Raw genomic sequence first — 144,179 nt, forward strand, 5'->3', positions numbered from 1 at the left:
TCCCGAAGATCCACTTTCCTGATCCATGCCAATTTGTGGCTGATCTCCCTAAAATGCACCTTGTCACAATTTTACTCTAATTATAGGAGTCTATCTTTGGTAAGACTTACATGTTCATAAACCTTCCATGTAACCATCACCTGTCGAGTACAGGGTATTTTTTAAAATACTAGACAATAGGTGTAGTAGGAGAGGAAGGGTTAACTTGCTTTAATGAGCATCAAACAGTTTTCAAAGTTAAAACACAAGTAGAATAGTTGATTCAAACTGCAGCAAATTTATAGAAATGCAGTGGAGAAATTTATTACGTGGAGATGAGGTGTAATACCAGACTAAATTGAAAAATAAAAATTTACATAAAAAACAAATACTTACATGAATTTTATTAAATATGTAAAAATGTTTTACATAGACCATTTACAATATGTTTAAACAGAAGCATCCTTTAAGGCTTTATGTTTCTAGGTCTCATTTGACCACACATTGACATTTCATTGGCAATCATAATCTTTTTTTGGAAAAAAATCCGGTGCAAGTTCTTGACACAGGCAAAAACTGTAATAAGACTTGACCACAAATTTCTGCCAAAAGTTTTACAAAGTCACAATAAAGAAATTGCATGACAACATAAGAGCAGCATTCAAACAAAAGTTCATTTTAGCAGCAATACGAAGTTATTTCACTCAGTTTGATGTATACTTGACAATTAACTACAGTGAAACAGTGTTTGGTACATTACGGCTCACTAACACTGGTATATAAATATCTGCATGCTTCCCTGATTTTTTTTTTGAATTGTCAATGTGCAGGAATAGAACTTAGCAAGACATTAGCCTGTACCATGCCTTGTCTAGCATCAAAAAACTTAACACTTCATTTGACAGTTAAACAGAAATAACTAGCGGCAGCACAATGTCAACATATAGATTGATTGCAGACATGTACAATTGTTTGAAATTTGAAAGTACAGCCCTGTATACGACTAAAATTGAAAATTTGAATGAATGAAGATTTCTAATCAAGTATTCCTATTTTCATTCTCTAAAATCCATTTGGGAAAGATCTGAACCAAATAAAAATGTTCAGTCTGCTTTAGTGGCTGATCAAACAAAATTAAAAAACGGTAACATAAAAATGCAAAGTTAAGGTTTCGAAGTACAATTTACACAGGCATTGCATTGTCCCATGCAGAACAGATTTCAGTGCAGTTAATATTCTGGCTGATTTTGTGGAATGGACAAACATGCAAATGTATATGCTAGAGTAGCATTTCATATACATTCACTGTACAGAAAATTTGGGCAATACTGGAAGACAGCTTTGCAGTAGTATAATGCATGTATTTCATATTTGCATGAATTTTGAAAAACCTTTAAAAGGTACCATCTTAAATGCCAATTGTGGGAATCCGAAATAATTCACACACTTGACTGTTGTAAAGCTGAATTTGATAAAATGATCCAATACAAAGCACATATTTGTTTAATCTGTACCTGTATTAACTTTTTATAATATAGAAATGATTTAAAATGTAAATTCATCTTAAATGGCATCAGTACTTGGAGAAAATATCCATTAATGTGAGTGTAGAGATTCCAACACAGCTTAAAACCCTCTTTGCAGCAAGCTCTGAAGTCAGCCAAAAATGGTCTCAAATTTATCAAAGTTTGATCCTCTTAATAAAAGCAAATTAACTGATCATTTATTCAAATTTGTCACACAAGATCTCTCATTCAGCAAAAACTGGCTTGTTGCGTTTGCCTGTGTTCATATTTCAGAAGAAATTAACTGGCTTTAAATGAGGTGTGAGGACATGAAAGATGCTATATACATTGAAAGTTACTTGATAGTGACCGAGAGGAAAACAAATTTCCTTTCCAACGTACTCTCACTACAGTGTTTGAAATGATTCCACCAGCACATTTATACTACACTATGAATTAGCGGTCATCTTTGCTTAGTGGTAATATTCTTGTTAGATTCAGCAGGTTAAGGGCTCAAATCCCACTCCAGATTTGAATACATAATCTAGTTTGACACTTCAGTGCAGTACTGAGGGAGTACATCACTTTCAGGTATGCCTTTTGTTTTGGAATGAGGAGTTAATGCAATCTACCTTATGGGCTGGGCACATAATCCTCACTTGACACAATAGGGAAAAAAAGCGAGAAAGTTATCCCTCGTGCCCTGACTGAAATTTAACCTTCAACCAAGATTACTATATAAAGTTATCTGATCAACATTTCATTCTCTTTGTGGGACCTTGAAATATTACAACTTTGAACACAGTTCAAAAAGTATATAATTGGTTACAATGTCCTTTAGCACTATTTAAATAAATGTGAATTCTATAAAACCTCTTATTTTATTGTTTCCTTTACACAGGATTTTAACTAGATGTTGTCGAAGTATACATTTTAAATGTATTTCTCTATAACTTCATTTTGGAAATTAATTAATTGACTGCAACATTAGTGACAAATTCATTACTTAAACCATCACAAATACCACATTTGTACCTGGTCTAGTGAAATCTCTACCTGGATTTTTGAAATTATTTTCTCAAGTCCCATTCCTCCTTCCCGACACACTAAAGGGCACAAGATGACAGATCTTTCCCAAGTCTATGCCAACTAATGAGGTGAATGTGAACTTACTTTCTGTTTGTCTTTTAGAAGATATCTGAAATTAATTTAACATTTTTCAGACATCCAGTGAAATCAGCATGTAGAAACCATGAAGGGGGCTAGAAAAGAAAATCCCAATATATGACTTATCAACCGTTGCATCAATGAGCCAGTCTACCAGAATATGAATGCCGAATAATTTCTTAAAACTAAATATTATTTCAGAATATCATGCACAAAACAGACTCCCTGCTTAAGGCATATTTTTCAAGGGTACCTGAAGAAAAATCAGTTTTACTCTACTTTTAAGAACTTAATGCCATACCTTTAGATTACACCTGTTACATTGACGATGATTTTACGCCAACTTTTTGGATTCAAGGCAGCTCAGGGCAGAGTTTTATGATGTTAAACAACATTGCTGAATCAATTAATATAGTCTGTGCAGATCAACAATTATGTCAGCATGTAAGTTATTTACAGATTGACAATTTGCACTGACAGAATTTAGCAATTCTTTTAAAAAAGTCTATGAAATAAAGGACTTTTGAATGCCAATTAATAAAAGACAAACAAAACAGAAACTACCATTAGCAATATCTAAGATTATACAGAGACCAAATAAACCTGATTCATTTAATATGCAAACTAACATTTCAAGATATGAAACTATTGAAATTGATACTTCAGTTTATTTCTATTTTAAAATATTTAACAAAGACTACTAACTACATTGGAAGAATTTACTATCGGGATGAGTGGATTATATGGGTTTGAAGAATCAGATTTGAGGGTTTTCTGCTTGTTGATTCAGCAATCCAATATCATTGAATTGAGAGAAATATGGAGTTAACCTCACTGTTCAAATATATTTTAAAACTAAAAAAAAATTATTTTAAACAACTGCACAATGCAAACTTGTCCATCAAATGCCTACACATCAAGAATTGTCAGTGTAATTCAAGATTTGGTAATGGTTGCAAGGACCTTTTTGTGAATTAATACCAAAGAAATAATTTTTCAGTGCCTCCTGCTTTGGAGAGGTTGAAAGGGGAAGAAAATACCTTAAACAGAGAGTCACACTAAAATCAGCATCCAAAGTTAAAGTTTTAGGCAATGTCTAAAGTTCAACTTGCAATATCCAGACTGGAACAAGGAATTCAAAAACACTTACACTATTCAACCATTTCTTGTTCATTGAATAATAATGTTTACACAGAACTTCAGAATAAACAATTTATAAAGTTTGACCACAAAGATTACATTCTTGAAAAGCATGAAAGAAAAAAAGAAGCAGCATTCTGATCAATGTATTGAATTTGTTCTTTTTCCTTAAGGTATGGAATGGATCATATTTACACTTTTGGCACTTGGTGTCAGCATCAATTGTCAGGTTAAGTACAACATGGGTCAGTTGCAGAGTGAATATCTCTGTTCTGTCCAACTGCAGTATAACACTGCTTTGATGCCAATACCCTTAAATCGCCTCTGAATGAGATCAGTCAAAATTTGGCACAAATTGGCACTAAAACGGCAGTTTTTGTTTGCTGTGGACCCACATCAACTAGAAACTGGATTTATTCTTGCAATCAAATTTCATATAGGATTTTTATAGCTTGTATAAAAAGAAAGCTTAATTTGATCACCAGACTAGGTTTAATCCAAAAGGCAGTGTGCTACACAAGCCAATTATCCACATGATAAAAATAAATATTTGAAACTATACAAAATAAAACAAAATTATCGATATTAATAAGTTCAAAATAGAGTTGGACAGACGGTAGAGGGTCATCACTAAATAAAATGTTTCTTTTTGCTCCTTGTGCTTGCAGATCAGGATGCCTTTGCATCAGGGATACTTAACAGCATTCTTGGAATGAGGTTAAAAATCACACAACATCAGGTTATAGTCCAGCAGGTTTAATTAGAAGCACACTAGCTTTCAGAGCGACGCTCCTTCATCAGGTGACAGTGATGGGTTCAATCCTAACACAGAATTTATCGCAAAAATTTACAGTGTGATGTAACTGAAATTATACATTGAAAAGTTGATTGTTAAGTCTTTCATCTGTTTGAATACCATCACCTGATGAAGGAGCGTCGCTCCGAAAGCTAGTGTGCTTCCAATTAAACCTGTTGGACTATAACCTGGTGCTATTTGATTTTTAACTTTGTACACCCCAGTCCAACACCGGCATCTCCAAATCATTCTTGGAATGACACATTTAGTAATATGCAGGAAATGAAAGTTGCTATTGTAAGTTGTTTTCAAATGATTCCAGTGTTTAAGTCATTAAAAATTTGACTAAAATTTGCTGCAAATCTAATTTCATTTTAAATCGGCATTGGTACAGAAATATACATAACTGTTTCCATTTTAATACCAAAATGAAGCAGAAGTGACAACGTTTCTCATCAATTTTACTACAAGAAATGCCTTAAGGGAGCAATTTCTTTGCCATTTGTTTGTGCACCAGAGATTAAAAATGGAACAGTATAGTCTAGTATAGTATTCTAGCCTTTTAAATATTGAATTGATTTCTCAATGTCAGCACTAGATTTGTAAATTCACCTCCCCAATTGGTTATTGGAAAATTATTGGCAAATTTGGTGTAGAACTGGCTCATATCATCGAGGCGTGCTCTACTCTTTTATCCCATCTCAATGAGTATAGCATGTGTGTAATCTATTTCTGCCTGAGCAGGATGTCATGGTCAACTGCGTGATGACAGGTGCTGCTGCAGTAAATATACTCGAGACAGGGCAGATTTGGGCAGTTAGATCATTCTTATTTGCTGTCATTGCCTGTCAATTGACACAGTAAAATTAAGTTCAAGATCTTGATAACAGAAAGAGGAATCTCACTATTATACTACGGGGTGAATTTCTATAAAAATTCTTTTGATTGTCCAATTTTACCCTGACTACCTATGGCTTTTCAATCGGAAGAACACCCATGGAAATTCACCCCAACTCACTGACTCTAAAGACTGTTTCCCCTGTGCCACACTTCAGTTTGGCCATTATAGAAAACACAGGAATGGACAGCTGTATATTGACTAGTTGATCATATTACACAAAATAAAACTGAAAGAATCGAGTACTATTTATTCACATTAAATTCAGATTATTCATTAATCTTTATAAATGGATGGATCTAGTAAAGGAAACCAAATCACCCCATTAATAGTTGGTAACCATCCACCAAAAATTGCGAAATTTAGGTAGCAGCAAAACATCATTTATCATATTTGTAGTTTGGTTATGGACTGCCTTTGGACTAGATACATTGCACTACAACTAAACTTGGAAATCACTTTAAATCATTACAGAAGTGAATAAATAAGAGTAGCTTTAAAGTTGCAAAATCTTTCTCAAATATAAGAAGTCTCTTCAGTCAATCTTTAGAATATTAAGTAGCACTTCTTTCCATAATTCTTTCTTGGAATATGAGGAAAAGCTGGGATTTACTGCTCATCATTAGTTGCCCTGAGATGATGATGGGCTATCTATTGTCAGTGACTATGATGCAAGTAATTCAAAGTGTTCATAAGACACAAAACGTCAAATTATACAGCACAGAAGAGGCCTTTCGGTTCATAGGGTCTGCACCTACCTCACTACACTAATCCCATTTTCCAGCACCTGTCCCATAATCTTGAATATTATTTCCAGTACTCATCCTTGTATTTTTTAAAGATTGTGAGGTTTCTTGCCTCTATTGCCCTCCCATGCTGTGCATTCCAGATTTCCATCCTTTGGGTGAAAAAAAACTTTCCTCAAATACCCTCTAAATCTCAAGCCTTTCACCTTAAAATGATGCCCTTGCTACTGACCCACCAACTAGATGAATAGGTGCTTCCTATCCACCTGGTCCATGCTCTCCATAATCTTCTAGAAAATAGGGAGCTTTAATCATTCTTTGTAACAGCTTGCAAAATATCAGATTTCATTAATAGTTAATCATTTTGATGTGGGACTGGAGTCACATTTAGGCCAGATAGGTCAAGACAACCTAACAGCTTCATCACTTTCAACAATGCAATAATACTTGGACAATTAGGCATGGGCAATAACTCCTGGCCTAGTCAGTGTCACTGACATTCCCTGAACAAATAAAAACATTTTTTCCAAATTTACATTAAAACCAAATAATTTTTTCTTCAAATTGCAATGGTGGGATTTGAACTCTCATTCTATTATTAACTCAGGTCTTGCACTTACTATTTTTGCACATAACCGCCACACATTTAACTCAGTTTTAACTGCAAATAAATATTCAATGTCTTTCTATATTTTCTCTATCTTTGCATGAGCAATTGGTGAATATCCAATTAAATGAAAAACATTTTGAAAACTGTGAAATACTTTCAAATACTTAAAGATCATGAATTTGCTTGACACATATTAGAAATGTAAAAGTACACCAGTATCTCAATTAAACATAATTATTTCCATGCTTTTTCTAAAAAAAACTGAATACACCTAACTCTATAAATATGTGGTCTGAGGAAAGGTCATTAATGTGAAATGATAATTCTGTTTCCCTCTTGACTAATACTGCCAGACTTAAGTACATCCAACATGTTCTGTTTTTATTGCATAAACCAAGGTTATCTTCCCGTAATTAATACATTATGACAACTGTTCAATTACTGAAAATCTGTCAAATGGCTAGAAAGTGATTACCTTTTTTAAAAACAGCAAGAAAGAACATTTTCCCCAGCCTCCACAGAACAAGTTCTTACCTATTTTCAATGAATTTATATTGCCATCAATCCAAATACTGTCCTTAAGAACTGGAGATGTAACCTTAGAAAATTAATTCTTTAAACCTTCTAATAAATTATTTCCATTTTATTAAAAAAGCCGATTTCTTAAGATTCATAATTCAATTTGTCTCATCTTTTTTTTTGCTCCCCCACCTCTCACCAAAAAGCATATTCCTAGAAATTCAAAGAAAAATTGTGCTCTATTGTCAAACTTTTCCCTGGAATAGTCAAGTTCACTAGGTTCAGAATATTTTAGAATATTAATTGAGAACGCTTTTTCCTAAGGGGTGAATTCAAGGTACATTTCATAACTTGATGCAATGCTTTTTCAATACCATTTGGATATCTGTTGCTCAATACCTAATATGCATATTTTATAATTCAGGTTATTTCTTCTCATTTTATCCCTTTGAAGACCTCAGTTGTATTCTGGGATCAGAATTAAAATGGAGATTCTTCAAGGAGTTGAATTAGAAATAAAAAGTGGATGCAATGTAAATGTCAAAGAGATGTACATTTTAAAAATTTACTGTATTAGTAAGGCTTTTGTGCAACGATAGAGTTTCACATGACTGCATCTCTCCCCCTAGTATCTATCTAGCTTTTATTAAAGAACAGCATTTTTCAAGGTGAAAAAAAGACATCTTAGCAGTGATTAAAATCACAGTTCTAAACTAAGTTCATTCAAATAAGAACTTCCCTAACCAGTAATTAACAAGGAATTAAAATATTCAAAGTCAATGTTCATGTTATTATAGAATGATTTCACTTCTAATACATGCATTTATGCTATGGGGTATCAATTTTTAAAGCATTATATCATTCACATTTTGATTAAAATTGACAAATTGTTGTTGATCTTTCTCAACAGACAAGCATGGGAAACAATGCTTTGTGTTTAACAATATTTATCACTTACATTGGTTTTAGGTTTACCTAGCTTGTTTAGAAAAGATAGAGGATTGGATTTCTGGTTCATGTAACAATAGTTGCAGAAGAATGTATTCAGGAAGGCAGCTTTAGACCTCAGCTTTGGCTGTCTTTTGACCTCTGCTACCCTCTACGGGTGAGTTTTGCCAAATGTCAGAAGGGCTGTTTTAGTTACTTTGCAGGAGTAGTGAATTCCATTGACAGCATAACAGTGGGTCCACACTTACTAACAAAGCTACATTGATTGCATCTGTAAAAGCCTTCAATCCAAATTGCTCAGCTTTTCTCATTTGTAAACCATTTGAAATATGGGGTGGAGGGGATAGAAAACAACAAATAGGAAACACATATTCAGATCAGATTTCATTCTATAGTATCTACAGTGTCTATAGCAGCTACAGCACAAAGCATTTGGGAATGTTAAGGTTTCTTTTGATTTTTTTTCAATGCCACTACAAAATCTTAATAGTGAACAAATTTTAAGCGTAATCATAAAGTATCAAAGCTTGCAAACAATGTAATAAAGAATGCCACATTAGGACTGGGGCAATCTGAACAGTTATGGGTTAGTCCTTTTATTTTAAAGAGGAAACGTAAAGTAATAGGAGCATATTACAATTTTATAAACTAAATCAGGGCACCTCTATTTTCTAATCCATGGAAATAGAATCATGAAGCCTCCCAAACTGCACAGTATTGTAATACTGAATTATAAAAACAGAACTGGGTCAGTATTATGTATTAGGCAGGCTTCCAAAAAACTAACTAAATTATCATAGCTTAACTTGCTGACAACAGAATTTTTAAAATGCAACTGTACATTATTTAGCTGCAAACCGACTAACCTTATGTAGAGCCATATGGTACATACTTCTTTAATTAAACACACATACTGATTTAGAAAACTAAAGATCACATATGCCTCAAGAAATTAAGTATTTTCTAAGCTGTGAACAATGATTACTACATATAATTCTATACTTCTTTATTTACTACATAACTAGTGTGGTGATTCCTTCTCTAATTTCATGACAAAAACCACTAACAATGATGTTCTGCATCAGATTACCAGATCAAGTAAATTTAACTCCCAGTCATAGATTCTGACACCACCTGATTCTATCCATATCTATGTTCCAAATTTAGGTTGCTGTTTGAAATTCAGTATTTTTTCTTCAAATCAAGGGTAGAGGAATTGGATAAACTATGTAACAACTGCCAATGCTACTTGTGAATAGATTGATATAAAGTATCTTTAGTATACGTCAGAAAAGATTGTTCCCACACTCCATCCTCTTCTCCCCCAAAAAACATGATAATCCAACATAACACAGCACTCAACCTAGTGGTATATGTCAAATGGGTCAGGTAGAAAACTCTCGTCAACACTCACACCTAACCCATCAAAATCGGCTGCTAATCTACAAATTACAGTGGCAAATTTAGTTTGCCTTTATTTGGATCTGTAAGTTTGGAACATCTAGGTTTAAAGTGTAGCAGCACCTTAGTACACAACTGATGACAGTTTTCAAAAAAGTTTGAGATAGAATAAAAAAATAAAACTATTCTGTAGACAATTTTAAGTTATGACCTAAAATTGCATATTGTAGAGTATTAAAGAAAAAGTGCTTTTAGAAGCACTGAAATCATTTAAAGTATTTTCCGTGGAATTCAAAATTAAAATTTAAAACAGTGTACCTAATTTGTAGCAGCATCTTATGCTGTTATGGGAACACATTTTGTTTTAGCTAAAATGTTCATTTCATGCAGAAGTAATTCACTTGAAAACAAATATTAAGGAATCTTTTTTCTCCCCAAGACTTGTAGCAGTAAATCTTGAGGAAAAAAAATTCCTACTCACTCCTGTTAGAACACCTAGTCTGCATTTTGAAGGTCAGTCAGATATAATGTCTCACAATTGCATCTTTCTAAGTATATCAACTGACACTGGTGGATGAAAGGTAATAGTGTGGTGACGAAGCCCATGAGCAGTTTTGTAGCTTTTCCCACAGCGACACTTGAAAGGCTTCCGGACACGGCTTTGAGTACGATGGCCATTCTTGGCATGATACTTGATTCCATTAACATTCTAACAGAAATGAAGCATAGTTAGAGTCATCGTGAAAATCTGTTCAGATATTGCAATACATACATATTAACAGAATTTAGTTAAATATCTGTTAAGAGTCCCAATTTGGCTTGTATTCTGACTTTGGCTTTTTTGGTATTAAACAAGTCAAACACTAACAGATAATAAACTTCAACTGCTCTAAATTGGAGATTATTAGCTTATAATATCAGCAAGAGATTTAATAATGATACATTTACTTTGTATGTGCAACATAAGCATCAGCTTGACTGAGTCTCACAATCAGAGTTTGTTTTAAATTTATATGGCTATATCTTCGAACTGCCAGTATTTCAAACATTTTTAAAGTAACATTTAAATATAATGGTAAATAGGAAAAGAACAATTTTCACGAACTAATATTCTTCATGATTCTAGCACAATAAAAGATTAATGAAGTCCTAAACATTATGATTAACCAACTCAATTAGAAATACTACTAATTCACAAAGCATGATAAAGTTCACAAAAGCAACTGAATGAAAATTATTGCATTGGTGTAAAAGTTAGTTAATGCATTTTAATAATATTTCCATAACAGTCCACCTCACTATGCATCTGCACCACCAAGGTTTCAAAGTGGACATTGGCCATCCTCAATTTCCCATTGCAAAATGTTATCAATTTATAAAAATACAACTTCTCTATTATCCTTCCCACTACACATTGTACCAATCATTACTAGTCTCACAGGCAACTAAAGTTGCAGGAAAAAATGTTAGACATACAATAATAGAAAAGGCAATTATATTAAAATGTGATCCTTACATGTCATTTCAGGGTAAGTGGTTTTGTCTTCTAATTTTCATTTACTCTTATTCCATGGGTAGATTTCTTACTCTTTCACTCTTTTCCTTTCCTCCCCAGGTATGCTTTGTGTTTAGTATATTTAACAAGCAGTAATCCTGTCAACTCTGCAACACAGGGTTTTAATAGATCTAACTGTAGTTGTGGGTGGGCTCAGTTCTGCCTCCAACTACCATAAAATACTTGGAATTCTAAGCACCTCTTAACAATTACATTGTCCAGGAACCAGACGAAAGGATTAGGTTTCTCTGCTGTCAAAAAGGTATTCCAATTAAGAAATTAATGAAAAACTGTAGTGGTTTTGATTTCCTTCCGACAAATGTACATATTTATAAAATGGACAGGAAACCAGTGAAATTTGCAGTAAATGGACTTGAATTTTCTCATCACAAAATATACATAGAAATAAAATCAAACTGTGGGGGTTAAAATCGAGGGCTCAATTGTACAATAATGGTCACAGTTGAACTTCAAGACATTAAGATGTTTTATATGTTAACAACTTACAAAAAAGTGATTGTTCCTTCACCACAACTGGACTGAAATACATAAGGAGATGGTACTGAGCTGCAAATAAGTATAATTAGATCCTGTTCCATATTAGGTTCCAGTTGCCTTTGGGTTATATGTGGAAGTAAATTGATAAGAAATGTTCATTCATGTTGATACTGTTCATCTCTGCAAAAGCCAGTTCACATTCTGATGCTGCAATCCTTCCACAACATAATTGAAAGGGTGCTGCACAATATCAAAATATCACAATTCCAAATGGTTATATCATGGCAAACATCTATCCACATTTCAAGTGACCAATGTATATATATACAACATATATAAATACACTTTGAGAAATGTAGTCCAATGTTTACTAAGAAATCAAGGTCATTAACAAAGCAAGGCAGCAAAGAAAATTTGGGGAAACTGAAAAGATAAACACACAAAGCAGACCAACTTTGGTAACAATATGTAAGTAGGTAAGACTTGCACCTTTTGAAAGAGTTGCATCTAAGTTTAAGTTAATTTAGTTGTTGTCAGGATAATAATTTAATAATAATAATCATTTCGCTGTTTCCAAAATAAAATCCTGTTGAAGAAATTAATTTTCGATATTAAAGAGGAGTCTCTGTTGCAATGAATCATTGTTTTAGATGCCAATCAACAGCAACCATATAGGTAAATGACTTTCCTGCAGTGGAAATTACTGCAGTATTATAAATATCTGCACCTTTCATAATGCTAGACATATTTTCAACCTGTTGGTTATAAAACCAAATTTCAGACTGACATTAGCAGCACTAGTTAAAATGAGTGCCCAATTATGACATTTAACCACATGAATGATAGATACCATTAAACAGAAGAAAAACAACTGTGGACTCAAAGAATGGGTTATTAACATGGAAATTATCGATAGATTGCTTTTTAATATTACATGGAATCCTCAAAATGTTTATACTGATACAGTGGTAACAAACTGAAGTCATACGTGTCTACATTTCTATTTTAGTTAAGACATAAATCAGAATTAAAAGCCAAAAGTTAGCTTTTTGAAATATTGTAAAGTAAAAATTCTCAATATATTTATCAATTCAGCAAGTTCTAATCCAGTCCACCAGAGTCAAATTTGAGCTTAATGCAAAAATCTGCTCAAGTAGTTAAGCTTCGCTCCATACCACTACTTCCTCCTCAGTCACATAAATAGCAGCTCTTCAAAACCAGCAAATTTGCCTTGCATTATCCCCTACAGAGGGTCTGGTTTAGGCTTCCGTCTAAACCATTACCCTTTATTTGTTGTTCCCTCCATTGTACCAGGCATTCCAAAGACTATTAATCTACTGAGTCTGCTTGTTCTTTCAATAATGATGTTTGAGCAATTCAGCTGGACGGCTCTCGTGCATCAGACGTGGAGCCAGAAAGATTTCAGAATAACATAGAATAGCTTTGTTATACTGGTAATTAAGACAGGACTGACATTCAAACAGGACCTGGACAGGATGTGGCAAATTACTGTATTCTTTGTGTGAAAAGCTGTTCCCACTATGGTTTGCCTGGCCTCCAGGGAACTCATCATCTTCACTAACAGTCAGAATGGGATTTTGTACCCTCTATTCCCTCTCCAAAACCTCACTCTAATACACATTTATGATTCATAGGAACACGGAGCAAAAGCTTGTTAATTTGAAAAGTTGTGAAAAATGAAATCTCTGATCTTAGTTTCTGTTATGCATTGCAGAACAGTGTAAATAGAAAGGTGTACCTTTTAAGAGCATTTTTATTGGCATTTTCAAGGACAGCTTGTTTGCTGGACACAATACATACCTTGTACCTCTTTTTACAGCCAGGCACAGGGCAAGCAAATGGCTTCTCATCATCCCCATTCAAGCACATTGAACTTAGAATAGTCTCAGAGCTGATAGCACTTTCTGTTGTCCATGATTCATCACTGTCAGAATCTTCACATTCAATTTCTTCTTCATCTAATTCACTGCCTAAAGATTCAGGAAAGAAAATAAATAGGGATGAGGTTAGCTTTTTTTAAATAAAAAAAATCCATATTTAGAAGAATTGCTTTAAATGAAGACTCTTGTCCACTTCCCCTGCCCTGTGAAATTATTATAAATGTAAGACATTCAATAGCCACATAGCTAACACACTTGTGTTTTGAACTGCCAAAGGCATCCTGGGTAATTAGCCATTACAGTTCTGTCACAGAGGGTTCCACAGTCAATACAAAGATAATTTGGGCAATGGTGAATGACAGTGCTGTCCAGACTTTTGGGATGATCAAGGACACATCCAGCTGTACCAGACATCTGTCAGGGCCATGAATCATTTCAACTAGCAGCACACTAACCAAGCAACTGAAGCAAGAATAAACAGTTCAACAAGCACCACACACAGAAAAGAGAAAGCTACAATAATGTGCGAGAAAGAGAGAAACTAAGGCAAGGAACAAAGTACAAATGGAAAAGGGCACTTTTCAGTTTAAACTGAAAAAACAGCTACTGCTCCAATAAGTTAACATGGAGCACAAAGATACAAAGTGAGCAAAGAAAGCACACAATTCTTCACTTGGAAAACTTCAATCTACTCACATTTTATAAGATATTAACAGTCAGGCAATCTGTATCGAATATTACCTCATGTTTCACTACATGAAAATTTAGAACCTCTGTAACAACTTGTAAACTAAAGATTACAACTGAAAGTCTTCTTATATACAGAAAAGTACCCTGAAAACAAGAAAACTATGAAAACTACACATTTAATTTTATAATGCATTCTGAAAATATTATTGGTGTAAATAGTCCATTTTCAACTTAAAATTTATGCACACTGTTGTTAAAGTCTTTTTGAAAGCCAAGCACAGTCTTATTCAGACACCAGGTACAGATCGGAATCGTCAGATTTAATCACATAGCTGTGCAAAGAGTCTGCTAACATTTCCTTTAATTAAAAGACACACAGAATCTATTTCAGCTTTGCATATTCTGATGATAGAACATTGATACTCATTATTTTCAGTCTCTAAACACTGAATCAGTGTCAAGAATGCATCCATCACAAGAAGGCTACTGATGGCGAAATTTTCAACTGCATCAGCAAATTTTGCATTTACAATTTCTGCAAGTGACATGTTTTTTATTAGATGGAGATCATTTTCAAACAACAAGATCATGAGTCTGATGCTTTGTTGCACCTCTTAGCAGCCTACCTAATGACAGTAATTAACAGTCTGCAATTAGCATCCACTTCAGAAGACATTCAAATGTTAATTTGCCTTCTCTAATGTGATGCACAGCTGTGCAACAAGATGCATGCCATGAATCGTACATGAAATTGCGAGTTTGGTCTTTTGATTTCAATGTGGCTGGCAAAACCTAAATATTGAATACAAGAAAGGTTTCTTTCCAGCAATATAGATTTTTAAATAAATCATGACCCCCGAGCTACATTAACAAGTTATGTTGATAATACATTTTTAACCAATGTATCTTTCCCAAAATACTTTTTGAAAAATAATTGATTCATTAAACACACTATATTCAGTTAGAAGCCACAGAGTTTTTGCATTGGAAAGAGCACCATTCAGAACATGTTAGACCCTACAGTACCTCATGCGCAGCTTTGCGTGCAAGTAACTGAGGCTGCAGCTTTCAACATAGCGATCGTATTACCTCTTTATGAAACTACTAAAAACCAGCACCAAGTCATCCCCATGGCTCCTATCTGCCCCACACAGTGCACCTTCCATGAGAAAAACACTTCAAGCATAACTTCATGCTGAATAAAATGGTCTGTTTTAAATGATCAAATTTTATGAAATAAGTGTCTTAAAATGTTACTTTCATATTTTAGCTGCTGCAATCAATCAAGGAAGACACTCTGTAATCTGCATAGCATGCTGAGAATCTGAATACTTTACTTGAACAGTGAATAACTTAGGTTTACGTTACTTTCTTCAAATAGCTTGTTACACATTCATTGTAAGCTAATTTCTGAAGGAGGAGGAATGGAGTCTAAATTAGTATTTGATTCTACCTAAAGTTTATGACTTGGGAGTTTAATAACCGGAATACTGCAAAGAAGATATCTGGTATTAAGTGTTTTTCTCATGTGTCAAAAATATACAATGGAAAATAGGAACTAGAATGATTGTTATGACTGCATAAATCCTATAGATTGTCTACCACATACCTAAGAATTGCAAAAAAGCTGATGGACTCTTATTGTATTGCATGTTTAGTAAAACTAAGAATTAATCATTTCCATATATGGATGGCCTGCATGCATTTAATGAAAATTGCATAAACCTCCAACATAGCTCAGCTGTGGTAGAACTTCCATTTTCAAAGATTAACAGTGGATCCAATGCAAGTTCATGGCTTAAAATATTATTTATATATACTATATAGTATCATAGTTGTGATCTTGCTGCCCTAATAATGTTTGATTTTTTTCAAAAAACTTTCAATCTAATTCAATACTCATTTATTTTCTTGGCTCAGTTCAGTAGCTAAATTTGCTTTTCAACATCTCATCCCCACCAATGTCCCCAGCAAGTCTAAAATTCTTGACCTTAAATCTATGGTCTTGCCCTCCTTAGCTTCATCTCTTCTGCAGTACTTAAAATAAACCTCTTGGAACTCTTAGTTCATGACTCCAGTTTTGTTATTCACTCCTTTCAATCCAATAGCGGCCAACCTTCCGCATTCCTAGATTTCATTCTCCTGAATTCTTTTCACCTCCACCTGTTAGAGGTTCCTCTTAAGACCTGCCTCTTTCACCAAAGCTTTGGTCTCCTACAATCTTTCTCCAATCTCTGTAAAATGCCTTGAGAGATTTATGTTAAAAGAACTCTATATATGCAAATTATAGCTCATTTCCTTTTCTGCTTTCATGACTAGAAAAGCGCATGGTCAAACCAGTAATTCCCACTAGATTACATTAAAATCAAAGTTTACCTAACCACCACAATTCTACCAGCATTCCAAAGATTCCATTACAAGCAAGACAGGATACTCAGTTCAAATTACTTTGCCAAAATAAATAAATCTACCATACATTTATAGCTGCATAGTACCTTATTTGCTCATAAGATCCAGCAATGTCAGGGACCCAACACTGTGTTTTGAATTGTACAGCGGTTTTGCTGATTTTCAATATTCATTCATTAAATAAGTTCTACCTACTTAGCCCATGGATATTCCTTATAAGTCTATTTAAAATGTATATTTATACAATGTTTATGTAAATTTATTATTGATATAATTATCAAAATCTGGCTCTAAAAGGCTGATGTAGTTTTGCTTTGTTTAGATGTACCAACCTGTTGGTGTTCCACTGCAGGCTGAAGAGGATGGTGTAACTGGTGGTGTCCCTGGAAAAGCAGAGCTTCCGTTACCAGGGTGAGGTGATGCAGGTGTGCCGCCCCTTCCCACAGGACTGGAAAGGGCTGGTGTTAACTTGGCCTGATGTCTTTTTCTCATCTGCTCACGCTCACGGCGTGCAGCATCAGTTAGAAATCTGAATAGGTTCAGGAATGTAAACAAGAAAAATAGCTGTATGATTACTGATTGTGAAGACCTGGCCACAAATCACAAAATACCTACATCCTATTTGTTGCTGGTCACTTTTCATGTTAAGGTTTTTACTGCATCTACAAATAAGGGTTAAACTTGAAAGATCTTATTACAAGTCTGTGGGAGGTCTCTAGCTTTACTCACTGACTCTGGGGATCACCACTTTCAAGGCAAGATGAAACAAAACAAGTTTCAAAATACCCACAAGCTGCATGCAAGAGTTCTAACTGGATTAACATTTATTGACTGTTTAAGCTTCCCTGTTTTTTTGCTGGAGGACAAAAATAAAGAAGTTTAGAGTTGTAGAAAACTGGACCGTAAAAGCAAAGACCAAAATTTAACCTACTGTCATCTATTTTGTTGAGGTTTGACTCTGAATTTTGATGTTTTTATCTCAATGTAAATTAAAATATATTTTGATTTTGCACAAGCATCTGATCTGTTTTCATCTCAAGTTTAAATTGTAAGATTCTTGCAAGAGAGAAAGATAGTTAAGGGTTTACGCTGAGTTTGCATTTTTGTATTGATTTTATGATACACAGGTATTTTGATTTATGGAGTGGTCATGTCAGTTTAACAAGCTGAAGGACACGCAATATCTCCAACATCATTAAAATTCAGAAGCCGCTACAGCTAAATCGGTACACCGTCACGCACTATATTTGGACAACAGGGGTCTTGGACATATGGGATGTCACCATTTTCACAGATAAACTTACAACAAATAAGACTAATGTTTGGTCTAGGTTGAAGAATGTAAAACAGGATAACTGTTTGCTTTTTATAACTGATGAAACCCCCAACCTCAAGAGTGGTTCAAATAAAATTAGGATTTAATTATCAAACATCATAAATGGATAAAAGGCCATTCTGTGATGCATCAGAGACCCCTATGGGCTATTGTGAATAATGACAAATACATCCTTACGTCAGTCAACAGTGCAGTCCTACTGGTTATTTTTTTCTCATACCATATAAAATTATATTTAGAAGGTGTGTCAAAATGATCTGTTTTACATTTTTATTTTGTTTTTGAATTTAGCAAAAGAAAGAAATAGGGAGTAGTAGTAGACGAAATGGGTCCTTTAAGCCTGCTCTGCCATTCAATATGATCGTAGCTGATTTTGGACTTGAATTCACTTTCTTGCCTGCCTCCTCCCCACCCCCATCCTTCAGTTCATTGGATCAAGGATCTGCCTCTCTGCTTTAAATATAGTGGCACATTTACAACTCCCTGCCATAGAGAATTCCAGAAATTTACATCACTTTAAGTGAATAAATTTCTCCTCACCCCATTCCCAAACTATTGCCTATTTGTCTTGAGATTGGTGAATTTAGAATGCATAGCACAGACAGGCAAATAACCTGCCAATGCCTATCCTATCAGATCGTTGTATTTTTCAATGGGATCACCTCTCATTCTTCTGAACTCTAAGAATATAAATCCAATTTATTGAGCCTCTCATCACAGGACAAATCATTAACCTCAGAATCAATCTAGTGAACCAGCGCTGCTTTGCCTCCAACATTTCTGATGAAGGGCTTTTGCCTGAAACGTTGATTCTCCTGCTCCTCGGCTGCTGCCTGACCTGCTGTGCTTTTCCAGCACCACACTCTCGACTCCAACAGAATATATCCTTCCTTATATATGGGGAGTGTATTTAAAACCGCATTTCTGGGTATGTTCTCAGCCAAACACTGTACAACTATAGCAAGAATTCATTATCGCTGTACTCAAATTCCTTTTTAATAAAAGCCAATGTGCATTTGCATTCCTGTTTACTGTACACTTGCATGTTTACTTTGTGAACCTTGAATGAGTATATCCAAGTCCATCAGAAAATCAACAAATTTTAAGTCTTCTAAAAATGTTTTGTTTACTATTCTTATGACAGCTGCAACCAGCCTCATACTTCTCAATATTATACTTCATCTCACTAATGTCAGTTTGGACCTAAGCAAGTTGGTGAGACAGAAACCAAGACACCTTTCTTTGTCATAGAGTCTGACAGCACGGAGACTGGCCCTTTGGCCCAAACTGGTCTATAGTGACCAAAATGTCTATCCATTCTAACCACATTTCTCTGCATTTGATCCATTTCCTTCTAATCCTTTCCTATCCATGTTTTTGTCCACATGCCTTTTAAATGTTGTTAATGTACCCACCTCAACTACTTCTGCTGGCAGCTCATTCAAAATGCACACCACCCTGTGTAAAAAAAAAATTGTCCCTCAGATTCCCTTTTATTCTTTCCCCTCTAACTTTAAACTGATGCCCTCTAGTCCTTGATTCCCCAACACTGGGGAATAAAACTGAGTGTATTCATCCTATACATGCCCCTCATAATCTTATACACCTCCATCAGATCCCCCCTCAGTTTTCTAGGCTCGAAAGAAAAAAAACTTGTCCAACCTCTCCCTATAACTAAGACTGTTGAGTCCTAGCAGCATTCTTGTAAATTTCTTCTGCACTCTTTCCAGCTTAATAATATCCTTCCTATAGCGAGGTGACCAAAACAGAACACGATACTCCAAGTGTGGCCTCACCAATGTCCTGTATAACTGCAATATAACTTCCAAACTTCTATACTTAATGCCCTAACTGATAAGGTTTCTTCACTGCCCTGTCTACCTGTGACTCTACTTTCAGAGAACTATGCATCTGAACTGTGCTACGCTCCTTAAGGCCCTACTTTTCAACATGAAACTGTTATCTTGATTTGACTTTCCAAAACGCAAGACTTCACACTTATCTATATTAAACTCCATTTGCCATTTCTTGGCCCACTACCCTAGCTAATCAAGATCCTGTTCAATTTCTGATAACCTTTCTCCCAGTCCATGATACCTCCTATTTTTGGTGTCATTGGCAAACTTACTAATCATGCCTTGGACATTCTCATCCAAATTATTGATTATAGGTAACAAACAGCAGTGGGCCCAGCACCAACCCCTGAGACACTCCTCTACTCACAGGCCTCCAGTCCGACAAGCATCCTTCCACTATTACCTTCTGCTTTCTACCATCAAGGTAACTGTGTATCCAATCTGCCAGCTCTCCCTGGATTACATGTGATCTAATCTTCCAGAAATGCCGACCACTTGGAACATTATCAAACGCCTACTGAAATCCATATAGACTATATCTACCATCCTGTCCTCGTCAACCTTCCTGATCACTTCATCATAGAACTCTTAACAAATTTGTGAGGCATGATCTCCCACTCACAACGCAATGCTGACTACTCCTAATCAACCCATCTCTTTCCAAATGCATGTATATCTTATCTCTCATTATCTTCTCAAGGAACTTACCTACCACAGATGTTAGGCTTACCGGTCTACAATTCTCATGGTTTTCTTTGCAGCCCTTCTTGAATAAGGGCACAACATTCGCTACCCTTCAATCTTTCAGGACCTCACCTGTGGCTAACGATAATGCAAAAATATCAGCCAGGGCCTCCGCAATTTCTTCTCTAGCCTCTTGCATCCAATTCTCATACATCCAACACCTCTCTACTGTGATATGGAATGTCCTCAAGATATGATCACTAACATCCCCAAGTTCCTAAGTCTTCATGTCTTTCTCCACAGTAAACACAGAGGAAACATATTCATTTAGTACCTTGCCGAGAAATTATTGGCTACTCAATCTTACTGCTCCGTTGCACAACCAGTTCAACCTGTTCACCCTTTATATAAATAAAATCTTCAAAAGAGGGGAAATAAAACTGTGAAAGTCATTCAAACAACTCTGAACAAAGATAAGCTTCATATCTCTCGGTCACCTTGGGATAACAGGACTGACGTTGAAGGGAAGGTTGAATTGGCTAGGATTATATTTGCTGAAAATGTGTTGCTGGAAAAGCGCATCAGGTCAGGCAGCATCCAAGGAGCAGGAGAATCGACACTTCGGGCATGAGCCCTTCTTCAGGAAGAATTCCTGAAGAAGGGCTCATGCCCGAAATGTCGACTCCCCTGCTCCTTGGATGCTGCCTGACCTGCTGCGCTTTTCCAGCAACACATTTTCAGCTCTGATCTCCAGCATCTGCAGTCCTCACTTTCTCCTAGGATTATATTTGCTGGAGTTCAGAAAAATGAGGAGGGATCTCTTTGAAATCTATAAAATTCTAATAGTATTAGGTAGGGCATATGTAGAAAGGTGGGGAGAGTTCCCAAAGGTCATGGTGACAGCGGCTGATGCAGGAGCTTTAGGGGGTTTGGGGGTGTGGGGGTGGGGGTGGGGGGGGGGGGGGGGGGAGGTGGTGGACGAGATTTCCTGCACCAGGGCTCACCATCTAAACCATTTAGGACTGAGATGAGGATAAATTTCTTCACCCAGACTGTGGTGGGTATATGGAATTCACTACCACAGAATGCAGTTGAGGCCAAAAAGCTGTATGATTTCAAGAATGAATTGTATCTAGCACTTGGGGCTAAAAGGATCAAAGGATGAGGCAAAAAAAGCAGGAACAAGTTATTGGGTCGGATGATTGGCCATGAATGGCAGAGTAGTTTTGAAGGGGTAAATGGGTTACTCCTGCTCCTGTTTCCTATTATTCTATGTCACACAAAGCTTGAAAATTGAGTGTGTTTTCACAAATTCATTTCTTTAACATTTTATTCACTTTCAAGACTTCCTCAATAACGGCATGTTTCAGTTCCAATGCATCATAACTTCTATCAGGCCTAGTCTGAACCCACAATGGATTGTTCAAACTTCACAACTGGTCTGATTCCTCCCTGGAAAATCGTCTTTCTGCAAGGACCTGGCCTAATTTATCAGAATGTAATTAGTAGTTTAAAAGACTGCTCATCCAAAATTACTTCTCACTCATTCTGGTTAATTTTTAGCCCTTTGTATATAAATGCTGACTTCCAATCTTAGATTATTTTTTTTTTGCTTGATCTATCACACCACTCAAATTTTATCGAACCTCCTCACAGAAAATCACTGATGTGCATCATAAAGGTGCCTGTAATTTTCTTTTTGTGGTAGCAGTGGAACATTGCTGAATCTGCTTGAAGCAACTTACTTCCAGCAAGATGACATGCACTCTCACTACATCATTCAAACCATAAAGACATTTGTTTAATTTTCATAGCTTCCCTTCTGAGTCACCTACTTTTTAGGTGGTTTCAAAATATTCTCGTGTGAAGCTTTTCGCCCTGCAAAAATATAGCTTTGATTAGCTTTCATTTTCAGGAGTATGTTGCGAAAGGAACTAAGGTCTTCAGGAGCACTCATCCTGCAGTAGGGGAAGCCACTATAACACCTTGATCACCAAATTTATTCTTTTTTGAAACCCAAGACACTTTTGACTTTAGCACTATGTGTCCCATCAGGAAACAACTTTTCTGTACACAGCCAATTTAATGAGAAAGCTGGCTGTTCCCTATCTAGTACCTCAATGTATACACCAAACTGTACAGATTTCCAATTTTTGTGTTCGACATCCTTTATTAATTTACGCTCTAATTTGTTTAGAGCCACTAAAATGTCTCAATCATTAGGGCTTCTACTTTGCGTGATATTCTGAATCCATTCCATAGTCCTTGCTCTTATTAAATTATGACCTTCGCACACCCTTCTGTTGCATTCTGGATTACTACTGCTAGATCTCTCTCCCTATGCATTACCCTTTTCTCAAGTTTATCATATTTTCCTGGGGCCAAGTTCACTTTCAGAACTTGACTTTGGGCTTTAAAGCTTACCACACTTTTACCTCACTTGGCCAATCCATGGATCTTACCTCCTGTCCCTCATTTTGCACATTTCAAGAATGCTTGAAGTTGCCAGTGGCTATCCCCCTCTCCCTAGCATGATGGCATTCCTGCATTTACTGGATCCTCCAAGCATATTTGCTATTTTGGTACCAACTTCCAAATCCTCACACATTCAACAAGTATGGGCAGCAGATCTAAGTAAAAGGGAAGATTGGCTATGTCGAGCCATCTTGTAAGGAAAGTTCCACACAGTTTCTCACATCTGCAGGTAAAGCACCAAATTTCTATTGCAGACTTTGGTAAGATGGCTCATTCCAATATTAACACACCTTTAAAGGTTTTTCCCCCAGCTTCTGGATCACAACCACAGAGCCAATGAGGATGAGGAAGATCCCCATTCCCCCTGAACCTCTCTCTATGCTCCGTAAAGTCCACTTCTGAGGGAGCAGCTTGGACCCTCCGAGGAATCACTGCCAGCATGCTATCCACCAAAGCAGAGAATCCCACCTTAGTGAATAATGATTATCTAGAATAGGTTGAGGGTCATATTCTGGTCAGCATAGCACTGACACAGGCCTTTAGCTGGAGAAGAAAGAAATGGCCAAGCTCTCTGAAACTTGGGTGGTTGCTAGAGATCAGGCTCATGCTGAGGCCAGCACAGATGAGGAGGTTCCAGCCAGATTCGGTCATTAATGTATCAATGGAGATGTAGAAGAAAGCAGTGGAACATGCTGTAGAGATGCCAGAAACCTTGTACAGGCTGAAGTGAAGGGCAGAGGAGTCTGCTCATATCCTGTCTGATCTGCGTCTCTGGTGTGCCACCACATGGCTGTCTCAATGGACAGCAAGGTTTAGCACAACCTTCAGTAGCTGAGAGATATGCACTCAGAGTTGCACTCCGTCGTTTGAGCTGTAGGTGCTTTCATCCATTGGATCTGTGAAAGGGGGACAAATAACCTTCCCTCCAGTTGCCACATCCCATCAAGGGCTGTGAGATGTCCACTGTGTACCAACAGGGAGGCAACCAAGAATTGTCCATTCAGAATCCAGCAACTCACCTCTGCCAGGAACCCAAGCAGATCGGAGTGCACTTGTGCGGGATACCCACAAGCAGAGTGGGGGCAGCTACGTCCAGGGTCACAAAAGGACAACACTAAAGCTTTCAGTGGCACGTTAACAAAGCAGTTAGCAGGTTTCCAGCAGCTCACTGCTGCTAAGGGATCATCCAGACGTAGTGCAAGGAAACATGGGATGAAAGAAAATCGAATTCACTTTGGGTACATGAATGTGAACATTTTGTAAATCACTTCTATGTAAATAACAGTTTTGTGTTCCCTTCTGGAATACCTTGAGAGGCAATGAGCCCCGTGAACATGTTCTTCAGCTGCAGGACTGTGAAGACTGCTCAGCACTGACACTTGCATGCACAGGTCCCATCTGTGAGTAGGAAACCCTCTGGAAATCAGCAATCTAAGCTTGATCTAATCATAAAGATGTACAGCACAGAAACAGACCCTTTGGTACAACTCATCCATGCCGATGAGATATCCTAACCTAATCTAGTCCAACTTGACAGCACCCAGCCCATATCCTTCCAAACCCTTCCTATTCATATACCCATCCAGATGCCTTTTAAATGTTGCAATTGTACTAGCCTCCACCACTTCCTCTGTCAGCTCATTCCATACACGTATCACCCTCTGCATGAAAAAGTTGCCCCTTAGGTCTCTTTAATATCTTGCCCTTCTCACCCTAAACCTATGCCCTCTAGTTCTGGAGTCTCCCACCCCAGGGAAAAGACTTTGTCTATTTATCCTATCCATGCCCCTCATGATTTTATAAACCTCTATAAGGTCACCCTCAGCTTTCGACACTCCAGGTAAAACAGCCCCAGCCTACTCAACCTCTTCCTTAGCTGAAATCCTCCAACTCTGGCAACATCCTTGTAAATCTTTTCTGAACCTTTTCAAGTTTCACAGTAGGTTCAATGTTTGTGTTGCTTGAGTCAATCAGCCTGGTGTAGGCCCACTACTTCCCCGTGTATGTCCCTCGCAATCAAAGGTTTCTATCATTGAGATGGGTTCTTGCAGGTTACAGCCAATAATGACTCTACTGGGGATCCTGCCCAGTAATTAATAGTGTGCTCCTTCTGAGTGGTTCAGGCAGTGGAACCACATCTTCAAGGGACCAACAGTCTGATCAATGATTGTCCTGGTGGATTGATATTGCAGCTTTAGAGCATAAGTCTGGCAGTTTCACACTGGGTCATTTGCCATCTTTTCTGGGGGTACCCCTTGTCACTCACAAGCCAGCCCTGGAGATGATGTGGTGGTGGGGGGTGGGAGTGGTATCATACAGAATATAAGTGACATGGCAGCTCCCTGGATAGTGGGCACACACCTGCAGGAATTGTTGCTTGTGGTTCCAAAGTAACTGGACATTGAGGGATTGAAATCTCTTCCTGTTTAGGAGTCTGGCTGCTAGGGAGTTGCAGCAGCACATGGGTGTACTCAATAACCCCTTGAACCTCAAGGAACTAGCAACAGCTACAAACCCCACAGCTCAGGCAGCTTGACTCTCCATCGCCATGGTGAACTGGACAATTACTTTTCTGTAAAGGGCATGAGTAATTTCACAAACACTGTGGCCTTCTGATTGGGAGATGCTACACAAAACTCCAACTGATCTGTGAAAGGAGCTGGTATTAAGACACTGCGATACTGCTGTGATCATCAGGCCCCATGGCACTGCAAACCAAGCTTTAAGGCTGCAGACCTGCCTACAGGAGGTGGCAGATGTACAAGGATGGTTTCTTAAGTTATGCAAATACATTTCCTGCCCTACCTTCACTCATTGGAAGATAGCTGCATGCCTCTTGTACCCCTTTCCACGTGGACTGGTTAGTGTCATTATTTCCCTCCTTCAGGTAGTTAATATAGTAGTTAGGAAGACATACAGTTAACTTGCCCTTATCAGGCATGGTACAGATTCAAAGATCAGTGCAGTCTTGTTGAAGCAGTACATAACTTTAGTTAGGCCACAGCTGGAGCACTATGTGCAGTTCTGGTCACCACACTGTAAGAAGGGTGCAATTGCCCTGTAAGGGGTGCAAAGGAGATTCATCAGGATGTGGCCTGGATGGAGCGGTTTAGCTAGGAAGAGAGGCTGGATAACTTCAGTGAAGGTTGAGGGGATCTGATTGAAGTGTATAAGATTATGAGGAACATGGACAGAGCGAATAGAAAGAAGCTTGTTCTCCTTAGTTGAAAGGTCAATAGCAAGGCGGCATAATTTTAAAGTGAAAGGCAGGAGGTTTAGAGTAGATTTGAGGAAAACCGTTTTCACCCAGAGTGGGTGGGAGCCTGAAATGCACAGCTTGGGAGAGTAGTTGTAGTTGGTAATCTCAAATATTTTAAAAGTACTTGGAATGAGCACGGAGTCATAGAGATGTACAGCACGGAAACAGACCCTTCGGTCCAACTCGTCCATGCCAACCAGATATCCTAACCTTATCTAGATCCATTTGCCAGCACTTGGCCCATATCTCTCTAAGCCCTTCCTGTTCATATATCATCCAGATGCCTATTAAATGTTGTAATTGTACCAGCCTCCACTACTTCCTCTGGCAGTTCATATACACACCATCCTCTATGTGAAAAAGTAGACCTTTAGGCCCTTATTATCACTTTCCTCTCTCACCCTAAATCTATGCTCTCGAGTTCAGGACTCCAGGCATCGGAGGAAGCAGTGGACCCACCAGGTACATGCCTCTTATTTACAGTCGACTTTGTGAACAGATGGATGTCATTTTTGGGGAACATAATTGCAATCCTAATTTTGTGACATATTTTCAATAACTTCAAAAGCTTGAAATCAAAACTGTGATGGGTAATGTTTTTTGCTTCACCTGTCTCTGGAAACAGTTGTAAAGCAAACTGTTCAATGCAGAAAGTCAGCCCAATTTCAGAGGCAAATTGATGACCATTGCAGAAAAAGGAGGACGACAGCAGGAATAGGCAAAACAAGGCGGTCTTTTTGAAAAGAAAATTCACAGCTGTTCATCATGTAGGGACTGCAGCTATTTTCCAAAATACCAAATTAGCATTGTAAACATCGAAATCAGACCTTTCAAAATTCAACCTATAGCCCAATTTCTCTTCGATCTTAGTTTAATCTCAATTCATCAATAATGTACACTTATTATGGGATTCTGACAGCAAGCTACGGCTTTTGATAAATTATATATCTCAAGCCAGATTTAAAATTTGAAGCCCAAGTGCTAATTAACAATACAGGCCTAGTTAATAACGAGATTTCTTGTTGAGTATCTGATCACAGCATGGGCGTCATTTGTCAAGAATGCTCAAGTCTACCTTAGAGACCAGTTTCTGTAATTCTCCCATGCCTACCATATGTAAAATTGGGATCTTTGTTTCTATAATAACCTTTTATTAGGGAACTGACATAATGATTAAGCTCACTGAGACACATACAATGAATTAGACGATTACCCTTGCTGCTTTAAGCTTTTCAGAATTGCAGCAAGACAAAATAATTAATATCGAATTTTAATTTGATGTGTTCCACATTTAAACCCCAATTTGCAAAGTACACCTGGAAAGCTGCCACTGTTCACTCGCAGTTTAAGCTGATGAAAGAAAGGCTCCTGCAGTTTGAAATACTAGTTGAAGTGTGGAGGAAATAACATGGGCTAGGTAATGACTTACTCCTGACTTTCTACTCCTATCACAACACGTGGTCATGGATTTTAAAAATGAGCCACCAGTCTTTCAAAAGAATGCAATGTATCAACTGGTTGAGAGAAACAAATTAAATGTTTTGCAATACTAGTTAATACTGATATGATATTGTTAGTCTTACAAAATTGTTTATAAACAATTTATTAATTCAACGTGACTTTCTTGCACATTTCACCAATTCTGTTTTAAAACTATGGATATTACATTTGTCTAACTGATATGAGTAGAACGTCAACTTAAAAAAGTTGAGTTTCATCTTTAAAAAGTTTTAATATAGAAAAGCTATTTAACATTGCGAGACCAAATTCTAATGTTTCCCATTATTCTACACAATAAAATTAACCCTGTATATTCCAACAGCTTGCTTAAAATGATAACACTTGTTACTTGACACATGCATGCACTCCTTGGACTGCGATTTTCCCTTTTTTGACACTAAAAGTTGGGGGGTGGGGCAACCATTAACTAATTACCCATATGCTGATAAATCTCAACCAATCACATGCCAACCAGCTGAAGAGTTGACTGGTGAGCATTAGTCAGTAATTCAGCCTCAACAGTCATTGTCAGTGGAGCCCTCACCCCAGAAACTGCCGGACAATCAAAGGCTTCCGTGTCTGAAAGTCCAGCAGTAAAGTCTTGCAGTGGTCTTCAGGGGATCCAACAGCGAGAAGGCAGGTCTTTTTCTTTTTACACCTGCAGGGTGGGTATAATTGGGATAGGGGATTTGAGGGGTCAGAGACAAAGTCAAAGGGTGGTTTTCAGAGCCACCCCACTGTCCCCAGACAGTTTTCCCCCACATTGGAACAACTGGAGATTTCCCCCCCCCAAAGTGATTTCCCCCCACTCTCCCCGCAAAACTTGGCAAGCATGTTGTCTTGGTTTCCCAGTGAAGAAATCAGCCAATTCAATGGCTTTCCAGGAGGTATGTAATTAGGAAGGTGGTGAGTTAATATCCATAAATGGTTGTTCACTGGCCACTTAAGTGCTTTAATTCAAAGCTGGTCAGGAAAGACTCCAATTTACTTTCCCACCTAGAACTTATTTTTGATGTGGCAACAGGGAAGTGAATATCTCTCCAGGGTCAAATTGTCCAATAATTGCCCTTTCTCACTACCTCCAGGGAGAGGATAAATTCCAACTCTTGTGTAGCAATGACTGAATTTGTGCTTTCTGGACAAAGATTAAAAGTCTGCAATAACTATGCTTCATGCTGACTGGAAAAGACATTCATATGAATTTGAATATTTCCCAGCTATGAATTTTCAGAATGCAACTCACCTCTTAAAGGAAACACATTGACTTGTAGATTAATGTTTATGGCTATAAAATTCTAATTTACATTTCTTGACAAATTTGTGATCATTCAACATGCACCATTAAGAATTCTCACAATGTCATTTGTGAAAGACAGCATATGTTACAACAGCATGTACACTTTATCCCTGAAATTTACCATTTTTGAAATGATTGAATGTATTTACTGGAAGAAATTCAGAATTATTATGAATGTGAGAGCTAAGAAGCAGTCTGTTGAGGTCTAACAGGTTGTGGTATGACAAGCTTTTAGATTCTTTCTGCAATTCTCACATTGTAGGGATGTGGAAATGACAGTCACCCAGGAACTAGACGAAGGAAGATCAGAGTTATTACAACACAGCTCATCCACTCCATTCCTGTCTTCTGTGGAAAAGACCATTGAGCCACATTCCACCATCTTATTACTGCAGCCCTGCAAATTTATTCGAAAGTGCTTATCAAATTTTGTTTTGAAATTGCCTCTGGTCCATCATTCTCATAAATAGGAGGTTGTTTTTAGATTAGATTAGATTAGATTACTTACAGTGTGGAAACAGGCCCTTCAGCCCAACAAGTCCACACCGACCCTCCGAAGAGCAACCCACCCAGACCCATTCCTCTACATTTACCCCTCCACATAACACTACGGGCAATTTAGCATGGCCAATTCACCTAACCTGCACATCTTTGGACTGTGGGAGGCAACCAGAGCACCTGGAGGAAACCCACGCAGACACTGGGAGAATGTGCAAACTCCACATAGATAGTTGCTTGAGGTGGGAATTGAACCCAGGTCTCTGGCGCTGTGAGACAGCAGTTCCAGGTGTTTACCATTTACGGTGTATAAAATTTCTTCCTCACCCCCGTGCACTTCTTGCCTTAACCTGAAATCTACGATCCTAGCCTTCTTATAACCAGCTAATGGGAACAGCTTTTCTTTGTCTATCTTATTTAAACCTAGTTAAAAATCACACAAAACCAGGTTATAATCCAACAGGTTTAATTGAAAGCACACTAGCTTTCGGAGCATCGCTCCTTCATCAGGTGATAGGGAGGTAAGGAGCGATGCTCCAAAAGCTAGTGTGCTTTCAATTAAACCTGTTAGACTATAACCTGGTGTTATGTGATTTTTAACTTTGTACACCCCAGTCCAACACCGGCATCTCCAAATCATTATTTAAACCTGTCATTATATTATCCAATTCCATCAATGTCTCCTGCATCTCCTTTGTTCCAAGCAAAATAGCATCAACTTTTTCAATCCAACCTTGTAGTTAAAATCCCTCATCTTTCAAACAATTCTGATAAATCTCTTCTGCACCCTCTCAAGGTCCACATTCTTCCGAAAGTATGGTGGACAAAACTAAAGACTGTGTTCTAGTTGTGGCATGACTATGCCTTCTAAAGGTTCAGCACACCTTCTCTAATTTTGTATTCTATACCACAATACCTACAGCTCCTCCTTCAACACTATAATTCCAACCAAACTAATCTCTAAACTCCAAGACCTAGGTCTCTGCTCTGCCCTCTGCAACTAGATACTTGACTTCCTGACCCACAAACCACAATCAGTGAGGATAGGCAACAGCACCTCCTGCACAACAACTCTCAACACTGGTGCCCACAAGGCTGTATTCTCAACCTTGTTCTGTACTCTCGATACAATCATGATTATGAGGCCAAATTCCGTCCTAACTCCAACTACCAGTTCACTGTAGGCTGGATATCAAACAATGACAAGACAGAATACAGGAAAGAGATAGAGTGCTTATTGTTGTGGTGTAAAGATAACAAGCTCTCCATCAACATCAGCAAAACTAACAAGCTGATCATCGACCAGGAAGCGAGGAGAAGGGCATGCCCCTACTACATCAAGAGATCTGAGGAGGAGATGTTTGTGAGTGTCAGGTTGCTAGCAGTGAGGATCACCAACAATCTGTCCTGGACCACTCACATTGATGTCAAGAATATGGTGCTGGAAAAGCACAGCTTTTCCTGATGAAGGGCTTTTGCCTAAAACGTCGATTCTCCTGCTCCTCAGATGCTGACTGACCTGCTGTGCTTTTCCAGCACCACATCTTGACTCTAATCTCCAGCATCTGCAGTCCTCACTTTCACTCACGTTGATGGACAGTCAAGAAGGCACAACGACGCCTCTTCTTCCTCAGTAGATCAAGGAAATTCAACATGTCTCACTAACAATAATAAATGCACCATAGAAAGCATTCTATCTGGATGCACCATGGCTTGGTTTGGCAATACTTTTGCCCAGAACCTAAGAAACGGAGAGTTATGAACACAGTCCCAGTCCATCATGCAAGCCAACCTTCCATCCATTGACTCCATCTACAAGGCAGCCAACATCAAAGAGCCCTCCCACCCCGGTTATAATCTCTTCCAATTTCTTCCATTAGGCAGAAGATACAAAAGCATAAACACACGTACCAACGGTTTTAGGAACAACTTCTTTCCCGCGGTTATTAGACTTCTGAATGGACCGTTTAAATTTCAAATCTAATGTTGATACTGCTTTTTGTGTACTTTCATTGCAGCTATAACTTTGTATTCCTTGCTCTGTTCTATCATCCTATGATCTTTGTATGGTAATGATCTGCATATACTGCACACAAAACAAAATTTTTCACTGTATCTAAGTACATATAATAATAATAAATCAAACCAAATCAAATCTTATAAGAAGCCCATGATTCCATATATGTTACCATTGTAATCTTAGTATGTCCTACCACCTTCAAAGATCTGTGTATGTGAAATCTAGGTTCAGCTGTCACTGGATCATGTTAAAGCGCAGATCCTTTTAAAGGTCAATCAGGACAGGTCCAGAGAGTTGACTGAGAGCCAGTGATACTCATTTGTATTTAAGAGCTCAGTTCTTGGAGAGGGCTCTTGCGGTGTTGTGGTAGCACTGCTATCTCTGGACTAGGAGGCCTAGGTTCAAGTCCCAGTTGCTCCAGAGGTATGTAATGCTATCTCTGAACAGGTTGATTAGAAAATATGAAGAGCTGAGTTCCTAAGAGGGGTGCAGGCAATGTAATGCAAGGGTAGTGTCCAATCAGATTTCCTTCCCTAAAAAGTATATTAGTCAACCAGATGTATTTTTATAATAATCAATGATAGTTTCATTGTCAATGTATCATTACTAGCTTTCAATTCTAGATTTAATTAATTGTTGTGGGATTTAAACCCTTGCCCCAAGAATATTAGCTTGAGCCTCTGGAATATTAGTCCTGTAACATTACCACTACACCATCTTCTCTTCTCAGCTTATTAACATTTGAATCGTATCTGATGATTCTTGCAGGCTTGTTAACTCCCAGTTCAAGAATGCCATTAGAGGGGCTTTAGAGAAGGCTTAATGTTCAGAATACAACCTGGAGATAAATATCATCTACAGCAACTAAAATTTTGAAAAATAAGCAGAAAGATGCAAGTGGATTGATCAAGTTATATTTTGCATTGCACACATGAAACAATATCCCCTTCCAAATTACATGTGAAAACTAAACATCACTGTACCAACTTGTTTAAAAAGAATGAACTGATGGGAAAATATCCCATCTTTTCAAAGGTTTCTGCAAAACAGAGTTGCACTAAGTGACTTGTTTTCTGGTATAGCAGTCTTCAATCCCATTATCTTTAGCTTTCTTTCAAGCCTCTGATTTAATTACAATGCATTATGCTCTTCAGTTGTTTAGTTGGTCAAATAAGAAATAAAATAATAGCTAACATCATCTTCTCCCCACAAAAATATCATTTGTCTCCAAGTTAGATGTATTACTGAGGAAGGGTCACTCTTCCCGAAACATTAACGCTGATTTCTCTTCACAGATGCTGCCAGACCTGCTGAGCTTTTCCAGCAATTTCTGTTTTTGTCTCTAGATATATTACTAGCAGGACAGAGATACTGGACACAGTGAAGCAGAGGTTGATAAAATCTACATAAAGAAATAGGCTGTCCGTTAGCAAATACAACATAAAAACTATTATGAACAGATGGCTCAGTACCTACATTTTCAATAAAACATGCTGAAAACAATGTATTAGTATTTAACAAAACAAAACTGAAATGGATGAATCGTCACAACATAAAACTACATGCATTTTACAACATATTATTATTTACATATTTTATAAATAAACAAGCTATTACAGGCAAAGAAATGAGTTGGCTCTTCAAGTATATTCAAAAAGCATTTGAAATAATTGATAAAAGACATTTTATAAAACATAAGTTGTCCTAAGCTCAGATTCAAAATTTTGTTTTAGGGTAAAATATAAAAAGTGTTTATACCTATTGATATAACTTAGTGCGATATATGATGGTTGCTGCTGTTCCTGCCGCTCCAAAACCTTCGGATCATTTTCTGTCGAAAGAACATACCAGAATTAATTAACAAGAATCTTACTGTTATATAATTTTAAAAGCAGCTATTAAATATTTGGCATGAACTGAAATATCAGATTTATTTCACGGGAATTTCACATCACACAATAAAGTCAACTCAATGGAGAAAATATCTGCCTCCTTACTTCTCGTTTTTCAATGTAAACAAGAGGACAGTGAAATCATCTTTTAAAATCCTCAGGGCTCTTAACTGAGGTCCATTATTATGCAACTTCTGAGTGAGCCTTGTAATAGGTACTCAATACTCCTGTATTGCAGTAGGCAAGAGTTGTACCTCATAGAGTCATAGATATGTACAGCATGGAAACAGACCCTTCAGTCCAACCCGTCCATGCCGACCAGATATCCCAATCCAATTTAGTCCCACCTGTCAGCACCCGGCCAATATCCCTCCAAACCCTTCCTATTCATATACCCATCCAAATGCCTTTTAAATGTTGCAATTGTACCAGCCTCCACCAAATCCTCTGGCAGCTCATTCCATACACGTACCACCCTCTGCATGAAAAAGTTGCCCCTTAGGTCTCTTTTATATCTTTCCCCTCTCACCCTAAACCTTTGTCCTCTAGTTCTGGACTCCCCCACCCCAGACTGTGCCTATTTTACCCTATCCATGCCCCTCAATTTTGTAAACCTCTATAAGGTCACACCTCAGCCTCTGACGCTCCAGGGAAATCAGCCCCAGCCTGTTCAGCCTCTCCCTACAGCTCAAATCCTCCAACCCTGGCAACATCCTTGTAGATCTTTTCTGAACCCTTTCAAGTTTCACAACATCTTTCCGATAGGAAGGAGACCAGAATTGCACGCAATATTCTAACAGTGGCTTAACCAATGTCTTGTACAGCCGCAACATAACCTCCCAACTCTTGTACACAATACTCTGACCAATAAAGGAAAGCATACCAAACGCCTTCTTCACTGTCCTATCTACCTGTGACTCCACTTTCAAGGAGCTATGGACCTGCACTCCAAGGTCTCTTTGTTCAGCAACACTCCCTAGGACCTTACCATTATGTGTATAAGACTGCTCCATGCTGCTCAGATTTTCTTTCCCAAGATGCAGCACCTCGCATTTATCTGAATTAAACTCCATCTGCCATTTCTCAGCCCATTGACCCATCTGATCAAGATCCTGTTGTAATCCGAGATAACCTTCTTCGCTGTCCACTATACCTCCAATTTTGGTGTCACCTGCAAACTTACTATCTATACCACTTTTGCTCGCATCCAAATCATTTATATAAATGACAAAAAGAAGAGGACCCAGCACCGATCCTTGTGGCACTCCACTGGTCACAGGCCTCCAGTCAGAAAAACCACCCTCCACCACCACCCTCTGTCATCTACCTTTGAGCCAGTTCTGCATCCAAATGGCTATTCCGTAAGATCTAACCTTGCTAACCAGTCTCCCATGGGGAGCCTTGTTGAACGCCTTACTGAAGTCTGGGCTTGGTGGAGGAGGCAATAATTGACTCCCCCCAAACCCGTTTTACGGAGAATACCTCACAGTTGACATGGAGACAGGTTTGGCAGTAAATCAGCAGCTACATTGATTGAAGTTGATATGATGGAGTGCAGAGGGACATGATTTCAGATTTTCATTTTTTGTCCACATATTAGGCAAAACATGTCAGGGCAGAGTTTACACTTTCCGTATTCATCAGGTGGACGGTGGCCCCGCCAATTTCATCACCATCCTGACTGGCTTCACTGGAGGTCTGAGCCGTTTACTGCCACGTTAAAAGCTGTTACTGTAGACTGGAGGAACACAGAGGATACATTGAGAAGAACATCTCAGGAGAAACAGATGCTAAGAATTGGGCAAGCCAGCCCCTCACAATTCTCTGATGTGGACACATATCTGATGCTGGAGGCTGAGAGGCAGACCAAGATGGGTCTTTTCCTGGGGAAGGCTCCATCCAGACAAAGCAGGTAAGGATGAACATTGCTAGCACACAGTCAGCAAAAAGGGTGAGGTCCAAAGACCCATACACCCAGAGCCACAAATCGTTCAATGATTTTGTACTCTCTGAGGTAAATGAACCTGAAGCATCAGGATGAGCCTCTATTTTTCCACCCTCTGGTAGACACACCACCCAAAGAGCCTCCATGGAGCAGTTTGCTTTTGAATATGGGAGAATGGAGTGCCCAGGTCACAGAAAGACCACCCCTCATCCTCTCCACAATGATACTGATTTGCATTATGTTGTGAAGCTGTTGTTTTTACAAGATAGCTATATTTTAAAATGTAATTTTTGTTACAATTCCCATAGAGATCAACAACTTTTAAAAATAATTTCTGAATGACCAGCAAAAATAACCAAAGGACAACATTTCACATTGTAAGACTTTTACAGAACAAACAAGTTAAAATCAACATAAATCATGCACAGGCAACTAATACAACAACCTAAAGAAAAGTTTCTTTCACATTAACTAACTAAAACAATCACAAAATGTCTTACTTGAGCTAAGTACTACACTTTTGGGAGATATGTAGCATTACTAAAACAACTGCAATATAGGAAGCTCCAAAGTACCTCCCTGCTCCCCAGCGTGTTCAGGTCTCCCGGCCACTGGAGGCTGAAACTTCCAGTGTCCACCAAAATCATTCAATTCAACTACAGTAACTTCTAGATCTGATTTTCACCAGATAAACCCACCTCAGAAATGCCTTGTTCCTTAAATCTCTCTGTTCTGTCTAATTCCAAACAGAAAGCAAACTTTCATAAGTATGTGCTTGGCTGTTGACACAAAACATTTCCACTGCTTCATTCACAGCAGTAAAAACAGCTATCCATTTCCTGAGTTACTGTGTCAATGTGTGAAAACTGTCACTTCATTTCAATAGATTTTTATTTGGCTTTTTCCCATATGGCATGCATATCACAAAAGCATATGGAATGCTTCCATAATTCTCAATTTTACCTTAAGTTAAAAAGGAACATTTTATAAAAGGACTGTCCCATAATACCAAAACAGAAGTTGCTGGAAAAGCTCAGCAGGTCTTGCAGCATCTGTGAAGAGAAATCAGAGTTAACGTTTTGGGTCCAGTGTCCCGAAACATTAACTCTGCTTTTTTTTAAGATTAGATTCCCTACAGTGTGGAAACAGGCCCTTTGGCCCAACAAGTCCACACCGACCCTCTGAAGAGTAACCCACCCAGACCCATTTCCCTCTGACTGACGAACCTAACACTATGGACAATTTAACATGACCAATTCACCTGACCTGCACATCTTTGGACCTTGGGAAGAAACCAGAGCACCCGGAGGAAACCCAAGCAGACACGGGGAGAATGTGCAAACTCCACACAGACCGTTGCCCGAGGCTGGAATCGAACCTGGGTCCCTGGTGCTGAGAGGCTACAGTGCTAACCACTGAGTCACCGTGCCACCCTTAAGATTTCTCTTCACACGTATTGCCAGACCTGCAGACCTTATCCAGCAACTTCTGTTTTTGCTTCTGATTTACAGCATCCGTATGTTCTTTTGGTTTTTATTTACCATCTTATAAAATACCGCTTCATAATAACTGGAAATCCTAAAGGCACCACTCTCTGAAGATCATTCTCACAATCTCTTTTCGTAACTCCCACAGATGGCGAAGACAAAGCAACATCTTCTTTCACTATCAGCAAGCGAAGGAGAGCAGTAGCACCACAAAAAAGAACAATCATATCCTACAAATACAGCAGCACAAAAATGGTCATCTTGGTGAGTCCTCACACGTGGCTAGACAGGATGACATTGGATGAGGAACACAGTATATTGAAGTGTAGCAGGTTCCAGACAGACAGGTCACCTTGGAGGACAGAGCTGGTCACAGCCTGAACAGTCACTGGAAAAGAGGTTCTAGCTGACTCAGCCTCAACAAATATAATCTCACGCTTCTTAGGCAGTATGGTGTCAATGTGCTGATTCCAGTTACACCTGATGCTTCCTTCCAACCATCTACAGCACTAACCCAGGAATCAATCTCTACAGATCAGAAAAAGACCATTTGGCCCAATGAAAATGCATTGACTGTCGAAGAGCAGCCCTCCAGCCTCATAACCCTGCATTTCCCATGGCCAATCCACCGAGCCTGCACATCTTTGGAGTGTGGGAGGAGACTAGAGCACTGGAAGGAAACACACGTAGACATGGGGAAAATGTGCAAACTCCACACTGACAGCTGCCTGAGGATGGAATCAAACCTGGGTTCCTGGTGCTGTGAGGAAGCAATGCTGACCACTGAGCGCATGGCCTGAGGTAGTCACTGAGGAGGCTGAGGTTGCCATCCTCACAGAGTGATGTCATGATCTTTGGCTTCCTTTCATCCTTTGATAGTAGGAATATCTGTGCGGCAGGTAGCCTTGCAATACTCTAGTGCAGCAGTGCGTATCTCAAACACAAACAGATGCAAATCAGCAGGCAGTCTCCACCTAATTTGAGGTCAGAAGGACAGAATCACTTAGAAAGGGCCAAGAGCAGAGCCCACAGCACACATGGGCCACTGAGGTCTTCTCTTTATGACTGTGCAGTATTGTGCTTTACAAGTACAACATAAATAATGACACTTGAAGTTAGTTGTGTGAGCCTCCATTACTAATGGTGAAGCAATGAAACTGGCATGAGGTGATGGGGAGTAAAGTGAAACAGTTGGGCACATATGAATCCTTTATTGGTGATAAGAGTGGACACATTCAGGCTGCATCTTCACTGGGCACATTAGCATAGACAGCTTAGACTGAGCTCCAGAACTGTGCTCCATGAGACTCAGGTGAAACATGCCTCAATCAAATGATTCCTGAAATTTGACAACTCAATGAGACCTTCATGTCTTGTGCCAGGCCTGGCCACCTCTCTGGGCAGCTGGAACTAGGGCTCTGTTTCTTCTTTCTCCAACACCAATGATGAGCTGTGTCTTTCAAAGACTTTGTACTTTTCAGGGCTCATATCCCTGAAGGGTCATATATATTAAGGAGAACATAGCAGACTGTCACATTGTGCACGATTTTTAATGAAGCAGCTACCTGACCAGTGCAGGAACTGAAGATACATCTTCAGAAGCCTGATAGTCAGCTGAGATATTGGCTCTGGTCAAATCACTTGTGTACCTGTTTCTCAGATTCTTGTGAAGAGGTCTTCAAGTGATATCCCTTGTCCCTTAGAACTTTTCTATGTACTTTTGGGGCGATTGAGCAAACAAATGCAGCAGCCTAACTGTGGAGGATTAAGGGATTATGGTGTCTGACAGGAAGTCAAGCCCACATATGAAGAAAGCTCTTCTTTTGGTCATTGAGGGAGTAGGAGCTCTTCCTGTTGATGTACTTAAGCCAATCACTGGACAATAATGATGCCCTACAACTGGTGGAATTCAGTGATGAAAAGAAATGCCCTTTTAGCCTGGGAGGTCCCACTCATATTGATGTATTGCCCTGCTCCGGAAAATAAGGCAAATGTCACCTGAACAGTCAAGGTTGTGCAGCCATTTGTGAAATGCTACCACGGCCCACAGCCTGCCTTTGGAAGAAGTAGGAAACAAAGAAGTTCTGTGTCAAACCTGCATGGATTGCCACAGTCTCCTGTACTACTGGGTCTCAACTATCTCCAGGTAGCTCTGTGTTCACTAGTAGATTCTGTTCTAAGTGGACAACCTCTCTGGCTCTCTGTGGAAGATGAAGCCCAAGTGTGACAACACCCTTTCGTGCTTAGGAGGCAACTACCCACTCTCCTAATCCTTTGTGCTGAGCTGATGATGCCTATTTCTCATTGGGTAAGTTGCGTTTTGCACTGTTCACCCCTTTATCAGTCTCAGTTAATTCTCTAAGGGGGCGGGGGGGTCACAAGGATTGACTCACTGCAATCTTCGTGTAGCTGGTCTTTCCCAGACAGTGAACACAGCGTTTGTGCCCTATGAAAAGCACAACAATCCCTTAACAAGTGACTCTTGAAGAATCTTGTTTTGCCTTTGTAATGGATCATAATGGAATGAGTAGGATTGATGTCTTGGTTTCCCAGTGAAATTGGCCAACACAGGAATGGACAAAGTGAGTACTGCAGATACTGGAGCTCAGAGTCGAGAGTGTAGTGCTGGAAAGGCACAACAGGTCAGGTAGCATCTGAGGAGCAAGAGAATCGACATTTCGGTCTTAAACCCTTCATTAGGAATTTCTGATGAAGGGCTTATCCAATCCTTACTGAATTGGATTAACAAGACTTCACACATTAGATGACCAGGCATCTAACATATTCGATCTGATACTAGTCAGATATGTTGGTGGGCGGCACGGTGGCACAGTGGTTAGCACTGCTGCCTCACAGCGCCAGAGACCCGGGTTAAATTCCCGCCTCAGGCGAGTGACTGTGTGGAGTTTGCACATTCTCCCCGTGTCTGCCTGGGTTTCCTCCGGGTGCTCCGGTTTCCTCCCACAGTCCAAAGACGTGCAGGTCAGGTGAATTGGCCATCCTAAATTGCCCGTAGTGTTAGGTTAGGGGTATGGGTGGGTTGCGCTTCGGCGGGGCGGTGTGGACTTGCTGGGCCGAAAGGCCTGTTTCCACACTGTAAGTAATCTAATCTAATCTAGTCGAAACGTCATGCTGATTAACTGGAATGTTTGTTCAAACTTTTTCCAACTTTGGCTAGGTTGGGGAAACAAATTTGAAAAGACGTTTTATTTCTGGCACTATACGTATCAGAATTGCATCTGAAGATTATTGGGACTTGGACTCCATTCTTGTAGCCAGTGGCCTTTCCATTGATAAACTGATATAAGGTTAATGTGGAAGAATAAAATCTGTGCTGCTAATTCTGGGCAAAAAAAAATTCAATTAATGATTTAGTAAAGGATGTCGTCATGCAAATGTGTAACTTAAAAATTTCTGTAAATAATTTTGAGGGCAAAATAGGAAGTTTTTTTCAGAAAATGTTCACATTTCATAACTGCGTCAGAAGTTAAAACATACATTCTAAAATGTCAAAACCTTTTGCAAATAGATGACTACTTTTCAATATAATACATCACTGTCTCCTCTTCCTGCTCTCTTCCCTCCTTTCCAACTACCAAAAGATCAGTTTAAAGCCTTAAATGTTTAAGGATGCCTCTTAAAATGTGATAGCAGAAAGATTGAAACACAGTTTCCTGTAAAGAAAAAACTTGAAGTTGCATCGTTATACAGTTCCTTGTTTAACTTCAGGTTCCAGGTTTAGTTCATCATATCTGGAGAAACAGACATTTCTATGATATTTTTATTAATCAGCTTATTTGGGAGAAATATTTGAGATGAATTGCTATAGCATGCAGATTATAATAAGGAGTTTCCTTCTATCATATTCTTGCAATACAATGAGGCCTGTCAATCTCAGTCAACATTAATTTGTTTGGTTTGTTATTGCTTTAGTGAGTAATCACTCAAAGTTCAATATTGAATATAATGTTGCCCAGAAAGCAGTTTCTAGTTTTGCTTCTTCTTTACAAAACATAAATACTCTTTAAAAGAAAATGATCTAACTTTTTTTGAACCATTTGTACTACTTTGATTTTATTATGCCAGGAATATATGCCTCTTGAAAAAAATAGCAGGCATCACAAAGCAGTCCAAAGGTGTACAGGTTAGGGTGAATTGGCTATGCTAAATTGGCCAAAGTGTTCAGGGATGTGTAGGTTAGGTGTATTAGTCATGGGTAAGTATAGGTTGGGGAATGGGTCTAGGTGGGTTACTCTTCAGAGGTTTGGTGTGGGCATCTTGGGCTAAATGGCCTGTTTCCACACAATAGGGATTCTAAGATTCTGTGAGTACACACTCGGACCTCAAACAACACAGATTTACTTATTAGTCATTTCATTGAACAACAAAAACACAAATAGCTTGAAGTGCTCTACATCAACAGTTTTTAACAAAGCTGTTATCTTTCAACTAATTGATGGCATAGTGGATGAGATGTTGTTATTGAAGTCTGGGACCCAAGGTCTAATACAATGACAGTCCAGGTTGGTCAACATTTCCCTTGCAGGCCTGCTGCAGTCACAAACTTGAAAAATGGCATCTCATTTTCTCCTTAGGGATCCTGCAGCCTCTAGGACTCAACACAGAGTTCAATAAATTTAGAAAATAACAATCAAAGAACTGGAGGTGCTGGAAATCAGAAATAAAAACAGAAATTGATGGAAAAGCTGAGCAAGTCTGGAAACATCTGTGGAGAAAAATCGGAGTTAACATTTTAGGTTCAGTGAGTTTTCTGTGGAAGGATCACTGGACCCAAAAGTTTAATTTTGACTTCTCTCCATAGATGCTGCCAGATTTGCTGAGTTTTCCCAATAATGTCTGTTTACCCACCCCACACCCAGTCCTGTTATGACATGGGGTGTTTTTAGCACAGTCACTCATTGTCATGTATTGCCAGGTCTGTTATCACATCATACCAGTTGCATTCAGTACAGTTCACCCATTTCCCCTACTCTTAGCTCTTAAGATCACTTATTCAGCTTATTTTACGCCCTCACCCTCAATCCATAATCTCTTTGTTCACCTACCCCTTTCATACGTCACCCTCTCTCTGGGCTCTATCTCCACCTATCTGCTTATCTTCCTCTGCCCCACCCAACAACTTTGGCTTCCACATAAATACCACCTTTTCCTAGCTGCTAACAACTTAATGTAGCATCATCAGACTCAAAACATTAACTCTGCCTCCACAGATGCTGACAGACCTGCAGAGTCTCTCCAGCAACTCCTGCTTTGTTATTGGATGGAAGAATTATTTATTTGTTGGCTCTAAAGGCTCCATGTCAAATTAGTTTGGATGCTTTTCAATCGTTTTCCTAACAAGCATGAAACAGTCCCTAATTTGTGGTCTGAACTGGTAATTCACTCTATTTTATAAAGTGATGCCAGAATGAAAAGAACTCATATGACAGCATCAGAGATGGGATTCTCAAACTGAGGCTAAATCTTGCTTGTTTGGACAGAGTACAGCTTTGCTTTATGTCTACAGTTGATGTTCCAACCCAGGAAACAATGAAAAGTGGAAGTATTTCCTTCTCCAACATTGATTAAATTCATTTTAATGAACATAATGTTTAAACAAGGTATTTACCAGCTGTTTCATTCTGTATTTTTTACTATTTCCCATTAACTGTTTCTGATCTCTTTTATGAAGCAAAGCTACTTACTGATACAGAATGTCTGACTAATTAATCCCCATTTTCCATTGTCTTTGTTTCATTATTGTAATATACCTTTCCTCTATATTACGTTCATTTCATTGACAATGTTTTGAAATGTATTTATCATTAATCTCCAAACACAAGTGAGTGGAATTGACCTAACTTTGGTTGACTCACACTCCACAGCAGTCCTTGTATTAGTTTGAGACAAAAATGATTCATTTTTACCAAATATAACATATTATTTTGGGGACAAGATATTTCTATAATACACATATAAGTAACTTGACACTAAATTTTAATTATTATTGAATATGAAATCAATGTTATCATTCCTGAGTCTAGCTGTTCGCTTGTTGTTTGGTATGCAGGGGTCAAACATTTATGGTCTGTACATGCAATCAGCCCTATTATTAAAAAAAAATTCCAAACATTTGATCTCTATCCCACAGTGACACCTCCCCCCTCCATGTTACCCACCCAAAATGGAAAGCATGAATCTACAGTGAGGTAGAGGCAATTCTTGTACATGAGACAAAAAGAAAGTGATACAGGAAAGAATGAAAGAAAGGAGAAACATCAACACTGACAGATAATTAGGAGTGCAGGACAGAAAGAGCATGTTTTGTAGTCTTTTCTACCCTTCTTCCACTATATTTTGTTGGTTTTTGTAGCTCAGCTCGTTCTCACACATGAATCTTAATGCCTGATTTTCATAACTTCACCATCCTTAATATCCATTTTACTCTACTTAATTGGCGCTGGATAGCAAGGAATATAACCTTTGCATTGATTATTTTAGCTACTTAGAAGCATCTTATACATACGCAGGATCTGTCACCCAACTTGAGATCTTGTTTCACACTGTAAATAAATGTATTGTTTCAAATGATGAATGAGATTGTCAAATAAGGAAAATGTACCGCTTCTTTTAAAAATTTCCAAAATATATTTATAAAATTATTTTCTGGTTTTTAAAATACCAGCAGCAAGAGAATGGGTAGCCTAGGCCACTAATTGCCTCATCATATCATCTCAATAAAGATAAACCAAGTATTACCAATTTTGTTTCAGTACAAGCTCTCAGCCAATTCATATTTACATTATTTATTCCTCTTCTTAAAGTTGAATGAATCATTACCAGGACACTGCTCGACAGGCTTCAATTTTGAAGTATAATTCTAAAGAGCTCAACTTCAAGGACTATACTTTCTGTAAACAATTCAGTAATATATGCAATGACAGTAGGCAATACAATTATCATATGAAGAATTGCTTTTGCTCATTCCAACCAAAAAAGGCCTTTTTACTGTTTGATTGGCCTGACCACATACAAGACAAACATAAGCAAGAAAGTTTAAACGTTATTTAGAATGGAACTCAGCATTTTGTGAGGAAAGGGGTATAAAAAATTTTTTTAGTTGAAGCACTTCTTAGAATAGAGCACATTAATGTTGAGAATCTAAAAATGTATGAGAAGAAAATGTACAGGATTCAACATCAAAATCTTATCAGGAAGTTGATAGTCCTATTGTTCTTGCTGGAACTCCATATGGAAACACTATATTGGCTGACCTTATCTTCAAAATGTTCTATGCTATTATGTGAGCAGCATTCAGCTGCATAATTCTGTTACATTAACATCAATCATTTCCTTCCTTTTTCTATAAATATATAGTTTATGTAAAACTCTTGAAATAAGCTGCTCAATAATCATGCATACTGGGTTTTACAGATGAAGCTCCTTGATATTTCTCTTGATGAAATATTTGCTGACTTCAATCACCTAGGGGACTTCTATACTGATGAAGTCACTGATACGTGCCCCATTAGTCTCTGTGGATTTCCCCTAGCCCACTTCTCACCTCGTTCTTGCCAATTAAGGAGCCGAATTATGTATAATAGTTGGAGTCACTTTTAGTTTTGAGTCCTAGTATGCAGTGGAAGCTTTGACAGAAACATACTGGTGAATAATTAGAGCGATTTTTTAAAGCCAAGAAAACTCCATCTTTCTTCTGCCTATTTTTATCTGAATCGATGAATAGTACAAGAGCAATGAGCACCACACTACTAAAAGCAAAGACAATATAATAAGTTAGAATGCATAATTATGGTAAGAAAAAAAGTAGCCAAGTAATTTTAGATATATTTATTAAATTACCTTTAAGAATTAAAGCAGCCAATTTATTTTTGATCTGCGGCCCTCTTTCGAAAAGAAATTTGGCAACAAAACAAAATCAGCTTCTTTAACGATCTCTTGAGATAGCTGCCCTTCAAGAAAAGTTTTAGGACTGAAACCTTAAATCAACAAATATATTAAAAATAATGTAGTCCTCATCCAAGTGATGGATTAACACATGTTGTTATCTAGGAGGCAATGGCTGAGTGACATTGTCACTATTATAACAACGATATGGAATTACAGATTCGAATGGCAGATGATGAAACTTGAATTAACTAAAAATCTGGAATGAAGAGTCGAATGATTTTACCTGGTCTAGCAATATGTGACTCCAGACCCACAGCAATGTGTTGACATTGAACTGCCCTTTGGCAATAAATGCTAACCTAGGCCAGTAATACCCATGTCCTGTGAATAAAAGAAGACTCAAATGGAGAAACATATCACATGGATGAGCAAAGCATCAAAAACCCAGTGGACAAAGAATCAGGTATCTCTCTGAAAAAAAGATGGATGCTCTTCCTGTTGACACTGACTGTTTTCCAGTCTGCATACATATGCAATAAAATGCATTTTATCTTCCTCGAAAGGAAGTACTTGCTTAATTGTGAAATGGCACTGCATTAGTTACCAGTTCTAGGGTGTTGTTGCATGATGAGTTTCCATGCCTATCCTCTGTGTCACTGGAATGGTTGCCTGCACATGAGCAGCAATGAGGCCAACCAGCATAGCTAACGTCTAGGAAAGGAGAAGGCAGCACTTGTGTCAGAGGCCAGTTTCCTGGGAAGGAATAGAAGAGGGTGGTATGTCCCAACCAGTTAACATCAAAATCACCTTCCTCTTCCCTCCTAAGGGGGGAAGCTGGAATGCACCCAGCCTTCTGGTCTCCAGTTGAGGTGTATGACCTTTGTTCATTGAGGATAGTCCCAGCTTCAGCCTCAAAAACCAGAATTGAAAATAAAAATTCCAAAATCCTAGATTGAAACACTTTAATGCCAGCCAGGTTTCTCTGGGCAATAGTGCTGAGGAAGAATTGGCTACGGTAGATATGATCTTAAGTCCATAATAAATTTAAATCTTAGCAATTCAGTTTATGCATCTCCAAGTTAGAAAGTTCTCGAACAACCTGTTTTTTAAAAAAATATTGAATTATTCTGACAGTTTCTAACTGTTGCCAATATGCACACTGTTAGGCTGTGCCAATCTGAGAAGAGAACCGCTCAAGTTCATTGGGCAAAACAAAGTTCTACTTCTTTTTGAACATTGCCGGAATCCTTGAAGCTTTCTTGAAGATTCTTATGTTGAGAAATGATGGCTTAGCAGAGGTAACAATAAATGTTTGCAATAACAACTGTCACTACCACATGAATCACATTGAGAGACTCTGACACTCCTACTTGAGGAAGACAGAGAGAGATTAGACTTGGCTAATTCTGAGTGACAAAGAGAGCATCAAATTCTTGCTTCAGATCCTTTAAGGTCAAAATGGAAAACGTCTGCCAATTCAACTAGTTTGCAGTATGTAATAAGTGGCAAGCAAAATATTTGCAAGGAACAACATCTTTTTTCAATTCCCAATGGAGGAAGCATCAGTTAAATAGAAATATTAGTATAGAAAAAGAAAGTATTGGCATATGTACAGATTATTCACCATTTCTGACACCTCAATATGTCTTACAGCAAATTAACTACTTTGAACATGTCGTTATTTTAGGAAACAGAAGCCAAATTATGCAGCATGAAGATCACATAAACTTCAATGTAACTAGTAACAGATAATCTATTTTAGTGGTGTTGATTGGATAAATATTGGCATTATTTTGAAGACATTTTATGTTGACCTGAACACAACAGGGCTTTAGTTTATTATTTTACAATGAACACTCGCACTAACAGTGCAGCACTCCCTCTGTACTGCACTTAAGTGTCCGCTAGGCTCTTGTGATCAAGTAGGCAAAGGTGAGGACTGCAGATGCTGGAAATCAGAGTATAGATTAGAGTGGTGCTAGAAAAGCACAGCAGGTCACTCAGCCAATGCTGTCTGCTCTTTTCTGGATGTTGGTTTAAATGGTTCTTAGTCACTGTCATTGTGCTTTGTATTATTTTTCTAGATCAAACCAATTATGATTTTGGCAACTTTCTTTTATTAATTCATGGAACTGGCCAGCATTTATTGCCTGTCCTTAGTTGCCCTTGAGAAGATGGCGCTGAGCTGCCTATTTGAACCGCTGCTGTCCATATTCTGTAGGTTGACCCATAATGCCATTAGGGAGTGAATTCAAGGATTTTAATCCAGTGACAGTGAAGGAACAGTGATACATTTCCAATTCAATGAGGGGAGTGACTTGGAGGGTAACTTGCAGGTGGTGGTGTTCCCAAGCATCTGCTGCCCTTGTCGTTTAGATAGAAGTGGGTTTGGGATTGGAATGTGCTGTCTAAGGAGCTTTGGTGAATTTCTGCAGTGCATCTTGTACATAACACATACTGCTGCTACTGAGCGTATGTGATGGAGGGAATGGATGCTTATGGATGTGGTGCCAATTAAGGGGGGTGCTTTGACCTGGATGGTGTCAAGCTTCTTGAGTATTGATGGAGCTGTACCCATTGGGGAGTATTCCATCACACTCTCGACTTGTGTCTTGTAGATGGTGGATAGGCTTCAGGGAGTCAGGAGGTGAGTTACTCACTGCAGCATTCCTAGCCTCTGATCTGTTCATGTAGCCACTGTGTTTATATGGCAAGTCCAGTGAATTTCTGGTCAATAGTAACCCCCCCGGATGTTGATAATGGGGGCTTCAGTGATGGCAACACCATTGAATTCTAGGGGCAGTGGTTAGATTGTAACTTATTGAAGCTGGTTCTTGTCTGGTATTTGTGTAGTGTGAATGTTACTGCCCACATGTCAGCCCAAGCCTGAATATTTTCCAGATTTTATTGCATTTAACAGGAATTGCTTCGGTATCTGAGGTATCATGAATGCTCAATGTTCAGCACCAATCATCAGCAAAATATCCCCACTTCTGACCTTATGATAAAGGGAAGGAAACTGATGAAGCTGAAGTTGGTTGGGCTTAGGATATTACCCTAGGGAACTCCTGCAGAGATGTCCTGTAGTCAAGATGACTGACCTCCAATAATCACAACCACTAGTATGACTCCAGCCAGAAGACAGTTTGCACGCTAATACCCAGTGATTCCCATTTTGCTACGGCTACCTCGTGCCACACTTGGTCGAACATGGCTTTGATGTCAAGTGCTATCACTCTCACCTATCCTTATGACATATTATAACAATCATGCTAGAGATTTTTGGCATTTCTGTAGTGGTCTACTGAACATGTATGCTGGGAAATATTCAAGGATGGAGCTGCTTTCTTTTGTGCTTTTGGTTTTGTATCTGGTTGCTTCAAGTTGATTACATTGTATGGTAATATCTGGTCAGGGGAGCAATTTTACAAAACTGCAACTAAACATCATATTTCCAATAAACAGTTCTATGCTGGAATAGAGTTTAACTTGGCTGCAACAGCCAAATTTAAGGTATGATGTAATGAAAAACAGGTTCTCCAACACATCACAAAACCATCTTAGGAGTCAGAAAGGAATTAAGCTAGCCTGCAGGAAAAGTAATTGCTTTACTAAGAACAGATCAGACAAATTCCTCAAGGCACTGTATATCCGTTCCTGCTAAGTGTTCGAGATTTCTCTGTGGGGCCTCAGTTCTAGCAGTCAGTGACTACTACACAATCCTCATTTCACACAATCTCAGCACAGCTGGACTGCATCAAATCCTAATACTCCATTTGGTCATTTCATGACACCATCATGCCACATTGTTCTCTACGTTTCACTAGATCTATTAAATTCAATTATTCCACACCATAATATCCTCGGCAAGTTTCCTTTGGACTCACAAATGATGGAACCAATTGTACTACGAAGTGCTGACAGAGAGTGTTCTTTCCATTCTGGGAGCTGGGTGGATGGAGATAAGCGCCTGATTTATAAAGAACTGAATTTCCAGATATGAAAATGTGATTGAAGTTTGCAGGCCTCCCACAGAGCATGCAAAAGCCTTATTAGAGCACTGAAATTAATGCTAATGGCTCCCATAATGCATTTAACAATGTTTCTCACCTCATCACTCTTTTGGCACTGTTTGCCAGTTTAAAACAAGCACTAGCAGGATTTGCTAGTCTGCCTTAGAGAAGTTGGATTCTCGTAGCTGACTCTTTAGGACAAAGTTTCAATTTTCTTCCTTTAAAATAATTTAATTTGTATTATATATTTTCTGTCACTTGTCAGATTGTTGCTGGCACTTGCAGCTAGATTGCTGCATTTTCAAAATGATTTTAGACCAACATTTTCCCCATAGCACAGTTGCTTACAGCAGCTGCTTCATTAGCAGTAACCAGAGTGTTAAGCAGGGCATTTTTATTGCACATTCCAATGCTGTTCTGGATGTGAAGAAGGAAAGAAAGAGGACTGCATGCAGAGGGAACAAATGCACATCGAATTGTATCTCAAAATTATAACAGCTACTTGGTTCCAATCCAGCAGTCAACTTTTAAGGTCTAGGCAAACCATGAAGAGATCTGTCTTCCTCATCAACACTTCATATGGGAGTTATACAGGTTTGGATTTTGCAATTAGCAGCAATGTGACTGCACTTACCATTTATCATGCTTACAGTTGCCCAGAATTTTCATGGACATTTGAACAGAAACTTACAGCTACAAGAGATCCTTTTCAGCATTCTCTATTGGGGATCTATGATATTTGTCCTGCTCATACACATCATTTTAGGCGGATTGAACAATCCTTAAAAACAGACAGGTTGCAAGATCAGTTCGACAGTTTGGGAGATTTAAGCACTACAGTGGTTGGATAAGGAAAAGATTTGGGGCAGGTCCACTCCTGAAGACTTCTGGTCTTATATCAGGCACCCTGAGCATATGTTGGAAGCATGCAGACTGGGACAAAAGTCAGCATTCAGTGTTGACTTGGCACTCAATTTGCCACTTTGGATCTCACCATTCCTGGTAACTAATTGTTAAAAGCTCAGTCTCTGGAGTCCTTGATCAGTTTTGTTTAAAGAGATGGTTGTTTGCACTGTAGAGTCAACCACTACCAGCTAATGGTTGGGGTGGAATGCTATCACCAATCCACCTTTACACTCTTCTAAAACAAAACTCAAAACAAGTTAGATAGACAAGCCTTTGGTCAGGCACTTCAACAAAACAAAAATCAAACATTCAACAGAAAACTTACAGAACTGCAATGGGTATTTATCAAAATTAAATCAAAATATCATTAAGAGGGCAGATGTTACACTGCAGCCCCAGTCCTGAAAAGCATGTAAAGCTCCCAAGAACATATCCTGCTCCCTCTCAATGGACACTCAAGTGTTGATGTAACTATAGAAGATGGGCAGTCAGGTACTATAATCCTCTCCAAGGCCCACTGCCTCTACATATTGATAGCCAAGAGTAGGCCCACAAGGAGCAGCAAGTCCACAAGGATGCCTTTCGATCTGCCCATGCTACCCCTATACCACTCCACACAGGGGACATGGGGCTGACGATCAAACAAGTATTCAAAAGCAACCCCTTTAGAAAACAAAACAGGAGTGATAAATCGAGTCATAGAGGTGCCCAGCACGAAAACAAACCCTTCAGTCTAACTCATCCATGCCCACCAGCTCTCCCAAATTAATCTAGTCCCAGCACTTGGTCCATATCCCTCTAATGAAAACAATCAAAATAAATATGGAAAACCATTTCCAAACTGGATGGTCACTGACACCCAGTGAACCAACTTAACCTTTTATTGTATGGGACTGCTTCAAACATCACTATCTGTAATGATGAAATTCAAACTCATGCCCCCAGAACATCTGTCTTGGGTTGAAGATTACTAGTTCAATGATACCACTACACTCACCATTACCTTCCTTTCCTGTCATTTTAAAACAAACTGTATTGAGATAGCCAGCCCCGATACAGCACCATAACAAAAATAAAATCAAACGGTCAATGGAAATGTAGAGAAACAAATGGAACCTTATCAAAATCAAATCAAAACATTGTTGTCTGGGGTGAAATTTCATCCCAGGCTTGTCCCTAAAGATAAAAACAGAAAAACTTCGGATGTTGTAAATCAGTAACAAAAACAGAACTTGCTGAAAAAGCTCAGCAGGTCTGGCAGCGTCGAGTGACCCTTCCTCAAAATGGCCGAAAAATCTCTACTATACCAACAGGCACCCCATGTTCCTTCTCAGTGGACATCCAAATGCCAATGTAATTGGGGAAAAGGGGCTGACAGTCAGGTACTGAGCGCTCCTCCATGATCTGCTGCCTGCTCGTGTTGATGGTCACTTTAGCCAGGCCCTGGAAGAGATTCTCCTATCAGCCCACACCAATTCACACAGAGGGCTGATAGTTTAAGTAGGAGCCGAAGTGCAACCAATCATTTAAAAGCAGCCTCTTTTTAAAAAAACTAAACAAGGGCTGCAAATGAAAACACTCAACATGAACACAGAATACTGTTCTGTCTAGGTCACAAACCTGGCACTCTGTGAAGCTAATTAATCTCTTATCCCTTGGGAGTGCTGCATGCAACTTTTGTCACCTGAGATTGTCAATGGGAAGAGGCAGGACCCCCTATAGAGGCTGTTCCACTAGGGATCTCTGTTCTTTTTCTAATTTTTTTTTCATGACAATGTTTATGTGGTCTCCATTACACAAGTCTTTTAACTCTAAATATTTATTGAATTAAAAGTTTCACTATTTCCTATGATGAGACTTGAACCCATGTTCTAGGACATTAACATGGTTCTGGACTCCTGACCAGTGAAATTACCACTATGCCAATACCTACTCACTATTACTTGTTCTATACCCGCTTTAAGGGCTATTTGATCAACACTGGTTGAGGATGAACCACTGGTGATTCTTAACAAGAAAAGTAATTTGACTTACCAAGATAAGGTTTATTACAAGATAGCAATAGGTACAAATTTCATTGCTCAACTAGATATAATTACAAGGACTAACAGGAGATACTGATTACACATCTCTCTCCATTAGTATTTCAACCAAGACTTCTTTCCCCTCCAGAGACAGTCTGGCATCATTAGATGAAGTAGAGCCTAATGCAATATCTAAAATTAACACTTGCAGAAGCAGGATCTTACATAATATCCCTGCAGCCCCATCCCCCACCAGGCTTTTATATCTCAGTTGATATTGTAGATTTGGGTACAACTATGTCTAAATTTTCAACTACACCATTTTTCCTCCACTTCACAAATTCAACTTGTATGGAGACTTATAGGACGCATTCTCCCAGAACTTGGAAGATAGATAATTGTTTGGCTTGGGGAACACTGATCTTAGATTTGTTATTGACACTGCATGATGTGTAAAGTTTCACTTGTTGGAAAGCCTTGGATGTCCTTCAATAAGGACGTTGTTCCTCTTAAACTAGGTAATTGTTCTATTCTCTTGTCATGACTTGGAGGAGACGGTGTTGGAGTGGGCTGGACAAAGTTAAAAATCACACAACAACAGGCTATAGTCCAACAGGTTTAATTGGAAGCACCAGCTTTCAAAGCACTGCTTCTTCATCAGGTGTTTGAAGAAGCAGCGCTTCAAGAGCTAGTGCTTCCAAATAAACCTATTGGACTACAGCCTGTTGTGCAATTTTTAACTTTATTCCCATATCAGGATACTTAATCTTCGGAATTTCTTTTGCAATGCAATCTCCCTGCTGAATCAAGTAGTTGCTCCATAATGTCACCTAGGGGACTTTTAATCCCATTAATTTCCATCATGAAAGATGACTGTTCAGGAGAAATAGTTATTTTATAGTTTGAAGTATCTTGGATTTCTGAGCCAGGTAATTTCTTTTTACTCAAGTACTGGAACTACGATGGTTGGTCATCCTTCTGTATGCAGCTCATTATTTTGTGCAAGTAAATAATCAATTTCAATTTGCTGACAGAACTGCATTGAGACTTAATGAGTAGGTTGGACATCTCCATTCACCATCATTGGATGTGTTTCTGGTAAACCCTGTGAAAATAGACAAGTCCCCTGGGCCAGATAGGATCTATCCTAGGATCCTCTGGGAAACAAGGGAAGAGATTGCCGAGCCTTTGGCATTGATCTTCAAATCACCATTGTTTTGTGAAGGGTAGGTCATGCCTAACAAATCTTATTGAGTTTTTTGACAAAGTGACCAAAAAGGTAGATGAGAGTAAACCAGTTGATGTGGTGTATATGGATTTCAGCAAGACATTCGATAAGGTTCCCCACAGTAGCCAATTATACAAAATGCGGAGGAGTGGGATTGTGGGAGACATAGCAGTTTGGATCAGTAATTGGCTTGCTGAAAGAAAACAGAGGGTTGTAGTTGATGGAACATGTTCATCTTGGTGTCCAGTTACTAGCAGCGTACCGCAAGGGTTGTGTTGGGTCCACTGCTGTTCGTCATTTTTATAAATGACCTGGATGAGGACTTAGAAGGGTGGGTTAGTAAATTTGCGGACGACTCTAAGGTCGGTGGAGTTTTGAATAGTGACGAAGGATGTAGTAGGTTGCAGAGAGACATAGATAGGATGCAGAGCTGGGCTGAGAGGTGGAAAATTGAGTTTAATGTGGACAAGTGTGAGGTGATACACTTTGGACGGAGTAATCGGAATGCAAAGTACTGGGCTAATCGTAAGATTCTTGGGAGTGCAGATGAGCAGCGAGATCTCTGTGTCCATGTACACAGATCCCTGAAAGCTGCCACCCAGATTGACAGGGTTGTTAAGAAGGCATACAGTGTTTTAGCCTTTATTAATAGAGGGATTGAGTTTCAGAACCAGGAGGTTATGCTGCCGCTGTTCAAAGCTCTGGTACGGCCACACTTGGAGTATTGTGGACAGTTCTGGTCACCCCATTATAAGAAGGATGTGGAAGCTTTAGAAAGGGTGCAGAGGAGATTTACTAGGATGTTGCCTGGTATGGAAGGAATGTCTTACGAGGAAAGGCTGAGGGCCTTGAGGCTGTTCTCGTTAGAGAGAAGAAGGTTGAGAGGTGACTTAATAGAGACATACAAGATAATCATAGGGTTAGATAGGGTAGACAGGGAGAGCCTTTTTCCAAGTATGGGGACAGCAAACACGAGAGGACACAACTTTAAAGTGAGGGGAGATAGCTATAAGACAGATGTCAGAGATAGGTTCTTTACTTAGAGAGTAGTAAGGGTATGGAATGCTTTGCCTGCAATGGTAGTAGATTCACCAAGTTTAAGTGCATTTAAGTCTTCATTGGACAGGCATATGGACACACATGGAATAGTGTAGGTGGGATGGGCTTCAGATTAGTATAACAGGGCGGCGCAACATCGAGGGCCGAAGGGTCTGTACTACGCTGTAATGTTCTATGTTGTATATCTTGAATCTTGTTCCTGGAGTTTGCTGCTTGCTTAGCATTATCTCTGTCACAAGTGCTATGCATTCTTCTCTTGAAGATGAAGGGTTGAAATGTTGCTCTTGAACTTGTGGCATCTCATTGTCTGGCATCAAAGTCAAATCTCCAATATCAATTTGGTCACCACTCTGTTCAAACAAATTCAGTCATCGGTTTTGCAATAAGCTTGTGGGTTATACTGCTCATTCTTGTTCTCATCTGAATTTTCTTACAAACTTTACTGATTGCTGTCTTTCGGAATTATTTTCAGTGATAACATGACTGATTTGCAGTACTGAGCAAATGCAGCTTTCAGAGTGAGTTAGGAACGTTCAATTTCCCTGAGATAATGCCTATTTGTCCTCAGTGTACATATTCCAAGGCAGCTTCCTAAAACGAACCTAGAATAACTAATCTTCGATCATGCACTAATAAGTTGTCTGATTTTGAAATGCTGTCAGCATTCAACGCATCTGTTCTCTGCCAACTCACTGGACTTTGGGACTGACCATCTTTCAATATAAGACTGACAAATGGTAGCACATTCTCAGTCAGTTTTTGTTCTACTGAATTTGCTCGATCCCGTTTTGGCTGGTTGGCTGCTGGTTTTCTCAGTCAAATAAAACATTTCTTTTATGACAACTAAATAATGCAAATAGATCCTCTCCTCTTTTTGGATTCTATCATGATTCTTGAAGCCTAATTAAATCTTCTACCTGTTGCCCATTTGGTTGGTCAACAATGGCTTGTTCCTGGATCACTTGTTCCTTTGGAATTATATGCATTCAACCTCAAAATCAAAAACGTGTTAATTCTGAATTATACGTTTTCAACTTTCTTTCCACTCTTCATTTTACGGTACTACTTGAGCCATACCTTTGAGTGTTGTTCCACCTGGAGATTTATAAAATCATGAGGGGTTGGATATGATAAATAGATATAAAAGAGACCTAAGGGGCAACTTTTTCACTTAGAGGATGGTATGTGTATGGAATGAGCTGCCAGAGAAGTGATGGAGGCTGGTACAATTGCAACATTTAAAAGGCAACTGGATGGGAATATAAATAGGAAGGGTTTGGAGGGATATGGGCTGGGTGCTGGCAGGTGGGACTAGATTGGGTTGGGATATCTGGTCGGCATGGATGAGTTGGATGGAAGGGTCTGTTTCCATGCTGTACATCTCTATGACTCTATGTGGAGGCTATAACTTCTATTTCTTCAGCCATGACATTTGATCTGAATCAAATGTTTCTGGGTTCAACTTCTAGTGCAGAAATTGGAGCACAAGATCCAGACTAAAACTGCCACGCAATGTTGAAGTATTACTGCAGAGTCAGAGGCACTACCTTTCAGATGAGAAATCGAATACAGCCTTCTCTTCCCCTCTGGTAAACAGAAAATATTCCCGATTAAGTTCAAGTAATGGGATGAGACACTTCAATTTACTCACCAATATTCATTCCTCAACCATCATTACACAAGTTTTAAAGTCATATTTTTGGGAGCTTTCTGAGCACAAATTGACTGTTGCCTATTTCTCATGACAGAGACACGACCAAGAAAACCTCTGTAAGTGGCTGTAAAACTCTTTGAGATGCCTCAAAATATTGAAAGATGCTACTATAAAATTTGCTAAGGTCATCACCTGAGATGGAGTGAGGAGCGTGCCAGTGTTGAAAGACATCAAACAAGTGCAAGCTTTTCTTTCTCTTTTCGTTAAACAGCCATCAAAAAAAATATTTTCATCATTACATGAAGGTACAATCAATTTAGCAACCACTGACGTGCATGTTTAAGGGTTAGAGTTAGGATCTAAGAATACTGGAGGCAAAATTGAGTGCCTGACACATGCTGCCAACGTTTCTTTCTCTTATTCACGGAAGATGACTAAACTTTGATAACAAGTCTCTGAAAGCAGTTCTTAATATTTCAAAGTAAATTGTTTTATTCATTTGTTTTCAACACTCTTACATTCCTACTGGAATAAACACTGATGTCTGCATGAAAAAGCAGTCATGTGAAGCTACTGTTCTCCCAATTTTCTTTCCACTTAATTCATTGTATACATCAAAAATACATACACCATATGGTAATTATTAAAATATGAGCTGACCTTGCTGAATCAAGTAAAATCAACTTGGCAAGTAGGAGACATCACGTTAATTTGTGAATTTGCTTTTGCATGATTGATCATAGAATCAATTCTAATGTACTTAGCATTCACACTAATCAGGATAATTACACCCATCTTTCCTTGTGCTTTTTCCAAGGACCAGCTCATTTGTCATTCCGCTATGAAGCCTCAAGCATGCTTTGAGGGTGAAATTCCAGGAGTAGAAAAGGAATCATCATCAGCTGAGATGAAACAGGGCAAGAAAGAGACAGCATTAACTCAGCAAGAGAGGATAACTGAGCGGGTAGAAGGAAGAATGAATCCCAGAATGAACTAGAAAGAAATTAGAGTCCCAACACTAATTAGAAGGAGAGAAGACCTTGGTGTGGAGTAGGAATAATAGTCAGGAAAATGACAGTCTGAATCCTTGAGGGAAAGGAAAGAAAACATTTGGCATTGCATCAGGGAAATAGGACTGTTTCAAGTTACTTAAGTAGGGTCAGGGAGGTATCCAAAGAGGTATTGAGGATTTCTGAAGTTACATTATGTCTTAGTTATGTTTGGAAGAGGTTGAGTGCATCTGTGATTTAGTGCAAGGGTTGCAGTTTAGAGAGAGCCATGCTTTCACAGAAGTGATGGTCTAATGAAAACTCATGTGTGCCTGTATTTCCTTTTGAGATTAAAGACAGACTTGGGTGAAAGTGTTGAAAATTATTGTGCATACATCTAAGTATATTGCCAAAACTGAAATGGCCCAGTTTAAATATATAGGGTTCAAATATACCATGAGGCACTTTTACTAGGCAAAAAAAAATTAAATTCTTTGATCCCTCCAAACGATTGATTATCTGCCATTATTGACAAAATATTGCTTGAAGAGAAAATTAATTAACTTGCAAATTTAAGAGTAAAAATAGTTTTTGCCTCAGTCACAATATTTTCCATTTAAGATCCACTTGAGGGGTTGAGTAAAATAAGCTGAGTCAAGATTAGAGTGGTGCTGGAAAAGCACAGCAGGTCAGGCAGCATCCGAGGAGAGTGAAAATCAACATTTCAGGCAGAAGCCCTTCATCAGGAATGAGTCTGGGAGCCTCAGAGATGGAGAGATAAATGGGAGGCGGGTGGGTTTGGGGAGAAGATAGCTAAGAGATCAATAGGTGGATGGAGGTGGGGATAAAGGTGATGGATAGGAGAGGAGGGTGGAGCGGATAAGTGGGAAGGAAGATTGGCAGGTAGGACAGGTCATGAGGATGGTGCTGAGCTGGAAGGTTGGAACTGGGATAAGGTGGGGGGAGGGGAAATAAGGAAACTGTTGATGTCTACATTAATGCCCTGAGGTCGAAGTGTTCTAAGGTGGAAGATGAGGCGTTCTTCCTCCAGGTGTTGGGTGGTGAGGGAGTGGCAGTGGAGGAGGCCCAGGACCGGCATGTCCTCGGCAGAATGGGAGGGGGAGTTGAAATGTACTGCCACAGGGCGGTGGGGTTGATTGGTGCGGATGTCCCGGAGATGTCCCTAAACATTACTGTGCAATTCCAGGAAAGCACCGAACTGGCAGAAGTATCCTCTTTCAGATGAGACATTACATCCATTTTTTTAAAATAGCATTCAGACAAAAGAACTTATGCTGTTCTGAAGAAGTTCAGGGTTATATCCTTAATGCCCTGATCAATATTTATGTTTTAGTCAACATCATAAAAACAGATTATCCAGTCATTACTATACTGATGTTTGTGAATACTTGCTGCATGTATATTGACTGCTGCGTTTCCTACATGACAACAGTGATTACTGTAAGGAGTTGGGGGTTAGTTAGTTCAGTTGGCTGGACAGCTGGTTTGTGATGCAGAGTAACGCCAATTAATCCTATGCCAAGCATAGCATTAAAACTGGTCGAGGTTACTATAAAGGACTCGGATTCTTAATCTCTCCTCTTGACTGAGGTGTGGTGACCCTCAGACTAAACCACCACCAGTCATCTCTCTCTCTCTCTCTCTCTCTCTCTCTGAGAGAGCACCTATGGTCTGTTAAGACTTTGGCGATTTCACCTTTACTGAAAGGACAACATATACTTTTGTTTGGAAATATAAACTTGTAAATGTAAGTTTGGTGATTGCTTTGTTGCAGAAAATGTACTAGTTTATTTTACAGTTCTCTGCAGAAAAGGAACTGTGTAGTGTTCATGCACTGCTTATACAGTAACTTTTGGAGAAGCTGGATTTGGTTCTTTTGAGACACAAACTGGCACTAGATGTCTTTCAGTTGAAAAGAACAGCCAGCAACACAGCTTTTGGATTTGTTTTATGTTGCAATTTGGCACAGACCCTGAGGAATAGTTGCACACAGAGCTCTACACCCATCGAGCTGTTAGTGAGTTGGAGGAAGTTCCAGGATTTTGACCTCATGACAGTGAAAGAATTTTAACATATTTCCAAGTCAAGATGATGAGTGGTTTGGAGGGGTATTTGCATATAATGATGTTCCCATATACCTGCTGCCCTTGTCCTCCTAAATGGTAAAGGTTATCGCTTTAGAAGATGCTACCTAAGGTGTCTTGGAGAATTTCTACAGTGCACTTTGCAGATAGTACACACTGTTGCTTCTAAACACCAGTAGTTGAAGGAGTAAATATTTATGGATGTGGTGCCAGTCAGGCAGGATGCATTGTCCTGAATGGTGTCAAGCTTCTTGAGTGCAGTTTGAGCTGCACTAAGCAGGAAGTATCCTCATCCATCTGCAAGGCACAAGTCAGTTGTGAGTCAGGAAGTGAGATTCTTACCCTCTGATCTACTTTTGTAGCCACTAGTTTATAAGGCTAGTCTAGTTCATTTTCTGGTAGATGTTGATAATTGACAATTCAGCAATACCATTGGATTTCAAGAGGTGATAGTTAGATTTTGTCTTGTAGGAGATGGTCATTGCTAGCATGCATGTTGTGCGAAAGTTATTCGCAACCTGTCAGCCCAAGCCTGGATATTGTCCTGGTCTTGCTGCATTTGAATACGGAGTGCTTCACTATCAGAGAAGTCACAAATGGTGCTGAACATTGATGACTGCACAATGTTCAGCACCCCCACTTTTGACTTTACAATGGAGGGAAGGTCATTGATGAAGCAGCTGAAAGTGGTTCCTATGACACTACTCCCAAGAATTCCTGCATTCATGTCCTGGAAGTGAAATTACTAATCTCCAATGACCAAACCCTCTTTACTTATGGCAGAAATGTATGAAACTAGCAAAGAAATATCTCCTTGAGTCTAACTGATCTGGTTTTACTGTAGCTCCCTGATGCCACATTTTATCAAATGCAGTCTTGATGTCAAAGGCAGTCACTCTCACCTCACCTCTAAAAAAAGAGCTCTTTTGACAATATTTAAACCAAGGCCGCAATGAGCTCAAATTGACTGACCCAGTTATCTCTAAGCAAATGCTGCTTGATAGCATTGTTGATGACCCTTTACTGATGATCGAGAGTAGACTGATGGGGTGGTAATTGGCTGGGTTGAGTTGCCCTGCATTGTGTGTGCAGGACACATCTGAGAAATTCCAACATTGTCTTGTATTTTAACAGCTCAACTACAGAAGCAGCAAGTTCTGGGGTATACATTTTCAGTGCTATTGCAGGAATGTTGTTAGAGCCCGTAGCCTTCACATTATCCAGAGCTTCTAGTTATTTCTTGATCTCACTTGGAACAAATCGAATTGGTTGAGGTCTTGAATCTGTAATGCTAGGATGTTAGGAGAGACCGAGATAGATCATCCACTCGGCATTTTTGGTTGAAGATTGTTGAAAATGCTTCAACCTTTTTTTTGCCCTGATTTGATGGGCTCCCCTATCATTTAGGATGAGCATAGAGTCTCCTCCCCCAGTGAATTATTTAATTATCTACCACTATTCATGATTTCATCTGATAGGACTCCTTCCTGTCGGAAGGATGTTGTGAAACTTGAAAGAGTTCAGAAAAGATTACAGGGATATTGTCAAGGTTGGAGGATTTGAGCTATAGGGAGAGGTTGAATAGATTAGATTAGATTAGATTACTTACAGTGTGGAAACAGGCCCTTCGGCCCAACAAGAATAGGCTGGGGCTGTTTTCCCTGGGGCATTGGAGGCTGCGGGGTGACCTTATAGAGGCTTATAAAACCAAGAGGGGCATGGATAGGATAAACAGACAAGATCTTTTCCCTGGGGTGGGGGAGTCCAGACCTAGAGGGCATAAGTTTAGGGTGAGAGGGAAAAGAAATAAAAAGGACTTAGGGGCAACTTTTTCACGCAGAGGGTGGTGTGTATATGGAATGAGCTGCCAGAGGAAGTGGTGGAGGCTAGTACAGTTGCAACATTTAAAAGACATCTGAATGGGTATATTAATAGGAAGGGTTTAGAGGGATATGGGCCAAGTGGACTAGGTTAGGATATCTGGTCGGCATGGATGAGTCAGACTGAAGGGTCTGTTTCCGTGCTGTACATCTCTAGGACTCTAGGACTTAGATATGGGAGTTCAAAACTAGAGGGCATAAGATTAACAGGGAGGATTTAAAAGGGTCATGAGAGGCAACCTTTTCATGCAGAGAGTGGTGCATGTATGGAATGAGCTGCCAGAGGAAGTGGTGGAGGCTGGTACAATTACAATATTTAAAAGGCAACTGGATGAGCACATGGATAGGAAGGGTTTAGAGGGATATGGCTGAAATGCTGGCAAATGGGACTAAATCAGTTTAGGATATCTGGTCAGCATGGACAAGTTAGACCGATGATTATGTTTTCCTGCTGTAAAACTCTAAGACTCCTTTTCTTTACTTGCTGCTAAAATAGACAATTCCATACTTTCTCACTTTATATTTCATTTGCCATGCCTTTGCCCACAAATTTAATGTATCTTAATTCCTTTTTGGTTTTGTTATGTCCTTTCCACACTTTTCTGGGTGGCACAGTGGCTCAGTGGTTAGAACTGCTGCCTCACAGCACCAGGGACCTGGGATCGATTCCAGTCTCGGGCAACTACCTGTGTGGATTTTTCACATTCTCCCGTGTCTGCATGGGTTTCCTCCCACAGTCTGAAGATGTGCAGGTTAGATGGATTAGCCATGGGAAATGCAGGGTTACAGGGAAAGGGTGGGGGATGGGTCTGGATGGGATGGTCTTCAGAGTGTCGATGTGGACTCGACGGACTACACTGTAGAGATTTTATGATCTATTTTAATTCTTTGTATCATCAATAAGTTTGGCAACCATAACTTTGGTCACTTTATTCAAGTCATTTATTGTTAAAATTTGAGGCTGATCCCTGCAGCACACTTAAGAACATAAGAAATAGGAGCAGGATTAAGCCATTTGGCTACTTAAGCCTGCCCTACCTTCCAATAAGGTCATACCTGATGTGCCCTAAGCCTCAACTCCTCATTCATGCCAGTTCCTCAACTCACCCATATTTCAAGTATCTCTCTACCTCCTCGTAAAATACTTTCAGTGAACTAGCCTCCACCCCTCTCCAGGACAGAGAATTCCAGACATTCACTACCCACTGGCAGAAGAATTTCTTCTGCATCTCAAGTTGAAATGAGTGTCTCCTTATTCTGTAACAAAGTCCCCTCGTTTGAGATTCACCCATAAGTAACAACATTTTCTCAACATCTACCTGTCATGCCCCCTAGGAATCACATGTTACAATATGATCACCCCCATTCTTTTAAACTCTAATGAATAAAAGGCTAAGCTGATTAGCCATTCTTGATACGTCAACCCCTCCATTGCAGGAATCAACCAAGTCAATCTCTTTTAAATTGCCTAATATATCTTTTGTCAAATGCAGGGACCAAAACAATATACAGTGCTACAGATGTGACCTCACCAACAATTGTAACAAGGCATACCTATTTTTAAACTTCAGCTCCTTAGCAATAAGGACCAAATTTCCATTTGCTTTTTATTTTGTACCATCAGCAAATTGGATAGATATTTTCTAATCAACCTGTTCAGTCATATTACTACATACCCCTGGAGCAGGTGGCGCTTGAATCCAGGTCTCCTGGCTCAGAGGTAGGGACATTGCTACTGCACCACAACAGTACACTGAACAAAGTTAGATACAATATACTCTACCCCTCCTCCAAGTCATTAATATAGATAGCAACTAATTGAGAACTGATCCATGTGGCACTTCGCTAAGTAATGTCATTCTGAAAAAGAACCCGAAAAAGAGCCAATAATCCTGATTCTCAATCTTGTGTGTGTTAACCAATCGTCAGTCCATGCTAATACATAACCCTATACAGAGAGCTCCTTTCTTGAGCAGTAACCTTTATGTGGCACCTAATCAAATGTCTTCTGGGAATCCAAATACACTAAATCTATCAACTCTCCCTGATTCTTCTACCCTCAAAGAACTCTGGACAAATTGTAAAACATGATTTCCCTTTCACAAAACCATGCTGACTCTGATTTTAAGCTTTTCAAAATTTTATTTCTTGCTTTATAATGGACTCTAGCATATGACTACTGATTAACTTTGCTAACCAGAAAATGATGGCTATTTTATTTCCCACTAGCTAGCCAGTTTTCTATTCATTCCAATATGTTATCCCCTTTAATTTTCCACAATAACCTTTCAGGTGCCATGTTATCAAATGTTTTCTAGAAATCCTAGTTGAGTCTATCTACTGCACATGTTGCTACCATAAAGAACTCCAATAAATTGGTTAAACATGATTTCTTTTTCCCTGTTGACTTAGCCTGATTGCCTTAATTTTTCTTTTACATGTGCTGCCACAATGACTTTAATAATAGCTCCTAACATCTTCCCTATGACAGACATTAAGCATGCCATTTCCTGCTGTTTCCCTCTCCTTTTGAATAAAGGAGTTACATTCACTATTTTGTATCCTAGTGGAACCTTTTCCAAATTACAAATGTTTGAAAAATTAACCACTACATCAACTATCTCAGTAATTGTTTCTTTTAAGACCCAGATGAGTCATCAGGATGCAGGCACCTGTCAGTCTGCAGTTCCAATAATTTGATCAGTACTACCTCCCTGGTGAATGTAATTTACTTGAGTTCCTTCCTTCCATTTCCTGAGTTACAGCTGGTTTTGGATTCTTCCTTGTATTCTCTAGTGAAGACTGATACAAAATAACTGTTAAATTCCTCTGTAATTTCCTCATTTTCTGTTATTAATTCTGGAGACTAATTTTCTTTGGGACCAACGTCAACTTTATTATCTGTTTTACTTTTTAAATATCTATAGAATCTTACTTTTTTTATGTTGGTTATTTGTACTGGTTTTGACATTTTTAGCTAGCTTGCTCCTAAAAATATAAGATGTAGGAGCAGACATACACCGTTCAGCCCATCAAGTCTACTCCACCACTCAATGATGTTTTGGCTAATCTGATAATCTTCTAATCCTCTTTCCTGCCTTCTCCCCTTGTATCATTTACCGAATGAAAATCAGTTTATCTCAACTCTGAATATACTTAAAGACACAGTACTGACAATCCTCTGCAGTGAAAAAATCCATATATTCACTATCCTCAGAGAAAAAAAAACAATTTCTGTCTTAAATGAGCTACCCCTCACTCTGAGATAGACCCTCTGATCCTGAACTCTTCCACAAAGGGAGGCAACCTCTCCACATCTACCCTGTGAAACCCTTAATGAATGTTATGTTTCAATGAAGTCTCCTCTCATTCTTTTAAGTTCTAATCAATACCTCCTCAACCTCTCATCATTAAAAGAAACCTCCATTGTCAGAATCAATCTAGTGAACCTGCTAACTATGGTTGCCTTCACAATTAAACACATTGCACAATATTTCTACATCCTGGTCTCCAAAGCTCTGGTCAGCCCTCTCTATTGTGTTAATACTATGATTAATTAGCAGAGCCACCCCTCTACCTTTTCCTGGCCAGCTATATATGCCCTGTACCTTTCAATCTTCAGATCCCAATCTAAATCATCTCACAGCTGAGTGTCTGTAAAAGCTATCAAATGGCACTTATGTATTTCAATTTAAATTATGAACCTTTCTGTCTTGCCTTGTTTGATTTACGATATCTTGCCAAATTTGATCCTCTGCTCTCACTGTGATTTAAGATCCTCTTTCTTTCCCTAGTTCCTGCCAGAATGCGATCCTAGCGGTTTCAGATGGACAACATCCCATTTGTACAGATCCCACTTTCCATAGTCATGGTGCTTGTGCCCCATGAACTAGGGCCTAGTTCTCCCACGTTGATCATTATACCACACGTTCATTTTCCAATCCTAATCGTCCTATGCCAATTCTCCTGTGGCTCAGGTAATAATCCAGAGATAATTACCTTTGAGGTTCAGCTTTTCAATTTTGCTCTAGCTCCACAAATTGCCTTTACAGAGCCTCTTTCATTGTTCTGTCGATGTCATTGATACCTATTTGTATCTCCAAGACTGGATTCTTTCCCATCCAACTGCAAGCACCCCTCCAGTGCTGAACATGGATACTGAGCAGTAACACATCACTTTTGCTCTTTCTCCTGGCTGCAGGGGCCAGTGTCAATCTGCCTCACTATTCTGTCCCCTAATATTACCACATTCGACTTTGCACCTTAAACTTGAATGGCTGTATCACACGCCATAGTCAATGGTCAAGTAATTCATCCAAACAAGCTGGAAATACCTCAAACCTGTTGGGAGAATTGTAAAGGCTGAAGCTCCTCCACTCTCAGAGTCCCAATTACCTGCCTCATTCCAGTCAAATCATCCTGTCCAAGACCACTGACAATTTCAGAAGTGTCTCCTGGAATAAAATGTCCAGGTAACATTCTCCATCCTGTGTCCACAGCTCGGCCTCCAAGCTCAAGTCATAAACATCTACTGTAGCCATGTTTGCTCTGGATCACACTGGCATCCAAGAGCTACCATAGTCTGCAGTTGAAGCACATCACTTGCCCTGCCTTCTCTATTGTGTTCTAATATATTTATTTTATTGATTTATAATTGATAGACCCTATTATTCCCAATTAGGCTTATTACCTCTCAAACTTTATGAATAATGATGAAATCTCACCTCATAGAACTGGCCACTCACTGGCTCGCTTCTCCCCGCTTTTCAGTTTTAACTCCTGCTGTCCTGGAGGTTAACAAAGTTGTCCAAAACAAAAGAAGCACCTCTCTCCCCTCCTCACCAAATTCTCAGGTTTCAGTAACACCCATGACAGCAGCACTCCAACTTCCCCTAACAATACTATTAAAATTCAGCTTTCTGGCAGCTACAGAACAAGATTAGATCAGTTACTTAATTAAGTAACTTTACCCATTCTCCAGCAGAGAGCTTCTTTTAGCCCTACGCCTGGAAGAGTTAAAGCTTAACACTGTAAGTTCAAGTTAAAATGCTAATTGCATTAGTAAGTTTTGGAAAAAAAGATTAATCAAGATTCATTCCTTTACACATCAAATTTTCTGGCTTGCACTGTTTCAGCTACACTCTGACACACTTATACTAAATTGAAATAAGTATACATATATTGCCGTTTCACCAGGATGGGCTATTTGGAGCCCTAGATAATGGAGCTAGAGGAAAGCAACTCCCTTCCTACTGTCTGTGCCCCAAACACTCCTTTCAGGTGAAACATTGCTCTACTCTTCCAACTTAATACATTATATTCACTGATGAAACTAAGAACTCCTCAAATTGAAATGGTCAAACGCAAACTCAGTGACCTTTATAAAAGGTATGGCATTGCTGATACGGTTAGTGAGTTAACCACCTCCATGTAATCTGTGTTGAGATTACAAATTAGGGTGCCCTTTCTCCAGTGGTTCAATCTATGTTTCAGGAGAAAGTGAGGACTGCAGATGCTGGAGATCAGAGCTGAAAAACGTGTTGCTGGAAAAGCGCAGGTCAGGCAGCATCCAAGGAGCAGGAGAATCGACGTTTCGGGCATAAGCCCTTCTTCAGGAATGAGGAAGTTGTGCCAGGCAGGCTAAGATAAAAGGTAGGGAGGAGGGACTTGTGGGAGGGGCGTTGAGAGTGCGATAGGTGGAAGGAGGTTAAGGTGAGGGTGATAGGCCGGAGAGGGGGTGGGGGCAGAGAGGTCGGGAAGAAGATTGCAGGTCAAGAAGGCAGTGCTGAGTCCGAGGGATGGGACTGAGATAAGGTGGGGGGAGGGGAAATGAGAAAGCTGGAGAAATCTGAGTTCATCCCTTGTGGTTGGAGGGTTCCTAGGCGGAAGATGAGGCGCTCTTCCTCCAGGCGTCGTGTTGCCATGGTCTGGTGATGGAGGAGGCCAAGGACCTGTATGTCCTTGGCGGAGTGGGAGGGGGAGTTGAAATGTTCAGCCACGGGCGGTTGGGTTGGTTGGTGCGGGTGTCCCAAAGGTGTTCTCTGAAATGTTCCGCAAGTAGGTGGCCTGTCTCCCCAACGTAGAGGAGGTCACATCGGGTGCAGCGGATGCAGTAAATGATGCGTGTGGAGGTGCAGGTGAATTTGTGACAGATATGAAAGGATCCCTTGGGGCCTTGGAGGGAAGTAAGGGGGGAGGTGTGGGTGCAAGTTTTGCATTTCTTGCGGTTGCAGGGGAAGGTGCCGGGAGTGCAGGATGGGTTGGTGGGGGGTGTGGACCTGACGAGGGAGTCGCGGAGGGAGTGGTCTTTCCGGAATGCTGATAGGGGAGGGGAGGGAAATATATCCTTGGTGGTGGGGTCTGTTTGGAGGTGGCGGAAATGATGAAGGGTGATACGATGTATCTGGATGTTGGTGGGGTGGTAGGTGAGGACCAGTGGGGTTCTGTCCTGGTGGCGATTGGAGGGGTGGGGTTCAAGGGCGGAGGAGAGGGAAGTGGAGGAGATGTGGTGGAGAGCATCGTCAACCACATCTGAGGGGAAATTGTGGTCTTTGAAGAAGGAGGCCATCTGGGTTGTTCGGTATTGGAATTGGTCCTCCTGGGAGCAGATGTGGCGGAGGAATGGGGAATATGGAATGGCATTTTTACAGGGGGCAGTATGTTTCAGTAAACAATGGATGATCATGCAAGAAGGTGCTTCAGCATTGAGGGAAAATATACTGAAGTGTGAAGTATTAGTGAATTAAACCATTCATAACTAATAGCTGGTTTGTTGCACACAATTAATTTGTGTCCTTGTTACACAGTGGACCTGTGGAAGTCAGTATCATAACATATTTTTCATTAGTCACTTTAAACAAAAATATTGAGGGTAAAGAACTTGACAGAATAAAATCAAAACAAAAATTGCAATTAATTTTTAGACGTGAGACTTATTCTATCTATAAACAATACATACACAAACATGTTGGATATTCATGCTAGCTTATCTACCTAAAGGCAGAAACCCTAAAAGAATTTGAACACAATATAGAAGGTAATGGAGCTATGTGACAATAAACAAGTTAATAAGAATAAACCATAAATTGCTCACAACCAAAAAGCAGCCTCCAAACACATAGAAATTGTCCTGGAGAAAACCTCAAGAACAACACTTCAAAAAATTATTTTTGAATCCTACTTCCATCCTATCACAGATTCCCTTTTACTTCTCGCATAAACCTTCATGACTCCCAGCTCCTCTTCCCTACTTCTGTAGTTGTATAACGTTTTTCTTTTATTTCAGCCAACAGCCAAATGGTCATTGTTAACTCTGTTTCTCACCACAGATACCGTCGACCTAAGTTATCAGCATTTTATGCAGTCATTTAATTACTTCAGCCATCTAATACTAATACACTCAATGTAAAACATTAACTACTTGCTTTTCCAAGTTATTTATGAAGAAGAGCTTTTGAAGTCCTGTTCCTGTACAATAGGCATTGACTTCTTAGTTATAACATTCAATGTCTATTTACATTCTGATTTCACAATATCATGATGTAATTAGATAGAGATGTTGTATTAACTTTACACTGATTTTCAACACAACTTCAAAATCATTCAGTGCATTTCATCAATTCAGTTGAAACGTCAGGGTGGAGGTGTATCATTCCATTTCTATAATACATAATTTTGACTTAAAATAATTACACTATATACATTTCTTGTGAATGATTCGAGTGTTATCCTTCAGATACTATGACTTCATGGTCATGTTCCAGTTTTAGATATGTTTTATGAGTTTTCATTCTTAGTCGCAGCTGAAAGCTTTTTCTTTGATATTTGTTCTACATGCCATTTGAAATCATCTACACAAAACATTTGCATGTCTATCCTTGTTTATTCCTGATGAAGGGCTTTTGCCCGAAACATCGATTTCGAAGCTACTTGGATGCTGCCTGAACTCCTGTGCTCTTCCAGCACCACTAATCCAGAATATAGATATCTGCCGTCCATAAAACCATGACAGGGAGCCAAGTGTTTTCAAGTTTACTACCATGATTATTCACTTGTGGAATCATGAATGCTTTATTGAACAAGAGTGAAATATATAAATACACATACGAACATTATACACTAACACATACTAACTTGATAATTGCACCTCCATGTAAGATTGTTATTTTCGAGCTCTCTCCTCTGAATTTTGTCCAACATCTTATTTGGGTGACTTGTTGTTAAAGGAAGGCCAATGTTGCTTAATTAGTTGGATGCAAGATATTCACATCTGCAAAAAATGACCACGATATCCATGCTGACAGTGGAAGAACTGTTAGTCTCCAAGTAAAAGGGAAATGTTAGGAGTGCAGGGTTTTGTAAATATTTCTCCTTAATTTGACTGATTGATTACAACATATTTGGGGATCTAGAGAATGGCTAATTAGCATTCCGACTTGGATACAAAGGTTTGTGAGATCGACTTTGCCGTGGAAATGGACTTTGATAAAGTCTCCCATTTAAGAGAAAGATAAGGAGAATTTCATTTCTCAGTGGGTTGTGAATCTTTGTAGAGTTCTTCCACAGGGACTGGTGGAAGCAAGGGTAATTGTATTTTCCTAAATTACTGGTCGATCTTGACAAAATAAAAGAGTGAAAGGTTTCCAGGATTGATTGAATGTGGAATTGAGGCCACAATCAGGTTAGACATGATCTCAATGAATTGCAGAGCAAGCTCAAGGAGCTAAATAACCTAGCTCTGCTTCTAATTTTTAAGGAGTGCAAAGCATGCTATTGTAGTTTCAGGTCACAAGATTTTTAAGGTTATTCTGCCAGGATTTGGGAAAGACCAAGTAGAAAGATAGAAGCAATCAATTATTCTGGGTGTAGGTTTGCTCACTGAGCTGAGAGGTTCATTTCCAGACGTTTCATCACCCTATTAGGAAACATCTTCAGTGGACCTCAGGTGAAGCACTGTACATATTCCTGCTTTCTATTTACATGTTTGGGTTTCTTTGGGTTGATGATGTCATTTACTGTGGTGATATCATTTCCTGTTCTTTATCTCAGGGGGTGGTAGATGGGGTCTAACTTGATGTGTTTGTTGATAGATCTATCAACTAACAGGAAATGACATCACCACTGAAAATGACATCACCAACCAAAAGAAACCCAAGCACATAAATAGAAAGCAGAAATCATGTACAGTGCCTCATCTGAGGCCTACTGAAGATGTTACCTAGTAGGGTGATGAAACTTCTGGAAATGAACCTCCCAGCTCAGTGAGCAAACCTACATCCAGAACCTCAACCTGAGCTACGAATCTTCTCAATACTCGCAATCAGTTATTATCATTTATTGTGTGGAATTCAGGTAGGAGCTCATGCTCAGATTGAAGAGATTAAGGTCCTGAGGTTCCTCATTTGATGCTGACAAGTGTGAGAGGTGATGCACTTTGGAAGAAGGAACAAAACAAATATGAGTATTCAAAGAATGGCAAGCCACCTTCATCTACCTACCGCACTCTCAGCTATCTTCCCCCCCCCCCCATTTATCTTGCAGCCGAGTTTCCCAGCCTCATTCCTGATGAAGGGCTCTTGCCCGAAGCGTTGATTCTCCTGCCCCTTGGATGCTGGCTGACTTGCTGTGCTTTTCCAGCACCCCACTCTCAACTCTGATCTCCAGCATCTGCAGTCCTCACTTTCTCCAAGATCAATAGGGTAGTTAAGAAGGTATTTGGGGTGCTTGCTTTTAACTGTCATGGTTTAGATTATAAAAGGGCGGTCATGTTAGAACTTTTGTTAGGTTGTAGTTGGAGTATTGTGTGCAGTGTGCTCTATAGGAAGGATGTGATTGCATTGGAGGATATGCAAAGGAGTTTCACCAGGATGTTGCCTGGGTTGGAGCATTTCAGCTGGGAAGAGAGGCTGGATAAACTCAGGGTGATTTCTTTGGAGCCGAGAAGGTTGGGGTGAACCGATAGAGGTATATGAGATTATAAGGGACATGGACAAAGTGAATGGAAGGCAGCTTGCTCCCCTTAGTCAAAAGGTCACTAACAAAGGGGCATGATTTTTAAGTGAAAGGGAGGAGGTTTGGAGGGGAATTGAGGAAAATCTTTTTCACAAAGAGGGTGGTGGGTATCTGGAATGCATTGCCTGAGAGGGTAGTTGAGGCAGGAAACCTCACAACCTTTAAAAGGTGCTGGACGAGCACCTTAAGTGTCAAGGCTATGGGATGAGTGTCGGTAGTACTATGTTTTTGGAGGTACAGACTCGATGGGCTAAAGGGCCTCTTCTATACCGTATGATTCGAGTCAGCAGGGTAACCACCACCATGGAAGCTATTTTGGAGATTAGAAGTTATCCAGCAGGATCAGGAAGAAAACCAATGGGAGTTGAAATAGATTTGAAATGGTTACTGAAGAATTAACTGTCCACTTAAGGCAAAAGACCTAATTCAAGTTATCCTATTTTGAGTCATTCCACTTTATATCAATTAGTAAATTGGGTCAGTGTTCATGTTTAGCATCTGCAGCTTTGTTTTAATGTTGTTTCACACTAAGTCTAATGTATGGTTGAATGACCTGATCAGGCACCTTTTGGAGTACCCTCTCTCACGCCCTGACCTCCTGTTCACTGACAACTTTGTATAAATCGGTTAGTATCCGAAAGGGTTGTATAAATCAGTTAGTATCCAAGAGGGTTATATAAGTCGGTTAGTATATGAAAGGGTTATCTGACACGACAAGGTAAGCTCCACCTATTGGGATATAAAGGATTGTCCATGAGAGCAGCTAACTGATGTAGTCTTGTAAGTGAGTGTACAAGTTGTTGTTCAACTGTCTCTAAGTGGTGTACTAGAATGCTGAAGTAATGTGTACTGAACATGAAGGCTTTCCTAAGGTCTTCAGCTATCTTACATGTAATGTAACTAGCTGGAATATCTATGTTTTAAATCTGTTCTGTTTCTCAACTCTCAGCTTATCTTCTGAAGACTTCATTTGGGCATCCTTCCTCACTTGGTACTGATAACTTAGAATAATGTCATGAACAATGATTTGTGGTAACAAAATCTACTCAAAGTATCCCAGATGATTTCATTGTATGACCAAATCAGACCTCACTTTCTCTTGACCAAATCAGATACCACGCCAACAGAGCTGGTATCTGAAAATACACCACATTAGCAATAGTATTTCACAATATACACTGCCGAACTATTCTCTCGCTGCTAATCCGCCAGTCACTGCCACAATTTCCAATCACCACCTCTCCAGCTTATGGATTACCTCTACAACTCTAAGCTGTCTCTTGCTGTTGATCTCCCGAGCCCTCCCTGGGGAGACAGACGTGGTGATAGGGAGGTCAACAAAAAGGGAGTCTCGCGGGCCAGTGAGCATGATCTGCAGTGACTGGGAGGATTTTCAATTGTGTTTCTGGACCCCCAATCCTGATGAGTACAAGATGAAAAGCTGTAACTTCTTATCTCCTTTCAGTAATGTTTAAGTTCTGTACCACTAAGCAATTACTTGTTTTCCATTTCTTTGCTTGTTTTGATTATCTTCCTTTCAGTTAGCAGCACACCTAATCCAGACATATACCTTATTACTTTGTTTCTTTACTAGCCCTATTCATTCGTTTTGGCCTCAGAGGACTAACTTTTCTGTAATTCAATTTCTCCTTTCTATCACAGACCTGCCTTTTGTGCTTATCCCTACCACCCCTTGCACAAAACTTGTTACATCTCTAATTTTTTCCAATCCTGATGAAACATCACAGACCTGAAATGTTAACTCTATTTCTTGCACTATACAGATGCTGCCTAACTTCCTGAGATTTTTTTCAAGGATTTTACTTCAGATTTCCAAAATCAACAGGACCGTTAGTTTGAATGATGTTCAAATAGTGTTGCTCTTATTCTGTTTCTTTTTACAGTAAGAGTCTTGAAATCTTGTTGTGATCCTTTATAGTTGATCACTGGAATTCAAGTATCTTTTAAAACAGTACAATTGGTCACCACACTGGCATTTTGAGAAACCTATGTAACTTGATTCAATGTGAAACTCATGTCTTTGAGTGGTACTATTTTTGCTGTTGCTGTTATGTCATTATCCAACTGGAAAGGTTTTACTGCCAGCTCCACCTCACTCAATGTTTATATACCCTACGGAATACTCAAGGTTTCTGCCCTCACCAAAATACTTATAAAGTGTGAATACTGTCATGCACCAAAAATTTAACAGAGTCACAGCAGTGAATGCTGGATATAGTAATGAGCTTAATATATGTTCAGTGCTTGTTGTGTTGCTGATTCCCAAGATAGAAGAAACACAATATTTAAATTCTAGTTACTCAAAGCCAAATTCAAGTAAACCATAACAGGAGAATAAAAATAGTCTGGAATGAAATGCCTCAACCCCTGCACGACAAAGTTCTAAGTACCTATAATTGACTTTAGACTAACAACAAAACTAATTTAAGCAGACATTAAAAGCAGATCCAAGGTATGGAACACACATGTAGCCAACTACACAGCGAGTTTAATCAACCTGTTCGGACCCTGTTATGACACACCTCAGGACCACTCAAACTTGACCCTGAACTTTCTGGCCCAGAGGGAGAGGTACCCACAATCCCAATCAATTCCATACACCTTAGGTAATGACAAAAACTCAACAATGGAGAAGTTCCTAGTTAGTTAAGCACTACCAATGGCTTCAACGAAAATTACAAATTCACTGTGGGTCACAGTCATGTATGTGCTGGAGGCGTGGCCCAGAAATATTTTGGGGAAGGTCAAAGGAACATTATAAACAAACACTATAAATTCTTTTTGGACAGTATAGCAAAAATCTAATGTAAATAATTTTGGAGTAGGAAAAACGCCACATCTCAAGAAAACTTTGTGAAACTACAATCACAGAATTGTTACGGAAGTAGGCCATTCAGCTCATAATGTCTGCAATGGCTCTCTGAGCATTTTAAATTAGTACCAATCCTCTGCCCTTGCTTCATAATCCTTCACATTCTTTTTATTAAAATAACAATGCAATGCCCTCTTGAATGCCTCAATTGAATGTGCCTCCACCACCGCAGACAGCACAGTTCTGTGAGCAGATCAAAGCCCTACACCTTAGGAAGGATATATTGGCCTTGAAGGGAGTACAACAGAGATTTACAAGAATAATACCTGGACTTCAGGGGTGAAATTTTGAAAGAGATTATGCAAATTATGTCTAGAATTTAGAAGGTTAAGGGGTGATCTGATCAAAGTCTTAAGATAGTAACAAGAAAATATAGGGTAGATAAAAATAAACTATTTCCACTAGTTTGGGATTCCAGAACTAGGAGACATTGCATAAGAATCAGGGCTAGACTGTTCAGAAGAGATGTTAGGAAGCACTTCGCCAAGAAAGGGTGGTAGATGTTTTGAATTCTCTTTCACAAATAGCAGTGGATGTAGTTGTTAATTTTAATCTAAGATAGATGAATATTTGTTAAGCAAAGGTGTTAATGGGTATGGGCCAAAGGCAGGTTTATGGAGTTAAGCCACAGATTAGCCATGATCTCAATGAATGTTGGGATAGACTCAAAGGGCTAAATGGTGTAGTCCTCTTCTTGTGTTCCATAACCTAATTATTTGCCGTAAAAACTTATTTTCTTCTTTTCCAAAGCACTTTATAACTGTGCTGTATGGCTCTCAATCCATTTATAATTGAAAACTGTTTCTGTGTATCCTCTCAGCCCTAACCCACTTGATTTTGAAATGTCTATCAAATCCCCTCTTAACCTTTCACTCTCCCCTCAGAGGACCTGTCCCAAGCTCTTCATTCCTTTCGCATCCTCTCTCTACTGCGTTCACATCCTTCCTATAGTGCGGGGCCAGAACTGCACATAGTACATCCGTTAAGTTCATAGCAATTATAGAATCCCTACAGTGCAGAAAGAGGCTATTTGGCCATCGAATCCCCATAACCCTATATTGACAATGGCTAATGGCCCATCCAGCCTGCATATCTCCTGATACTACAAGGCAATTTAGCACAGCCTGTCCATCTAACCTGTAGGATGAAACTGGAGCACCCAGCCGAACTTCATACAGGCACAAGGAGACTGTGCAAACTCCACATAGTCACCCGAGACTGGAATTGAACTCGGGTCACTGTGCTGTGAGGTAGCAGTGCTAATCATTGAGTCACCATGCCGCTCTATTTCTGAAGCCTAGTAAATGAATACTGTATGCTTAATTAACAGTTCTACCTGTCCTGCCAGCTTTAATGATTTTAATACACCCAGGAAGCTGCTCCTACACACCTTTTAGAACAGTATTCTTTATTTTATACTCTGTCCCCATATTCTTTGTACCAAAGTGCATCACTTCACACTTCTCCACATTAAACCTTATGTACCGCTTCTCTGCCCACTCCACCAACATGTCAATGCTCTTTTGGAGTTCTACACTTTCCTCCTCACAGTTAACCATTCACCCAAATATTGTCTGCATACCTTAAAGCCAGGAATATCTAAGACCCAAGTCTGTGAATTTGAAAAAAAAGCAGAAAAAATGTGGAGCAAGTATAAGCCGTTCACATGAACAAGCAAGATCAAACAGGCTTTCAGACATACCAAAAATACTTAACATTATATTTGTTATAAAACAAATGAGTAAGAATGAAAAGAAAGTTTTACAGCAAGATTTGAATGTCTCATACAGCCAAACAACATGGCATGCAAAACTGCAGATATGATTCTAACTCAGTTTTCGACAGTAGGGATTAAACCTTCTAAGTGCTGCATCTCTTATTTCTGGTGTTAGGAATATGTTCTTATTTATTTTTCATAAAGTGTAAGTTTTGGGAGAGGGGAGAATTGAATTATACTGTTGAAATCAATAGTTGATAAGGGGTTTGCAAGGTGCTAATTACAGTATCATCTTAAAGCTAATACTTCAATTTAATTAAAAGGACAGGCTTGTTATTGAACTTAGCTACAAATCACAAAAAGGATTTACAATGAAAAATACATTAAGCAATTACACTAGATAATTAAGGGCTTAAGTGCAGAACAGAGATCAAAGCACTTATCATGTGCCATAAAATTCATGTAGTTTTAAAGATTCAAAAGCTTTAGTTTGTGCTTTATTGCACCAGCCATTTGCTGTGTACCCATGATAGCAGCAAATATATTTTCCCCCGTGGAAGGCAAGATTTGAAACTGCAACAGCTGTTCTTGCAAAAGACTGATACTCTGGACACAGATTGCTGCACCAGCTAACTCAAATACAATAATATTTGGATTCATTAAGTAATGTTATCAATAAACCTTAAAACTTAAATTAATGATCTCTAAGGATGGACAAAGACCAATTAAAACACATCACAGCAATACACTTATTGCTATTTTAATCATTAAAATGGATTCATATCACACAATTAAAATTTCAGGGGTAAGATGTTTCTGAGAGCTTGTCTGCATTTTTGCATTTATCACTCTAACTACAGTAGTTAGGAAAGTAATGAACTAGCTGCAGCTGTTAATTATTTCTCTTTGGGACACTGTGCATTTGTAATTGCATTTTGTCACCTACAGAGGGTGTTAATCCTTATTAAAGGTAGTAGAAATGATCCAGAGACATCTCACAGCAGCCATTATTGTACTACAAATTACTGGGTACAGCAATATAGAAGCTGTCAGACAAGGTTAGTGAGAAATTGTGTGAGGAAATGAACCATTCAGCTATTCATCACAGTATAATCCACGGACTCTGAATTGAAACCACAAAACAACGTTAATATTCTAACTCACTGATGTTACCTTTGGTTATAACATTAGCTAAAAAAGGACAAGTTTAAATACTATTGTGTTAGGTTCCATGCAATAACACAAACATGTTCTATATTAAAGAACATAATATCTAAACTGATTCTTATTTATTCTATACTGTACAAAATCATTAAATTGTTATTTTTACAGTAAAATAGATGTACATTGAACATCTTTTATGGCTGTTGCCAACTGGTTTTAATTGTATTACATTGAAGCAATAATGACAAACGACTTTTATAAATTTTCATTAAAATTAAAATATTTACAATTTGCTTTCCCTAGGATAGAAACAAATTCCATATCATAGACAAAAGAACAGTATTGTAATGAAATAACTCATTTGACAACAGCCATTGGGCATCTGTGAATACCACTTTGAACTGCAATCATTTCTATCGTCACCAGTAAGCACAATGCTAAAATTCCATTCAGTACTGAGGAGAATGCCACCCAATAGTTTTTTTTCTCTCTCAATCTCCTTCTCTCAAGTGGTTTCAGGTCAAACTTTGAGAAAACTGTAAGAAGATACTTTGCAAGTTGGATTGCAGTAGTCATTGAGACCAGCTTGGTTTGTTCAGTTATAAATTTAACATCTCAATTGTACCCATTTATACTGCATCCTGTGACATATATAAACATTAAGGTGCTCAATTGTAAAATGAAGAGTTTCATTTAAGATTAATCAAATTAATACGTGCCTTCTGATAACATTTTGCAGCCATTAATCGTCTTCCCTGAAGTCCTTTGAGGTGCTTTTGCAGTTACAAGCAGGAACATGAAATTATTGAAGGCAGTAGTTTCGCTATTATAAGTAAGTATAATTTTTATTGCTCAGATTTAGTAAAAATACTTAGCTTTGATTGAACAGAAATGTAACTAATCACAAAATCTGTTTAGACCAATGTGCCACTAAGGATGAAACATTTACTGAATATAGAACTAAATTAGCAAGGGGCTCAGTAACTGACAACAGTAGAGTCAAGATTAGAGTAGTGCTGGAAAAGCACAGCAGGTCAGGCAGCATTCGAGGAGCAGGAAAATCGATGTTTCAGGCCAAAGCCCTTCAACAGGAATTCTGCCTGAGCTGTGCTTTTCCAACACTACTCTAATCTTGACTCTAATCTCCAGCATCTGCAGTACCCAATTTCAGCTAACTGACAACAGTGCCCCAAAGTACCTTTTCAGATCTGTAATAGCATATGCATTTCATGAAATCCTGGTTTTGCTTGCCTGATAAAACATTGCCTATGAAGTAGCATTATTTGTTTTGTGTGGTCATGATTTTTGAAGGTGTGTGATATACATTCTATGCAGCCATAAAATAATTTTTGCTCCCTTTCAGTCTTCAGTATCAAGAGATTGTGTGAATAATTACCCTTAAACGTTGAAAAATTACAGGTCTGAAGAATGGTTTGGTGTTATTTTAATTTTGGTTGACCTTATCCATTTAAGGTTTGAGTCAGGGATTGTATTGGTGTGATAAAGGCTTAAAATTGACAACAAAGTTCAGATGTATGGCACTATAGTTCCTTTGAGGGCATAAATCTGCTGTGCCATCAGCATAATACCCACTCAAAATATTCCTTATAGGCATTGCCATTTATAGTTCTGATGAAAATTAATTTTGCCTGAAACATAAACTGTTTCTCTCTCCAGAGGGAGCCTGATCTGCTGAACTTCCCCAACAATTGTATTTTTACTTCAAGCTTCCAGCATTCACAGTAATTTGCTTTTTTTATATATTCAAGCACTGCTACTGTTAACCTATTGGATTTTACTCTAAGTATCCACTCTGAATATGCTTGCACATGACAGCACATATTTTATTGTTACCTTCTTAAAAATATACTTTGCAGTAGAAAAAAATAACGTTATTTGTTTGAAATGGTTTGCATGAATTCATTATGATTATACTGCAGTTGGTTAGAAATTTTGTGGTCAATCAACATACTTAATACAATTATCATTTAGCCAACTGGTGTGGAATTCTTTATAACTGTTATGTAAGCAGTTAATTTATGAGTTAATAAATAGTTCATAATTTTATTTTCTAAGCAAACATTTTAAGACAATTTACTCGCCTTCCCCAAATATTCTATTTCATCATTCTTCCAATCACTTGTGCTTATTGATATGCTGCAGAACAGTCCTTCAAAATGGCAATTTGGCAAAAATGTTGAAATGGTCAAAAGGAAACCTCACTAAACTTTGAACACAGTAGTCAAAGCAATTTTTTAAAAATCTTGAATAGCTAATAAAACAGCTAATGAAACATCTGAACAAGGCTAAACAAGAACACCTCAGCAGAATGAAAACCACATTTAAACACAAGAAAATCATTTGGCTACTTTCTATTTTAGATTATGTAACTTGCAGATTTTATGAGAAATATATTCAATTATACCTGTTTAAATCTAAATAGCAGGAAATATGTTTATTTTATTCTGGTTGTTAGCATCTGACCCAAAAATTGTGAAAATAGGTTGCATTCAAGTTGATGAGTTAAGAAAGTTAGTCACACCCTAGTAAAAATACAATTCAAGGTTCCACAATATAAAATTAAACCAGGATTTTAATATTCAATGCACACAGAAGTACTATTTCCTAAACAACTTAAATAAAACTCAAAAAATTAAGAAACATCTTGTTTTTGATGGCAATGTTATTATCTTGGCAACTACTTGAATTTGGGAATTTAAAAGGAGCTCCACCTTTCATGAAAGTCAAATATTTTCATTCATTTATAAACATAAAACAGACTAGCGTCATATCACATAAACAAAATAAAAGTCTTGTTGCTTTCCAAAGGGATTTGCCAAGTAGTTATTTTTCTGACATAGACACTGAAACTTGAGGTGAATCATTTCATAAAGATAAAATTTTGCATATATAACATCCTTGCCAAAATAAAAATGAATCTGATACATAAATTAGATTATTCATTAATTACAACAGAGTAATTCAAGTGTGGCAGCATGTATAATAGTTTCCATTTTTGAAATATTGCAATAGTCATTATTAGTCCTGTTTTCTTTACCAATCTTCGGAAGATTTCTTCATGTTGTAGAAATGAAATGTTCAAAAAAATTGGAGAAAGTTTCATCTCATGATTACTGTTTCTCAATACAAACTGAATTATTCAGGAACACTGTTCCAGCGCGTTCCAGAATTTGCTAAGCTTTATTTAATTACCTGATATTGACATAGTGCAGCTACCACTTACAAAGACAAAATTTTATTTGCCATTTGAACTAAAAAGGTCAGGCAATCAAGGTCAAAGTAGAAAAATTGCAGACACTGTAGCAGTGCTTTTGTGACAAATATAGAAAGAAACCCCTCAACACTAAGATAATCAAAGGCAGCACGTATTTTAAATATTTATGGAAACCAAAATGTGAAAGCAGAACTTACAGATCTGTTACAACTGTGCAAACTATTGCAAATGTCAGACAGGTTTTATCAATAAATTTAAAATCTTTTTCTAAAAATTTGCATCCTATTAAGGATCCATAAGTGATTTTATTGTAAATCTGCATGACCTTGAAGACTATTAAAGAAGCACAGGACTATAAAGCAATCACCACACTGCCGTGCCAGTCATCCACACATGTTTACAGGTGCTGTGAAAATGTATTCTCCAGAATTGATTAAAGGAATGCAAAGATTGTGATAAATGAACAAAAACTACCTGAATATTTGGTACCTTTAACTTTGTCCTGTTTTAACAATATCAACCAAATAAATCATTTCTTTTATTGTAATGGCTCACTAAAATATTGGGGAGAAAGTGAGGACTACACTAAAATATTGGACCTATTCTGTCCAAGAAAATATTCTGCACTTTGACAAATACATTTCATATTTCGCACAAAATATGGTAGCAATAAATATCTCTCTTCAAAGGGGATATCAAAGTTAAGCCACTTTGGATAAGTTCAAGTACTTCAGGTTTGCAATTTTCCAGTAGGAGATTGCATTTCCTGCCAGATGAAACTGTTGTCGTCTACAGTCACACAGAGCCTGGTGTGTGGTCATGCAGTATCAATAACAGCCTCACAGCAGGCCATCATATTCAGAAAGCTGAGAGAATTTTCAGCATTTGAGGTTTTAGACAACCAGGGTGCTGTAACATTTATGAATACTTAAACACAAAAACAACACGCATTCAAATCCCTAACATACAGCTGTATGTCAAAAAAATGTGTTTTTTTGAAAATTCCTAGCTTTGAGCAGGCAAGGAGCTTATCCACAGGTTATTTAGCAATTTTTCCCATATTTAAATCATTTGAACATGATTACCTAATTCATTCAATACTTGACAATATTCATACCTGACATCAGGCAAAATAACAATAAAAAAACCTCACTTTTGTCTGAACTCCAATTTTTACAGTTTTTTTAAAAAATAGCATTTTCCACATTAGTTTAACCTTTAAATGCAATTGCTTCCTTTGGGTAATCATGCAAAACTCCATAATCTCCACCCAACATCAGAAATGGGATGCTATAGAACCCCTACAGCATGGAAATAGGCCATTTGGCCTAACAACCCCACACCGACCCTCAAAAAAGAGTAACCCACCCAGACCCATTCCCCTACCCTATTATTCAACATTTACCCCTGACTAATGCACATAACCCACACTTCCCTGAACACTATGGGCAATTTAGCATAGCCAATTCACCTAACCTAAAATGTTATAAATTGGGTGGAGCTCAATGTAACGTGAACATTAACCCTTTCATTACCATTACCTCATACAAAGGATATACCTACAGCAGGTGTGTTTCACCTTGACAGTGAAAGCAAGAGTAATCCCAAAATTTGCAAAGAAACAGAAGTAAAATGGGGAACTGAGTTTACTGTGTGAAATTGTTGAGCTCAAATGTTTGCGGCTGTAAAATGTCTCATCGAACATGCTGTTCCTCGAGTTTATTTTGTAACACAACAAAAATAGAGATATCAGCAGAGAGTGAATTGGAAAATTAAAATGACTGGTCACTTACAGAATGCACATATTGTGAGCAGCAAATACAATGTGTTAAGTTAAAACAGAAACATAGAAAATAGGAGTAGGAGGAAGTCGTTTGGCCCTTCAAACCTGCTCCACCATTCATTATGCCCATGGCTAAGTAACCAACTCAATATCCTATTCCTGTATTTCCCCCATATCCCTTGATCTGTTTAGCCCCAAATGCCAGATCCAACTCATTTTTGAAACCCATATAATGTTTTGGCCTTGACTGCATTCTTTAATAACAAATTCCCCAGGCTCAACACGCTGCATGAAGAAATTGTTCCTTATTTCAATACCAAATGGTATACTTTGTATCCTTGGACTGTGATCCCTGGTTCTGACTCCCCAGCCATCGGGAACACCTTCCTGCTTGTACTCTGTCCTTTTAGATTTATATAGATTTCTATCAGATCCCCCGCTCATACTTCTGAATTCCAATAAATATAATGTTAACCAATTCAACCTCTCCTCACATATCAGTCTTGCATCTCAGGAGTGTGGGAAATATGGTAGATGTGGTTGAAGGCCCTATCAGCGACAGATAGGCAGGGAGGGGAACCCTCGAGTGGGGAAAACAAAAACACCTCAATAATACAGTACTTATTTCAATTTATCATGTATTCACTGCAAATAATGTGGTCTTCTGCCTCCTGTAAATTGAGGTGACCAAATGCAAATTGGATGATCCCTTTGCAGAGCATCTCCATTCATTCCACAAGTATGACCGGGAGCTTCTAATAGCCTGTTGTTTTCATTTTTTAAGCACACTGTTCATTTCTTGGTTTCTTTTCTTTCCCCCTCTTCATTCCCAATGGTCTGTGAAACAAACTTTTCCAATGTTCAATTTTTCTGCCTTCCACCAGATTCCTCATCTCCCCTTTCCCCACCTCATCCCAGATCCAACCAACCAACTTGGTACTGCCCTCTTGAACTGTCCCACCTGTCCATCTTCCTTCCCTCCTATCTGACCTATCACCATCTCCCCCACTTGCATCTACCTATCGCCTTCCATGCTGCCTGCCCCCCACCTCTCCTCCTATTTGTCTCTCAGCCATACCCCCAGATTCCTGAAGACAGACCTATGCCCGAAATGTCGATTCTCCTGTCCTAGGAAGATGTCTGACCTGCTGTGCTTTTCCAGTGCCATACTTTTCAACTCTGATCTCCAGCATCTGCAGTCCTCACTTTCTCCTTTCTATGTCCATTGTCTCACTCAATCTCTGCACAAAACCTAGATGTAATAGTTTTTCCCACTTCTGCTGAAATACCTGAAACTTTAGATGTTTTTCTCCACAGGTGCTGTCTGACCTCCTGAATGCTGACCAATATTTTCTGTGTTTTTAAATGTTGGCATTGAGATGATTTGGATGTCCTTGTACATGAAACACAAAGCCGGCTGGTAGATACACAAGCAATTAAGAACTCAAATAGTATGATCACTTGCTTTGCAAAGGGATTAGAATATACCAGTATGAAAGTCTTGTTGCAATTATACTTGACATTGCTGATATTGTATCTGGCACGCTTTGTACTCATTTGATCTCCATATCTGAGCAAATACTTGTCTTAGAGTGGGGTTAAAACAAAGATTCAGTTGATTGATTTCTGGGATGACAGGGTTGTCCCTTGAGGAAATTGTGTAGAATGAGCCTCGACTCTCTGGAGTTTAAAAGAATGAGGGGTGATATCATTGAAACATACAAGATTTTAAAACAGCATGACAAGATGAATGCTGAGAGGTTGCTTCCCCAGCTGCAGAGTCTAGACTCAGTGACAGTTTCATGATAAGGGCCATTGACGAATGAGAAGACGTTTCCTTGTCACTACTTCCTGCTCTGCCATAGGTTGCACTCAATGTCTTACAGATGAAAATCAATAAAGGAAGTCAGTAAGTTGACCCAATTTTTCTTATTATTGTTGATTAAAAAAAAGCTTCGAAATGTTATGCCTGTTGAATGAGGTGAATGGATTTTTAGCATTCTACAATTCAGTTCTTGAATTTTAATTTTATATTCATGAATTTTCTGCATTTAATATAAAATCTACAGAAATTATAATTTAGATGTTTCACCTTCTACTTACTTCCACACCTAATCTTCAATTTACTTCCTATATACCTTATAAATTGAACAATAAAATCTGTTGATTACTTCCTGGTGTGTTGTCTGAGAGTTCAATGCGATTGGTTGCTTAGCCAAGTTGATGACAACCTAGTTTCTGGAAGCCTGAAACTTCCTGGTGCAGGGTCTGAATGAAATTAACATCAGGAAAGGTAAAATCCACACCAGAGTTCATTAGATCCTTATGAGCAGCTTTCATACAGGTCAATAAGAAAGCACTGCCTTTTTATTGCTGAACTCAAAACAAGAACACATATTTTTTTAAAAAAACTTCATGCTGTGATCAGCTATGCTCTAATCTTACCTATGCTATACTCAGATCAAAGTCAGACGTCTCATGACACTAGGTTATAGTCCAACACATTTATTTGAAATCACAAGCTTTTGGAGCACAGTCCCTTTGTTTGGTGTAGTGAGACAGAAGGGCACACAGACACAGAACTTATGGCCAGAGATCAGAAGATCATTTAACTGGTATGAGTGGAGTATTGAATAATTAGTCTCTGTAGGTGACCAAGACAATGTGAGTAAAATGTCAATAACTGAATAAAAAGCAAAGGGGTGACCTGTAATCCAATTAAATGAAGCAGAGAGACAATGGCAAATTAAATAAATATAGGGTGGTGCTGGAGACAAACTAAATGACTGGAACAACACGATAGGTATAAGAGACGCATGCTGAGGGTACAAACTAATTAAAATAGACAGATCATAATTTATCAAGGTGTTAGTGTCAAAATAGGACAGTAAGGAAGATTTTACAGATACAGAACGGTATGGTGGAGTCACATGTAGTGTGACACAAACCCAAGATCATGGCATGATCATCTTCATGGGTACGGAACTTAGCTGTCAGTTTCTGTTCAATAATTCTGCGTTGTTGTGGATCTCGACAGCTGTCTTGGAGGACACATACCCAAAAATCGGAGACTAAATGTCCTTGACCACTAAAGTGCTCCAAGGGAACATTCCTGTTTAGTGACTGTTGCGTGCTGTCCCTTCATCCATTGTCGTAGCATCTGCATGGTCTCACCAATATACAATGCCTCAGGGCATCCTTGCCTGCAGTGTATGAGATAGACAACATTGGCCAAGTCACATGAGTATCTGCTGTGTACATGGTGAGTGGTGTTCCCACTTGTGATGGTAGCATCCATTTCGATGATCTGGCATGTCTTGCAGAGGTTGCAGTGGCAAGGTTGTTTTGATGTTGTCCTGAAGGCTGGGCAGTTTGCTGCAAAAAATGGTATGTTTAAGGTTTGGTAGTTATTTGAAGGCAAGAAATGGAGGCAAAGGGATAATCTTGGTGAGATGTTCGTCATTATTAATAACATCAACATATCATGGGGCATGGTATAATGGAGAGACTATGCAGATGCTACAACAATGGATGAATGGACACCACCCAACAATTAGCAGACAGGAATGTTCCCTCCCAGTGGGGGAACACTTCAGTGGTCAGGGACTTTCAGCTTTTGATATTCGGGTAAGTGTCCTCCAAGGCGGCCTTTGAGATACACACAACACAGAATCACCAAGCAGAAACTGATAGCCAAGTTCCATATCCGTGAAGACTGCTTCAATCATGTCATGCTCCATGTGACCCCACCATACTGTTCTGTATTGTAAAATCTTCCTTACTGTCATATTTTGACACCATCACCTTGATAAATTGTTATGATCTCTCTAATTAGATTGCACAGTTCGGATTACTTATTTCTTTGGTTAGACCATCAGCATGTAACTCTTATACCTAGCATGTTATTCCAGTAATTTGGTTTGTCTGCAGCACCACCTACCTCATTTAATCAGATTATAGGTCATCCCTTCACTTGTTATTCAGCTATTGACACTTTACTCATACCATCTAACACTTGATCACCTAAAGAGACTTATTAGGCAAAAGTGAGAATTGCAGATGCTGGAAATCAAAGTCTAGTTTAGAGTGGTGCTGGAAAAGCACAGCCGGTCAGGCAGCATCTGAGGAGCAGGAAAATTGTACTCTATGCTACTTTCTCCCCACCCCCACCCTCCTCTAGCTTATCTCTCCATGCTTCAGGCTCTCTGGCTTTATTCCTGATGAAGGGCTTTTGCCCAAAACATCGATTTTCCTGCTCCTCAGATGCTGCCTGACTGACTGTGCTTTTCCAGCACCATTCTAATACAGAGACTTATTATTCGACACTTCACTCTGACCAGTTGTGAGATCTTTTGATCTCTTTGCCCTTGATCTCTCTCTGCCTATAAATTCTGTGTCTGTGTGCTTTTCTTTCTCACTATACCTGACAAAGGGGTATGCTCTGAAAGCTTGTGATTTCAAATAAACCTACTGGGCTATGGCTTGGTGTCGTGTGAGTTCTGACTTTGTCCACCCCAGGCATATCCACATCATGGTAAATCAGATCAGACATTTTCTTTGTTTGATGCTCAGAATGTGTACAGCTATTAAATAAAAGCATCAGTCTCAGCAGCCAAAGCAGTTTCCCAAAGCATATAAAAATTGAGCTCCAAACTGCAGAACACAAATCATTATAGATGACTTTCAATTGGCTCCACCTGCTGGCAACAAAAATGTTTTCCATCACAAATCCAATTGCCCCTCTCCAACATTGTGAAAAAGCCCAGCATACAAAATGTTGACAGACTGAATATTATTTCCTTTAAATAATGTGCTATACACTTCACAAATTTTAGAATTCAGATGTAGTAGAAATAAATTGTTGGCAGAATTTAAATTTTTAGGTTTCCCTGAGGAAGGCAACTCACAGAACTGGGTATCGTTATGCAAGATGCAGTGAATATGCAAAAGGGAAAAAGCTTATTTAGACTTCCATTTTAATAGTTATTTTTCAGCAATGAATGTGAACCTTGAACACATTTAAGCATCGGATGAAGGGCGGTTAGCACTGTTACCTCACATGTCAGGGACCTGGGTTTGATTCCAGCCTTGGGCTGTGTAGAGTTTGTACATGCTCTGCATGGTGTAGGGCTTCTGGTTTGCGATCAGTAATTTGTTGATTTTTGAATCACCCTCAGATCCCTGGTTCTGACATTGGACTTATTAGGGAATGTTGAATGGAAAGGGAAATAGATAGGTGTTTCAGGGCAAAAGAATCTCCGTGTTTATTTAACTACAAAAAGTGAGCATAATATAGCAAATAAAAGGCAAAAGCAATAAAACAGTGAAATAGACACAATTATACAGAGGACAATAATTAGATGCACGATTAAACTGAATACAGGTTAAACACTATTAGAATTAAACAGGTTTTTATCACCGACATTATTCTTCAGCTTCCTACCCTTGGGGTTTCCTGCACTGTAACCACCTACCTCCCCCTCCCTGCTAGCTAGGTTGAAAACTTTGGGGTCTTGGGAATTAAGATCACCACAGGTGAATTCCTGATTTTGAAGTACAGCTAGCTGTTCCTGCCTGCTCTACCTGGTGCCTCAATGAAGGCTTTGGATGGTGTACGTCTTCAGTCAAGGTCTAGTCCACTGATCCAATAGGATGCGTAGTGGATTGACTGGGCGAGTGCTTGGTTCTTCTTACTTTCTGCTGGGTTTTTGAAAGCCAGTTTTCACCTCAGGATGTGCCAGAGGCCTTGTGGCGTCAGTCAAGTCAGTAGTCTTTGGAGGTTGTTGGTTCTCAGGTCTGCTCGTCGTGGTTGGTCGCCATTGGTTCCCCAGGTAAGAAACAAGCCTGTGTCGGTAGGTTTCAGAATCGCCATCAGGATCCTCTTTTCAGAAATGGCTGTGGGGATCAGTCTCCGAGTGGTCGCTATCTAGGATCCCTCTCTGGACGGTAGCTATAGGCAATAACTCTCCCAACTCAAATGCGGGCCTGCAATTATACAAAATTACATGCTTCTTATCTCCCCACCAATTCTGGTTTCATACAATAGCCTCTTTGTTGTTTCTTTCAAGAATAATTAGTCTTCCTGGTCATTACAGTAGGTGCAAATATCTTTTCCACCAGGGGAAAGAATTGGTCTTCCTAATTATTAGAGTAGGTGAAAATGTTCTTTTCCATTAGGGGTGAATAGGCTTCCTGATTGTATGGAATGTCCTGTGGTTATGTGATTGAACATCCATTGAAGTTGGAGGTCTTGGAATTTGTGCAGATTCCATAATGTCTGAATTCAGTTTGTCATAAATGTTAGTTCATTGTTCTTGTAGGGCTGAGGTGTGACTGGGTTTTCCCAGCTTCCAAGCAAACTATCCCTGGGATTGTATCTTCCAGTATAGCTCAGCTGCTGTGGTTTTCCTTGTTATGTTTAATTTTGAAAAAATAACATGATTCTGATGGAAGTCCAGTAATTTCAGATGGGAGAGAATATTCTCAAACAATTGAGATTTTTGTTCAACCCTACCGTGGGTTTTCACTGGATGCTCTGGTTTCCTTCCACAGTCCAAAGATGTGCAGGTTACATGGATTGACAATGTTACAGCACCCTGTACAGTCTACAGTCCAGGGATGTAGGTTAGATGGATTAGGTATGGCAAATGAGGATTCATTGAATCACAGAAACCCTACAGTGCAGAGAGAGGCAATTTGGCTCGAGTCTACACAAACCCTCCAAAGAGCATCCCCAGTCCCCCAAACTAACCTGGTAAACCTGAAACATTAACTCCGATTTCCCTACAAAGATGCTACCAGGCCTTCTGAGCTTTTCCATAAATTTGTTTTTGTATCAGTACATTGACTTTGGTAAAGCCTTTGACAAGGTCCCACATGTGAGGCTGATCCAAAAGGTAAGAGCCATGGGATCCAAGGCAAATTAGCTCACAAATAGGAGCCAAAGAATGATGGTAGAGTGTTCTTTTGGTGATAGTGAAGAAACCTTCCAGCTCAGCGAACAAACCTACATCTAGAACCTCAACCGGAGCTATAAATCTTCTCAAAACTCACTAGGGTTCTTTTTGTACTAGGAAGCTTGTGACCAGTGGATGTACCATAGGAACTGGTGCTGACACCCTTGCTGTTTGTTATGTACATTAACAACTTGGATATGAATGTAGAAGCTTGAATTAATAATTTTGCAGATGACACAAAAATTGGTGGTGCTAGTGAGGATGGTCTCAGGCTACAATGATATTGATCAGCTGGTAAATTGGGCAAAGCAATGGCTGATGGAATTTAATGCTGATAAATGTGAGGTATGCATTTTGGGAAGGCTAATAAGGGATGAATATTCACGATGAATGGTAGGTCCCTAGGCAGTACGGATCAACAAAGGGACCTCGGTGTACAAGTTCATAGATGGAGTCCTAGAGATGTACAGCATGGAAACTTCAGTCCAACTCGCGCAGGATGACCAGATATCCTAGAGTAAATTAATATAGTGCCATTTGCCAGCATTTGGCCCATTTCCCTCTAAACCCTTCCTGCTCATGTACCCATCCAGATGCCTTTTAAATATTCTAATTGTATCAGCCACCACCACCTTTTCTGGCAGCCCATTCCATGCATACACCACTCTCTGCGTGAAAAAGTTGCCCCTTCAGTCCCTTTTAAATATTTCCCCTTTCACCTTAAACCTATGCCCTCTAGCTTTGGACTTCCCCCATCCCACTAATACAGGTATATTTGATTTGGTGTTTAATGGTCGGCATAGTCATGGTGGGCCGAAGGCCTGTTGCTATGCTATTTGGCTCTATGACTCTAAATTTGCATTTGGAGGATTGGCATAAACCAGATTGAAAATCCAGAATCATTGGACAAGATTATAGCAAATAATGGAAACAGTACTGACTTGTTATTGAACAACCAGGAGGAGAAAATTAACATATGAGGCACATTTTCTTATTGAATAACCTGCACTGTGGAATTCACCACATGGCCCACAGAATTGGATTTGAACATCAAGGAAAGAAACATTTACAACACCATCAAAGAAGGGAGTTCTCCTCTGAATCCTGGACAACATTTATGACTCAACCAACATCACAAATTATGCAGTAATTATCATGGTGCCGTTTGTGGGCTCTTACTGCACACAAATTGAGTTCTGTGTTTCCCATAACAAGAGTGCTTACATTCTAAAACCCTAACAACATTAAGACATCCTGGAGATGTGAAAGATACTATAAAAGTTCATGGCTGTTTTTGAACAGTGATTTGAACTTAAAGTTTAGGTGCAGGAAGATCAGTAGATGCCACCTTTTAGCTATTGTGTTAAACTGCAGATCCATCCTTCTCAAAAACTAAAATCTCACCATTGTTCTAAACTTGCGATCGCCAAACTTCTTTTCTTCTGTAACTTGCTCAGGATGTTATTGCTGCCAATTCTCTTGGAACTCCAAATTTGAGGCCCCTGATCAGCTTTCCACCTCAGTCACAGTAATGAAACAAACTCCATCAAAATCAAAAAATAAAACTTTTTGTTAATTACCACTATCATTCTCCAATATCTTTCAACTGGAAACCAACTGGATGGGATACCTTTTAAATGTTGTAATTGCACCAGCCTCCACCACCTGCTCTGGCATCTCATTCATGCATACACCTGAAAAAGTTGTCTCTGAGGTCCCTTTTAAATCTTTCCCCTCTCACCTTAAACCTAGACCCTCTAGATTTGGACTCCCCCATCCTGGTAATGCAAGTAAATTTGGCTTGGTGTTTGATGGCCAGCATAGATATGAATTTACACTCACTAGGTACCTCTAACTATCTGATCATACTCAGCAAGGCTCCTACAATGATTTCCTCCTTTGTCCTTATCCACTTATTATTGCTTGCTACCACTCAGTAAGACCATAAGACACAAGATCAGGCTTAGATTTTTTTGTCCCATCAAGTCTGCTTTACCATTCAATCAGGTTACAGCTAATCTGAAAAACCTCAACTCTACTTCCCTGCCTTTCCCCCCCATCACCCTCAATTCCCTTACAAATTAAAAATCTGTCTACCTCATTCTTGACTTTATTTAACAATCCACCCTCAACAACCCCTGTAGCGAAGCAATCCACATAGACTACCACAAGAGAAGAAATTCCTCATCAGTCTTAAAGTCAACCTCTTGCTTGGAGATTATGTTCTCTGGTCCTTGGCTGTCCCACAAGTGGGGAACCACTCTGCATTTACTATATCAAACCCCGTAAAAATCTTATATGTTTCAGTAAGGTCTCCTCTCATTCTTCTAAAGTCCAATGATTATAAGCCCAATCTACGCACGTTACCTCATAAGAAAATCCAGAATCAAACTAGTGAATCTTCTCTGTAAAGTTTCCACTACTCGTAAGATTTTCCCGAGATAAGAGACTAAAACTGCTCACAGTATTCCAGGTATGTCCTGACTAGAGTTTTGCATGGTTTTAGCAAGACCCCTGCTATTTTTGTACTCTATTCCCTATTCAGCTCTTCTACTCTGCCTGCCAGTGTGTATTACCTCACATTTTCCCAAATGATAATCCACATTTTCACTTACTCACTTAGCATTTCGCTTCTGAAGAAAAACACTTGTTGGCATCACAGTGGTGGCTATTGCCTTGAGTGACTTATTAGTCATTTCAGAGAGCAGTTAAGAGTCAGCCACATTGCTCGAGGTCAGAATAGCAGATATCCAGTGAACCAAAAGTGTATTTACAATAGGTGGTTATGGTTGGCAAATACCAGCTTTTTAATTCCTAAATATTTAAAAATTGAATTTAAATTTCACCACCTGCAATGGTGGGATTTGAACCCATATCTCCAGAATATTAGTCGGGAACTCCAGGTCACTAGTCCAGTGACTTCGCCACCACACTACCACCTTTATCAGAAAAGAACATTTTTCACATAAACACTGTAAACACCCAGCTTTACCTCGTCACCATTTCCCTTGACCTTATCAATGTTACTAAATTATTTGACTGATATCCAGGACAAGATGAGTACAAATTTATTGCAACTTTATGATGGGGGAGAAATCAAATCCCCTTTAGTCATTGCCACAAACTCCATTCCTTAGGCACCAACTCCACTACCTTCTGAGCAATGTCAGAAGCTGAATCAGGCTGTTTTTGTAAGTCATTGATATATTGGAAACCTTCCCACCTGATACCCACCCCAACTATCGTAAAGACTATCTATTTAAACATCAGGAATATTAGCTGGTTCAACTCTGCTTCACCTCAACAGCTGAAATCCTCCAGTCCTTTTTTACCCCTGCAGTTGATTATTCCAACGCTTAGCTTGCCTTCCAAATTATTCACTTTGTAAACATGAGATTGTTCAAATCTGCCTATTCATCCATCAGCATGTGCTTACTGACCTATAGGAGGTTCTGGTTAAATAAGGTTTGCTTCTAAAATTTGCATCCCCCGTGGCTTTACCCTTCTCCATCTCTAAATGCCTCCAGCTCCACAGCCTTTCTAGTTATTTCCATCCCTCCAAGCTTTTGAATTTCCTGATTTTACTGGACCATAACATAGCCTTGCAGCAGCAAAAGCCTCCAGCCCTGGAAATCTCACCTTGCTCATCACTCTTCCCTCATTGAAAAGGTGTTTATAGAGATTGACTCCAATATTTTGTACCCAGCAATAACAAATATGGATCTAGTTAGTCCTCTGTAATAGATTTTGAATCTTTCAACACAGTTAGAAGAGTCCAGAACACCACTGATGACTAGCTAACCATACTTGTTCATTGATGGGATCCTAAGTGGGCATGTCACTGGACGTTGATGGGAAAAATGTTCTTTTCCAACTGCAATTCAGTGGAAGGACATGTTTACATTAATTATATTATATTTCTAGTAGGGCCTCCCATCACACTGGCTCATGGCCAACATTTCCAATTCTGAATCAACTTCTGCATTCATGCTCCAGTGCAGGGATTACAGCACTTAATCTAGTCTGACACTTCAGTGTTGAGGGAGTCAGTTTCAAATGTTCTAACTGATTAGCTGACCTCTTAATTGTTGGATACTTATCAGTACTTTGTACTGTTGAATTTTGTAGTTGTAACCACTTAAACTCGAGCATTATACAATGGTCCTAAACCTAAGATGGAACCGATCTGTTGTTCTGGACTTGGACATGTAGGATCTCCATAAATGAATTGTCTCATCTATGTCAGATGGATGCTCTACAACAGCAATGTACTTAATCTAAAAGGCATCCCAAAGCTTCACTGTGACATACAACCAACAATCATCACTCTTTTAGGATTAGAATGTCAAATATAGTTCCAACCAATGGTTATTAATTGTATCTTGAGGTGCAGGCATTGCTGGCAGGACTTACTGCACACCCTTGCTATCCTGTGAAGACAGTGATGGGCCTTCTTGAACTATTATGGTCCAATGACAAAGACAGGGAGTTACATCTGTTTGACAAAATGGAGTGGCTCACTAGGACACAGATGTGGAATTGAATTGTCCCTCACAGATCAGATGGTCTTCTTTATGGAGGAGATTAGTAAACCAACCCTTCAGTTTTGAAACAACTACTCCAATTAATTTTTATATCCACATATTTGTCTCAATAATCAACATGAGCTCACTGACCTATACAGGTACTAGATTCTGGTTAAATCATGTTTGGTTATAAAACTTAGAACGGTCATGGTAGAATTGAACTTAGTCTCTAAGTTTTTCATGCAAACCTCGAAGATTAATTGTTCATTAAAATAACTACACTTAAGGGGTGTTCTTCTACTGTAGGAAAAATCAACTGGGCATTATCTGAAACAGCCCAACATCAGGATTGAATATTTCTTTCTCTGTTGGCTATCACTCTGGGCTGCTCTAAACGTTAGATGCCAAAGGGGCAAGGACAGCCCACTTACAAACACTTTGAACAGAATATGGTCAATTGCTTATGGACAGTTTTTTAGTTCATTTTCTTTTCATACCAAGCTCAATTTTAAACATATTCTTAAATAAACTTAATTTGAAAAGTAACTATTCACAGAATTACATATTTCAGATCAGTATAAGTGAAGAAATCATCTAAAGAAAAGTTAATAATTATTAAATCAAAGTTCATTAAACCTTCTGCCTATGGAAAACAAGCTGGTAAATTTCTCAATGTTGAGTTATAGTTGGAAAGAAGCTCAACACCAAAATACCAACATTTCCAAAGTTAGCATCAAAAGAAAGTTAGTTAGTTTCATCCTGGAAGTACTCCACTCAAATTTTTGCCAAAATTTACCCTTTGCACCTTGACATATCATTAAGGCATAGATAGTTCTATGTGAAAATTTTTCAGATGCTTATGGTCTTTGACTTTCTGGCCCAACAGGTAACATAATAAATTAAACACTTGAAATTCATTATATGAATTGTTGTATCTTACATCTTGGATATGCACCAAGCTTCACTCATTTGAAGTATTAACTATTACAGTATTGCAAAAAAAAAACAAACATCAATAGCTATAATTTTAACTATTTTTAAAGCGATACAAATATAGGTAAACACAATTTACAGCAAATTGTTCTTTTGATCCACTACCTTAAATTGTAGAGTTATCGGAGACCTTTGGTTTGAGTTATAACTATCCTCCTGATACAAGAATAAACTTTTGTAGGTTTGTTAATTAAATACCAAGTTAGAATTCAACTTTATATTAAGAATGTGGGAATATTAAGAATTCAAAACCAGAATGAAAATTCTGTTCAGTTCTAGTGTGGTGGGAAAGTAGACTAAAGGAATCTATTGAACTTTTGTTCACCAAGGAATGTCTGTCTCAATGATCAAGTGATCTGATGGACAAAGGATACTTGATGTTCAGAAGGCATTTGATAAAGTCCTCCACAGGAGGCTGGTTAGAAAAGCTACAGCATATGTAATAAGAGATAACGTACTGGTATGGATTAATGATTGGCTGATCGATTCAAAACAGAGCAGGAATAAAAGAGTTATTCTTGCATTGGAGTGGAGTACCACAAGGACCAGTACTTGGCCCCAGCTACTCTCAATGTAGATCAATGATTTGGAAGTGGGGACCAAACATATTATTTCTAAATTTGCAGATGATAGAAGATGAAGTGTGATGTAAAGCAGCTTCAGGTGGATTTGGAAAGGCTTTGCAAATGGGCAAGAACATGGCAGATGGAATACTTAGTGAAAAAATTGAAGATATCTACGTTCATAGAAGAGGCCGATGTGGACATTTATTAAATAGTAAGAGGTTAGAAAGTGTGGATGTATAGAGGGACTTGGGTTTGCTAGTCAATAAATCACTGAAGACTAACAGGTGCAGCAAGCTATTAGAATGGCAAATAGAATGTTACCCTTTATCACAAGAGGACTGGAGTACAGGATTGCGGAGTCTTACTTCAATTGTATGGCAGTTTGGTTACAACACACATGGGGTTCAGTGTGCAGTCTTGTTGGGGTCATTTCAGGAAAGATATTATTGACAGAGGACGCAGCAAAGGTGCACCAGATTAGTTCCTGGTATGGTGGAACTGTCCTCTGACAAGAGATTGGACAAACTGGACCTGTATTTTCTAGAGTTTAAAAAAAATGAAACCTACAAAATACTTCATAGGATAGACAGGGTAAATATAGACTAGATACTGCCACTGGTTGAGAATCTAGAAATAGGGGCACAATTTTAAAATCAGGGAGATTCTATTTACATCCAAAATGAGGGAAACTTTGGCATGCTCAGTCAAAAAGTATGCCACTGGAAAAGCGCAGTGGGTCAGGCTGAATGAAGTGCATATGCCCAAAATGTCGAATTGTACTACTCCTGGGATGCTGACGGAGCTGCTATGCTTCTCCAGTGGTACACTCTTCAACTCGGATCTCCAGCAGCTGCAGTCCTCACTTTCTCCTTTGGAATTCTCAACCAAAGAGGGCTGTGGCAACTCAGGTTTTGACTGTGTTCAGCGACCGATAGATTTGTTAATGCCAATGTCAGAGGGTTATGGGAATGGGGTGGCTAAAAGGCATTGAAGTGTTCAATCGGTCATGATCATATGGATGACTCGACTGGGTAAATGGCCTACACCTGTGTTCTAGTAAATGACACTTAAAGTTGCATTGCTCCCTACGATGTAAATGAAACTCATTATATTTTCAGCATTATTTTTTCCAAAAGAAAAATATATTAGCTTTTAAAACAACTATAAAAAAAGATAGTGATGAATTTAGTTAGAAGCTTCAGGAAATGTAGACAAGAGCCTGAAATGAGCAGATCATTGTTAGATTAGAGAGAAAAGAAGAAGATTCACTCTAGCAAGCGGTTTGCCAACTAAAAAGTCACAGATTCAAAATACTGAAAATTCTGAGAATTAAGACAGCATCTCCTGGGCAAGAGCAAGAGGACAGTGGTCTTCCACACACATTTCTAATCGGGGCCTTTGTTGTCTGCGTGCCTGCACGCATGTGTGGTGAGCAATGGTGGTGGTGATGCTGCTGCTGAAACAATGATGGTCATATAAAACAAGATTATCCAGAACTGACTGTAACATCAATTACATTTTCACAATGCTCATGTTTCTAAAATTCAGATTGTTACTTTCCTCAGATGATTTATTTTTCTGTAATAACTAACATGACCAGATTTTTCTTTTGATGCATTTTTCAGGCAATCAATACAAAGTAGTCAGCTTCTTTGTGTCTCATGGTGAAAGCTTTATTTTTGTAGCGTGGCAAGTTTCTTTTCAGAAGAATTTGAAATCTCACCGCAGGCACAATTTTTGGAAAGGGATTTTAGGTGCAAGTTATGCCAAACAGGATATCGTGGGAAAAATAAGTGTTGCTGAACAAAGAGACCTTGGAGTTCAGGTTCATAGTGCCTTTAAAGTGGAGTCACAGGTAGATAGGATAGTGAAGGCGGTGTTTGGTGAGCTTTCCTTTATGGTCAGAGCATTGAGTACAGGAGTTGGGGGTCATATTGCAGTTGTACAGGATGTTGGTTAGGCCACTTTGGAATATTGTGTGAAATTCTGGTCTTCCCCCTTTCAGAAGGATGTTGTGAAACTTGAAGGGGTTCACAAAAGATTTATAAAGAATGTTGCCAGGGTTGGGAGGTTTGAGCTACAGGCAGAGGCTGAGATGGCTGGTGCGGTCTTCCTTGGAGCATCAGAGGCTGAGGGGTGACCTTATAGAGGTTTGTAAAATAGTTAGGGGCATGGATAGGATAAATTAACAATAGACATAGAATAAATACACTCCCTGGGTGGGGGAGTCCAGAACTAGAGGGCATGGGTTTAGGGGAAAGACTTTAAAAAGGTACCAAAGGGGCAACTTTTTTCATGCAGAAGGTGGTGCATATATGGAATGAGCTGCCAGAGAAGTGGTGGAGGCTAGTACCAATTATAACATTTAAAAGGCAAATGGATGGGTATGTGAATAGGAAGGGTTTAAGAGGAATATGGTCCAAGTGCTAGCATATGGGACTAGATTAATTTAGGATATCTGGTCAGCATGGACAAGTTGGACCGAAGTGTTTGTTTCCATGCTGTACATCTCTTCACCTCTGACTCTAAACATTAGACATTAAAAACACATTTGGACTTCCTTTGAAGGACCCAAAAATCAGCATACAAATATTTTCATTTTGACACAGGCAGAGGATCATCCTAGCGACACTGAGGAGTTGGTAGTCAGATCATTGGCATCTCTACTAGAGAAACTCTGTACAAGGAATAAATCTAGCATGTCTACTCCATTAAATCACAATGTGTTAAATAAACAAGCTTCCTAATTTTTCATTAAAAATATCTCACCAAAGCATTCATTCACTTCCACCACTTCAATATTTAGAACATTGTTAGATTACAGATACTTCAAGCAAAATATATTTTATTGACATTGCACTAGTATGACCAATGGCTATGTTAATGGTACTTGATAACTGGATAAGGAAAATAAACTTCCAATCATAAAGGGGCACAAAACCTACTTACAGGAAATGTCACTAATTCTAAACCCACGGAGAATAATCAAATAGGTAAATTGAAGCTTTTAAACACACCATGATGATCCAAAATCAGAAGAATCAATGAACTGGGTTTCATTAATAAACTTCCTACAGCAGTCTTCACAATGTCACTAAATCTAAGTATCTATTGTTGTAAAGGTAAAGGTAGAAGTAGATTTGTGAAATGGGTTTATGCCAAGAAAACTGCATACCTGGTCAAAGAGAATTTCACGAAAAAGACTTAATAGTCAGCATCACTTTTACATCAGAGAAAGTATATCAATGAAAACAATAAAAAGGTGCCAAACTAATCCAAAATAACTAAACAAAAAAGGAAAGAAACATGGTTGGCTTCCCAAACTAGACAATTTATTTGAATTTTGTTGACTAACAAAGTTGTGCACATATTTATTGATATTCCACAATGCTGGATGAAACATTTCAAAAAAGTTTTACAAAAATAAGAGTTACTCCAAAAAAAACACAACCTTCAAGATGTCACAGAATATTAGCCATATTGCCACCAAATGTCAAATAGCCAATTCACATCTGACTGGAGATTCAAATGGTGACATATTTGCTACTCAACTATCCATTTGTAATCAACCATGCATAAAGGAGTTCCAAACTTAATAAACATTTTGCAAGATACCAATATAGTTGACCGAAGCTACTTTATAAAAAAAAAGTCCAGTAACAGTCAGCCAAGGTGTTTGGGATCACTTCACATCTGGAACACTTTAGAAACACAGACAATTACATGAAAACAAATTCACATGGTCTTACTACAGAAGACATGAAAGAAGACAATGATTGACTTATGCCCACAATGTCCCATCTATTCCAAAAAATGGATTCAAACGTTTTTTTCCCCCATAAGCATTTAGTTGTCCATCTTGTGTTTTCAAGCCTTCTTTAGTCATAACAAATCTTCCTGCTGCAGTTCACAGTTTTCCTGAACCAGTGAATGAAGATCTGGCTAATTCCTCTGTTAGAACACAACAACAAAGGTTTGCCTTAAACACAATGTAATACACATAAATATTAGAGCTACATAGAAAAATAAGACTCTATAGGCCTTTGTCAAATTATTTGGCACAATCTTTATCCCAAACAATTACATAAGACATTTAGAATCAGGTTAAATGATTTTCACTAAAACATTAAATACTGGGACTGCATAACAAAAAAAAAAATATTTCATCAAAAAAACAAAAAAGTTACCTTTGTTGAAGGGTGATCATTAGTCAGGTCCTGGTTCCACAATCCGATAAACTGGGTCACTTCAATTCAGTCCACATCACTAAACGTCTAAAATTTTAAGTCATGACTGGATCTTTTGAATTGAAATCTTTCTTAAACCAAAGTTTTTTTTATCCTTCCATGCCTAAGTCTTACACAAGAGGTTTATATAATGTCATTTGGCTTATAAGATTGTCATGATTTGGAACTGACAAAAAGAAGAGAGTCATGTGACTCGTGGAGAAGTCTGACAGTAAACCTGGGTGTTTCAGGTATTTGATCAAAAGGAGTCATATTTAAAAATGTGTCAAATGTTAAAAACTGTCACTGTCCCACAGTGTTAAGTCCACAAATTCTCTTGTAACATGAAGGTGTAATAGTAACAAGTTGCAGACAGCAGTGCTAGAATGTGTCCTTTTATTTTGAAGATTTAAAGAAATAATAAATTAAAAGATAATTGATTGACTTGTCACTTTAGAAACTAGTGACTTCTCATTGAGATGAAGAGGATCGCAGAGGACACCAAACTGACATCAGAATACACACTTTCCTTTAAGCCCCAAGATATCACAGAGGGATTTGCACTTTTGTTCACTGGTGATCTTGGTCAACCTGGAAAAGGAGAGCAAGACGACAGTTGGTGGTCAGGCCTGGATGTCAAGGAGAAACAAAATGCCAACACTGTTGTTCATTACATGGAATATAGCTGAAGTTCACATCGCTGAAGTTTCCAGTTTGAAGACTTAGTTGATGAATAGCCAAAACACAAGTAGTCTAGCCAAAGCTAAAGCTCCAGGGAAAGCTCTCATGGGAGAAGATAGTGTTGACAAGGGAAAGGAACAGAACACACGTAAAACTCTTGGGAACTTTGAAACATTTTGAATTGGTTCCAGGAGAAGTGGATGTCCATTTTACACAGCAAACAACACTGACCAAATTAGGGTGGTCATTTGTCATTAAATTAGAAAGCAAACTTCCTTTCTTTGTGTAAAATGTGTATTGCCTACAAAAATGAGAAAGCTTTCATTTTAGTTATTTATACAGTGAAATATTTTTAAAACATGAAATCTTGATGTCATCCTTGCAGCAAGCAAGTTCAAACTTCTCTAAAACTATAGATCATTCTCTACAGAGTACATAACACGAGTTATTCTGCTAATTCTAGAAACTTGGAAGTTTGAGGTCCACACCATATCAGGCATTTCTCTACAGGAGCCAGTGTGAAGGAATTCACCTGAGTCATATCAATGCATCTTCTACAGGCCAACATTGCTGGTATTCAAAGAGGCCACAGAAAGCCTTTAATTTATGATGAAATACCACATGAACACAATCTATATTAAGAAAATTCAACTGCAAAGAAACATTCTTACATTATGTAAAGGATATCTTAAAGAAATTGGTTGACTCTTCAGAAGAAAGAATACATTTTAATAATAACAAATGAATTAAACACATCTGTCATAATGGATAAGTTTATAAAGTTTAAAAAAGTGTTCTGCAGGTGACACAGGACTTGATTTGATTGATAAGTTGACCTACATTGGTCAAAGCATTAGCATGAGAACCAGAAGAGATATTTGATGAGAACATCTTCAGGTCTCAGCTATCCTGCACAAAGCTATGAAGATGAGAGTTCATGAATGCACACTCATTATGGAATTTGTCCAATGGCTGGTAGATTTGCAAGACCTTGGGGCCAACATCCAAGCTGACCCTATCTGCCTGATATTGTGGAACATTTACAGATATGTCCTAGGTACAAAAAGCAGGTTAAATCTGATTTGGCCAATTATTGCCCTTTATCAGTCTACTCTTCATCACCAAAGTGATGGAAGGGGTAATCCAAGGTGTGATCAAGCAACACTTGTGCAGGATTAACCTGCTCACTGACAATTTGGATTCAACAGGGGTTACTCAGCTTACTACCTCATTACAGACATAGACAAAATAGATGAACTTCAGAGAGAAGGAGAGAGACTGACTGCCCTGGACATCAAGGCAGCATTCGGTGGAGTATAACATCAAGGAACCCTAGTAAAATTGGAATTAATGGGAATCAAAGAGAAACTATTCCCCTGATTGAAGTCATACCAAGCATAAAGATAGTAAATTGTTGTATGTCAATCATTTCATCTCCTGAACATCAGTGAGGGAGATCCCCAGGCTATTGTCTTAGGCCCAAACACCTTTAGCCACTTTCTTCCACCGTAAGGTCAGAAATAGGGATGTTTGCTGATGATTGAACACTGCATAACAACATTAATGACTCCACAGACACTGTAGTCATCCAAGGGCATACGCAGCAAGAACTAAACAATATTCAGGCTAATACAAATATGTGCCATACAATGACTTTCTCCAATAACAGAATCTTAGCATTACTCCTTGACATTCAATTATATTACAAATCAGTGAGTTCCACTAACAACTTGAGGGTTATTATTTACCAGAAACTGAACTAGACTAGACTAGACATTTAATACAATGCCCACAAAAGCAGGTCAGAGCCCAGGAGTAATTCACCTCCTATCTCCCACTATCCACAAAAGGAAAATTCTGGAGTGTGATGGAACACACACTCCATGGGTGAGGATAGCTCCAACAATACCCAAGAAACTTGATACCATCCAGGATAAAACATCCACTTGATTAGCATCCCATCCACCACCTTCCACACTTAATTCCTCTCCCAATGATGTTCAGCAGCACTAGCAGCAGCGTTTACTATCTACAAGATGCACTGCAATACATCACCAAGGCTCCTCTAATAGCACCTTCCAAACTAGTGACCTTTACCATCTATAAAGGACAAATGCAGTGGTTACATGGGAACACCACATTTTCAAGTTGCCCTCCAAGTCATACATCATCCTGATTTGGAACTGCTGCTCCTTTAGTGTCACTTGGGTCAAAACCCTTGACCTCTCTCCTTAACAGCACTGTGATGCCCCAAATGATTCTCGAAGGCAGCTCACAACTACCTTCTCTAGGTTAATCAGGGATGGGCATAAATACTGTACCAAACTAGCAACACTCAGCTCAAGAATGAATAAATAAAAAAAGTCACTGGCAATCCTGACAAAGTGACTGTAGTAGTTTGGTCATTCCAAAACAAGCATGATTAAGATGGCAAAAATGCATGCTATTCTTAAAGATAACTCAGAATCCATATCTAATGGAGCTGCAGCCAAATATGACCTTGCAGCTTTGCTTCAAAGCAAGTTACAAACTGGTTTGTGAAATTTGTTTAAAAAATAGTAAATAGCCTTGCATTATACATAAGATTCATCCTCATGGTTCATTGAGCCCACACACATATGGGCTGCTGGAAACACTGAAAATTGATGCCCCATTACCCCCTATTTTACCAACAATCAGTGCGAGGCAGTGTGAATTGACCAAATGGTTGAGTGAGTTGTCAGTCAGTTCGAGGAGGGATTTTTTTTAAAAACTTACACAGAAAAGGGTTCCTTCACCTTCAGGAAGACTATATCAGACATAAATATTAATAACAATATTTTGTCTACATGCTTGCTCAACAAAGCAAGCTTATTTAAAGAAGGCTAAAGAAAGCCATTCCCATCACAGCAATAGAGACACACCATCATACTTATGATGGTAGTAATTCATATAATCCATTTTTAAGATTTCATTTTAACTATACCTTGCATGCCCAAATTAATGTTGCAGCATAGGATCCCCTCAAAATCCTGTGCTCACCCACATTTTAATTGATTTAAATTTTGAATGAGTTAAATCCTAGCATAATACATATTTGCACATTTAAGGATTCCAATACTCGCCTTGTTTCAATGACTAGTTGAGCAATCCATTAACAGATAATCTACCTAGTGCAAGTTCACCTTCACTGTCAAAAAACAAGGTGGGATTCATACACCCCCACATATTGGATAATCATCATAGGGCCATACAGCACGAAAACAGACCCTTCTGTTCAACACGTTCGCGCTGATCAGACATCGCAATCTGCCCTAGTGTCATCTGCCAGCCTTTGGCTTGTATCCCTCTAAACGCTTCCTTTTCATATACCCATCCAGCTGCCTTTTATATGTCCAATCAGTAATCTTGTTACAGAATGCTAGCCATTTGCTCACCTTGAAAACCTGATGTGGAAATACAGGAAATGCTTTCTTGATCAAGTTATTATTTGCTGTGTACCTCACACAAACAAATAGGCCAAAGGCCCAACATAAATGCCCAATCTGTCAAATTATCTTGGAAAGGCATGATAACACAAACCATGTTGAACCACAAGTCAAGTAAGCCATTTCACTCACCTACTATGCAATGATGGGAGTGTATTTTCCAAAGGAATACTGGTATCAGTTTGAAAAAGATGTTTTCCTGACCAGATAATTTAGCACTGCTGTATAAGAGTTTGCGTCTGTGATATGCCAGGCACGTTGGGAATTTGTCCCAATGATTTGCTGATTAAATCAAACATCATGTTCCTTCAGTTGTTCACAATAGACAGGGTACAGACTCTACAGAGGACTCCATCAGGGTGCACTTGCAAAACTCAAAATGTTCATTAGATTTGAGTCCACGTTTGGACATCACTTGCCAAATAATCTCAAGTATGCTAATACTGACAATAACAATTAAATTAAGACAATTAACAAAACTCACAAGAAGGCTTATTTACATTAGAATATGCACATGCGGGATCGAGAATGTGGTGCTGAAAAAGCACAGACAGACAGTCAGACAGCACCCGAGGAACAGGAGAATCTTCTTCGTTCATATGCAACAACTCTTTCTGCAAAGAAATGGAATTTAATCTGTCCAGGCCTTGCACATTTTTGAATCACCATGAGCTTAGGGAATCTGTAGTTCCCCCATTGCTTTTTCCATGGCAAAACCTTGGACAGTCAACTCAACCACGCCCCAACATTTTTTTTTTGCCATATACTTTGTGATAGTTCAAAATTTGACATTCTAACATTTGTCCTAACGAATGCAAGCCCAAACATGCCTCAGCAAAATGTCTCTCTCAAAAGATATTCAGAGTTGGAACAATTATCTAGCCAACTGGCTATACTTATAAAATGAACTTTTCAATTAGCCCCAATGTGCCAATGTCATAATTTAAAGCCACTTTATGAGTTTACTTGTTCAATGTAATTAAGGAGAGGTAGTTGGAAAATGACCAAAACTGGGAACATAGTACTTAGAGATTCTTAAATACCAAAAGAATTTTAACAAAATTGAAATTTCAGCTCTAAGAATGAAGACATTGGAGAGAAAATCAAATAGTTCCAAGCAAGCTGATTATGCTATGCACGAACAAGGGGCAGAAAACATCGGGTGGAGCTGTTTATGGAGCCCCTAGCAGCAGTTGTTGAGTAAGACAGTGTATAAAAGGAAGATATTCAGGGTCCATGCAATAAAAAGGGTAATACTGCAACACCAAGAGACATCAGTCTTCTGCAGCAAGCTAAGTTTTCAGTAAGGGGAGAGAAAATTCACAGAACATAAACAAACTAACCTTCTGAATCAGTCAGTCTAGGAAACAGGCTATTTTAAATCTAGCATTATGTAATGCGAATGGGTTAGTTAGTAGTTAATACTAAAGAGCCTAGGGAAAAGTGACAATTTTATACTGAGTTTACAACTAATTTAGTAGCCTGAAACTAGTCTTAAATCTAAATAAAAGGAAATTATATAGGTAAAGAAGGGGTAATTAGACCAGACAATTAGAAAACTGCACTAAATTCCAGCCATTGCTCATCTACCATCATATATTTCCACAAATTAATGCATAATATGCAAAACACACATCCCGTTAATGCACAGAAACAAAGAAAGTAACCCAACTGTGGCCAAAGAGATAAAAATAGTAAAAGATCAAATGAAAAAAAGAGTTTATTTCAAAAGTGAGCAGGAGGAATGGAATGGGAATTAGCTCAGAAAATAGCAAAAAAGGAAAAGAGAATACAAAAGCAGATTAGCAAAAAAAAAAACATTTTTACGTCAACATTCTATTCTATCGTGTGAGGAGAACACCACTAGTAAGGCTAGCTTTATATACGTGGCTTTAAATCAGGTGGCCACAAACAGCGCTCCAAAAGCTACTGCTTCCAATTAAACCTGTTGGACTATAACCTAGTGTTGTGTGATTTTTAACTTTATTTAAAGTCTTAATAATTGCCAAACAGATGGTGCCAAGCTGCCGTCATGAACTACTGCAGTCCACGTGGTATAGAAACATTGACAGCATAGTTAGGAAGCAGCTCCAAGATTTGATCTAACAGTGAAAGAATTGCCATATAGTTCCACAGAAGGTGGCCTATAGCTTGCAGTGGAACTTGCAGATGCATCTGCCACACTTGTCCTTCTAGGTGTTTGAGGCTGCAGGTTTTTTGGTGCAATGATAGTGGAGGGAATCAATGCTGCAGATGATCGACAAGGTATTAATTAAATTAGCTGTTTTGCCATGGATGGTGTCTAGATTCAAATGTTTTTGGAGCTTCACTCATCTAGACAGATGGAAAGCATTCTATCACACCTTTAACTTGTGCCTTATAGATGGTGAATGGTTTCAGGAGTCAAGAAGTGAGCTATATGTCACAGAATTCTCAGCCTGCCATCTGCACAATGGCTCCAATATTTATTCAGCTGGTCCTATTCCGATTTTTAATCAAATGCATCTTTGACATTGTAATTCAATCTGCTATCATCAATGGCATGTCTTAGGTTGAATGCTAGAATCTCTTTTAGGAGAGATTCAATGATTGCATTTTTGTGGTTCCAATATTACTTGTCACTTACTAATGTGTTGCTGGAAAAGCGCAGCAGGTCAGGCAGCATGAGAATCGACTTTTCGGGCATAAACCCTTCTTCAGGAACCCTGAAGGGCTTATGCCCGAAAGTCGATTCTCCTGTTCCTTGGATGCTGCCTGACCTGCTGCACTTTTCCAGCAACACATTTTTCAGCTCTGATCTCCAGCATCTGCAGTCCTCACTTTCTCCTTGTCACTTATTAACACAAATTAATATGTTGTCCAGGTTTTGCTGCATACAGATACAGACTCCTTCAGTATTTGAGGAGTGCAAATGGTACTGAACATTGAATAATTGACAAAAATCCCTGCTTTTGACCTTACACTAGAAGACAGGCTATTTTGGAAATCATTGGGCCCTAGAGTACTATCCAGATGCAGCAATGACCTGAGATTAAGATGATTAAGTGCAGGATAATTTGGTCCCACAGAAGATAGAATGGTTTCTTCACACATTTCAAAAGAGAGAGATCATCTTTGATTGGTGGGGGGGAAAGAGAGAGAATAAGGGAACAACAATCAGAAGCTGTTGGATGATCAGTACCTATGCTTAAAAGACAGGACTTGCATAATGCAGGTGCTGGAATTGTTAAGGCTTCTTAAGTACAAGGTTTCAAAATTTGTGGATCAGTTGGCAAACTTCCATAATGAAGCTGAAGGGTCCTTCTAATTAACAGGTCTGAAGATGATCCAAAGAAGAGACTGCAGGCAAACTGGGATCTCCACAAAATATTAAAAATAATCAAGATATTCAGTACCCAACAATAGGGGCAAGAGAGAAAAAAAAAAGAGGGAAAAAAAACTTGAATCGAACACTGCTCTAAGGAACTGCAACACTGATAAACAATCTCAGCCCAGGTTATCTCCAACAACCCAACTATATTTCTTTGTGCTGGATAAGACTCCACAGGGTAGAATTTTTTCCCTTCATTCTCAATGACTTCAAATTTTTGGTGTGGCTCCTGAAACCGTACTGTCAAATGTTGTTTTGATGTCAAGGATTGTGACTTTCACATCACCTCTTGGAGTCCAGCTCTTTTGACCATGTTTGATTCAAAATTAATGAAGTTGGATAACTAAATGTATGCTTAAAAATGTGTTGCTGGAAAAGTGCAACAGGTCAGGCAGCATGAACGGAGCAGGAGAATCAATGTTTCGGGCATAAGGAGTGACAGGTGGGGGCGGGGGGGGGGGGTGAAGGAGGAGTGACAGGGTGGGGGGAGGTGAAGTGAAGGAGGAGTGACGGGGTGGGTGGGGGCGGGGGAAACAAACAAACAAACAAACCTTCTGTAAATTACATACACTGACTTAAGGGTTCGAGAGAGAGTGGAAGCTGGTGGAAAAGATAACTATTTGGGGTCTGATTCGAGTGTACACTTGCTTGCCATGGACTGAATATTTGTGTTGTTCCCTGGAGTTCAAGATCTGGGAATGTTATAAATTTAATTTGCATGTTGAGAATCTAATGATGATTAAAAGAAAAAGCCATTTTGTAGGACAATGATACCAGGCATGTTAGCTGAGCAAGGTTACCTCATAACATTTTTTAAATGGTTTAGACTAGCCTCTCTTTACTCTTAAAAGGGAAGGCTATCTAGCCAAAGCAATTGACCATTTGGCCGAACTTGATCAGGGTTCCCACTTTGATGTGCAAGTAGCTTAATTAGGTCAAGCATATTCAGACCTGTCAGTTTCTTTTGCCAATTTATTGCTGCTTATCTGATTAAGGACATGTGGTGTTTTTGTAATTTTAATACCAATTTCTGTATAAAGACAGCTTGTTTGCAGCAATAAGGGGTGTAGCCGGAGAGTGCTCTTACAGAGAAGAACTGGCGCTGCTACTCTGCTAATGGTTTTAAAACCTTAGCTCAAGTCTAGTTTGTAGATATGTTATATTGTAACATTGATGCCATTGGTAAATAATAGTCTAAATTATTAACTGTCTGTAAAAGTTTTATATTTCAGATTACAATCTCAGATGGAGAGGCTTACAGGTAGAGTCCATCAGGGATTCCCTGAGCCATCTTGAATAGGTACTTTAACAAGGGTCCAACCAAAGTGCCACTTAACACTGTCAATGATCTCTCCTATCACTTTGCTGATGATTGACAGTAGACCGATGGGATAGTAAATTGATCAGTTTGTATTTCTGCTGCTTTTTGTAGACAGGTCATTTTTTTACTACACTATCAGGTGGATGCCAGTGTTGTACCTGTACCACAACAGCATGGCTCAGGTTACAATTAGTTCTAGGGTACAACTCTACAGTACTATTACCAGAATGTGGTCAGAACCATAAGCTTTGCAGTATCCAGTGCCTTCAATCATTCTATCATGTGGATTGAATCAAACTGGGTGAAGACTGGAATCTATAATACTGCAAACCTCAGGAAGAGGCAGATGGCACCTCTAGCTGAAAATGCAGGTAAATATTTTGGGCTTTTCTTCTACATTGATGTGCTGGTCTCCCCCATTCCCATTTCTTTCTGTTGTTTCAACTGCCCACCTCCATTCATGACTGGATTTGGCAGCAATGCAAAGCTCAGATCTGATCCAACAATTGTGGGATAGACCAAGGTAAGCAGTCCCATGTATCTTGTGCTAACTGGCATACAGGTATTCATGTGTTTTAGATATGCCTGGTGCTGCTTCTGGCATGCACCTGCTGCACTGTTCATTGAACCAGAGTTGATTCCTCAGCTTAACAGTAATGGCAGGATGTCAATATGCTCGCCATGAGATTCCAGACTGTAATATGGATTGGATCTGAGATAGGGTTGGGGGGGGGGGGGGGGGGGGGGGGGGGGGGGGAGGGGGGGGGAGAAGATTAGGAAACAATTTGTAAATTACCTTTTTTACAGTGAAATTACAAGTGACTTATAAATCAACAGCTAATGAGACTCGCTTTGCAGAATTCCATAAAAAAGATTAATTGGAATTTTTATCTAATCCTCACGAGACTTCATTTATTGTTAAATCGCACTCTAAAATCCAGCTTTTTGGAATCTTCGCATAAGGTGAGAAGCATGCTTCTGCCATAATAGCCTTTCTCATTCTGCTATCTGTAATCCAAGTCTCAAGGTATGCACATTATAAATAATTTCAAATAGTAACTTAACTGCGACACAGTTACCAAAGTATCGCAGTGTGCTTTTTCTTCATCTACAGTTCTGAGAGGTGAAAGTAGGTACTGCAGATGCTGGAGATTAGAGTCAAGATTAGAGTAGTGCTGGAAATGCACAGCAGGTCAGGCAACATCTGAGGAGCAGAAAAAAAAAATTTGACATTTTGGGCAAAAGCCCTTCATCAGGAATGGTGAGCGGGGTCAATCTACAACCAAACACCAGCAACAATGAGTTCTTGACCTCCAACAACCTGAAAACTATTGGCGCATTCTCTTTAATTCCCAGTTGCTTACATAAAAAGCTGAATTTTGGAGAAAGTACAATTCACAAGACTTCCTTTATTGTTAAAACTAGATAAAGTTCCAATGGGTCAGTCTCTCGATTTACCTTCTGATCAATTTTCTCTGCAATAGCATCTGTTGCAATCAGTTTCAAAATACCATGGGAAAATTACTATTAAAAACATAATCTAAATATGTATGTTTTCTATCAAGATTTTGACAAAAATTCATTTTCGCTACACCGTGAAATTCAAATCACATAATTACTTATGACAGCACTATTGTCTGAGTTTTATGTTAATATCTGGCAACTATTTTAAGATTACTCAATTCATGCTTAGTTCAATATTGCCCAAATCAGACTCCTATCTTCCACCCTACACAAATCCCTGTTCAACCAAAACTCAGCTGCTCATATCCTAAGAGAAAGTGGGGACTGCAGATGCTGGAGATCAGAGTCAAAAAGTGTGGTGCTGAAAAAGCACAACTGTGTTTTTCTATAATGGAGACCAACTCTTTAAATATTGCCACATTCAATGAGAGATGAAACAACTGTTAATATTTTGGACTGACAATAGACAAGGGGTACAATTGTAAAGGGGGTGCATGAGCAGAGGGACTTAGATATACATTTGAACAGATCAAAAGCAGCAACAGGACAATTGCAAAAAGCATTTGATAAAGCTTACATTATATCAATGTTAGGGAATCCCAGGTTAAAGTACAAGAGCATGGAGTTATACCTTAGATGGAGAAGAGTCATACAGCATGGAAACAGAACTGTCAGTTCAATTAGTCCATGTCAACCAGACATTCCAATCTGACCTAGTCCCATTTGGCAGCATTTGGCCTATATCCTTCTAAATCCTTTCCATTCATATACCTGTTCAGAGGCCTTCTGAATGTTATAACTGTACCAGCTTCAACTACTTCTGGCAACTCATTCCATACAGGCACCACCCTATGCATGAAAAAGTTACCCCTCAGGTCCTTTCTAAATCTTTCCCCTGTCACATCAAACCTATGTACTCTAGCTTTGGACTCCCACACATTAGGAAAAAAGATCTTGGCTATTCACCATATCCATGCCTCTCATGATTTTATAAACCTCTAAGATCACATCTCAGCCTCCAACAATCCGGGGAAAAAAAGCCTCAGCTTATTCAGCCTTTCCCTGTAACCAAAGTCCTCCAGTCCCAGCAACGTCCTTGTAAATCTTTTCTGCACCCTCAAGTTTAACATCAGCTTTCCTATAAAAGGGTGACCCAAATTATACGCAGTATTCTAAAAGTGGCCTCACCCATATCCCGTACAGTCACATCATGGCACCCTAACTCTTGTACTCAATGCTCTGACTAACGAAGGCAAGAGGCCCAAACACCTTCCTCACCACCTTGTTGACCTGCAACTCAGCTTTCAAGGGACTATGCACCTGTACCCCTCTTTATGGAGAGTAATTCTGGATGCCACAATACAAGCAGCACACAAAAGGAAAGAAAACATTCACAAAAATGGTTCCAGGGATGAGAAGCTTCAATTATGTGGATTGTTTGGAAAGGTTAGGACCATTCTCAAAATGTCTCAGAGGAGATCTGACAGAAGTTTTCAAAATCATGAGCAGCTGGATAGAGTAGATAGGAAGAACTATTTACAATAAAAAGAAGGATAGAGAACAAAATGGCATAAATTTAAATGATTTGCTAACACAAAATAGGATGCAAGAAAACACTTTCATTAAATGGCTGATTAGGAACTTGAAGGCACTGCCTGCAACTGTAGCATTGGCAGGTTCAAAAGGAGGCATTCAAGAGGTTATTAATCAAATAGAAAACAACATGCAAGGGTATAAAAAGCAAGGGAATGGCACTATGTCATGATGCTCATTTGTAGAGCTGATGCAGACACAATGGACTGAATGACATTTTTCAGTGCCATAACACTTCTGTTTAAAGGACATCACAGAATCAGAACAGTTAAATATTGTAAAAAAAAACTCAGTTATTTTCCCAATGCCAGACTTTAAGAATCTGGTCATTAAAAAGATTCAGACAGAAATGGCCAAGCCTCAATTTAATGCGCCTCTTACCATGCAAGTGAACGTACCATACGTCACACTATTCAATACATTTAAATGTGAGTCAGATTGCAAGATGCAGTTTTTTTAAAAAACAAAGCTCACAGGTTGACCTGCACATTTTAGATAAGAACTTCAATTGTGGTTTGTCAGATATGCTTACCCTCACCTGAAGTTGCACTACAATTAGAACAATCATGGATGGTATAACTGGATGATTGTAAATTCTGATCCAATATAGAATCTCAGTGAAAATGTACAAAACCATTTCCTAAATTGTTTCATTTGGTGTATCAAACAAGCAAAATATTAAGTATAGTTTATTCCTCATTAAATACTGCAATACATGAAATTTGTCTCCATTATAAATACTGGCATAAAAATATCAAAGACAATGGGCACCATTCCCAAACTTGAATATACCAACCAAGATCAAGAGGGGTGGAGGTTAATTGAACAAAGGCATACATATTTTATTCAATCTTCCCTTTCAAGTCATACACTGCCCTCATTTTTTACAATACTTCGATATCAAACTACAGCAATCATTTTATTAAAAATGGAAAATTTGGGAAGCAAAGTTGGTTACAGCATCAGCTTTTCTCGATGACTCTATGACAACTGAGATATTATAGTGCCACTACTGGCAGGAATATATCATTACAGTGGTATGTTTACATAGCCAGACACACTATGAAATTGGAACACAAACCGAAGGAAGCATTTTCACATATTATGACAAGTAAAATCATTTCATCGGCAGCTGGGAGGATCAAAAATAAAACTTCAAATCAAGTCAATAGTTGTGTTAGAATTAGACATTCCAATGAAATAAACTTTTATTGGAATCATAACCCTTTTTCACTAATTAACCAATTTCCTGGTCATGTAATATACATAGGTGCCATCATTATATACACATTTAGGCGAATTAACATAAAATTTCAGGATTCACTTTTGAAAGCAAGTATAATCACAACCTGCATTATACCGAGTGAGGCATCTTTCTTAGCTGTACAAGAAAAATTAAAATTCACTACTGCTCAGATATCCTTTTACAACTTAGCCAAATATACTCTTTCCAAAAAAATACAATGCAAGTACTACTTGAGATTAAAGTGTTCATGTGCACTAAAGTGAGCAATACTGTTTACAAGGAGAAAATGAGGACTGCAGATGCTGGAGATCAGAGCTGAAAATGTGTTGCTGGGAAAGCACAGCAGGTCAGGCAGCATCCAAGGAGCAGGAGAATCGACGTTTCGGGCATGAGCCCTTCTTCAGGACCCTTTCTGAAGAAGGGCTCATGCCCGAAACATCTATTCTCCTGCTCCTTGGATGCTGCCTGACCTGCTGCGCTTTTCCAGCAACACATTTTCAATACTGTTTACAAACCAGGTCTGCCCAAGAAAAAAAAAGTGCGCTGTCTATTTGGTCAAATTGAAACTCAGCATGACACAAAGAAATTTCCTCGAGTTCCAAACATTGTTTCTGTATCTTACCAAGTTACAAATCATAAACAATTCCCCAAGAGATTTTTTAAAAAATGAAACTAATAGCAAGAGCACAATTATAGGTTTTCATGCCATATGTGCCTGCCGGTTTTTCCCCTAAATGGAAAACAATTGGCAATTTCTAAACAATGCATACTCCATCCACAGAAATCCACTGAAGTTAATGATTAGGTAAGGGAGAAGATATGGTCTCTCTTATGACTGGTATACACATGGGAATCATATCTAGAAAGTGCTCCCCTATGCACAGCATTGGTCCACTCAATGCTTTTTCACACTTATACAAGCAATCGGAAATTAATTAGTGCTTTGCTCATTATTGAAGAATAATGCTGTGGATAAGTTAATGCTTTGGAGCTGCACTGAAACATAAATCTATAAACTTTCCTTTTTTACGTCTTATGGAAGGGAAGTAAATTATTCTGCATTGAGAGTGAAGAGCACATTTTGGTAATTTAAGCACCCGGTGTTAGCAAACATCTCAAGATAAAGGTCGAATAGGTTAAGCACATTAACAAAATTTCCTTGCCTCTTTAATCATGTGCAGTTATCTTTAATTTTAGCTGTTGAAAAGTATCACTGCACACCCCCCTCCCCCCCAACTCTCACCCAAGTGCAGCTGAGCAACCTTTGGTCACATTCTCCAGTGATCCTTACAAATTTCAGAAACACCACTGCTAATTTGTACCTGATTATATCCAAAGATTGTACTCTTGTCCTGGACAAAGATCAAAGTGAATTAAACCACACAAATTTATTGCATGCACCACCTTAATAACCATGTGTGTGTATTTCTCTAACCAAAGTGGCTACCTTCAAAATTAGATCCCAGGCAATATAATCACAGCATTTTCTTACATACAAATTCAAAAGCACATGCTCTGTGCAAATCTTCAAACTTGAAGAAAGCAATTAACCATAAAGCAGTATACAAGAAAGCTAAACGAACATTTGAAAAATCCAACAAACTGGATTACCAATCTGGAAACAAACATTTACCCACAAGAAAAAGGCTCTTGGACAATTACACAAGTGTTACCTTACATGCATCTTTAGAAGTTATGACATCAACTTATGAAAATCCTTAGTGTTTCAACTTAGAAAAAATATTCATCAGTCACTACTCAGACTGCAGAAGCATAAACATAATTCACAAATGCAGCTAACATCTGTTAAGTGCTGCCATTGCCAAGTTCACATTTGTAATGATGAGTAACATTAAAGTGGTTATTAACTTTATGATACAAAAGCAATATTATACCACAGGACAGTCTGCATGGTTATCAGTTGACAGCTAATAGACAGTTATTCTTAGTGATTTCAACCAGATGAAAATTAGTATTTTTTTGTATTTCAAGAACTTAACTACCAAATTTCCCATTTTAAACTTGCCGGCCATCATCAATAGGTAAAACTACGTTTGTACAAAGCCAGCCTGCGTTTGCTGCCGAATGCAAGCAAACTGAGAAAAACTGTGCATCGTTCATAATAAACAGACGTACAGTAAGCCTATTGGCTCCCTTGTACAATCTCTTAGTTAAAGACAAGGTGTGTACCTTCTCCCCCGTTCCCTCTCCTGCCTGTGCCCATCATCAGGTGAGCAACATACCTCGGAGATGCAGGAAGCTGGAGGCAATCTTCCTCCTTCCAGCTTCCTCAGTCCGGGACAATGCTGCAAAGCTGCACGGTTACCCCTCCAGTGAAGTGTCAGTGATGTGAGGAGAGAGAGAGAGAGAGAGAGGAGGCCGATGCACTCAGCTCTCCTCTGAGCCGAGCCCATGGGCCAGGCCTGGACCACTGGAGCCCAGTCGGGTCCGGCTCTGACAGCTCACCCGCACGGGCTGCCTTGCAGCGGCGAGCAGAGCAGAGCAGAGCGGGCGGGCACCTACCTATGTGAGTGTCCTCGATGTGCTCGATAAGTTCAGCAAGGGTGTTAAAGGTGAGGCCGCATCCGCCGAAATTGCAAATGTTGGAGAAGAAGGAGGCGGCGGCTAACGCTGTCATGGTACAAAAAAAAGGAAGCCGCGCCTGGGCTGGGCTGGGCCGGCCCGCTCACACCAAGCGCCGCCGCCGAGTCAGCCACATACACCGCGGCCGTGGCCCTGGGCTCGCCCTTCACTCCTGCACCTTCATGTTCTCAGAGCCCGCACATTGAAAGCGGCAGCAGCTGCCAAAAAACCGCCTTCATTTCATTGAGGCTGGCTCCGCTGCTCACGTGACCGCAGGAAGCATGTGGCTCCGCAGATGCTGAACCAGGAGGGACCCCTGCAAACCTACATGTACAAAAAGTTACTTTACAATCCAGCACTGGGCGATGGTTTCTCCTTCGCAGCGTCTAGATTCCATCAGGATTTGAACTGAAGTCTGCTCCACTGAGTTTCCATGCTTTTCTAATAGTCACATCATTCTTGCAACATTTCAGTAACTTCGTTCTCGGTCATCTATGAACCATTAGTATTACACGTTTGCCTACGAATCCGAATGAGACTTAACGTGGTTGAGGTCAAACACCACTGCCCTACGGTTTGGTCAAGTGCTTCTCCATATATCAGGCTAGCTAACACATAACACAAAGATCAGGTGCATCTAAAAAGTTTATTAACCACACTAACCAGTTACATTGCTATAATATCAGAAACTTATATATCGATCGATTATACCCTTTCTGACAGTACTTCATCTAAAGAGCGCCGTTAGTGTCTCTCCACCTCAGCAGTTCAAGAAAGCAGCTCCCAACTACTTTCTCCCGGGCGATTAGGAACGGCTGTAAATTCTGACCTAATCAGCAATACACACCTCTCATAAATTACATCCACAAAATAGCCTTAAGAACATTCTACCGTGAATGACTGCAGGAAAGGCCTTTATACCGGAATGTCACATGCTAAGACGTCATTGTCACTGTTTCAAAGGTACACTCCTACGTGGTGTGGAATCTACGCCATAACATGACATCACCCTTTTTCCTTTAAAGAATGGGAACCCTTTGTGATAACGTACAAAAATGCATTTAGATACATTGTGTCTACAAGTTTACATAATGTTTTGGTAGATATGTATCACAGACAAAATATTTGGTCATTATATCCTTGTAGAGTTATCTGCACTTGGCTGTATAGCTTCACTCTAGTATGCAGTCTGTCATTGTGGATAGTTGATGTACCAGATGGCATAGATACGTGGTTGTTATCTGGCGTGGTGTCTTCAGTATCTGAGTCATCATTTTGTTGATGGGTGGTTAGTAATGTGCAGCTCAATTGTGTCATCTGTTTCTCTGCAGGACTTAATCTTGCTCATTATAACAAATATAACCTCAGCTAGACACAATAATTTTGCCAGAAGCAATTATTTTTGTATGTAAATTAAAAACCCTTATACATTGACCTGGTTCAAGTTCGGAAAGTGGCATGCTCATTGATCATACTCCTGTAAGGTTTTCACCATTCTTTTCAGCAATGTGTATGCCTGCATATTTAGTGGTGGGACTATGTGAGGGAAGAACTATGTGGATCTGTCTTCCCAACATGAGAGCTGCCAGTGAGGATAAACCATTACCTTGGGAAGTAGCAGATAGTTATGCAAATTTTTTAACAAGTGGCTTTACATTTGACTATCAAGAATGTTACTCTTTGGACAATGCATTCTCCAAGACCATTAGACTAAGGATAGTGAGGAGAAGAGATAATATGTTGAACATCCCATTTCCTACATATGTCTTGGAAGCGTGTACAGACCGTTATCAGACACAATTTGAGGTACATCAAACACATATCAACAACCTTTACCCTGTTGGTGTGTCTGATTTGGCACACAAAAGTAAGCAAAAATGTTTGGAATATTTGGTGTTGCAACTTTTATGTATGTGACCATAATGTTTGTGAGCTTATGTCAGTTAGATTAACATCAGGAATAGGGAAAATCTTAGAAGCTAATATTAAAAAGTTACTAAAGGTTACTTGGAAAGATTCAGGATAATCAGGTAGAGTCAATGTGATTTTGTGAAAGAAAAGTCATGCTTAACAGTCTATTGAAATTCTTTGAGGAAGTAATATGTGCTGTGTATAGATTTATGTATCTGGATAGACTAATGAAAGAAGAGCTTCTTGTGTAAGCCAAGCTTCTACATCATATGATAATGAGCAATGATTAAAAGGTTCTGGTGTCCATCCCAAGGAGCTTACATTTAAGATGGATAATTATTGAATAATATGAAATTATTTTTATATTCAGCTCCAGGGACAGAGCAATGGGTTCAAATTATTTCTTTAAATTTATATAAGGGAATTATGAGGGCATTAAAATGGAGCTGGCTAAAGTGAATTGGCAAACTAAGTCAAAGAATAGCTCAATAGAGATTCTATGGTAGACATTTAATGGGATATTTCAGAATATATAGACTATAAACAGTCTAACAACTAAGAAAAAATCCAAGGAATAGACACATAACCTGTGGTTAACTAGAAAGGTTAAATAAAGTAACAAATTTAAACAAAAGTAATATCATTGTGCAAAGACAGGTGGCACATCGAAAGATTGGACAGAGTATAAAAACAGCAATAAAAGTGCATCTGGAGAATTTTTAATGGAAAATAAAGAGATGGCAAATGAATTGGTCAGGTATTTTGCATCAATCTTCATTATAGAGTAATACATTGAAGCAGTTATAAATCAGGAAATTGGAGGGAGGAATTCAGAAAACTTGCAATCACAAGGGAAGTCGTCCTAGGTAAAGAAGTCTGGGCTCAAGATTAGAGTGGTGCTGGAAAAGCACAGCAGGTCAGGCAGCATCAGAGAAGCAGGTAAATCGACGTTTCGGGCAAAAGCCCTTCATCAGGAGTTGAACAATGCATTCTCCAAGACCATTAGACTAAGGATAGTGAGGAGACGAGATAATGTGTTGAACATCCCATTCCTATATATGTCTTGGAAGGGTGTACAGATCATCATTAGACGGTTCTCAGATGTTGCCTGACCTGCTGTGCCTTTCCAGCACCACCCTAATCTTGACTCTAATCTCCAGCATCTGCAGTACCCACTTCTGCCTAAAGAAATCTGGGCTGATAAGTGCGCAGGTTCGAATGGATTTCATCCTAGAGTCTTAAAAGTGAGATAGTTGATATGTCAATTTTCATTTTCCAAATTCTATAGGTTCAAATAAGGTCCTATCAAATTGGAATGATTTGGAAGTGCTGGTGTTGGACTGGAGTTTAAGAGGCTCTGGTCAAAATAAGGAGTTATGTATTAGATATAGCCAAATGGGATCAAATGAACCTCTTGGAGAGTATAAAGGGAATAGGGGCATTCTTAAGAGGAAAATCAAGAGAGCAAAAAGGGGATATGAGATAGCCTTGGTAGATTAGGTTAAGGATAATTCAAACAGATTTTGCAAGCACATTTAGAGCAAAATAGCAGCTGGGGAGAGAATAGGGCCCCTTAAAGGTCAACAAGATTGTCCATGTGTGGAACCATAGGAGATGGGAGAGATACTAAATGAATATTTCAGTTTTTACTGTGCAGAGAGAAATGAAGGCTAGGGAACTCAGGGAAAAAAATTGATGTCTTGAAAACAGACCACATTACAGAGAGGAAGTGCTGGAGGTCTTATAAAACATAAAGGCAAATACATCTCTTGGACCTAGTCAAGCGTATTCCAGGACATTGTGGGAAGTCAGGGAAGAAATTGCGAGGCCCCTAGCAGAGACATTTGTATCATCCACAGTGAGGTGCTGGAGGGATGAAAGTTAGCTAATGTTGTGCCTTTATTTTAAAAAGTTTGTAAGGAGGAGCCTGGGAACTATAGATCTGTGAGTCTGGCATCAGTGGCACCTAAGTTATTGGAGGAGATTCTGAGAGGTAGGATTTACATTGTATTTAGAGAGGGCAGGACTGTTTATGGATAGTCAGCATGATTTTATGTGTGGGAAATCATATCTCACAAACTTGATTGAGTTTTTTGAGAATGTAACCAAAAAGATTGACAAGGGCAGAGTGGTTGATGTTGTCTACATGAACTTTAGTAAAGCCTTTGACAAGGTTCCACCTAGTAGACTAATTCATAAAATTAGATCACATGGGATTCAGGGAGAGTTTGCCAATTGGATTCAAAATTGGCTTGACGTTAGGAGACAGGGGTACTGTGGAGGTTCTTTTTCGCACTGGAAGCCTGTGACCAGTGGTGTTCTGCAGGGATCAGTACTGGGTCCACTTTTGTTTGTCATTTATATTAACAATTTGGATGAGAATTTAGGAAGCATGGTTAATAAGTTTGTGGGTGACACCAAAGTTATAGTATAGTTGACAGTGAAGAAGGTCATCTAAGATTACAAAGGGATCTTAATCATTTGGATCAATGGGGTAATATTGGCATGGATATAATATTCTGGATTAGTGGAATTCCTGATGAAGGGCTTTTGCCCGAAACATCAATTTCGAAGCTCCTTGGATGCTGCCTGAACTGCTGTGCTCTTCCAGAACCACTAATCCAGAATCTGGTTTCCAGCATCTGCAGTCATTGTTTTTACCTCATAGATATAATATTGGCTGGTTAACAGGAAACAGAGAATAAGCATAATTTGTTTTTTTAAGTTGGCAAGATATAATGAGCAAAGTGCCAGCAATGCTAAGCTATTTACAACTTAGACAATTGACTTAAATGAGGGGATGAAAGGTTGGGTTGCCAAGTTTGCTGATGACACGAAGACAAATTAGAAAGTAAAGGGTGAAGAGGCATAAGGAGGCTATAAAAAGACATAGATAGGTCAAGTCAATGGGTAAAGATATGGCAAATAGAGTATAATGTGGGAAAATGTGAAATAGTCTTGTTTGGCAGAAAAAAAACAAAAACAAGCATATTATTTGAATGGTGAGAGATTGTAGAAAAATTCAAAAGTCGAAAGGTTACATTTCAGTTATACAAAATACTGGTGAAATGTGGAGTACTTTGTAAAGCATGGGTACCTTATTTAAGGAAGGATGATAATGCAGTTCAAAGAATGTTTACTAGATGATACCTAGAATGGGCAGTTGTCTTAAGAGGAAACATTGGAAGTGTGTATTATTGGAGTTTAGAGGAGCAAAAGGCAATTTGATTGAAACATGCTGAGGGATTCTTGCCAGGGTAGATGTGGAGAGGGTGTTTCTTTTTCTGGGAGAATATAGAGTCAGGGGTCACTTTTTAAAACAATGGGTCACTCATTTAAAGCAGAAATGAAGCAATTTTTTTCCTTATAAATGAGTGAGGTTTTACATTGCTACTCTTTAATGGGATTTGGTCATCATTGGCTTGGCCAGCATTTATTGCCCATCCCTAGTTGCACTTCAGAAGGTGATGGTGAGCTGCCCTTTTGAACTATTGCAATCCATTTAATTTAGGTAGAACCATAATGCCATTAGGGAAGAAGTTTTAGGGTTTTGACCCAGTGAAACTAAACCAACTCAGGATGGTATGTGGCTTGAAAAGGAACTTTCAGGTAGTTATGTACCAGTTATTTGCAGTCTTTGTCCTTCACGACCAACGTGGTCATATGTTTGGAAAATGTTGTCTAAGGAGCCTTATGAATTTCTGCAGGGCATCTTGTAGATAGCATATACTGCTGCTACTGAGTATTGTTGGTGGTAGAAGGATGTGGTACCAATCATGTAGCCTGCTTTGTCCTGGGTGATATCAAACCAGCCTCCTCCTGTGATTCCCAGTATCACAGATGCCAGTGTTCATCCAATTCAAATCACCATGTGATATAAAGAAATGGTTGGAGGTGCTGGATACTGCAAAGGCTGTGGATCCTGACAATATTCTGGCAAGAGCACTAAAGACTTGTTCTCTAGAATTTGCCACATCCCTAGCCAAGCTGTAACAGTACAGCTACAACAAAGTTATCTACCTAACGATGTGGAAAACTGCCCAGGTATGTCCTATACACAAGAAGCAGGGCAAATTCAACTCGAACAATTACTGTCCTATTAGCTTATTCCCGATCATCCGTAAAGTGATGGAAGGTGCCATCAACAGTTCTATCTAGCAGCACCTTCTCAGCAATAATCTGCTCAGTGATGCCCACTTTGTGTTCCGCCAGGGCCAGTCAGCTCTTGGTCTCATTACAGTCTTAGTTCAAACATGGACAAGAATTTGAATCCCAGAGATGAGGTGAGAATGACAGCCCTTGACATGAAGGCAACATTTGATCAAGTTGTTGTTTTTGGTGGCTTGGTTGATGCCAAGTAGTCAGTCCAGTTTCATTCCTTTGTTCCTTTCTAGCGATTGATACAATCTGAGTAGCTTCCTAGGCCATTTCAGAAGGCAGTTATGTATCAAACAGATTTCTGGGTCAGGAATCACACATAAGGCAGACCAGGGAAGGACTGCAGTTTTCTTTCCTAAAGGCAATTAGTGTACGAGATGGGTTCAACAATCGACAATAATTTTATGGTCATCATTTGCTTTTTAATTACATAATTTTAAAAATTAGATTCAATTTCCACCATCTGCCATGGCTCTGGATTAGAATTCAGTTCCTGAAAAGCATAGTATAAGGTATAGCCAGGTGGATTCTTGGTAAGCAGCAGGTGACAGGTTATGCATGTGAGAATGTGGATTTGAGGTTGCAATCAGATCGTATTTTATTAAGTGATTTGAGAGGCAGAATACTTAGTCCTCCTTGTTCAGAAAAAGTCAATGCAACAGATGTCAGACTCATCATAAGTAGTTAATTTGTCATGTGTGGATTCTACCACATTCCGGGGTACATCTTTTTAAAAATGTATAAAGGAATGCGATTCACATTTTCACCATTGACAGTTCGGGCATTTCATCCATATTATCAGTACATTTTGTGATTTATCATTTGGATATGTGTAAAGAACTTTGACTTTTCTAACAGCTTCCACTTGGCATATAAAATTGGTCACATGAATGGTCTGACTGTCATACTGCAAATACTTGTATCGATTGACATATTTGTGTGCCATGGATGTAAGTTTGGCAATGCCCTTGTCATTATTCCTTGGTTGACTTCTTTTCACATACTGCTGTGGAGCATTTTGTTGCAATTTGATTCTCTGTAGGCAATTGGATTTCTTGCAGATTTAGCCCAATAATGTCTTGTAGAACTGAACTTGTGTATATCACAAAATACTGGATACTGTCTTGGTAGGTCAGATAAGCCACAGCTCCTCTAGGATTTGGATGTTTTGTTGGATCTACTACAATAGTTGTTGTAGAGTCAGCACCTGACCATGTCAATGCCCAGCCACAATTGCTTTGTATTTGAGCTCCTCTTCAGCATTGAGTCAATGATGTATTCTTTGGGTGTGTCCAGAAGTGCTTTTCTGAAAGATTGAATACATATAGAGACAATTACCAGTTCTATAAGCCATTCAGGTAAGTTAGCTTCAGTGAAATCACATTCTGTACTTTGATGAGTTTGCAGCTTAAAAAAACAATGACAATGTCATGCACTCTCCTTTTTCACTTTCTCATCATTTCCAAGAGGCAAGATGGCAGAATCAATCAATAACTGTGGACAGTTAAGACTTATTAAGATAGTTTTTTTTTGTTTTATTTCCCTTTTTTGTTCTAGAATAGCTGTAGTAAATTAAAGCTGTCCTTCAGCACAATTTAACTACCATTTTATTAAAAATAGGATAACAGACCTAATCTGATTTTAAAGAGAGACATTGTACTCACAACTGTTCCTACAATGTGATTACTGTAACTTCAGCTCTAAACTCAGACAAATCATGGAAAATGACTGCCACTGATGCAGTCTATTCAGCAGCTGTTCAGCCTTTAATTCCAATTAGTTGCTACTAACTAGTTGTCACCATTAGATTTTAGTGCCCACTTTTTCTATCATAAGATACTGCTATGGTTTCTTGGATCAAGCATGATTGCTAGTATAATATGCCCTGAGTGGTGCCTATCTGTTAGCTTATGTAACATGTACCACAAAGGTCAGGGTCTTGTTAAGAAAAACATCTTGAAATGTGTTAGCAACACTAACTATTTGTATTGCTATAGTATGACTGTTTGGGTTCTGTGCATACTAATATTACTTTACGTTTTTGATGATACTATGGCTTTACGAGTTGTATTTTATGTTTTTTTAATGAAGAAAGGTTGAGACAGAGGTACCAAACAGTCTGCACAAAGCCAATAAAGTAAACAGCTTGTGAGGTCTTAGGTTTTTTTTAAGTTAGAAACAGCCTGAATGGATGGGGTCAAGTCCCACAAAACCATTATTTTTAATTTAAGCTTACAACAGTTGCTGGGATCTTGAAGCTTGATATGGAAGCTTTTATTTCTCTCTCTGTTACAGCTAAAAGCTAGGGTTCTTTTCCAGCTGCTAGAATTGAATGTGAAACAGTCTATTTTACTGAATTTATACTTGCCAAGGATATGTTTATGGGATATTACTATATTGAATTATTTTTTATTATGTCTGCATTTTAACTGTAATATGAAAATAAAGCGTGTTTCGCCATAAGTCATGTAGTTTAACAAATCGAATTGCATCTGGAATGCATCACCTTACACCTACCTTTAAAATAAGCAAACGTTAGCATCTAGGCTATCTTCTTAATATATTTTGAGGGGGTTTGGTCTGACATAACACCTTACGTACACGTAACTAACTGACTGAACACAAGACACTGATTCCATTGCAGTGAGAGAGTGACTGAAGGCGTGTCAGGTACTTTTATAATGGAACATTACGTATTACAACATTGTGTAATGTTCTTGTAGATATAAGTCTGTCTGGTCTGGAATTTATGCAATAACACAACAGAATCCAAATTTGAAACTTACTTCAATAAGTTTCCACATTTTAAAAAAAACACATTATTCTCGAAAGATTTCAGTACTTACTTTCTTGGTCACCTTTAGTTTAAATTGTTATAATTTTCCGAAACGTTGGTGGGTTTCATCAATAAAGCTGCATTTTACAAACAGTGGTACACTTATTAAGCATATTATTAAATTTAAAAACACAGGTAAGAGCATGATAAACATGAATCAGAGCATCTTGCAGCTCATCCAACTACTTGGAATTTATCGTTAGACCTAAGCTCACAAGTGTTTTATGCTGAAAATGTAAACTAATAACAACAAGGCAAGATCAGTAAAGCATCCACGACTTTGGTGAATAACAGGATCAGTAGTTATCTCCTTAACCAATGTGATTTAAGAACTGAGAGAATAAAAGAAAGAATGACAGAATGAAGAAAACAGAGAAATAATTGATTTGAATTAGAAGTCAGATCAGGTACAGAAAGAAAAGTTAGAAGAGACGGAGAAACTTTGAATTAAGAAAGATAAAAGAGGCAAAAAGGTAAAGTAATAAACATATGTTTAAATTTAAAATGTTTAAAAATATCTCAAATAATGTTATTTGTAATACGTTATATAATAATGTTTTGAGACCAATCTGACTCTTCTTTAGAACTACAGCACCTGCAGTATTTGTCTTTATCTAACTTATGTTTTCCTGCAGGAGTGAGACTTTAGTGTTTCAGTTATTGCGCTGGAGAACTTGCGTGGCATTGTAGGATTTTAAATCCTTAACAAAGTACTTATGTGGTTGAAAGATGCAAAGTACTGCAGATGCTGGAAATCTGAAATAAAAACAAAAGATCTGGAAACACTTAATAGGTCTTGCAGCATCTGTAAATTGTGTTAACAGTGTTGAAAGTTTGAGTACAATATGACTCTTTCTCTCAACTATGTAGTTAAGTCTGTCAGTCATTAGTCCATAAAAAACTATTGACATCATCTCTTGTTCTTATTTCAGAGAGAGACAATCAAGCGTAACTTGAGAGATACCAATCCATATTTAGCATGGCTGACGAGGAGTTATTCCCACTCTACCACCTGTAATGGGTTATTGGAAGAGTTAATGGGTTGATTATGTTTGGCCACACCTTGAACATTCCTTCTATGTTCAACTATGTTTGAAAAGGGATTTGAACTCAAACCTATTGGCTCACTACCCACTGAAGCCTAATTTTATTTGGCGACTTCATTGACAGACAATGTTTAGATTAGAGTGGTGCTGGAAAAGCACAGCAGTTCAGGCAGCATCTGAGGAACAGTGACTTTACTGCTCCTCGGATGCTGCCTGAATTGCTGTGCTCTTCCAGCACCACTCTAATCTAAACTCTGGTTTCCAGCATCTGCAGTCATTGTTTTTACCTTGACAGACAATATGCAAATCCAAAAAATGTTTGAAACTCACAAAGAGGGTGAGGGTGATCTGACATCTCTCTGGAGCTGGTGGCAGAGCAATGCAAATCATCCAACATATAGCAATCCATGATTCACAGGGTGTTCTTTCCTTGCCAACAGTTGTTGGTTGACTTAACAGCATGCACATTAAAATCACCAAATTTTGGCTGTGAAGTCTGATCATAGGAGCAGGAATTCAGCATATCAAGCCTGTTCTACTATTCAACCAGATCTTTGTTGACATATTATTAACTTCACCAATCCACATGGTTCCTTGACCCTTAAAACCCTCACATAGCAAAAACCAAAAAGATACCAGTTATTTTGCTTTTAATTTCCATAGAATCACTAAACCAGAAAATAATGAAAACTTTACATTGTGTATATTACAAAGTATTTTGTCCAAATATTGCCTAACTCTTGCAAAAAGGATAAGTCACATGATTTCAAATCATTCTTTTGTTTCCCCTCAGACTTGAGTTTGTATGAGTTAATTTTCTTGCATAATCCAAACTGTCAGTAGTCTTTGCATTTTTGTTCAAGTAATTTGTAATTTCAAGTTTTGTTTTGTTTAAAGAAACCTTGCTGATTCCAACAAGTCCTCCATCATTATAAAAACATTTCTAGTGGGTTTTGAGAAGATTTGTAGCTCAAGTTGAGGTTCTGGATGTAGGTTTGCTCACTGAACTCGAAGGTTCATTTGCACCATACTAGGTTTCGTCACCATACTAGGTAACATCTTCAGTGAGCCTCCGGACGAAGCACTGCTGATGATTCCAACTTGCTACTTAGATGTTTGTGTTTCTTTGGGTTGGTGATGTCATTTCCGGTGGTGATGTCATTTCCTGTTATTTTTCTCAGGGGATGGTAAATGGGGTCCAAGTCAATGTATTTGTTGATAGAGTTCTGGTTGGAATGCCATGCTTCTAGGAATTCTCGTACGTGTCTCTGTTTGGCTTGTCCTAGGATAGATGTGTTGTCCCAATCGAAGTGGTGTCCTTCCTTATTTGTATGTAAGGATACTAGTGAGAGAGAGTCATGTTGTCTTGTGGCTAGTTAATGCTCATGTATCCTGGTGGCTAGTTTTCTGCCTGTTTGTCCAATGTAGTGTTCTTACATTTACGAAGTACCGTGCAAGAACTGAGAAAAAGAACAGGAAATGACATCACCAACCCAAAGAAACCCAAACATATAAATAGAAAGCAGGAATCATCAGCAGTGCTTCGTCTGGAGGTCCACTGAAGGTATTACCTAGTATGGTGATGCAACGTCTGAAAATTAATCTTCCAGTTCAGCGAGCAAACCTACATCCAAATTTCTAGTGGGTTTTCTGGTTACACACTTTGCTGAGAGGAATTACAAAGGAAGAGAGCAGGAGCAATGTATTGTTGTTTCTCAGGCAAGTCATATTCATCTGACTGAGTTCACAAATGCAGTTATCTTATTCCACTCACAAACTAGGCCATGTGATCTCTCTCTCTGGGTTTTCAAGATGTTTAACTCCATTCAAGCACTCTTCTCCTTGAAGGTAAAATTGTTACTGTTATACTCAAGTGACCTTTCTTCAGTTCCTTTTATTCATTCATGGGATGTAGGCTTCGCTGGTTGAGCCAGCATTTATTTCCAAAACCTAGTTGCCTTTGAAAAAGTAGTGGTGAGTTACCTTCTTGAACTGCTGCAGTCAATTTGGTGTAGGTACACCAAGAATGCTGTTAGTTAGTGAGTTCAGGATTTTTAGCCAGCGACAGTGAAGGAACCGCTATATATTTCTAAGTCACAATGGTGAGTGGCTTGGAGTGGATCTTGCAGGTGATATGTTACCATTGATCCACCCTCTTTCTCCTTCTGGATGGTAGTCATTGTAGATTGAGAGGTGCTGTCAATTGAGCCTTGGTGAACTTATACAGGTGGTACACAGTTCTGATATGGAGCATTAGTGATGGAGGTAATGAATTTGTGTCTGTGGTATCAATCAAGTCAGCTGCTCTCCCTTGATGATGTCAAGCTTCTTGAGTGTTGTTAGATCTACATTCATTCAAGAAGTAGATCATATGCCTGATTGTGTCTTGCTCTGAGTGTTCTTGTAGTAACATTTTATAGCTCTTCCAGTTCAGTTTCTGGTGGATGTTTCAGTGATGATAACCCCACTGAATGTCAAAAAAGATGGTTAGATTCTCTCTTGTTGGAGACAATCAATGACTAGCACATGTGTGGCAATGAATGTTACTTGCTGCTTGTAAGCCCAAACCAAGATATTGTCCAGATGTTGCTGCATTTGGACATAAACTGTTTCAGTTTCTGAGCATTTACAAATGATGCTGAACATAATGCAATCATCAGCAAACATCCCCTATCCTGACTTTATGATGGAGGAACTGAAGAAGCAACTGAATATAGTGGGGTTGAGGACATTACTCTGTGAAACAAGGGCTTTTGTGGTGCAGAGGTAGTGTCCTTATCTCTCATACAAGATGCCCAGGTTTAAGTCCCATCTGCTCCAGGGGTGTATCATAACACTTCTGTACAGGTTGATTAGAAAATACCTATCCTGAGGAAATCCTGCAGTGATGTCTGAGAGTAGAGGTGAATGACTTAAGCTATTTTCCTTTTGTGCTATGTATGATGCTAACAAACAGTGTTTCCCCCTTGATTCCTATTAACTGTAGTTTTGTAGGGCTCCTTGATGTCACACTCATTCAACAGCAGCGTTGATGTCAAGATTCTAACCTCACCTCTGAAATTCAATTCTTTCATTCATGTTTGAACCAAGGCTGTAATGAGATCAGGAGATCAGGAGCTCAGAGGCCATGAAGGAAGGTGTTTACTTGCAAAGCATCATTTGTTTAAAGTTCAAGATTATTTATATGGATCCACATAATATTTTCAAAAATAATATTTTGATTATATCTCAGTTTTAACAAGTAATTGTAGATTTTTCATAAGTTAGTCTCCAGCTCCATTGCACCTAATGAATTAAAGTTTGCAAATCACAATTGAGGCAATTTTTAATCTGTTTTTGATGTTCATCAAACAGTTCTTTAACCCTCTTACAGCTTAACCCTCTTATTTCAACTAATGAACTCAAATATGCAAGGGGAGGTGACTGAAAAGCATGTCCAAGCTAATCTTGTTTGCATTATTGTTAATGTTCCTCTTTGATCAGGAAAGGAACTCAAGGTTATTGATAGTAATATGCAAGAAATGTTTCAGAAAGTGTTCCTCATACTAAGTTATTTCACAAAATAGAATCCTGTGATATTGGCCAAAGCTTAAAATGCTGGATGAGTAATTAGCTTCGATTCAGTAACTATAGGGTTGTTATTAATAAATATAGCTCATTTGAAGACATGCTACTTATGGTGTACCACAGGGATTGGTCTAGTGCTCTCTAGTCTTGTTGTCTTTATTAATTACTTGAATATGATAAGTAATTTTGCATTTCCACGCTGGGGCAAAATCACAACTTTTTTTAATATAGATAACACTTCCACGTTATCTGATTAACTCATTTCAACCACCTAAAGGGTTTGATGCAAATTCTGCATCTTTTTGTTAGTGATCCCCTTCTGACACTGGAGCAGTATATAATTATTTGTCAAAACCATTCATAATTTTGGAGACCTCCATCATATTTAGTTTTTGTTTTACCTGATCTAAGGAAAACAATATCAGTATCTTCAGTAGTATAGCCAGAAAATGCTGGAAACATTCAGCAGGACTGGCAGTATTATCAGAGAGAGAAACAGAGTTAATATTTCAGGCTTATGACCTCTCACCACCATCTCAATTATACTTCAAATATTTGAATACATACACACTCAGATCTCCCTGTTCCTTACATAACCCCTTTAAGATAGTACTATTGAGTTCATATTGCATCTCCTCACTCTTCCTGTCAAAATATAGTGCTTCACACATTGCAGTAAATCTCATCTAACATGTGTTTCCCCATTTTACCAATCTGTCCATGTAATTCTAGAGACCTTGCTCAGTATGGGCGAAATCTTATCAGACTCTGACCTGTTCGGATTATGGTAAGATGAGTGGTAAAATTGGACAAGGTGTTTGGTGAGGTTGATCTCAATATCAAGATCACCTCTCCACATCTTGGTCCCTTTTCTCAAGTGGTGTGGTGAAATTCCCACTAAGTAGCAGCAAATTGACACTCATTATTGCATGTTAAATGCTTTGTTACCAATCCAAATCACCATTGGTTGCAATCTTATCAAACTTGCCATTCAACCTAGCTATCAGGAAAGTTTAACATCAAAAGCAAAGTGGGCTTTTGAAGGAAGAATCCACTGCTTGCTCTAAAAGACCTCCATGTTAAACACTGAGCACCAACAACTCAGCCATGCTCACGTGTATTGGCGACACACCACCAATATCCACAGACAGCCTCTAAAACCCTCATGGCACATCTCCAATCCACTCACAGGACACTTCTGGACTTCAATGATGCAACTTGGGCCACATAGACAACCAACATTATAATGCTTTAGCAAGGACACTTTGTGTTCAGGGATACATATACAGCTTATGGACTGGACCTAGCTACATCCCTGGGCTTTTTACTTGCTCTCATAATGCTCACTCCCTTCTGAATGAAGCTGAATGTTCACAGCATCTCTGCCTTGCAGTGCCTTGTCTTTTTGTGTATTGCCCCCTCAGCCAGAGATACTTTGCTCGAGTAAAGCATTGCTGTGCCATCCTGATACAGTAAGTCAAGAGTGACCTCCAATAGCAGTGCAGAACCTGTTCAGGGCAGTCAGAGTCAGGATAATCTGCTCATAAGAAGTGGGGCTGCACAGCTATTGTAATAGCTGTGCAGCCCCACTTTCATCTTCTATTATGCCTGTTTGTCTGTCATTCTCGGAAAAGAACAGCCCACAATAGGGCAGAGAGAGTCAAGATGAGTGGTGTGCTGCCCATCATTCAGTTCTCCACTTCTTATGAGCAGATTATCCTGACTCTGACTGCCCTGAACATGTCTCTCAATGTTCCAGCCAATGTTGTCTCTTAACCTTGCATAGTGAGTATGCATTCAACAGCAGGATGGATCCTTGGACACTTCTATTAATGGAAACACTCAAATGACTACCTTTTGAGTGTTACTCTGGTTTGCTTACATTATTATATTTGACAAAATGGTCATAATCAAAGGAAAGGATAATGAAAAGTAAGGTTGGGACCACCTTAACAACTTGAGTGGGGTTGAAGGATACCACCAATGATGGAAGCACACTCAAGAAAGGAAGGAGAAGGTACATTACTTGGTTCGTTAGTAGACAATATAAATCAAACCATTATCTGATCTGTTGGAATTAGTTATTTGTTATTAGTAGACTAAACTAAAATTTAATTAAAATAAAAATTAGACAAAAGTTAGGACAAATAAGACTGAATAATATCAACGAATAAAATTATCAAATAATAATAATAATAATAATAATAATTGCATACCACATAATATGCATACTCATTACTAGGCCAAAGGTCTGAAAAGTCTACTTTAAATTACACTGGAAAAGCAAAGTGTCTCAAAAATGTGAATATCACATGAAGCTAGCTATTTCGTATTGCTATTACTCAGAAACAATGTAAGTAGTATACTCCACTAACAGAATGCTGTCATCAAGCCAAAACAATAATCTGTATATCATACAAATGAGTAATGTAGTATACAAAACTGACTGCCAGTGTAATGCCAGATCTGTGGGCCACATGTCCCAATGGCTCGTGGATAGTATCAAACAGCACATCCCTTTGACGGTGGAAGGAAAAAGGATCCGCGATATCATAAAGCAGCCTGTGGTCATGGAACAGATAGGTACCATCGACGTCGCTAAACAGAGGGATGAGGGCCTGAAGGCTGAAGATAGGGAGATCAGTTAAGGAGAATCCAAAGCATTTTTAAAAATACATTAGGGACAAAAGAATAACTAGGGAGAGAATAGGGTCCCTCACAGAGCAGCAAGGCAGCCTTTGTGTGGAGTTACAGGAGATGGGAGAGATACTAAACATGTATTTTGTATCAGTGTTTGTGGAAAAGGACGTGGAAGATATAGATTGTAGGGAAATAGATGCTGACATCCTGACAAATGTCCATATTACAGAGGAGGAAGTGCTGGATGTCATGAAATGCATAAAAGTGGATAAATCCCCAGGACCAGAACACTGTGGGAAGCTAGGGAAGTGATTGCTGGGCCTCTTGCTGAGATATTTGTATCATCAATAGTCACAGATGAGGTGCCGGAAGACTGGAGATTGGCTAACGTAGTACCACTATTTAGGAAAGGTGGTAAGGACAAGCCAGGGAACTATAGACCAGTGAGCCAAACGTCAGTGGTGGGCAAGTTGTTGGAGGGAATCCTGAGGGACAGGATGTACATGCATTTGGAAAGGCAAGGACTTATTAGTGATAGTCAGCGTTGTTTTTTACAAGGGAAATCATGTCTCTCAAACTTGATTGAGTTTTTTGAAGAAGTAACATAGAGGATTGATGTGGGCAGAGTAGTAGAAGTGATCTATCTGGACTTCAGTAAGGCGTTTGACAAAGTTCCCCGTGGGAGACTGGTTAGCAAGGTTAGATCTCATGGAATAGAGGGAGAACTAGCCATTTGGATACAGAACTGTTTCAAAAGTAGAAGGCAGAGGGTGGTGGTGGAGGGTTGTTTTTCAGACAGGAGGCCTGTGACCAGAGGAATGCCACAAGGATCAGTGCTGGGTCCACTATTTTTCGTCATTTATACAAATGATTTGGATGTGATCATAAGAGGTATAGTTAATAAGTTTGCAGATGATACCAAAATCTGAGGTGTAGTGGACAGTGAAGAAGGTTACCACAGATTACAACAGGATCTTGATCTGATGAGCCAATGGGCTGAGGAATGGCAGATAGAATTTAATGTACAAAAATGCAAGGTGCCACATTTTGGGAAAGCAAATCTTAGCAGGGCTTATACACTTAATGGTAAGGTTCTGGGGAGTGTTGTTAAACAAAGAGACCTTGGAGTGCAGGTTCATAGCTCTTTGAAAGTGGAGTCACAGGTAGATAGGATAGTGAAGAAGGTGTTTGGTATGCTTTCCTTTATTGGTCAGAGAATTGAGTACAGGAGTTGGGAGGTCATGTTGTGGCTGTACAGGACATTGGTTAAGCCACTTTTGGAATATTGGAATTCTGGTCTTCCTATTGGAAGGATGTTGTGAAGCTCGAAAGGGTTCACAAAAGATTTACAAGGATGTTGCCAAGGTTGGAGGATTTGAGCTATAGGGAGAGGTTGGATAGGCTGGGGCTGTTTTCCCTGGAGTGTTGGAGGCTGAGGGGTGACCTTATAGAGGTTTACAAAATCATGAAGGGCATGGATAGGATAAATAGACAAAGTCTTTTTCCATGGGGTGGGGGATCCAGAACTAGAGGGCATAGATTAGATTAGATTACTTACAGTGTGGAAACAGGCCCTTTGGCCCAACAAGTCCACACCGACCTGCCTAAGCACAACCCACCCAGACCCATTCCCCTACACCTAACACTACGGGCAATTTAGCATGGCCAAATCACCTAACCTGCACATTTTTGGACTGTGGGAGGAAACCGGAGCACCCGGAGGAAAACCTCACAGACATGGGGAGAATGTGCAAACTCCACACATTAGTTGCCTGAGGCAGGAATTGAACCTGGGTCTCTGGCGCTGTGAGGCAACAGTGCCAACCACTGAGCCACCGTGCTGCCCATATAGGTTTAGGGTGAGAGGGGAAAGATATAAAAGAGACCTAAGGGGCAACTTTTTCATGCAGAGAGTGGTACGTGCGTGGAATGAGCTGCCAGAGGAAGTGGTGGAGGCTCGTACAATTGCAACATTTAAAAGACATCTGGATTGGTATATGATTAGGAAGGGTTTGGCGGGATATGGGCCAGGTACTGGCAGGTGGGACTAGATTGGGTTGGGATATGTGGTTGGCATGGACTAGTTGGACCAAAGGATCAGTTTCCATTCTGTACATCTCTATGACTCTATGACTGTTCACAATAGAATCCTGTCAGTACTCAACTAGCCTAATACCAGGTCTGTGGGCCATATGTCCCAATGGTTCACGGATTGTATCAAACAGCACATCCCTTTGACTGTTCACAGTAGAATCCTGACTGTACTCAATTAGCCTGTGCTAGTTTGAATTTGTATGATAAACACATTTTTTTTGATTTGATGACAGCAACCAGTTGGAGAAGCATATTGTTTGCATTGCTACTGAATTCTGAATGTGTGTTCTCAACTTCAGATGCAATTGCACAATTGGTAAACTCTAAATTTGCGAAATAATCCTGATTGTATTAAGGATTAAACTAAAGACCATTTTAAGATGATCAGTTGGTCACACAGTGTGCCTCACCTACAAGTCCACTGTCCTTTCTAAACTGAAAGAAAGTGTCCACAAACTGTGCCTTTTCAACTTAACAAAAGCTTAGGGAATAGCCGTTCACTGGTGCAATGCCTTAAATCTGTCTAAAGCTTGGCTGTTAACTGTTCACTGTCCATATCAGGTCTTTCTCAGTCAGTCCAATTGCCAAAAAAGTCAGCATTTTCTCATGCAGTATAAATTGTTGTTCCTTTTAAAGTATGGTACTTTTGCAATTCTGGCCTAATGAGTGCAAGATGAAAGGCTTTGACAGTATATCACCTTTTGATAGCACTACAGTGCTCAAGATCTGTGATACCAATTGACTATTAATAACACTATGTACAATTGCAATGTAAGAACATTATTAGCTAGGACCTTTTTAAGAAACCTATTAACATTAGTAATACAAATATTAATACACATCTGTCAAAAATTGAGGATTAATATTTGACTAATAAAGGCTTTAAAATGGCCAATATGATGGACCTTTTTGAGCAAATAATTCATTTTGACACATTGACTCTTTGACCCTTTGCACTCACAGCAAAACTAAAGAATGTTTTCTTACTTTTGGTCATCCCACCAAGCGTGGTTTCAGGATACTAAAATGTTCAATTTTCTCAGTCCACATTTTCTGCAAGAATTTATTATTGTCTTCATACTTAGTGACAACATCAACAGTGGCTTTTCAGGAAGAAACCAATAGGTTTACCAACAGCACTCTTGGAAGCTTTAAATCTTAGTCAATAAATGTTTTTCAATTAGACTTTTCTTTAACAATACAGTCTTTAGGAATTTATTCTGCCTCTTAGTCATTTCTTTCTTTTTGTAAATATATTTATTAGCAATTTTTTAAACTATACAAACATATAAAATTATTGAAAAATACAATCACTAACAAATACCAGTACAATAAAAAGATATCAAAACACAAATTACAATACAACTACTATTTACTAACTACTAACCTACCCTATAATACCCAACAAACCCTAACACTGCAAAGCAACACCAATAAATAAGTAAATGACTAATAGATCAAAAAAGAAAAAGAAAAAAAAAAGGAACACAGAACAGCTATGCTCAGTGAAAAGCTCCCAAATAGAGGAACAGGAGCATTGTATATATATACTTAACTCAGGAGACCCCCTCCAGGGCCCAGAGCTTGACAAACCTAAACATCCTGGTTAAACAAACGCCCTAGTTAAGATAACTGACAAATCTATATCCAAATAACTCAAGTAGGGCTGCCATGTCTTATAAAAATGGTCTGTTGTGTGGTGCACCACGTTTGCAAAAATGTCCAAGAGAACGTGCTCCATAATTCATTTCTGCCATCCCAGCAAGCCCGAAGGGTTCTCAAACACCCAGTTCATCAGAATATTCTTCTGTTCACAGTATGCAAGAATATAAATAGTTTCTTCCCATGCCTGTTTGAAGATGGTAAGTTCGGTCGACCTAAGAGGTGAGATATCAGGTCTACTTTGACTTCAGTCCTCAATACCCTCCCTATCTCTCCCGCCACAGCGCTTCAATAAACACGGAGTCTGTGGCATGTCCAGAAGCAATGGGTAAGAGTACCTACACTTAGTTTACATTTGGAGCACACTGAAGATGTCCCTTTTTTAAACTTGGCCAGACAGTCTGGTGCCAGATGAACCATGTGCATAACTTTTAACTGGGTAGCACATGTCCTTTACAGATTGAGATCTTTCGAGCATTCTCCCATATGTTCTCCCATGTTTCAGAAGCGATCTCCACTCCTTGCTCTTGCTCCCAGACCTCACATAACCAGTTAATATCCTGCCAGGCCCTGCCACCCAGCAGGCGATAGAGGACACTAACCGAGAGGGTGCTTGTGGATCGTAGCAACAACCTCTCTGTATCAGGCTTATAGGGCTTAGTGAGAAGCGTAGTCTTCTTCTGGATGAAATCCCTAACCTGAAAAAAATGGAAAAGGTCTCTGCTGGGTAACCCGTATTTGCGGCTCAGTTGCTCAAAAGACATCATAACCTCCCCCTCAATCAAGTCTCCCAAACTAGAAACTCCTCTCGCTGCCCATAGTTTGAACCCTGAGTCCATCGTCCCTGGTCAGAACCCTGGCATGCCAACTATAAGCGAAAGTGGTGAAGTCTTGGATAAACAACCCTCACTCTGACGCATCGCCCTCCATGCCTTGACTGTACTAAAGACAATGGGGTTCTGGCAGTGGTCCATAACTGTCCTCCTCTTATCCATGAACAACAGGTTCATAAGAGGGCACCTTGCCTGGGAGACATCAACATCCAGCCATATTGAGTTTGGATCGTTACCTCCCCAATCGCAGACAAAGGACAGCAGGGAACTCAATTGATACCTTCTGATGTCTGGGAAATTCCCTCCTCCACCACCTTGAGGCAACTGCAATTTAGTACATTTGATGAGGGGCCGCCCACAATACCAGACAAAGGAACCAAACCATCCCATAAACTTCTGCAGCGTTGACCTGGGAAACATTATTGGGAGCATACGTATGGGATAAAGCAAACGAGGAAGAACATTCATCTTAATGATAGATATTCGGCCCAACCATGAAATTGGAAGAGCGTCCCATCTCTGGAGATTTCGTTTAATATTGTCGAGCAAGTGAGCAAAGTCAGTCCGAAATAACAGGTCAACCTTGGGGGTAATAAAAATGCCTAAGTACCGGAACCCTGTCCGTGACCACTTAAAAGGGAACTTAGGGCCACCTTCAACTTCTGGCACATCCTTAAGGTTCCCCAAAGGCATAGCCTCCGATTTTGCAAAGTTAATCTTATATCCTGAAATGAATTGATACGTTGTAAGGAGGTCATCTTGTGTGCCCTTGATCCCGCTTCCGGAGAGGTTATGTGGACATTCTAACAAATGGCCTCATCCAGCGGCTCTCCTTGCCGACTACCCCTACCAATCCTAAAATTCCCAGACTTCACCCCGTTGGTGATGACTGCAGCCAGAGGGTGGCGATATAAAACCTCCACCCACCTAGCAAAGACCCCACCCAACCCAAACTGTTCGAAGACATAGAAAAAGATACAGCCATTCTACCCAGTCAAATGCTTTTTCTGCATCTAAGGAAATCACCAACTCCTGAATCGACCAATGCTGACAAACTTGGACCATATTCAGCAACCTTCTAATATTATTAGAGGACCTATGGCCCCTTATAAAGCCTGCCTGATCCTCTTTAACAATATGGGGCAACACCTTTTCCAATCTCAGTGCCAGGATCTTGGACAGAATCTTGAAATCTGAATTTAATAGAGAGATGTGCCTGTATGAGGCACAATCCTCAGGAAACTTCCCCTTCTTAAAAATTAAGGAAATATTAGCTTCTCCTATATTCATGCATATAGGAGTGATTGTACATCTTCAACATCGTCCCTGACAAAATCCCTATAAACTCTTTATAAAACTCCTTCAGGAGACCATGAGGGCCAGGCGTTTTCCCACTCTGAAGTTGTCTAGCTGCCTCCTGTATTTCTTGACCTGTCAAGAGGGCGTTAAAGAGAGAGGTCTGTTCCAAGGTTACCCCGGGAGGTCCAGGTTCTTAAAAAAGGTCTCCATTTTAGCCCTCCTGTCCTCGCAACCTTCAGACCAATACAATTCAGAGTAAAAGCTCTGAAAAGCCTCATTAATCTTTTTAGCATTGTATGTAAGGACCTCAACGCTATCTCTGATTGTAGTAATGGATTGGGGAGCACGCCTTTTCCGAGTCAGGTACGTTAAGTACTTCCCTGGCCTATCCCCATATTTGAACAGCTTTTGTCTAGCAAAAGCAAGTTCTTTCTTTGCGTTTTGTGTTAGTATTGAATTCAAGGCAGCCCAGAGGGCTGTGATCCGCTGTAGCTTCATCACCGAAGGCCGTGCAAAATGTGCCGCGGCTTTCAACCGTGTCTCAAGTAGACACTGCTGTTCCGCCTTCTGTCATTTCCAGCTGGCTGAATAGGAAATAGCTAATCCCCTAGCAAAGGCCTTAGCAGTCTCCCATAGCATAGATGGACTACTAGCCATGCCTGAGTTGATAGTCAAGAATTCCTGAAACTCCTTCAAAAAGTATTCCACAAATTTGGAATCCTTAAGGAGAACAGGGTCCAGACACCAGTGCCGCAAACCTAGCTCTTCACTCTTGGCCTTAACTTCCAAATATACTGCCACGTGATCAGAGATAGCTATATTCCCAATTTTACAACCCATAATCAAATCCAGAAAGGCCAAGGGAGCCAGAAAGAGATCAATCCTCATGTGACATTTATGTAATTTTGAAAAAAAGGTGAAGTCCCTGCCGGTAGGGTGAAGATACCTCCAAATAAGCTCCAGCCCCAACTGCTCACATAAGTCAACCACCTGTTTAGCCTGCAAATAAATAGTTGGGGGCCCACAAGGCATCCTGTCCATTGTCAGATCCAAAAGACAATGAAAATGCCCCCCCCCTCCCCCACCGTGCCATGTTTCAAAAGCACTCAGCTTAGAGAAAGCACTAATCAAACATTTGAGGGGATGCGCTGCAGGACAGTAGACATTTAAAATGCCATATTCCTCCCCATGTATCAGGGATTTAAGTATCACAAACTGCCCTTACTCATCTTTCACCTGCTTTAATAATGTAAACAGAAGATTTTTCTGGATAAGTACTGCCAGTCCCTTACTTTTACTGGTAAAGGATGAAAAGAATACCCGGTCATAACTCCCTGTTGTAATTTCAGGTGTTCCCCATCATCAAGATGGGTTTCCTGCAACAAAGTGATATCAACCCTTTCTCTCGTAAGGCTAGAAAGCACTTTTTTTACTTTTAACAGGTGAATGACTTCCCTTGATGTTCCAGGTGCACCATTTAACAAGACACTTAGCCATATCCCCTTTCAGAGACCCTCGAACCCCTGGAAGGGAGAACCCTGCTTACAAAGCGCCGAGTACAAGTAAATAAAGACTCAGACTCGAAGAACTATATTTACAAAAACTACTCTATCATAACTATAACCAACTCTTACTACCAAAAAACTACAAAGAAAACCAACTACAAAACCTTGAATGGAAGACTCTTCCCCCTGCGCACAGGGGCACTCACCCTACCCATCCTCCCCCCCTCCCCCCCCCCCACTTCACAGCTCCTTCAAACCCGGACTGTGCCCCAGCCTTAGGCCAGAAAAGAAAAAAACAAGATGATCCTTAAATCAACGGAAAAAAGACAAAGTCAGGATGAACACTCCTTCCATCCCTGGCTTCACCCCTACTTGTGACGAAAAGAGAAACAGAACAAACAAACAAAAGGAGACAACAAAGAGCATCCACAAAATTTTCCATCAGAAAATCCAGTTGTTAAAGAAAATAGGAACGACTTGTTCCAAGTTTTTTTTCCCCATTTCCAAAAAAGAAGCTATTAGGGAGGAAGAAAGGAATAAAAAAAGGAAAGGAAAACATGGGGAAAGATTGAAAAGAGAACAAACATTAACCGCATTCTTCAGGCTAGTCTGTCTATTTTAAAGTGTCTACAATGTTTTTAGCTTTATCAGCTGATTAAAATGTATAAACTGAGTCCTCGTGGCTGTAATGGAGCACTGCGGGGTATCTCATGGAGTACTAGATGCCCAGGTCCCTCAGCCTCTTTTTAACTTCATCGAAGGACTTCCTCTTTCAAATTAAAGTTGCTGAGAAATCCTGGAAAAACATGATTTTTGACCCCTTGTGCAGCAGTGCCTGTGGATCTTTTCCCAGGGATCTGGAAGCTTCTATTAATTTTTGCTTGTTCTTATATGAATGGAAGTGCACTAGGACCGGGCGGGGTGTTGTACCAGCCCTGACCTGTGCACTGTAATGTGATGAGCCCTTTCAATCTGCAGCCTCCTGGATTTGATGTGAAGGCCCAAAAACTTCGGCAGCCAGCTTTCAAAGAAGCTGACTGGCTGCTCACCTTCAGGGAGCCCAACAATTCGGAGATTTATTCTCTGACCTCGATTTTCGAGGTTGTTGATCTGGTCTTGCAAGGCCTGCATCTCTCACTCCAGTACCTGGATCCAACTGGATGAGGACTCCATCGCAGCTTCCAAAGCCTTAGTTTGACCCTCCACCTCCTCCAGCCTCTCCCCAAGGCCCTGGATCTCCTGCTCATGCTTCTGCAGCATGGACCCGATAGGTTGGACCTGGGCTCGAATCTCCCCACGGATCTCCTCAATCGCAGCCCCAACTTTCAAGGTAAGTCTTTCCATCGCCGCAGCCAATTCCTGTGAGTCTGTCAGGTCACCGGGGGTTCAGGAGTGGCTGTTGCTGCTGCAGTCTCTGGTGTGGTAGGTGCTGCAGAAGAGTGTCCTCCCTGCTGCTGTTTGCTCGCTCCTTTTTCCTTTGGCATCCTTCCCACTCCCAAATATTAACAAATATATGTTCTGTAAGGTTTTAAACTAATAATTCCACCACAAAAGTTGGCCAGGGATGGCAAAAAAACACCAGTATGCCTTGGCTATTAGGCAGAGCTGTCCACAGCAGATCTACAGAATCACCGCCATCTTGCCGAGCCCACTTCTGTCTAAAGATAGCATATTCTTGGTCCCTTCTTACAACAGGAGGAACAGATCTATTGAAAAGATAGCAGATGGGCAGGGCGGGTGGGGTTGTATTATTCGTAAGAAATGAAATTAAATCAATAGTGAGAAACGAAGTAGGTACAGATGGTGTAGAGTACTTATGGATAGAAATGAGGAACTGCAAAGGTAAAAAAGAACATAGTTAGAGTTATGTACAGGCCTCCAAATAGTAGTCAGGATCTGGGCGCAAGTTACACCAGGAGAGAGAAAAGATGTGTAGGAAAGGCAAAGTTACAGCAATCGTGGGGGATTTCAATATGCAAGTGGACTGGGAAAATCTGGTTAGTAGTGGATTGGAAGAAAAGGAATTTGTGGGATGTCTATGAGATGGCTTTTTGGAGAAGCTAGTGGCGGAGCCCACTAGGGAACAGGCAACACTGGGATTTAGTGTTGTGCAACGAGGCAGACTTGATAAGGGAGCTTAAGGTGAAAGAACCCTTAGGAGGCAGTGATCATAATATGATGAATTTATTCTGCTATTTGAGAAGGTAGAATCAGAGGTAATGATATTACAGCTGAATAAAGGCAACTACAGAGGCATGGGGGAGGAGCTGGGTAGAACTGACTGGGAGAGGAGCCTAGCAGGAAAGACAGTGGAAGAACAATGGTGAAAGTTTCTGGGAGTAATTCAGGAGACACAGCAGAGATTCAACCTGAAGAAAAAGAAGCATGGGACAGAGAGGATGAGGCAACCATCGCAGATTAGGGAAGTTAGGGATAGCATAAAAGTAAAAGATAAAGCGTATAATGTGGTGAAGGGCATTGGGAAACCAGAGGATTGGAAGCTTATAAAGACCGAAAGAGGGCAACAAAAAATGAAATAAGGAGGGAGAAAATTAAATATGAGGGTAAGCAAGTCAGTAATGTAAAGCAAAACTGTAAGGTTTTCTGTAGATATATAAAGTGCAAAAGAGAGGCAAAAGTGGACATTGGGCCACTGGAAAATGATGCTGAAGAGATAGTAGTGGGGAACAAGGAAATGGGAGAGGATCTGAATAATTACATTGCATCAGTCTTCAAGTGGAAGAAACAAATAATTTCCCAAAAATTCAAGAGAGCAGAGCTGAGTATGTTGGCCATCACCAAGGAGAAGATGCTCGATAAACCGAATGACCCAAAGGAGATAAATCACCTGGACCAGATGGGCCTATTGGAAGGATGTTGTGAAACAGAAAAGATTTACAAGGATGTTGACTGGATTGGAAGATTTGAGCAATAGGGAGATGTTGAGAGGCTCGGGCTGTTTTCCCGGTAGCATTGAAGGTTGAGGGGTGACCTTATAGAGGTTTATAAAATCATGAGGGGCATGGATAAGGTAAATAGACAAGGTCTTTACCTTGGGGCAGGGGAGTCCAGAACTAGAGGGCATAGGTTTATGGTGAGAGGAAGAAGATGTAAAAGATTAGGTGCATTAGGGAAATGGGTCTGGGTGGGTTACTCTTCGGAGAGTCAATGTGGACTGGTTGGGCCAAAGGGCCTATTTTCATACGATAGGGAATCTAATCTAATTACTTACAGTGTAGAAACAGGCCCTTCAGCCCAACAGTCCATACCGACCCGCAACCCACCCAGACTCATTCTCCTACATTTATCCCTTCACCGAACACTATGGGCAATTTAGCATGGCCAATTCACCTAACCTGCACATTTTTGGACTGTGGGAGGAAACCGGAGCACCCAGAGGAAACCCATGCAGACACGGGGAGAATGTGCAAACTCCACACAGTCAGTCGCCTGAGACGGGAATTGAACCTGGGTCTCTGATGCTGTGAGGCAGTGCTAACCACTGTGCCACCGTGCCGCCAACAAGGGGCAACTTTTTCACACAGAGGGTGGTGCGTGTGTGGAATGAGCTGCCAGAGAAAGTGGTGGAGGCTAGCACAATTGCAACATTTAAAAGGCATTAGGATGTGTATATGAATAGGAAGGATTTGGAGGAAAATGGGCGGGGTGCTGGCAGGTGGGACTGGATTGGGTTGGGATACCTGGTCTGCATGGATGAGTTGGATCGAATGGTCTGTTTCCATGCTGCATGTCTCTATGACTCTATGACTCTCTGACTCTCTGACTACACCATAGAGTTTGAAGAGAGATAGCTGAAGAGATAGTGGGGGTGTTATTGGTGATCTTTCAGGAATCACTAGAATCCAGGAGAGTTCCACAGACTGGAAATGACAATCTTTGGAAGGTGGATGATTGATACCGGTTAAATTTAAAATGCTCTAGTCAGTAAAATAATCAGAGCTAGTATTCAACTCAATTCTCCAAAGCTTACACAGAATCACAGAAAATAGGAGTAGGAGGAGGCCATTTGACCTATTGAGCCTGCAATATGGTCACAGCTCTATACACTTATACCCTTATACTCCTTGACATCTTCTTTTTATAATATATTTTTATAAAGAAAAAAATAGATTTTTAAATATTACAACAAATACAAAACAATGCAATTCAAAACAGTACAAAAATAGTACAAAACTAAACCCAAATAATAAAAATAAATTCCCCAACCCACCCTCCTATACAAATGTATAAATATATGTAGAGAAGTATAAAATTTAAAAAAAACCTAAACTAGTTATTTGACTAAATAAATATATACCTAACAACAAACAAATAAATAGTAATAACTCAGCCCAGCCAAACAAAACACTCATACATTCACAGTTCCTCCTCCCTGGATATTGGACTCAGGAAACACAATCGTTACAGCTATATAAAAGCCCTTGTTAGTGTGGCAGATAAATCTGTGTCCAGGTATTTCAAAAAGGGTTGCCATGTCTTGAAAAAATTCTCAGTTTTGTGGTGTACCATATTTGTGAGCAAATCCAGGGGAATATGCTCCATAACAATCTTCCGCCAACCCGACAGGCCTGGGGGGGGTTTCTGATATCCAAGATATTCTTCCTTGCACAGAATGTAAGAATATTGAAAAGTTTTGCCTTATGCGAGTCTGCAGGAAATACAATGGATAGGCCCAAGAGGAGCGAAATAGGGTCCTTCTCCACCCCTACACCTAAAATCCTCCCCATTGCACCCACCACAGCGCTCCAATATGTTTGAAGCCTGTCACAAGACCAAAGACAATGGGTAAGAGTACTCGTGCAGACCTTGCACATGGGGCATGCTGAAGATACCCCTGGTTTAAATTTTGAGAAACGGTCTGGGGCTAAGTGGACCCTGTGGAGAATCTTCAACTGTAAACCATGGGTCCTATTGCAAATTGATATCTTCCTTGCATTCTCCCAAATATCCTCCCATGCCTCTGAAGAAACTTCAACACCCAGCTCTCTTTCCCACATCTTGCAGAGTTGATCAGACTCATCTGAGGTGGCACCCCCCAATTGGTGATATAGAATACTGACAGAGAGTGTACTCTTAGCCCTTAGTACCCCTCTTTCTATGTCAGATTTGTAGGGATCAGTCAAAAGTGTGGTCCTTTTTTGAATAAAATCCTTAACTTGAAAAAAACAAAAGAGGATTCTATTAGGTAACTCGTACTTCTGTACTAGCTGATCGAAGGACATCATTACATCTCCCTCAAATAAATCACCCATGCAAAATATACCCCTAGCTGCCCAACGTTTAAATCCTGAATCTATCATACCTGGTTGAAAACTTGGCATACCCACTAAAGGTGTAAAGAAAGATGTTTTGCCAATATTACCTTCCCTCTGCCGAATTGCCCTCCATGCTTGAACAGTATTGATGACTATTGGGTTATGGCAATATTCCCTAACTGTCCTCACCTTGTCCGAAAACAGCAAACTGGTAAGAGGGCACCTTGCCTGGGAGGCTTCCATATCTAGCCATATTGAAAGAGGGTCCCCACAAACCCAATCACTTACGTAGGTCAAAAGCAAGCTTAATTGGTAATTTTTAATGTCCAGAAGGTCTACTCCCCCCAATCTGTGAGACAACTGCAGTTTGGCTAATTTAATGAGGGGCCGTTTATGGTGCCAGATAAAGGAGCTGAACCAACTGTTCAGTCTCCTGAGTGTTTGTTTATTGAAAATCAGGGGGAGCATCCGTATAGGGTATAGCAAACGAGGGAGAATATTCATCTTAATAAGCGCTATCCGATCCAACCATGAGACTGGTTGGATCTCTTTGGAGATCTTGTTTAATTTTTTCAAATAATTGAGTAAAATTGGCTTTGAACAGCCAATCCAGAACTGGAGTAATGAATATGCCCAAATACACAAAACCCCCCTGTGACCACCTAAGTGGGAATCTATAGTCACTCTCAAGAGCCAACTCTTTCGTAAGACCACCCATAGGCATAGCCTCTGATTTAGCAAAATTAATCTTATACCCTGAAAAAGCGCCAAACACGTGAA

At 39.2% G+C, this 144,179-nt stretch overlaps 1 protein-coding gene across 1 annotated transcript; it reads right to left on the reverse strand.

The window, feature by feature from the left end:
• Positions 1–364: 364 nt before the first annotated feature.
• Positions 365–114,860, reverse strand: LOC140482161 (juxtaposed with another zinc finger protein 1-like). The gene is made up of 5 exons (XM_072579171.1): positions 114,513–114,860; positions 33,446–33,518; positions 17,095–17,291; positions 13,584–13,753; positions 365–10,418 (listed from the first exon to the last, which is right to left on the reverse strand). The coding sequence occupies exons 1-5, from the start codon at positions 114,625–114,627 to the stop codon at positions 10,242–10,244; spliced, it is 732 nt and encodes a 243-aa protein (XP_072435272.1). The 5' UTR covers positions 114,628–114,860; the 3' UTR covers positions 365–10,241.
• Positions 114,861–144,179: the final 29,319 nt, after the last annotated feature.

The sequence above is a fragment of the Chiloscyllium punctatum genome, chromosome 10 (assembly GCF_047496795.1).
Source record: "Chiloscyllium punctatum isolate Juve2018m chromosome 10, sChiPun1.3, whole genome shotgun sequence".
Classification (NCBI taxonomy): Eukaryota; Metazoa; Chordata; class Chondrichthyes; order Orectolobiformes; family Hemiscylliidae; genus Chiloscyllium; species Chiloscyllium punctatum.

Coding starts and splice junctions, on each gene's coding strand:
- LOC140482161 (XM_072579171.1), bottom strand. CDS start 114,627: ATGACAGCGTTAGCCGCCGCCTCCTTCTTCTCCAACATTTGCAATTTC. Junction 33,519..114,512: donor CATCGAGGACACTCACATAG/GTAGGTGCCCGC, acceptor TTCTTTCGACAG/AAAATGATCCGAAGGTTTTG. Junction 17,292..33,445: donor GCACTAAGTTATATCAATAG/GTATAAACACTT, acceptor GAACCTATTCAG/ATTTCTAACTGATGCTGCAC.